Raw genomic sequence first — 101,873 nt, 5'->3', positions numbered from 1 at the left:
TTAATTCTACCGAGTTTAACCCAAACATCCAAACCCAAATGTCTATAGCTCATGCTGATTGAAAGGAGAATATTTTACTCCAAAAGTATTCTACTTCTCTGATTCATGTAGGTTATCCCATAACTAGCAATTACGAAAGAATGTTAGCAACTAACATTGGAAATAATATAACTGCAGGGCTGTGAAGGAAAGATGCTTTCTCTACGACGTTTTCTGCAGTAAATGAGAAATTATTTGGCACTGGGTAGAAAAGAAATATGCCTGTTAAACTTCAAATATTTTTATGCAGTTGCCATTATAAGGTTGCAGACTAAGAATGGCAGGGCTTTTGATCACAGCTCCTTTGTTTAGATTTTGTAAAAAAATAAATAAAAATCCTGACCTAACCAACCTTTGTTTTGTTATTTTATCTGAATTGTGAATGGGACAGGGGAAAAAAATCTAAATGGGTTATATAAAAATGGCTTTTAACTGGAAATCAGACAAATTGTTTTCATAATTTTTATTAAAGATTTTAATTAGAGCAGTAAAAATGAATACAAACTAAACTCAGAAAAAGAAATAAGAATGTTATGTACAAAGAAAGAAAAAACGAGTGTAAGTTAAAGAAAAATATATAAAAAATGACTTCCAATCTTCATAGCAACAGCAAAATCATATCTGATAACTCTACCCTTATAGGGTTTCAGATAATTGATTTGCTACTTAAAACAAACAATTGATGTGGAAATAATTATATTTGAGGACCTGACCCTGCAATAATTGAAATAGATGATTTTATTGATTGGTATCATTAATCATAAACAGATACAACCCTATAAATGCAACCAGAAACTTTCACAGCTTTTTAGTATGAACTAAAGCTGATCTTTTCTAGTGACTCAAGATGAAGAAGAACATACTTAAGAATTTGTATCCTGATGGTTAGTTTCTGCTTGCATATAAGAAAATAGAATTAGATCTCTGGGCTGTCTAGTCCAGAAGTTTGTTTTCATAGTGGTAAACTCACTGCACAAGGAAGCCCAATAGGTGTCCAGCAGGTGGCCTTCAGGGGCAAGTCACCATCATCAAGGCTAATAGCCATTCAACTCCAAAATGCAGAATGTGGAAAGGAGACAAATAAAACCTAATATATAACCTAAATGTGATAATTTAAAACTTATATACTGTTATATAGGACTATGCATTTTCCATTCTACACTTTCCACCAATTTTGTCTCATTTTCCCTTTCTTCTTTAATTAATTAATCAGAACAGAGCTGGAAGGGACGTTGGAGGTCTTCTAGTCCAGCCCCTGCTCAAGCAGGAGACCCTATACCAGTGATGGCAAACTTTTAGAGACCGAGTACCCAAACTGCAACCCAAAACCAACTTATGTATCGTAGGGTGCCGGGTGGGTGTGGCCCATTGGGTGGGTGTGGCTCATTGCATGGGCGTTGCCAATTGGGTGGGCATGGCTACGGTGGTAAAGGCAGACTGGGTGGGACTAAAAAGTTCAATCAATCAATTCCAACTTTGCGAGATCTTTTTTCCCCCCTCCCTGCAAGATGAAATTGATTGATTGAACCTTTTTGGGGGGGGGCACATGGTGGTGGAGACCTAAAGTAAAAAGATTTTATAAAACCCAGCTGAAGGCCTAGGACTGGGACAATGGTGTGCATGCCCACAGAGAGGGCTCTGTGTGCCACCTGTGGCATGCGTGCCATAGGTTCACCACCACGGCCCTATACCATTTCAGACAAATGGCTGTCCAACCTCTAGTGATGAAGCACCCACAACGTCTAAAGGCAAGCCGTTCCACTGGTTAATTGTTCTCACTGTTAGGAAGTTTCTCCTTAATTCTGGGTTGCTTCTCTCCTTGATTAGTTTTCATCCATTGTTTCTTGTCCTATCTTCTGGTGCTTTGGAAAATATGTCGAACCCCTCCTCTTTGTGGCAGCCTACCAAATACTGGAACACTGCTATCATGTCCCCCCTAATCCTTCTTTTCTCTAGACTAGCCATACCAAAATCCTGCAACCGTTCTTCATATGTTTTAGTCTTTAGGCCTTTAATCATCTTAGTTGCTTTTTCTTTGCACTTTTTCCAAAGTCTCAACATTTTTTTTATAATGTGGTGACCAAAACTGGATGTAGTATTCCAGGTGTGGCCTTAATAAGGCTTTATAAAGTGGTATTAATACTTCACGTGATTTTGATTTTATGCCTCTGTTTACTTCCTTGCCATCTTCTCTCTTAAGTGGACCGACTATTTCCTTGACTTTGTTGTTATTTATATGTTTAAAGAAACTTTTTTTATTATCTTTGACTTTTGTTGCAAGTCTTTGTTTATTCTGAGCCTTTGCTTTCCTGACTTCATCTTTGCAGATTCAGGCTATCTGCTGATATTTTGCCTTAGTTTCCATTTTGTGTACTTATTCTTTTTGTCTTTCAGTTTATCAGAAAGATTTTTGTGCAACCATGCTGGTTTCTTCTTGGACTTCTTGTTTTTCTTTTTTAGTGGTATTGTGTTGCTCTGGGCTTTTATGATTATATTTTTCAGTGTTTCCCACACTTCTTGATTTGAGTTAATTTTAAAACATCTGGCTACTCTTCTCTGTTGATTGACAGAGAAAAAAGAATTATCATCTGCTCATAACCATTATTCAAGCATTTCATGGCTGTTCAGCATATGTTCTTTCTGATTATGGGAAGAACAGTGGCTCTGCCCCCATATAAATTAGCATTAGTTGCATGCTTTTAGACTAGATCACTATTAACTTTCTGGAAAAGAAAATATAACTAGGTTTGCATAAATTATTGTGGCCAAGAAGGCATGGAAAGAAAAGTTTCATTTCACCAGAATCTTAAGGTGTTCAGAAGAATTCCAGCCCAAGTTGAATCCTATCACTATGAAGGAAAAAAATGAGAACAAGGTAATATTTGATACTGAATGCTTTTAAGAAGAGATTGGACAACCATTTGTCTAAAATGGTATAGGGCTTCTTGCCTGAGCAGTGGTTGGACTAGAAGACCTCCCAGGTCCCTTCCAACTCTGTTCTGTTATTCTGAGGTTTTTCTCTCTGGCTTTTGTTTTCTTGCCTAGTTTTTGGAGCCTAGAAGTGGATTTACACATCAGTATGGCTAGTTTAGGGATGCGGTGGCTCAGTGGGTTAGGACGCTGAGCTTGTCGATCAGAAGATTGGCAGTTTGGTGGGTCGAATCCGCGTAGCAAAGTGAGCGCCTGTTACTCATCCCAGCTTCTGCCAACCTAGCAGTTAAAAGCACGTAAAAATGCAAGTAGAAAAATAGGGACCACTACGGTGGGAAGGTAACAGCACTCCGTGCGCCTTTGGCGTCTAGTCATGCTGGCCACATGACCACGGAGACGTCCTCGGACAAGCGCTGGCTCTTCGGCTTTGAAACAGAGATGAGCACCGGCCCCTAGAGTTGGAAACGACTAGCACGCATGTGCGGGGGAACCTTTACTTTTACCTTTATGGCTAGTTTGGTTTCATCTCACCATGCTTTACATCTTAATACATTGTGCAGACTCAGATAATAAGAGTTTATTGGGGAAGAAATGGTTAAATCGTGGCATAGCATGATATGTAAAACTTACCAAAGTGTGCCTGTCCACAACAAGTTGTAATTTGAGTAGTAGTTTTGTTCAGGGCCAATATAAGATGCTGTCTCTTAAGAACTCTCATCAGTAACTTTTTGAGCCAAAGATAGTATAAAGCATATTCAGCATAATCATTAGATTTGGGGAATATAGTTGTATTCTTTCCATTTGCTAATTAAAATGCAGTATTGAGCACTGCTAAAGGTAATTTAAAATTAAGATTTTCTTTTTTCCCTATGTTGCAATATATTTCCTAAATTGAAGGGTCATGCATATATGACATTACTCTTATGAGATACGAAACTAAAAAAAAACATCTCTCTCAAGAACTCATGTGAGAAAATAAACTAATTATTCCTTTTACTCAGGTACACAGGACAGATATCTTTAGAGCATAATAATGAGGAACACTGCAGCTTTGTTTGTGTGTGTATTTGTGTGCATGTGTATAGATTCTATAAAAAGGGGGGTGGGAGAAAAGAGTGTCTTGTTTCTTATCTTCTTTGAGCAAACCTACCAATTAATGCTAAACTACAGTATGCCAATGTACAGAGCACTATATGATGCCTACAAGTCACTGCATTTGCCTTTCAAAAGTAGAGTAATTCAGTTAGGATGGTATGCATAACTCAGACTTTCTGACTGGACTCTCACTCTGAAGAAGAGATGACAGAAGAGAAATAGCTTAAGGCAATTGCATAGGCAAAGAGTGCCAAAAGCAATGTACAGCCCGCTGGCACATTTTAACTGAAGCTAATTTATGGTAAGAAAGCATTCAAAAATGAAACTCAGATTTCACAGATTGTGCAAAAGCAAACCAATTAAAATATGGTTTGAAATGCGTTGGCATTTTTTTTGCTTATTTTCCATAAATGCTTTGATTTTATAACATTGAATAATTTGTTTTATTTACAGAGAGTCATTACAAATTCATTTTATTTATTGTAAGGTTTGAAAACCTTGCCTTGATACATTCCCCACAAATGCTAGTTTGAGAGCTGTGCGGTCTGGAGCTACCCTTTTGAAAGAAGGATTCCTAGGTCTTGTGGTGATGCTTAAGAAAGGCTTTCCTTGCATCATTCTTTTCATCCCACTTCTTCTAGGTCTGGAGGTGGAATATCTCCCATCTTATCACAGGTAATCCTTGTCTTACCATCACAATTGAGCACAAAATTTGTGTTTTGCTAGGCAAGACAGTTGTTAAGTGAGTTATGTGTCCCATTTTACAACCTTTTTTTAAGCGAATCACTGCAGTTAAAGAAATCATGCGGTTAGTAAGCGAATCTGGTTTTCCCCATTCACTTGGCTTGTTGGAAGTCAGCTGGGAACGTTACAAATGGTGATTGCATGACCCCAGGACAGTGCAATTTTTCTGAATACCTGCCTGTTGTTATGAGCCTGAATTTTGATCACATGACCATGGGGAGGCTTCAATGGTCGTAAGTGTGAAAAACGATCATGTCACTTTTTTCAATGTCGTTGTAACTTTGAAGGATCACTAAACAATTGGTTGTAATTCAAGGACTACCTGTAGATGGTGATCACTAGATGCTCTTGGCTAATCTCAAAAAGATGGAAGTTGGATTCGCCTGGTTCTTAGATGCTCTATGGAAACATTAGGAAACTGAAGCACTTGAGGTTGAGGTGTCATAAAAACATTCCTGAAGAATGCAGAAGCAAAACCAGTGGTGAGATTCAAATACCTGAACAACTGGTTCTCTCCGTGGATGCAGGCCTGGGACTTCTGGAAGTGGCATCCATGCACTGCGGAACCAGTGCAAACCAGCTGAATCCCACCACTGAGCAAAACCTTTTCCATTTGGTTGCAAAGACAGCTGAGCAGAGAGAACTATGAAGCCCTAGGACAGGGGTAGGCAACCTCGGCTCTTTTATGACTCAAGTGGAACTTGCTCTGAAAAGGTGACCTAAGCTTTAGCACTAGCCTAAAGCTAAAGAATATAAAAGAAAAGTAGATGCCATTGGGCTACTTGCTGGTAAATAAGTGGGAAGTGTAAAGTAGCTGGAAATTGTCTTTCCCCTAGAGCAGCGGTAGGCAACCTTGGCTCTTTTATGACTCGTGCTGGCTCAGGAATTCTGGGATTTGAAGTCCACGAGTCATAAAAGAGCCAAGGTTGCCTACCCCTGCCCTAGGAACTGAGCTCAACTTGTGGGAAGCTTTACCTTTTGTCATATAAAGTATGACTAAGAACCATACATAATTTTATAATCCATTTATTTACTTTAGGATTTGTTTTGTTGTAAAATCTCTAAGCCATTTTCACTGCTAAATTTGTGTTAAGACAATTTGCACAAAATACCATCCAAAAAGTCTCCACCTCTTTAAAACCACAAAACAGTTTCCTTTGTTGTCTCCCTCTACACATTTACTTTACACTGTGACAATATGACATATGTCATAATTCTGTATAAATTATCTTTCTAACTCATAAATCTTTAATCCTCTATCCTTTTACCTTTTTAATGCTTTAAAGTAAACAAAAAATGGTAACATAAAGCTGTAAAGGAAAAAAAACTTCAATAAATATTGAATTCATCCTTTAATGGTAAATAAATATGCAAAATTCTATTATTTAAATCAGGTGGCTGTCTGGGACATTCTGGGAGTTAAGTCCATACATCCTAAGGATAACAAACACTGACCTAAAATCAACAATTAACACAATAGACCAGGCATGTCAAACTCGCCAAGTCATGTGACGTCACACGACGTATTGCGACTTTTCCCCCATTGCCGGCAATGGGGTGGGCACGGTTTTGGCATCCGGCCCGTGGGCCAGCAGTTTGACATGCCTGCAATAGACCATATATAATATAATATTAAAATTAAAGTGTACAGTACAGGAAATATATGTCATTAAAAATTTGTAGCATAGAAACAAAATCAGAAAATTTGAACAAATATTATGACTTTTCTTGGAAAGGAACTACTTCACTACCCTGATTTATTTGTTTTTCTCTACCTTTTCAAGACCCCGTATTCTTGTATTTCTTTCTGAAGTGGGATGATCAGCACTGTGCGCATATTTTAAACCTGCTTATTCGATATATTTTCTCTCAAATGATTATGATTTCATGATTTAATTTTAAATGCCTGATCTACCAAGAACTGTACCTTCTTTTATATTATCCTGTGTTTTGAGTTGTTTGTTATAACTTCCATGGTGGAGAAATCTTTTGCACTATAAAGTATCTTCTACATTAACTGCACCTAATCAATTAAGTTATTACATTTGCATTAGAATTGGAAGAATTAATGTTTCCTTCATAAAGTAAGTTATGTTAGTTTGGGCATTATGAGTTCTAAACTCAAGTGTATACCATATTACAAAATATGGTTTTGTACCAGCTGTCAGCGCAACACCAGACCATTCTGTCTGATCTGCTAGAGAACAGCTGCTGACTTAAACTGCTTAGGAAGCTTTTTATTATTAGCTTCAAAAAGCTATTTGAAATTGAAATTATAGGGAGTTCCTCATTCCTCTAACCCCCCAAAACACATGGCACAGACTATAAATGCATGATTACAATATAGAGAGCAAGAAAGAAAACATGGACAGGTTGAATTTATTTTTAAAGTAAATGACCATGTTTTAAACTGATTAAAAAGATTAGTAATTAAAATTAGGATCAGATGTTATGATGGATTACATCTCTTTATAACTCAGATTTTATAATCCATTTAAAAAAATAACTGGCCTTGATTATCGGATCTGGATCAGACATAGCAGCATGCTGTAATATTCTCTGGTTCTGTCTTAGCATCATAAGAGTTAGGTATGAACCCAAATCATATGTGAGTTGAAGGGGTGGGAGGTAGGTATATGAATAGTTTAAAAATCCTATAATATTCAGTCCCAGTATGTCCCCCTTCCAGAATAACTTCCCTTCTGAAGAAATTGAATCAAACCTCCTCCTTAACCATTATGAGATGTGTATTTTTTTAGGAAAAGAAATCATCTTTAGACTTTTTTTTCTTAATATGTGTCTCATCTTGGCAACCAACTACAACCAAAAATAACATTTTCTAAGAGTTTTCTTTGAAAACCTTATTAAATAGGAATAGAACAAAGCTTTGGAAATACCAGCAACTCGACTCTTTTTACTTTAGAATCTAATTTATATCTGTTTAAAGGAAAAACTTGTTCAACTGTCTACTAACGTATTCTCACTTTTGCTGATTATGATAGATCTCTTCAAACTGAACACAAATATAATTTCAGAATGACTATCATATAGGAATCTTGGGAAATTAACTTTTAATTACTATAATGCATTTAAGACTCTTGGGTCCATTGTTAATGACAGCACATTTTACTAAAACTAACTGGTTGCAGAGGAGGCAAAGCTGGATCTGAGTTTTTCATGCCCAAAGCATATGGGATGGCTGACAATCTCATACCGTATATACTTGAGTATAAGCCGAATTTTTCAGCCCACTTTTTGGGCTGAAAAAATCCACTTCGGCTTATACTCCAGTCAACAAAAAAAAAGAACTTACCGAGGACTTGCGCGCAGCCGAGCTACTTTGCCTGATGCTGCTGGGGTCGCCCGGGTGCCTCTGCTCGCCCTCAGCAGCACCTGGCCCGGAATCACATGCGAAACAAGCCCGGCAGAGGAGCCGGAGCGGCGAGCAGAGGCGCCCGGCCCAGATCCTGCAAGGCCCGGCCGAGACACGCCCCCAGCAGCGGAGCTGCTCCGGCTCCTCTGCCGGGCTTGTTTTGCATGTGAGCTACTTTGCCTGATGCTGAGAAGACCCGCTTGGGCACTCGGGTTGCTGTCAGTCTCCGCAGGCCCTTCTCGTTTCCAGGAACGTCAAGCGCGCTTGGCTCTCCACCCCCACGGCAGGGCAGGGCAGGGCAGAGACTTGCTCGCCCTTCTGACGGCCCTGAAGAGAAACGAAGGGCTTGCAAACTCCCCGCGAGAAGCTGGGCGAAGCGCGCGGCTGGGCGAGTGTGTGCCTGCGCGCGTATTTACGAAAGAAACGCTCCGAGAGTTCTTCTTTCTCCGCCCCCTTGGGGGGAACTCTAGCGACTGCTGTAGCCGCGCTTCTCTTCTCGGCTCCGAAAATAGGGATTTCTACTCTCTCTCTCTCTCTCTCTCCCCTCCCCACCCCGCATTCTCCTGCCTCTTCGATTGCGACAATAAAAGGGCGAAGGGTGCGCTGGTTTCTTCCTCCTTCCTCCCCCCCTCCCCTCCCCTCCCCGATTGTCAGGTGAGGCAGCTGGAGGTCTGGCCGGGAGATTGTAGCCGTTTTGAAACGCCGCGTCTTGAAACGCCCGATCAGCTGATTTTCGGGTGGAAGAGCCGCGGCTTGAATCTGTTTGCATCTGCCTGAATTAGACCGAAACGGCCTGAATTTGACCAGAGTTGCTTTGTAATGGCTGGAGGAACTGCAGAGGAGGTCTTGCCGGGAGATTGTGGCCGTTTTGAAACGCCGCGGCTTGAAACGCCCGATCAGCTGATTTTCGGGGCGGAAAGAGTCACGGCTTGAATCTGCTTGTATTTGTTTGAACTTAACCAGAAACGGCTCGTAATGGCTGGAGGAACTGCGGAGGGAGTGAATGCTCCAGCCTGGAATATTTGGAAAGGCTGGGGGAACCGGATGAACTGCAGCTTAAGCGACTGTTGCCGGAGGAGCCATGGCTTGAAACGCCCCAGTTTTGGGGCAGCGTTTGCTTGTTCCCTCCCTCCCTCCCTCCCTCCCCTTTCCCTCCTCTCTAAATCCTTCCTTCCTTCCTTCCTTCCTTCCTTCCTTCCTTCCTTCCTCCCTCCCTCCCTCCCTCCCTCCCCTTTCCCTCCTCTCTAAATCCTTCCTTCCTTCCTTCCTTCCTTCCTTCCTTCCTTCCTTCCTTCCTTCCTTCCTTCCTTCCCCAGCCCTAATCCAGAAAGTGGAAGGAAAGAAGAGTAAAGGCTGGGCGGAGGAGGAGGGGAAGTTTAAAAAGGGGGCGGCGTTCCCTTTAAAAAGCCGCCCGCCACGCCGCGCTCCCTCGCAGCACTCGCGGCGGCTGGCTTCTTGGCTCCCGGTCTCCCCCAGGCTTCCCGGCTGTGATTGGCGAGCGAGCCTCCCGAGCTCCGGCGGCCGTGACATCAGCAGAAGCGGAGCAAGCAAAAGCGAAGGGGGAAGGAAGTTCACCAGCAGCACCTCGAGCCCGCTCCGAGCGCTGGCGGACGCGGAGCCGAAAGAGAAGCAGCATCTCTGCGCGCCCGGGCTGCTGGGGTGAAGTTGCAGCCGCCGCACCAACCAGCCGAGGAGAAGCAAGAGAAGGAAGTCTTTCAGCTCCGCGTCCGCCAGCGCTCGGAGCGGGCTCGAGGTGCTGCTGGTGAACTTCCTTCCCCCTTCGCTTTTGCTTGCTCCGCTTCTGCTGATGTCACGGCCGCCGGAGCTCGGGAGGCTCGCTCGCCAATCACAGCCGGGAAGCCTGGGGGAGACCGGGAGTCAAGAAGCCAGCCGCCGCGAGTGCTGCGAGGGAGCGCGGCGTGGCGGGCGGCTTTTTTAAGGGAACGCCGCCCCCTTTTTAAACTTCCCCTCCTCCTCCGCCCAGCCTTTACTCTTCTTTCCTTCCACTTTCTGGATTAGGGCTGGGGAAGGAAGGAAGGAAGGAAGGAAGGAAGGAAGGAAGGAAGGAAGGATTTAGAGAGGAGGGAAAGGGGAGGGAGGGAGGGAGGGAGGGAGGAAGGAAGGAAGGAAGGAAGGAAGGAAGGATTTAGAGAGGAGGGAAAGGGGAGGGAGGGAGGGAGGGAGGAAGGAAGGAAGGAAGGAAGGAAGGAAGGAAGGATTTAGAGAGGAGGGAAAGGGGAGGGAGGGAGGGAGGGAGGGAACAAGCAAACGCTGCCCCAAAACTGGGGCGTTTCAAGCCATGGCTCCTCCGGCAACAGTCGCTTAAGCTGCAGTTCATCCGGTTCCCCCAGCCTTTCCAAATATTCCAGGCTGGAGCATTCACTCCCTCCGCAGTTCCTCCAGCCATTACGAGCCGTTTCTGGTTAAGTTCAAACAAATACAAGCAGATTCAAGCCGTGGCTCTTTCCGCCCCGAAAATCAGCTGATCGGGCGTTTCAAGCCGCGGCGTTTCAAAACGGCCACAATCTCCCGGCAAGACCTCCTCTGCAGTTCCTCCAGCCATTACAAAGCAACTCTGGTCAAATTCAGGCCGTTTCGGTCTAATTCAGGCAGATGCAAACAGATTCAAGCCGCGGCTCTTCCACCCGAAAATCAGCTGATCGGGCGTTTCAAGACGCGGCGTTTCAAAACGGCTACAATCTCCTGGCCAGACCTCCAGCTGCCTCACCTGACAATCGGGGAGGGGAGGGGAGGGGGGGAGGAAGGAGGAAGAAACCAGCGCACCCTTCGCCCTTTTATTGTCGCAATCGAAGAGGCAGGAGAATGCGGGGTGGGGAGGGGAGAGAGAGAGAGAGAGAGAGTAGAAATCCCTATTTTCGGAGCCGAGAAGAGAAGCGCGGCTACAGCAGTCGCTAGAGTTCCCCCCAAGGGGGCGGAGAAAGAAGAACTCTCGGAGCGTTTCTTTCGTAAATACGCGCGCAGGCACACACTCGCCCAGCCGGCGCTTCGCCCAGCTTCTCGCGGGGAGTTTGCAAGCCCTTCGTTTCTCTTCAGGGCCGTCAGAAGGGCGAGCAAGTCTCTGCCCTGCCCTGCCCTGCCCTGCCGTGGGGGTGGAGAGCCAAGCGCGCTTGACGTTCCTGGAAACGAGAAGGGCCTGCGGAGACTGACAGCAACCCGAGTGCCCAAGCGGGTCTTCTCAGCATCAGGCAAAGTAGCTCACATGCAAAACAAGCCCGGCAGAGGAGCCGGAGCAGCTCCGCTGCTGGGGGCGTGTCTCGGCCGGGCCTTGCAGGATCTGGGCCGGGCGCCTCTGCTCGCCGCTCCGGCTCCTCTGCCGGGCTTGTTTCGTGTGCGAGCTACTTTGCCGGCCGCTGCTGAGGGAAGATCTCTGGAGAGGAGCATAAGGTGAGCTGCTGCATTTCCCAGCCTCGGCTTATACTCGAGTCACCAACTTTTTCCATTTTTTGGGGGTAAAATTAGGGGTCTCGGCTTATATTCGAGTCGGCTTATATTCAAGTATATACGTATTTCTGACATTATAGGGCTAAAAGTGTTTTGCTGCTTATTTTCTTTTGTATTTAGTGTCCAATGCATTTCGCTGCAATGTCTAACAACAATTAGCCAGCACTGATGGAGTCCAATTGGTCTGATAGCATTTTTCATTGTGGCAATACCTTGCTGAAATCTTTCACCATGTTTGTCACTGATTGCACCTAGAATTTTGGAAAAGAGGTCCAAGTGTGAATGCAGAAAAGAAATCTTCAGTGACATGTTGCACTCCATCGTCCTGTATGTTATAAGACAGGGGTGTCAAACTGCCAAAGCCACGCCCGAAGCCATGCCCACCCCATTGCTGGCAATGAAAAAAGAATCACGATACATCACAACACGTCATGTGACATGGCAAGTTTGACACCCGTAAACAGACTACTTTTAGATCTCCACAAATATTCCAATGGTACTTGTGTACTGGATGTGTTTCAATAGCACTTCCATGTTTTTGTATGTTTCTTTCATGTGTGCAGCATAGCCAACAGGTACTGAAGGGTGTACATTGCAAAACCAGAAGATTTTTATACAATGGTATACAATAAGTTAAATTATAGATTATTTTCATCATTAGCAGTGACTTTCATAATATCAAAGTAAATCTTGCTTGGTTTTTCTACAAGTCATAAGCAAATAAGCATTATTCCAATACGTAAGTTGTTTTGCATGAATAATGAGAGTCAAAATTATGCATCTTATCACAATTTTTTGCACCATTAATACAAAAAAGTCCAAAAAAGCTATGGCTAAATACATACCAAGCTTCTAACATTATATAATAGAAGTTGCATAATAATACTCCAATTGTATACATGATTTTTTTAGTTATCTGCATTTCATAGATAAAGTGAAAATATATTTCCAATATAAAACTGAAGTTCAGAAATTTAAATTTCTGCAGCATTATATAGTTTTTTTAAAACAATACTGCTATCAAAGCTGTTGATTTGGTAATTCTGAAAAAGATCATAATTATGCCTATTATTAGCTTATATTATTCACATTAGAAATAACTATTCATTTTATAGTTCAAAGCAAGAATTACCAAGTTCAATTAATTAATTATTCAAATTTCACATTTAAGTAATTAATGAAATGAAAAAATCACAGACCCCATAATAACATTTAATTGGCCATATATCACAGCCCAATAAATGTAACAGCAAAAATGAATTATTAACATAGAACAGAAGGTTGGGGCATAAAATCCTACACTCCCGATTCTTCCCAGATTTCCCTGGTTGATCATATTTATTTTGTGTATTGTTCAAAATGAATTGAAATTCAAAAGGGCATCACATAACTTCACACAAAAGGGATTTTGTGTCCCTTTATTTTTTAGTCAAAGTATGAAGGCAATTAAATAATTCCCTGCAGCTAAATACAGTAATTCTCTATAACTGTTGGTATAACTACAATAAACAACAATGACTTATCCTGCAGCATTTACAATATACCGTATTATGCTTACCTACTGTATTATTCTCCAAACTGATCATTAGAGTATAATATTAGCAAAAGGATACTATAAAATTATTTCAGTATTAATATTTGTTTCACCTTGACCTCACAGAGCAGAGTTAACCATACCTATACTGTCTGTTGATATTATTTTATCTAGTAGGATTGGGTTTATGTGCAAATGTATGCAAAACACAGGCTCCCCCCTCCATATTTCAATATGTGTGAATGGTGAATTTGGGGACAGGAAGAGTTTTTGTACCTTACTTGTGCACTACAAAAGTTTTCAAGATCAACATATGTACCAAATATAAGCTGAATCTAAAACAAATCTGTAGTGACAGATTTTATTTTCCTGGGCTCCAAGATCACTGCAGATGGGGACTGTAGCCAAGAAATTAAAAAACGCTTGCTCCTGGGGAGAAAAGCCATGGCAAATCTAGACAACACACTAAAAAGCAGAGACATCACCCTGTCAACAAAAGTGCGTATAGTCAAGGCTATGGTCTTCCCTGTTGCAATGTATGGCAGTGAAAGTTGGACCATAAAAAAGGCTGAGCGCCAAAGAATTGAAGCCTTTGAACTCTGGTGCTGGAGAAGACTCCTGCAAGTCCCTTGGACTGCAAGGCGATCAAACCAGTCAGTCCTAGAGGAGATCAACCCTGACTGCTCTTTAGAAGGCCAGATCCTGAAGCTAAAACTCAAATGCTTTGGCCATCTAATGAGAAGGAAGGACTCACTGGAGAAGAGCCTAATGTTGTGAAAGATTGAGGGCAATAGAAGAAGGGGACGACAGAGAATGAGGTGGCTGGATGGAGTCACTGAAGCAGTAGGCGTGAGCTTAAATGGACACCAGAAGATGGTAGAGGACAGGAAGGCCTGGAGGAACGTTGTCCATAGGGTCGCGATGGGTCGGACACGACTTCGCAACTAACAATAACAAAAACAAATCTGATGGTTTCAGATCAAATTCTTCCCTCTTATTTTTCATTTGCAATAGAGCATTTTTTTTACTTATTCTATAGAATAAATCACACTTTCAGGGAACTGTAGCCTGTTCTGACCAGAGCTATTTAAAATATTATGAAATGAAATAAAGGTTTTGCTATGGCCCATTTGCAGTGATCAGAACTAAAGCTTTGATGATTTTCTCAACAGTTAACTGGTTCCCAGAATGGCAGCATCTGGGTTATACTAGAGCTGTTCTGTCCCTTTCACTCCATTAATTGAAAATTCTTCATTTTTTTCTCCATCCTACATAATCAAGGGCTTTTTTCTCATTTAATCTGCTTATATACACTAATTATTCTCTAGCTCTTGCTTGCTTTTTATTGTACTTTTTTGAGCATGTAGCATTTTTAGAATGCTTTGGATATTTATTCCATTCTACTATTCTAAACAGATTCATAAGTTATTGAATCAATTTTTTTGGCAAAGGTCTGCTACAAGATTTTTCATTGTGCAAATAATTGGGAAAAAAGGACTTAACAGTCCTCACTTTCAGGGTTGTCACTGGGCATGGACCATCGCTTTGGTCACTGGTTAGAATAAGTTTAGAACTGGGCTGTTCCTTAAGTTAATTGGAAAGTTTCTATTTTACTGAAATATTGAAATCTCAACCGCACTAGAAATCTGTGTTCAGCATACAATTTCAACATCTGTATAAGTAAAAAAAACCACAGCCTTCTCCATTACTAAAACCAGAGACAAACGGAATCAATCTTTTGGCAGACAACTTCAACACAAGGGAAAGTTCTCCCACCGTTTCTTTTAACAACATTTACTGAATGAGAATAATTGTTAGAGAAATCTTGCTGTTACTTTAGAATCCAATTTATCTCTCAGCTAGTTAGGGCTGAGACTTTTTCAATCTTTCACTAGTGGCCTCAGTGTGAGCCGACAAGGAGGCTGCTGTTTTACCTGCCTTGCTTCCTAACCCAAGAAATGACAGTTCCCTGCATTTCAAAGCTTGGCTGTGAAAAGGAGGCATAAAATTTTGAACTAATTGGTTCCCTACCAATCAGCTTCACATTTGGGACACACTTCATTTTCTGTCTCTCTTGGTAGGTTAGAAAAAACAGCATGCATGATTCAACAACTTTATTAGTCCTATTAATCTAAAAGCATACACACACAAATGGGGGGGGCAGGGGGGCGGAAGAGAGTAAGTATATATTTCATTTGTTTCCTAAGTTCACATTAGATATTGTCTATATTTATTAGTAATGTCTGTAAGTACCTAGTGTCACCTCTAGTGAGATAGGTGGCATACAAAATTAATAAATATTTGTTGATTTATTATTTTTATTTCTTTAAAAGTTATAAAATCTGATTCAAGATACTATATTTGTTTGTTACATTTTATTCTGATTCCAGATGCTATATTTATTTGTTACATTTTATTACTTTCTATTATACCTCTGTTATACTGCTTCTCTTTCAAATATTAATTGACAAAAACTGTGTAGTAATCCATGGAGTAAATACGTCACCAAAGCTTTCCTTATCAAACTCTCACTTTCAATTGGACCAGGAAACATACCAAAACCCAATGCAGTGCCCGCTCTCATCCACCAGTACATGGGCTATTACATTTTGCACCAAATACAGTTTCAAAGTAGTTTTCAAGTAGACCCACGTGAAGTCCATTGCAGTTGTCTAATCTGATGGCAATGAGTCACTGGCCTATCTGCTGTGACTGGATGAAGACTGGCTTGGCCATGGTCTCCATTTGCAAGTCAGCAGTAGCTGCAAGTCTAGGACACTTGCGGGTTGCTCCTTCAGGAAGAGGTATGATTGGAGCATATCAGAGTGCAAAATGGTTTCTGGATAAGCAGCAACTTCATAGTCTGTCAGTTCAAGTCAGCTTCAACCTATGTTGGTAACCTGGTAACCTCCACAAACCCACTAGAGACCTCCAGACGTATACATCCCAGGATAGATGGAAACACACACACACACACAAGTGGCATCATCACCATATTTATATACTGCACTCCAAACCAACCAATCTTCTTCTAGTGATGTTAAGAAGTAGGGCGAGAAGAATCTACAAGGAAGCTGACCTCTCTAGCTTTCCTTCCCCCCATTGACTGAGAGAGCAGAACCAGTTCAAAACAGTGCCTCTTAGTTCTACACTTTGCATGACAGTCAAGAAGGATCAGAAAGGTGCATTCCCACTATCTAAGCCTTAACAAAAGACAATTAATGCCATTTCTGTCCCATTCCCAGACTTGAACATAATACAGTGGGTAAACTGCTTTTTCTAGGATTCTTTGTCACCAAAGCCCCATCACCTTCTCAAAAGGTGATCTAGATTAAAAAGGAAGGTGGAAGAGAGTAGTCTAATATAACCTGATCCAAGTTAAGCCTCTTCAGAAGACATTATACTTCTGCCTTGTGTAAGGCTTTTGGCTCAACTCCCCCCCCCAAAGAAGCATTAAACAGCATCCCAGTTCCAGTTACTCTACTCACACCACCCCAACTAATGAAGGAGCAAGGAAAGGCATAAATTCAAATCATAAATGATAGATCTCATGTTTGTTTATTAAATTTATATCATGCTCAACTTGTTGTTCAAGGCACCTCTGGGTGGCTTAGAATGTTATAGGTAGTTCTCAACATATCACCAAAAATGAGCCCAGAATTATGATCATAAGCTGTGCCAGTCATTAAGCAGTTCACCACATGACCGTGCCTGAATTTATGACCTTATGGCAGTGGTCATTAAGTGAATCACCATGGTTGCTAAGCTATCTTGGTGATCTTTAAACAAATCCAATTTCCATAATGATTTTTTTTACCAGAAACTGGAAGTAAATGCTAGTTTCCAGAAAAAATGTTATAATATGACCATGGGATGCTGCAAATGGCTTTAAATGGAGGCTGGTTGCCAAGTGCCCCAAATGCAGTCATATGACAGGGGGACAACCATCAGAACTTCAAATCCAAGTTGTAAATAGCCCTGGAATATCTATCGTAACTGTGAAAGTCATTAAGCAACTGGTTGTAAGTTGAGGACTACCTGTACTTATCTACTTCATCAGATTGCATAGGCTGAAATGATTTCCAGATCACATTACAAGAATTACCTAAAATATCATTTTATATTGTGTCCATGTAGAATAAGGCTCAGGCAGCTTTATAGACAAAATGTATGCAAAAATGTCACCTTGGCCTGAGGACAGCTCTTTCTGCCCATCCTCCTTCAACAGGGAACAGACCACCTTAAATAGTGCCGCTGGGTGACAACTCACTATTAGAAGGGCAGAGATGTATTGATCCTTTGCCATCTTTTGCACCATGGTATAAGAATAGCTGTGCCAGTCAAATTCACTATTTTTGTTCCTCCAAGAGTGATCAAACTCTCTTGTTATTTTATCTCCTAGACACCCTCAATAAATCAAGTGGCAGATAGAGAAAGGCCACTTGAGGGCAATCATGTCAAGTAGCTCCACCGATGCTGATGCTCTGCTAGTTGCCAGATTGTTAAAAGTACACCAGGTATTGCTTTGGCCTGCAATGATATTTTACCAATGTGGCCCTTTGCCCTCTACATGTTTTGTAGGCCTGGTCTAAAGAAACATTTTTAAAATAATAATAATAATAATAATAATAATAATAATAATAATAATAATAATAATAATAATACACTAAATATAATTTTACAAGCAAACCAAATTATATAAAATAGATTTCATGTAAGAATAAAGCAATTATGCATATATATAGATATGATGCTAAAATTGTATTCCATATATTTTCTTTAGAATGTAATTTAAATATTTTTTGTATGTCACTACAAACTTTCTGGAGGCATGAGATAAAATTTGGTTTGCATGGGAATTTTACTTTTATGAACCAAAGTTATCTCTTACCTTTCATGTTTTGCCAATTTTGCATGTCACCATGGGGCGCTGCAAATGGTTGTAAGTATGCTGTCTTGCTGAGTACCTGAAATTCAATCATGCAACCAGAGGGGGCTCAACTGTCATAACTTTGGATTCGACTCATAAGTCACCCTTTCAGGGTCTTTGTAATTTTGAATGTAAGTTGAGGACCACCTGTAGGACTTCAACACCAAGCTACCTAATTTCTTGTAGAGTTATTTCCTCTTCAATCTGAGCACTGACCAAGAAAAGCCAATTCTTCAAAACTTTATGGAAGGCTAGGTGGGTAGAGGCCTGCTGTACTTTAGGGGGAAGAGTGTTCCACTGGACAGGAGCTGCTACAGGAAAGGTATACTTCCTAGCTCCCATCAGATACTTAGGGACTAGGAGTGTGCCCACCCTATCCGATCTGGTAGGATGGGTAGATATCCTTTTAAAAAAGGCAATCCTGCAGATAAGGTTGAATTGGAACCAGAAAGAAACTAGAATTCAGTCCAACTTGTGCAACTGAGGTGTTACATGGGCAAACCTACACACTGTGTGTATTGCTGGACCAGTTGAAGTTTCTGAGTGGTAGAGCACATTTTAGTAATCCAAATGGAAGTGACCATTTGGTGACCATGAGCAAGAAGTCCTGGTTGAAGAAAGGGCACACTAGAAAAATCTATGCAAAGCCTCCCCCCTCCCCCCAGCCACAGCTGCCACCTGCTTCTCAGGCAGAAACTGTGATTCCAGGAGGATCTGCAAATTGCATATCAACTCAGTCCAGGGAAATGCCACTCTGTTCAGAGTCAAATGAGGTATCATCTGGTTGGGGTAGGGGCAAAACCCCATGACCATCTCTCTTGCCAGGGTTGAATCGAAGCCAGTTAGTTCCTCCCCATCCAGATCTTTAACCATTCCAGTCACAGCATCGCTTATCTCATAAGGGTGGAGATATATAATTGGGTATCATCAGCATACTAATGATACTGAACCCCATACCAACAGATTATGTCCTCTAGCTGTTTTATGTAGAATTTAAAAAACAAGCTGTGAAAGGCTCATGCTCTGGGGCAGACCACATTGCAGAGGCCTAGGGCTAGACCTCTCCTCTCCTGCTAACACCGCCCAGAACCAGACACGGAGGAAGAACCACTGTAACACAATGCCTCTCATTCCCAGTCCCTGAAGCTCTTCCAGAAGGATAGCATAGTCGATAGTATCAAAAACTCCTGAGAAGTCTAGGAGGGCCAGAGTGATCATATCAACTGTAGATGCTGCTGCAGAGTCTAGCATAGAAGGCTATTTTTACTTTCTGTGTAAAAGAATTCAGATTGTTTCTTTTCCCTAATTCCATACAGTAATATGGGGGAAAATCGTGCCCAGTCTTTTAACTCAGAGGCCCCCAACCTTTTGGGCACCAGGGATCGCTTCCATGGAGGTTTTTATGCAGACCGGAAGCATGGATTCATGTGCTACCTGCATCCTGTGGATGGTAGCTTTGCTTCTGTGGCCTGGTTTCTGGCATGCCATGGACTGCTGCTACTGTAGTCCACGGACTGGCGGTTGGGGACCCGTTTGAACTAATCAATTCTCTCAGAGCTAGAAAGGCCTTTGCCTAAACTGTAGCACTGAAATGAATTGATATAAGTCAACATCAACAATAGCACCAGACTAAAAACCAGGAGATCATGAGTTCAAGTCCCACTTAAGCCATGAAAACCAACTGTGTGACTTTAGGCCAGTCATTCTCTCAGCCCAACCCACCTCACAGGGTTGTTGTTGTGGGGACATAGGAGGAGGATGGTGTGCCGGATATGTTCAGTGCCTTGAGCTATTTGTAAATATAATAAAGACAGTATGCAAACAAATAAAAGTCATTTATTACTTTTTAGGGGCAAGCAAACTCCAGAATGGAAACAATAACGAAGGAGACCAGATTAAAAGCAAGAAAATTAATCATAGATGATTTGGGATGGTAAGAGAAATGTGAAATAAACCTGATTACATGTAAGTGGATTAAAGTGCACGTACAGTACTGAAGGAAGCGGAAGGCTGCTTCAAACATTGTTTTACATAACTATCTCATACTGCATAGAACCGAGTCGGTGTCACATTAACAATAGGCGATTTTGCCTAAACTGTTCCTGATCCGGTGTTTTCCCCTCTCTGGGATAGCATTTCCTCATACCTCCTCAATAGTAACTCAAAGATTAGTATTGCCTCCTTCCTCTTCCATAATGATATTTGTAAATTAACTCAACGCGCTCCTTCCTTTTCCATGCATCTCTTTTCAAGACCCACGGCTTTCCCCCCCCCCCCCCATCTAATCTCGCCTTCAGCCTTTTCTCTATTCCCCTGGCACAAAACACTCAACAACAACCCCGAGATCCACCTGGGTGATTGGAACTCACTCTCTATCTCACCACCTCTCCCCCCCCCGCCGCTTTTTTCCCCTTTCCTACACATCCTAACATGATCTGCTTCCCTTCACGACCGCCCTTCAGAGCAGGGTCATTGGCTGTTGCTAGCGGCTCCTCTCTCCCGATTGGCTAAGTCGCGCTGCCCCTCGCTTCGCCTTGGTTCTAGACTTGTTGTCTGGCTCCGAGGCTGAAAGTCTGAAGGGGGGGGGGGGAACTGGCGCTGCTCCGGCGCGGGGGGGGGGGGGAAAGGAGGAGAAGGAGAGTAGCATTCAGTCACGCTTGGCTGTCTGGGCGGCGCTGCGGTGCCTCTCTCTCTCTCTCTCCCCCCCTCCCCGCTCAGCGGCGGTGGTAATCGTAGTAGTAGCAGCACCGCTCCCGCCGCCCTCGTGGGCCGCGAGCGCCCTCCCTTGCTGTTGCCTGCTTGCTCTCCCGCCGCCGCCGCCCTTCTCTCTGGGGAACGCGGCGGAGACGCTCGCGGCGGGCGCCCGCGGAGGGAGCTGCCGAGCGAGAAGGGCGGGAAAGGCTAGAGGAAGGAAGGGGGAAGTGGCGTGGAGGAGCCGGGCGTGCGAAGGAGAGAAAGACTCGAGCGAGCGGAGGGGAGGGAGGGAAGAAAGGAAAAAAAGGGGAAAAAAAACTCGACGGAAGCGTCGCTCTTCTTCCCCCACCGCGTGCGGCGGCTCTGGGCAGGAGCAGCGACGGCGGCGCTAACGGGGGGCTGCGGCAGGCGCTGCTGCTACGGCATCCGGAGCCCGGCCTACGAAGCGGACGCAGAAGAAGCCCGAGGTGGTGGTGGGGAAGAGTGATCGGCCTCCCGCTTCGGAAGAACCAAGCCAGGCTGCTGCGCAGGCACTGCGGCCCCGCTGTTGCTCTTAGCCGCCGTCGCCGCCGCCCCCTCGAGAGGGCAGGAAGTGACTCTAAAGCCGGGACTGGGCGGTGTGTGAGGCACCTGAAACCGCATATTTGTCGGAGCGGAAGGAGGGCGAAGACGCCGAGGCCGTCCCCTCCTTCCAAAAGTGAAACGACGGGGAGGGAAAGGGGGGGAAAGACACCCTCCCCCCCCCTCCGCCGCAGTCCCGTTTCTGTGGCCTCTTTTCGTTTTGTCCCGCTGTTGAAGCCGAGGTTGGCCTTTTCCTCCTCGGCTTCTCTCTCCTTTTTAACTCGAGAAAACTTGATTTGGATTTAAAGCAACGCAGAGTGGTGAAAGGGCCTGGTGTAAATGGAGGAAATCTGGACCGCCGAAGTGTAAGGTGGGCGAATCATCACAAGTACCAATTTGTCCCTGGAGTTGGGTGGTTGAATGTTTCTGGGAAAATTTCTTTGCGCCGGAGGGCGGGAGGGAAAAAAAAAGTACTTTTTTTCCCGATCGGTTTGCTCGCGTAACTGATTTTACAATACGTACTGTATGTAGTTCGCTGGGTTGGGAATGAGCTCCCTAAGTCTGTGAAAAGTTGCAATGTATGTATCTGTCTCGCTACTTGTTCGTGGCCGAAGTGAAGTGAAAGAGAGCCGATTTGGTGGGACGGGACTAAAGCTTCTCAAACAGGAATTTCTTTGTTCCACAGTGGAAGGTACTGTATTGAAATGAGACTGCTTGATTATGCGCTTCGTGATCCGGTAGAAACTATTTCTGAAATGGTAAATTTCCCCCCTCTCATCTGTTGATATTATAATTGTAATTCTTGTTCGTTTGTAGGCTAGAAAAGTTAGATGTTTGGACAGGGAAGATCGATTTCCTCCTCTATTTGGTAGTTAAGGAGTAAGTTCATACAGCTGGAAAGGCCTGTTGAACTTCTTATGAGAGTTGTAGTTCCTCTTCCAAGATCTGCAATTTGAAGATATTCGATAATTATTTCCAATTCCGATTAAACAGCTTTTTTCGTGTAAACTTTTTAAAAAAACTTTTCAAGAGTCTTATCAAAGTTGTAGTTTGTACACTAAATCTATAATAGAAAATGAAAACAGGAATGGAATTTGCCCATATCGTGTTTATTGCTCTTTGGACTAGATATTTTAATTAGAGAATAATTAGGTAAGCAGGAAACATATATGAAGATAGTTTAAAAAGATTTTTGAAAGGTTTTGTAAAACAAAAATCTTAACATTTTTTTGTATGGAATTTAAATATCCCACCTATAGAATTACTTAATGTTGATTAGGCAAAAATTGAATGTTTTATATAAAGTGAATTGAGCAAAATTGTAAATTGTATAACTCATAACTATAACTAAAGTACCGGTATGTTTTGTCCTGTAAACTCATGCTTTTATTTCTCTAATCCAGCTGCTCCCGACCTTTTCTATAATCCCGCACCCCTAGAACACTTCTGATATATTCTCACACCCCTTACAAAAGTTCAAATTATGCATATATAGTATAATTTTGAAAAGCCAAGTTTTCACATCCACCGGAATATGTCTCTCACCTCCTCCCTTGGGAACCCCTGCTCTAGTCTATATGGATGGAAAAATAAATCTTTGCTCACTCCAGTTAGTTTTGTCAGAATAAAATATATAAGCCCTTTTACATCCAGATAGAATGAGCTGAGCACAGATTACTTTGTTATCCAACAATATTCAATAAAATAGATGGCAATAAAATTTAACTTCCTTATATGGTTTAGTCATGAACTTGAAATAAGAGTACAGTACCTGTAATCCTTTTACAGAAAAGGGTCATTTTAAAAGCCTTGGCTTTAAATGCTGAAGGGACAAAAATGTATAACTATGAAAGTTACGGCTGTAAAACTTCACATTTGTATTTTGAACTGTGGGAATCTTCAGCTTGAAACCTACAAAACATTACCCACTGTTTCGAAAATTTGCCTGCCTTGATGCTATTTTTGGCTAATTCTGATGTCATAAAAGTCCATTTAGTGTAAAATGATTTATTGGGATTATTACTCCTGGCAGATTGAGAGTTTATGTTAGTAAATTATCTGACCTATTAATTTTCTTCAGTTGAGTTGTGTATTAAGTTTAATTGAACTTTTCAGAAGACTGCATTGGTGCTCAAATCCCTTTATTAATGTACAAAACCTTTAGTTTTGATCAGGAAAATGATAATATATACAGCATATTGTAGAAGTCATAATCAAGAACATTCTACAGTTTTAGCTTTTGAGTAATTTTGTTCTGTCCTAAATCATTTTGGTGACTACAAACTGCTTCTCAGTTTATATTTTGCAAGTGTATTATAGGTTAGACAGTTCTAACCCTTTAGATAATATACTTATTAATGTGCCTACTTTTGTAAGACTATATGCCCCTGTAACAGCCTAAGTAGTAAATAACTAGAGAAACTGAAGTGAATATACCTTTTTGCAGACATTTTATTAATCAATTGAATGCAGAGTCTTTGTTAATTCAGATACATTCCTTACTGTTCCCCTGCAAAAAGAAGAAAACCGCTAGCAAAAAGAGTGTAATCTATGCAATTGCTGTTAATACTGTGCATGGGCACAACATATCTGGGAAATGCTACATTAGGAAAACTCAGCAGCCTCAGAATATTGAAGAAATTGTCACTTTTTCCTGTGTTTCAGTTTAAAGAAGTGGTATTAAGAGTCTGTCTTCAGTGCCCCTGGAAATAAGTAAAATAACCTAAACATGTGGATCCAGGCCTTTCATTGGATAATGCCCAGAGGGCCTATGAAGTCTATTTGCTCCTGCCTACTGTTGTAATGTTTTCCTGGTAATTCCTGTCAAGACAAGTCTTTCTGCACCTTACCAGCTGCATCCTTTGAAAGAAAAGTAAATAAATAATATGAAATGTATTAAGTAGTGGAAGTATAATTAAAAATATATGAATTATTATGAATAGAAATAAATCTTGGGTATAATTCAACCTTTCTTTAAAGAGATTGGTAAAATGTATCTGAGATCTGCAGGTCTGCATGTCCAGTCTATGTTGAAGTATTGTTGTTTCAGTTGCCCATGAGGGAATGATTAGAAGGAACATTCAGTAAATTGGGATTTGAATCTGTTTCTACAGCTGCTACCTAAGTATTTTGGTTCAGCCCTGCAAAAGCTTGTCCTACGTTATGTATTTTTTCAGTATATCCTTTGTAACAGTAACAATGTTATGCTTACAGCAAACTTAGTTGCCATATAAAGTGTGGATCTTCTCTGAGCATTAGAATGTTTAATTGAATCAGTAACCACTGTCTTGCAGTTTTTATGAAACGCTTTTGGAGTCTCTCATAATTAATTGACTATGATCTTGGGTAATGTACTCCACCTCTGTTTATGTTTCTATTTTTTTTTCCTGAGCTTGTTCATGTTAAGTCTTAGAATTTTCACGGTGTGAAATACAGGTGATCATAAATTTGCTTAAAGATAGAAGACATTACTTTATTTTTGTGTTTTGGTGTGTCATTTTTTAATGCCAAGTAAATGTTGAATTGCAGATTGCTCAAACAATGGATTGGAAACAAATTTGGTTTTAGGCAAATATAAATTTTTGTTTCATTCATGTGAGAGATTTTTACAGGTAATCCTCGAGTTATGAATGTAAGGGAGCCTGCCCATTCCATTCATTAGGATTCATAGGAGTGAATGGCATACCTTGAACGCAATCACTCCCTGCTTTTGCCCACATATTCGCTGGTGCACATGAGGTATCCCAGGGTGGGGAAGGCCATGGCGGGCCTAGTGATGGAACAGGCCACCTGCTTCAGACCACCCAAGGCCTCCCCCTACCCACTGAGATACCTCTTGTTCCCCACAATTGCTTCCCTCCCAGTCCTGCCACTTGCAAAGGTCTAGCAAGCTCTCTTCTCTCCAGCTGTCTCCACTCCAGCCTGTTTGCAAGCTGACACACTGGGTCAGCAAAATCACTGCCTCAAAGCGACTGGCCAGCTTGCAAACACTTTGGGTGCCAAGACTGGAGGCTCCTGGGGGGGGCGCAACATTGCGTGACTTCAAACTTCCAGTGTGCACACAAAATGAACTTGAGGAAAAGCCTTTGCCGATGAAAATGGAGGCCAGGAGCAATGCGTGCATCAATGGAGGAAAAGGCTTCGATGTTTCAGCCTTTTCCTCCATTTGCAAAGCCTTTTGCCACATATCTCGTCCAAATCTTTGTTCGCAGAGAACAGAGGCCTAAAGTACTATGAAATCACAAGAGATCAGTAGCTTGAGATCTTGCGCTACTGATCTCCCATGATCTTGCAGTACTTTAGGTCTCCATTCTCGGCAAACACACCGAAGGCCTAAAGCAGAGAAACAGGTCAAGAAATGAAGGCTGTCTAGATCTTCGCAAAGTTAGTATCCACAGGCCTAGTGCCTATGGAGACCAGGCAGGCAGGGGAATAGCCAGGGTGAAAGTTGCAGTGCAATGACTGCCATGATGCTGCAACATTCATAATTTTAGAACTTGTTAACACTAGAGGGTGCTTATCGTGTAACTTCGAACCTTTGCTAAGGGAACATTCATAACTTGGGGATTACCTGTATAGCACAGACTTCCATTAGAACAGAAGGGAGGCAGTTTATGCTGGTTTCCTTATTTACATCAATAGTCCACTCATACCATCTCCCTGAGGTTTTATTTTGACAAAGCTGCAGCAGGAAGTCAGCTGAGTTCACATTAAGTATGAACTCAGTCTGTTAAAATAATCAGGACTAAGTCTTTTAAGTTATTGTGCCACTGAGTTTTGCTATATTTATATTTTGATGCTGAGACTCTTAATAGTGAGGGAGGAAATAATCTGTGTGATTTTCAGTGACTTCCTCTCTTAATTTTGTTATAAATGTGTAGCAATACCACTTAGACTATAAGGTGCTGTACAGCCCCCTCTAAGTGGTTTACAGAGCCAGTACATTTCTCCGCAATCTGGGTCCTCATTTTACCAACCCTGGAAGAATGGAAGTCTGAGTCTACCTTGAGCTAGTGAATCTAGTTATCATTGTTTCAAGTATCCAAAAAGGATTTAATTACTGGAATACAAATATTCTTAGAAGCTAAGATTTTAAAAACTATTGAACAACCTTAAAGAAGCATATTTGGTTTCAGGGTAAATTGAGATGGTAAAATGGAATTAGTCCATGCCTACATAGATACTGGTCTTACCACTAAGCAAGGTTATATTGCACTATTAATTTCTGTTGTCTTCTAAGGAATGCTGTGCTCACTTGTTCTATTAAGAAGTAAATTTCCAATAAAGTTTGTATAATAGATGAATTGAACATTAGTATTAGATATTTGCATTCAGAATTTTCAAACTGAAAGATACTAAAGAGGGATTCTTGGTGCTCTTTGAGCTTGGTTGCTTTTATCCAGGCATTTTATTACACAAGTACTGTTCTCCATTCTTAAATATTTCTACCGATCTTCACATATCAATATAGTACAAAAGCTCTCATATCTGTTATCTTTAACTGGGCAAAATTGTGCATCATAGAGGAAAATGTTTACAACTGAAGTACCTCAAATGGCTTAGAGAATGCTAAAAACCCATTACTCCTCAGGGAATAATATTTGGGAAGGTTATGGCTGCTTCAGCACCACTGCTATGTTGCTGCAGCCATGTGATCCTCATTTTCAAAGTTCCTTCAGGTCACTTTTGCAGTCCCTTGCTCCTCCTGTGCCCAGCAGCAGTTCCTTACCTGCCTGCTAGGAAGGGAAGTAAAGAAGCAAGTAAGGAAGAGAATGAGGAAGGGAAAGGAAAGGAAGGGAAAGAAATGTAAGAAGGAAGGAAAGAAGTGAGTGGGGGAGGGAAAGGGGGAAGGAAGGAACGGAGAGGGTGGGAAAAAGAAGGAAGAAAGGATAGAAGAAAGAATGGGGATTGGAGTGAGGGAAAAGAAGGAAGGAAAGGACGAAGGGAGGAAGATTTCCAACTCTCACTGTCAGCTTCCCACAAAGAAATTCAGTGGGAATCTGACAGGATATTTGAAGTTGCTGTTGCTCCCAGTGATTTTTTGCTGGTCTATGCTCATTCTGTTCCTCTGTTAAGGTAAAAAATATATCTCAGGGACTTTGCAATTCAACCCTGAGTTTACATATATTTTCTTCTATTGGATATCTACTCAGACAAACTTATTAGGATGCCTAAAGCTGTTATGTGGATTGGAACTGTGTCTTTACAAGTCCTGTTACATGTACTTCCCTGGGTATTGAATAACAACACATACATACTGACAAGTAATACAGAGGAAGGGAAGAATAGAAGTTATAGAGCTATAACGTCTGAAAAACTAATCCCCAAACATTTTGTATATTGCAAGTGAAAGCTAATTTGTATTTAATGTTAATAATTCAGCATTGCACAATTCACTAATAATATATTATGTCATTTGCCTCTTAAGTACATTTAGAACTTGAGAAGTTTCAATTGTACTAGAAACTGAGGTTCCTAAATGATTTTCCAATTTACTGGAATTCAGTGCTTGAAAAATATCAGCTTTATTGTTTTGCATCAATTTTCTGTTGGGTGAAGTACTTTATAAATGAGAGATGAAAATATGAAAATAAAATAAACTTGTATTTGTAACTTTAATTTTAATTACTCATTTTAGTAGATATTTAAACCAAGAGAAAAGTAGCAAAAGAATTAGAAAAATAAAATTTAAAAATAAAATTTCAAAGTAATGTTAGATTAGTGCTCAATATGAATGATTCTTGCACAAGAACCATTAAGCAAGTCAAGATTCAATAATTAAAAGTTAAGTATAATAGGACATGTAAATCTGAATGAAAAATTAATAGAATGTTCTACTTTATTTAAAATACTACCTTGATGTAACAGTGAATATGTTAAAATTTTAAGTTAAGAGAAACAGAAATTTGAAATGTACTAATTCACATATAGAATTACAGTCCACAAATAGTTTTTTAAGTTGAAATAAATTCTCTATCAGAGTTGTTTTTCAGATAGGTTTTCACTTTCCATGTAAGTTGCTCTCCTATGAGCTATTAAGTAAAGAATCTCTTAGTATATTAAGCTTGGTTTGTACAGCTAATTGTTTTACTTGGCTAAGAATTTTCCAACAGGACAGAGACATGAAAAAATAATGAACTTAATACTGGCTCTATGAACTTTTCTATTATATGTTTTGTGGAATAAATTATATCTGGCATATAGTATCTGTCATTTTGAATCCCTGTGTAGGATTGAGTAGAATTTTAAATGTAGGTTTGATAGCCAGAATAGATAATAAATCTGTGCAATTAATTCACAATATAACCTCTCTCTGGATCTGCTCTTTAAAGGCTTCAACACCTCCCCTTATGAGCACATATGTATAGCAGACCTTTGGAGATATTTGAAGCCCAGGTAGACTTTAAGGCGTGAAAATGTAACCTATAAGCAGAGCAGCAAGAATAGATAAGTTATTTTTATAGATAACTGTTTTTTTCCATTCACTTTTGTTCTTCAAAATAATTTTAGAAAGTGCTTTTCTTCTTCAACATAGATAGTAGTACTTATGAATTATGTTTTGTTAGTGTAAACTTTAGAAAATTTAGCAACAAATGAATTTTACTATAATCTCTATTTTTGTTGTACAGCTTCATCTTGCATTGGCTGCATTCTCTCTTGATTGGTCCAGGAAATCTAATAGTAGTAGTAATGTACTATTAGTAGTTTTAACTGTAATTATGGTTTAATAATGAAATGAGCCACACTGTGCACCTGATAAAATGAACTGAAGGTCACAGTTTACACCTTTTATAAAATTTGTTAGTCAGAAAAGGCAGTGGAGACTTACATTGTTCTCCCATGCAAGATGTAGTAAGATGTATAAACTTCAGGACAAAGGGATTCATCCAGAGAAATAGCAGTGCCTACTACGGTCTTTTCTTTCAAACTGATTTTGAAACAATAAAGACACTTATAAACTTATGCAGAATAAAACCCCAAATATGATTATTTTAAAAAAAACAATACCATAAGGGGGCAAATTCTCTTCCCTCTCACATACTCAAATTCTGCTCTGAAAATTCATTCCAAGTCTACAAAATATATTGAAAGAAGTTCTATGGTATTTGCATTTTATTCAGTTTCACTTTTACTTTTTAAAATATGTGAAAACATTAAAACAAAAACATGTTTTCATATTGAACAGAATGATTTTTTGATTGTCATATATAATTAATTACATTAAATATATAAAGGAATGATTTCATAAATATTGGCTAAATTTATGAATTTTAAGTTATTCCTTTTGAATATTTTGTTTAGCAGAGCAATACTGTGTGTTTTAATACTTCCTCTTTTATTACTCGGATAGCTTATAATCTGTGGTAGGCTATGTTTCCTCTTTCCTTCTACTTGCTCCAGTCCTCCAATTTATGTACACTGAAAATTTCATACAGACTCTCCAGATTTCATCAGGTCTAGTTATATCGTTTGTATCCCGACTCCTTTTGTCTCAGGTTATCTATCTGTGCAGTACATTAAAACATTTATTGGGTGTATTTTTTCTTTTTTGTGAATTTAAGCAGAACAAGTTGCCAAAGATTAAGCAAGGCCTCTGGCAGCGCTGCATGAATGGTATTTAAGGCTGGTCGGTGAAGTTGAGGCCATTTGTTGCACCCTTCCTGCACTTATGACCACAGTAGTGCTTCTGATCTCTCCCTCCCCCCAATATTATCTTCTCTCTATCTCTGTCCTTTTGGCTCTCCTCCACTCCAGGGTACCTCTAATGCTCCCTGCTGCCTCCAGCTGACCTTATATACTAAGGTAAGAGTCCCAAACGTAAACGGTCAGGAGTGTAGCATATTCATAAGCCTGAGGATTATAAAACTGAAACCCTGTCTTAAATTATATAGAAGTCTAAAGTAAGAAGTGAAGGTAGTAAAGAGTCCCATGATATATCATTAAACATAAATCACAGAGTTCCTTGTAAAATAATGCTGTTAAACTGAGCCACTTAGTTGGTGGTGGATTTTTTTTTAATTAATCAGAACACTAATTTGGGAATTATTTTGGGTTCATATTCATGGATTGATATAATCTAGTAAGTGTGTCTCAAAGCAACAGATACTGCTTGTTTTCAGGATTTTTCTCCAAAATAAAGACTTTGACCAGGGGGAAGCCGCCTGGTCCTCCTCAACTGTTTTCTCCGTTTCTTTCTTCCATTGGGCAGCCCCAGCCTCCCAACCTGTCTTTTTTTTGGGGGGGGGGCCTAGTTCTCTCCTCACTGCCACCAAAAAACCTGATACTGTCTTAGAAGTAGTGACCTTGAGCTGAGCATGCAATAATTTGGAGCACAATCTACAAGACCCTATTGTGTTGCTGGAAAACTGATTAGGTCAGGGCAAGAAACTTATGTCTTGATTTTTCACTGTATGAGCGTTTCGTCTGGCCCTGCTTGCTCTTAATTGTGAACTGAGCTCCTTAGTATTGCTGGGTAGTTTTGAGCTGTGTGTTTGAGATTCTGTACTTTATTATGAAACAATATGCTAACAAAAAGGTCTTTTCTTTAATATATCGTGAAATATTTTTCTAGCATAACTAAAGGATTTATTAATTTCTTCCCAGTGACAGAGGTGCTTAGATCTAATACAACCCAGTGGCAGCACTTTAAGCACTTTTAATGGCAAGTGCTTTGATACTGCCTTGGGTGCCAGATTTCATATCTGGCCTAATTCTGTGGGTTGGCTTTCTGTTGTATGGCCTGAGGGCAGGGAGAAGCTGTTTTATTATAAGGCCATTTTTTTGTTGTTGTCTGACCTTGTTCATCGTGTTAGCCAGGAAAGATTGATTGAATCAGGTACAGTGATGAATGCACTATTGCATAAAGTGGTACTGAAGACACCCCCCCCCCCACCCCCAAAAGTGGAAGCTCTGCCAGGCTAAACGTACTGTGGATCCTACTGAGCAATCTATAACATCTTGAATATAAGGTAACGGTTCAGCTCCGGATAACCATGATTTTGTAGAGCTGTTTTAGTATGAGTTCAAAATGTGATTTAGGAACTGAAACATCCTCAGTTATTGTTGTGGTCTTTATAGGAAAATGGATAGAGAATACAATCCTGTTCTTATTCTTAGTCTCTGAGCAGCCTCTAATTACTATTGGTCATGGTCTGTTAGACAGTTCATAGGAGCAATCTAAGAAGGGCCATTGCTTCATATTAGTTTTCCTCTTACTTGATGATTATATTAGGTGTACAATATATAATATTTTAGCTTAGGGATACTTGAGAAATAGTCACCAGCATTAGCAGCTTGGCAAGCAAAAGAATTTTACCTCTGCCAACCAAAACACTGTCTCCTAGATAAAAGATAATTGCTCTATCTTCATTCCATTTAGGCCAGTGGTCTTCAAACTTGGCCCTTTTATGACTTGTGGACTTCAACTCCCAGAATTAATGATTGGGCTGGAATTTAAAGGTAGTGGAAATGCAGCAACAAGAATTCTAGGCATTAGCTGTTGAATGTAGAAGGAACTGCAGTTGTTGCCAGTACTCAGCTATATTTTCGAATTTATTTTATGAAGCCCTTAAACAATTTGTTACTCGAAGTCAACTTCTTGAGGATAGCATTACTGTTTATTTGATTATGCCTTTTTCAGTGCCAGTATTTGATGCCTGAAAGATCTAAAGCAGAGGTCCCCAACCTTTTGGGCACTAGGGACCGGTTCCGTGGAGAGAGGTTTTTCCACAGACTGAAGGGGGCGTGGTTTTGTGTGCTGCCTGCATCCTGCAGATGGGACTTTGCTTGTTTGTGTGGCCCGGTTGCTCTTTTTTATTAATATTGTGCTACTGACAGAGTTTGTAAGATGCAGAATTAAGTCTTGTTTCTGGTTGTATTATTGGTTGTATGTTTTTCAATGCTTTACCTTAAAAGCTAACATTTATTTGTCTATTTGGAACATTCATATGACCATCCATCTTTGGGTGACTAACAGCCAATCCACAAAAAATCAATATCATAATATTCTCTGTAAACAAAACATACAATTAAAAATAACCATCATGCAGTGATCACAGTGTTTCATAACAAATTCGAAACACAAAAGACACGTGTTGGATTCCTCTAACACAGAGGTCCCCAACCTTTTGGGCACCGGGGACTGGTTCCACAGAGGAAGGTTTTTCTGTGGACCAGAGAGTGTGTTTTTGAGTGCTGCCTGCATCCCATGGATGGAGCTTTGTTTGTGCAGACCGTGGCCTGGTACTGGTCCATGGACCAGGGGTTGGGGACCCCTGCTCTAACATTTGGATCCTAACGGCAGCTGTTTCACAGCAGCAAAGAAGTGATGTCTTGTGAGCTGCACAACATGAGTACTACTGTTTAATATAACTGTTGATAGAAGGGATCAGGAGCATGTCTACCCTGTTGGATCAGGTGGGATGAGCAGACACCCTCACAGACAGGTAGTCCACAAGTTATTTATTTGGTTGGCTTACCTGCCCATCTCACACAAGAGCCTCAGAGCGGTATACCAAGATTAAAATAACACACAATTCCCCATGATATTACACCACTGGCATAAAACAAACAAAACATAGCAGCGTGGTCAACTCAGAGGCCTGGGAAACAGCCAGGTCTTTAGTGTCTTGCAAAACCCTAATAGGATGGGGGGGGGATGCTGTTCTATAGGGCAGGTGTTGCTGGTGAGAATATGTGACTCTGGAGTCTGTGGCTTTGTTAAAGGAAGGGACCTGGAGCATGCTTTCTGTACTAGATCTGTTGGGTGAGCAGAAACAATGAGAAAAAAAGCAGTCTTGCAAGCAGCCTGGCCTTGTGCCATATTTGGCTTTAAAGGTTTAAGCCAGCACCTTGAATTGCACATGAAAGCATACTAGGACCCAGTGCAACTGGTGCAATAATGATTGTATAGTGCAGGAGAAGCTTGATGGATTCAGAGTTATGTGTGTTGTTGCCTTCTGACGAAAGATGAAACTTCTGAGTGCTGCATTACTCTTATTGCAGTAATCTAATTTGGAAGTAACTAGGACACACCTGTCACACAAGATGGATGCAGGAACCATGTGTTCAGGAGGACTCAATTTCAACTGGGGAATGCTACTCCATAAATAGAATAGAATAGAGATAGTCCTCAACCTATGTCCACAATGCCCAAAATTTCTGTTGTTAAGTGAGACATTTGTTAAGTGAGTTTTGCCCCATTTTATGATCTTTCTTGCCACAGAAAAAAATAGGAAATATTAAAGCTGCTCTCAACCATCCATGTCCAAAGCACTTCTCTCATTTTCTCTCTCTAGTAGAGTCAGTTACAAGTGTTAGAAAAATGCATGCATGCTGTTCACTCATGTTTGCCAAGCATGAAGTTCAAATGAATGAAGAAGGCATCTTTACTTTTTAATTGTTAATACTTTTCACATCTGATGGATACTTCTAGTCACTCTTTAAGTCACATTAAGATTGCTACTCATTTGGTTTAAAGTAGATGCCTCAAACTAATAAACTAAGCTATTATATATAGAACCAAGTTGGTATACTTTTCAGGAATATAAGGTTTAGTGATATTTAGTAGAAAAACATATTCTTTGGACTATAGTAAACATTACAATTTAAAATACATTTTTATTAGAATTTTTAGTACAATAAAAATGAACAAACAAAAGAAAAAAAGAATACAAGAATTAAAAGGAAAAAACACAGAATTATATCTTCTCTGTATTGAGTAATTATCATCTTAACTATTTCTCCATTCATTTCATGACTTTTTAGTCACCAAATCCCAAAATAATTGATTTGATGTTTACTTCTTTCTTTCAACAAAAAGTCCACATAAAGTTTCTAGTTTTTCAAAAATGTCTTTGAAATGTGTTTATCTCTGGTTAATTTCACCATTTCTTTAAATTTAGTTCATTTTATAATCCAATCTTCCACTTTATAATCTAATCCAATCCAATCCAATCCAATCTAATAATCTCACTGTAGTTACTATTTACAGTATTGATTTTTAAAAATTTCTTAATTCCTTATCTGTAAGACCCAATATGAGCAATTATGATTTTATCACTATATTCTCCATAATATCTCTGGCATCATTGTATGGATTTGTACCAAAACATTTTTTTCTTTTTCATGAATTCATCGTGCATGACCAAAATTTTGTTTCAACATGTAAGGCAATTTTAACTGCTGTATATTATTTTTTGTAAAGATTCAGTGTAAATTTTCCATATATCCATATTTATTGGGCTGTCATAAATATTACAGTTGTCCAGAGTGAATTTCAATCTACTTCCATTTCCTTTTCCCGTCTTAAATTCTCTTGTCCTTTGATTTTGCTTTATGTAATAAAGATTAAAATTTGGAGTGAAGCAGTGGAACTTGCTCTGAAAAGGTGACCTAAGCTTTAGCACTAGCCTAAAGCTAAAGAATATAAAAGAAAAGAGGATGCCATTGGGCTACTTGCTGGTAAATAAGTGGGAAGTGTAAAGTAGCTGGAAATTGTCTTTCCCCTAGAGCAGCGGTAGGCAACCTTGGCTCTTTTATGACTCGTGTTGGCTCAGGAATTCTGGGATTTGAAGTCCACGAGTCATAAAAGAGCCAAGGTTGCCTACCCCTGCCCTAGAGTATGCAAGACAGGTGCAGCAGAGTTGTAGGAGGAAGGTTTGGAGACCCCTATGCCGATCAGTGGGGCCAAACACATATTTTGCTTTACTTTTTATCACAATTTCTTTTTCACTTCTTCATAATATGTGCATTTGGTTTTTGGGAAAGCTAAAGAAATAGTCCACTTGCTATTTACTTTGGTACCAGCTATGTGTTTCCTGCTGAATATTTATGTCCCTTTTTTAGGGCACATGGAAAAATAATCTTCAGTGTTGACATTTATAACATTCTATATCCATGTGAAACTAGACAACAACAATGAACAAACAACCCCCTCCAATCAAAAGAGTTTCTTTAAAATGAAGCAAAGCTCTACCATACAATTATGTGTTATGCAACAACCAGAATATGTTCCTCTTACATAGATACCTTAAATTTGTTAGGGGAATGCTGAAAAAAATAAACTATAGTAAAGCACCGCACTGGGGAGGATTCATATTGTTACTTAGTACAGTAGATGAGATACAGTATATGAAATTATTTCCAACTTGGAAAATATTGGAACTGGAGGAAAAACATTTCTCTGAACATCTATTTCCATCTTAATTATATGTCTTTGCATATAAATGCATTCATATTTTTTTTAAAAAATGACTGAAAACTTTTGGTGTGTTTATGTATAACTGTATGTGGAAATTCAATTAAAGACTGCTTTAAAACTATTAATAATACTTATGGTAAAGTTGTAAGAATAAATATTCCACCTAACAGACTCTTGAAATATTCATTGACAGTACTTTTTACTACAGTTTTATATTGTCATATAAAAGAAGCGTATGGGAATGGAAAAAATAACAATTGTTGTATTCAAGTGGGAGGTATGCAGTATTTGAATTATATAGTAGAGAAGATGTCCTTTGAACTATGGTGCTGGAGAAGACTCCTGCGAGTCCCTTGGACTGCAAGGCGATCAAACCAGTCAGTTCTAGAGGAGATCAACCCTGACTGCTCTTTAGAAGGCCAGATCCTGAAGCTAAAACTCAAATACTTTGGCCACCTAATGAGAAGGAAGGACTCACTGGAGAAGAGCCTAATGCTGGGAAAGATTGAGGGCAATAGAAGAAGGGGACGACAGAGAATGAGGTGGCTGGATGGAGTCACTGAAGCAGTAGGCGTGAGCTTAAATGGACTCCAGCAGATGGTAGAGGACAGGAAGGCCTGGAGGAACATTGTCCATAGGGTCGCGATGGGTCGGACACGACTTCGCAGCTAACAACAAAGTAGAGAAGATTTATATTAGATACAAAATCACATTTTTTCAAGTTTATCTATGGTAGTTCTGTAGTTATGATGGGTCAAAAATGTTTGCCTTTGTAAAATGTTGCCAACCCCTGTCGTGTTGTTCTTATCTGGGTGCTTGAGAGTTTGTTTTTACTTACTATGAGAATGCCAAATGCCCCACTGTTTGCAATCTTTTTAGCCAGCTTCTCCAGAAAGTCATGGGGAAACTAGTTGGAAAATTTGAAAGCAGCTGTCACTTGCTGAGGGTTTCCCCTCATCCATGCATGGGGGGGGGCATGAAAATCCTTTGGCAGGCTGCAGAAATGAAGCTCAGATCTTATCAATCCTTGTTTTGTTTCTTCAGACCAGTGTGGAATTCCCTTCCACACACGAGAGGAAAGGACCTCTTCTGAAAGCCTACAGAAACAAGTCAGATGGCAATGTTCTAAGCCCTGTTTCTGTTTGTGCAGCCTCTGGAGTTCCCGTTCATGCATGGAAGTGAGGGGAATGTAACTTGGATCCCAAAAATCTGAGCTTCATTTCTGTGGCCCGCCACAGGCGCTCTCTTCCGCACACAGAGGGAAGCTGCCTGCTCTCCTTCATTGGCTTAACGACTGTGGGGTTGTTTAATGACCACAATTGGGAGAGCCAGGATTGCAGTTGTTGAGCGAAAGCAGTCACATTGGATATCTCACTTAATAGCTGCTTTGCTCAGCAGCTGAGACTCTGGTCCCAGTTGTGGTTGTAAGCCAAGGATTACTTGTGTACGATTTTTTTTAAACTGTTAAGTGTATTGGCAATTCCTTTGTGCTGTAACACTGCACTTTTCAATATGCTGTTGAGTCATTTCAGGTTTTTAGTTATTGAAGCAATAGTAAATATGGCTGTCTGTGAATAGATGTGCACATTTATATAATTCTATACTTTTATATTTACATCATACTTTGGGGACTATTACAATAACTTGCATTTTGATAAGGTTGCACTCTGATTAAAGACATTACATAAATCTGCAGGCTACAATACTTACGCATTCACAGTGTTTATTTTTGAAGGGTGTAAGAGCTTGTAGAAGTTATACTACTGAAAGTTGGTGGCGGGTTGCTGAATAATAGCAATGCAGTTTTCTCCCAATTTTGAGCAGGAAACAAAACAAAAACTCAGTTGTACTGAGATTTGGTTAGGCTTACTATACCTGTAGAAATTATACAATGATCCCTTCAGCTAACATTTTTCACTTAAGGAAAAAAAAATCTTAATTTCCTTTAGTAATGGAATTCTAGTTCTTTTTTTGCCCTTGGCTACTGACATTTTGAAATTGTATTTACCCTTGGCCACTGTCAGCTGTACTGCCTACTCATCCTATTTAAAAGTGTTAATTGTTGTGAACCTTTAAGAGCTGTGATAGCATTTACAAATTAAACAAAATTAGACGTTTCAATGGTTCTTTAAAGACTGATTGTGCATTAATATGGTAAATGCAGGTTGATACAGATTATAAAATTTAATCCACTGACAATTGATTCTTCATAATTTAAATAATTCCATTGAAATTAGGGAAATGTTATTCTAAATAAATATACCCAGATTTGAGCTGCATTCAGATTAGTAAAACATTGAACTGAAGATAATTTATTCAGAGTTTTACAGCAATACATAATCTCTAGTTCCATGGGTTTACATCCTTTGTAACACATCTACTGATCTTCAGTTTAAATGCTTGTGAAAATTAAGGTGTGCATTTGCTAAAGTAAATTTTTAGCTGAATTCTACAGCATAATGTGAAAGTTGGTTCTACAGTTTTATTATTCAAGACAGCATGGGGAACAGGTCTTCTGACCCCATCAACCACCTGCAAAGCCCAATTTTAATACCCTTCCAGAAGATCAAAAGGGTGGGAGCAGTTTTCATCTCTGGTGGTGGAGTGTTTCATAGGGATGGAGCCACAGCAGAAAAGGGTCTGCCTGCCAGAATTCCTTACCAGATGGGATACATAGTAGGCCTTTTTCATTGGCATGAGGGGGGCAGATAGCCATGAACCATGCCATATAGCTTAAAAAGTAACAACCAACAGCTTGAATTGGATCCAGAAGCAAACTAGTAAGCTTGTGCAATAATGGTGTTAAATGTGCAATCCTAGGGCTCCCAGAACTTTGTGCTCCATTTCATTATGCACCAGCTATAGCTTCCGAATACCTATCAAGGGTATACCCCATGTAGAGTGTATTGCAGTGATCTAGCCAAGGGAAGACTAGGGTATGAGTGATCATGTGCAGGGCTTCACGATATTGGCGCAAAGGCCCTCCTAGCCATGACTGCCACCTGCTCTGAGCAGGAGTCGCAAGTATAGGAGGATCCCCATGTTGCACAACAAGTCTGTATGAAATAGTGCAACCCCATCCAGAACAATGATCCCTTGCATCCACCATCTTGCCTGGGTTCAGTTGAAGCCAGTTGCCGTCCATCCAGATCCCTACAGCCTCCACGCACCACTTGGATCACCAGGAATGGAGATGTAAAGCTGAGTATCATCAGCATATTGATGATATCTCAATCCATGGTATTAGATGATCTCACATAGAATTTTTAACTTTACACAGATTATTTGAAACTATGTTTTTAATTTTATAAAATTGGTATGTCATTTGTCCCTGATAAGAAAAATTACAGTCTTTCATTGAAATTAACCTGAAAGGTATAAATCACCTGGGGAAGAAGGATGGCTATAAATATAAAACAAATTTAAGGTCATGCTTTTGCTGCTTGAAACTGGGAATTCTATAGAATTATTTTCTGTATTATAAAGTAAGCAAAAAAATAAAACAAAACAAAAATATATTTTTCTTAGTAATAGTCTTTTCAGTCAAGGGAACCACATCCTGTTTTGTGAGCCTGAGATCACAAGCAAGGCATAGAGTTAACAGTTCTTGGTGTTATATTTTCTTAATGGAAAAGGTAATCAGTTTTTTTTGGGGGGGGTGTTGCATGATGGGCTGGTATTCGTCAGGCTGGTGACCCAGGGAAAAGTACAATTTCACCTAGGAATTATTTCTGGCATAATATCTGGCAAGTTTTAATTAAGGGAAGCTTAAAGCAGGGCTTTTCAACCTTTTCACCCATTGTACCACTTTTAGGATATGGCAACATCCGAGTACCACCAGTCGCCTAGCAAGGTGTCAAAAACCTGATGACCAAAAAAAAAAAAAGAAAGAAAGAAAGAAGAAAGTGATGAAATACAGGTAGTCCTCGACTTACAACAGTTTGCTTGGTGACTGTTCAAAGTTACAGTGGCACTGAAAAAGTGCCCCCCCAAGCCACAGCCGAGCAAGACACCTGCCTGCCCGCTCTTTCTCCTGTCCGAGGTTTTCATTGGCCTGTCACTTCTTGAGGACTATCCATTTAAAGACCTTATAGAAACAGCAGTTAATTGTAATTTTTCAGTTAATAATTTTGATGTATTTTTAGATGTTGGAAAAATCATTCTAAAATCATTTTTTGATGTTGGAAAAATCATTGTAAAATCATTCTAAAGGGAGCTAAGTTTTGAAAATTCACCTTAAAAATGATAAAAGAGGATAAAACATGTCTGTTACAAAACTAATGAAAAATATATTTATTCTGAATATATTTTTCTTCAGTTAATCCATTTTTTTCAGCCTTAACATTGAATACAATATAATTTGGGGAAAAATATTTTTGTTAGTTATACCCAGAAAGCATACTCTTGGACTTCATGGATTTATGTGATCCTTATTTTATTTCATGATAATTTAAATATAAAATATTTAATTAGCAGCATTTTCAGTTACTATTTTTCTTCTATTTCTTCCTTAGCTTAGTTCTTTTGTATGTAGAATTCAGAATGTTGCTATACACTGGAATAGCAGTATAGACTTTCATGTTGTAACAATAGATTAATTTTGTTCAGTTTTTAAATACAAGCAATTTGCATCATCAAAGAACATACTTTAACGGAGAGAATAGAATAGATATGAATGGAAGATAAAATGATAATTGTAAGCACAAATTTCAAATTGGCCAACCCAAAAGAGAGACCTGACTTTCTGTGCCTTTAAAAAGCACAGAAAGAAAAACCAAAGATATTTCAGATTTTGTTTTGGTATCACTCTCTATATATTTGACTTATTCTTGAGTCATGACAGTTGCTGGAATTACTTAGTTATGGCTTCTATCTTCAACAACAACAACAACAACACAATACTATTCAGAAGTTTTTTCTTATAAACTTGCCTGATTCATTCTGGTCTGCTTTAACTACAACACTTTTGTCAAGCTCCTGTGGGCTTGCTACTAACGGGAGGGGACAAGATTGTCGGATGGAGGCATCTGGAGGCAGCAGATGGGACCAGCAGCAGAGATGGCACCAACAGCCCTTTCCCTCGTACCTGTATGCTGGAAGGGGGACCCTGCGGAACGTGACCACGAGGCCATCCCACCAAGCAGCTGATTGGTGCAAAGAAAGGGCTGGGAGCTGAAATCCTGCCTCGCTTCCTTGCCTGGCTGCCATACTGGCGCTCATGCAGGATGCTGGCTAGGTGGGTGGGGGTTGGGGCCAGCTGGGAGGCATCTATTTAGAGCACTGGGAGGTGGTTGCTCCCAGCGCTGACTTTGTTTGCAAGGATCTCTGACAACTTTGCTCTCTAAAGCCCTACCTAGTTCAGCATTTTCTGTGATGCAATGATCAACTTGATGCCTTCAGAAATTGACAATTTCTGAGAAGGTAATAAACCTTCTTCCACTGCTTCTGTGTAGCAACTTGTATTTATACCAGGCTGCCTGTTACTTACCATGCTTGTCACTGAGGGTTCAGTAAAAAGCCATCAAGGTTGCCCATTGACATTTCATGTAAGGAATGAAGCTTGTCAACCGCACTAGTAGAATCACACTGTAAGTATAGACCAGAGCCTTGGTGGAGCAGTGGGCTAATGCCTCCTTAAGTAATACCAGCTGCCTGCAATTAGTGCAGGTTTGAGTCCCACCAGGCTCAAGGTTGACTCAGCCTTCCAACCTTCCGAGGTAGGTAAAATGAGGGCCCAGATTGTTGGGGGCAATAAGCTGACTTTGTAATAATGCTGCTTGGGGGGAGGCGAAAGCCCTAATAAGCAGGCGTATACATAGAATGAAGGCTATTGCTAAGCACATTGATTTGTGCTTCTTAGATTGTAAGCCACCCTGAGTCTTCGGAGAAGGGCGGGATATAAATGGGATTAAAAAAAAAGATGCATTATAATCTCAGTCCTGGTAAAAGAATGGTCAAGAGTCTGTTGAGTGGAAAAAGTGTGAGGAAAAGATTTAAGATTCAAACTCTGAGGAAGCTCTGAAAACTTGATTTCACTATTCTGCCTGTCTGCAATTAACTATTATTGTGAAATCTATTAGCTTCAGTAATTACGTAGTTACTGAGTCCTTTGGGAAAAGGGCGGTATATAAATCGAAACAAATAAATAAATAAGGATTATGCTTCGGGAGATAAGATATTTATATCTGAAGACTGACAACCGATTTCTCCATGAATTAGTCCTACTGCCTTTTAAAATGAACTAAATTGGGATTCATCTTTAAATCCAGTGCAGAGCAATCTACAACAGGGGTGTCAAACTCAATTTCATTGAGGGCCGCATCAGCATTGCAGTTGCCCTCAGGGGGCCGGGTGGGTATGGCCAGGGTGGGCGTGGCCTACTGGGTGGGCATGGCTAGAGTGCGTATGGTCTACTGCAGGGGTGTCAAACTCGATTTCATTGAGGGCCGCATCAGCATTGCGGTTGCCTTCAGGGGGCTGGGTGGGTATGGCCAGGGTGGGCGTGGCCTACTGGGTGGGCGTGGCTAGAGTGCGTATGGCCTACTAGGTGGGCGTGGCCAGCTCTACATCATTCGCATCAAGGGTGCCTATGGGGGCCTGGGCAGGAGTGGGACAGAACTGAGGGTCTCTGGCAGAAGGAGGGTCTCTGGGCCAGTGTCAAGGCAGTGGGGGCTGTTCCCTCACTGTTTCCAGGATGGCTTTGCGGACCACATGAAACCACTTCGCGGGCCGGATTTGGCCCCCGGGCCTTGTGTTTGACATGTCTGATCTACAATGTATAAAGAAATGCTTCCTCTTCTGTCTGAAGATTCCCACATTTAATATTTCTTTAACATTGTTTGAGTGGAAGAAAAACTTCATATGCTGCAGGATTTTGTGTTCCATCATTATACTGTCTTTTTTGATTAAAATTTCTAATCTCTTTAGTTTCATAAAGTTGTTTTTGCAGCTTCAGTGATTTCGATCACCTTTTTTGGCACCTTTTCCAGTTCTGTAGTATTGTAAGAGGAAAGGTGATAGGAGAAATTGAAAATGTGAATGTGTTATATGTTTTATTTTCTAAACCTGTAGAAAATTTTATTAAAAAATGGAATGTTCATTATTGAATGAAAAAAACTGATTCATTGTTTAGCCAGCAACAGAATCTCATTGAAGAATATTTTAATAAGTTATTTTTTCATATTAAAAATTATGACATTTGAATATACAGGCCTGATCATTTGTAAATGTAAGAAAATGTATAACGGTAGAACATTTATTCTCTCTTTCCTCTTGCCTTTAGCGGCCAAATTGTGCTGTGTGTGTTTTCTGTTGGGATTTTACTCTGAGTGATTTCTTCAAAATTTTTTAGTAGTGCAGTAGACTGGATAAACTGTTCAGTTTTTTTAATCTGGATTGAGCTGGGGGAGAATATTAGTGCTTTGATGGAATGTGTAACATACCGTGGGAAAACAGTGACACCATTGCAAAAGAGTTAGATAGTCTTCAGTTAATGACTGCAATTGGCACTGGTAACTTTGTTGCTAAATGATATGGCCATAAAATGAAAAATGATGAGACTTGCAACATCAGTTCTGGTTGAGGTTGTTAAACAAATCACATGTGGTTATTAAGTAAGAGATTGCCGGCGGGTGACACCCAGGGATAGGGCCTTCTCAGTGGGAGCGCCTGCCCTCTGGAACCAGCTGCCGGTGGAGCTGAGAACTGCCCCCGACCTCCGATCATTCCGCCGGGGCCTGAAGACCTGGCTCTTTGAGCTCTCGGGCCCAGGCTGAGGAGAAATTTTTTAATTGGGTTTTAAATTGTGTACAGGGTTAATTTAATATTTTTTAATATGGTTTTAACTTTTGTATGTTGGATTTTTTAATTCCCTGTGAACCGCCCTGAGTCCTCAGGGAAAGGGCGGTATACAAATGCAAATAAATAAATAAATAAATAAATAAGTGTGATGTCACATGACTGTCACCTGCGACTTCTGCCACACACAAAAAAAGCTTTTGCACAAGCTGTGCTACTATTGGCTTAAGCCTATTGCAGGCTTTGCTCTTTTATGACTCATGGACTTCAACTCCCAGAATTCCTGAGTCAGCTATGCTATTGGCTTTCAAAAGCCAATTGGAATTGCTGCTGAGCTTGCCAAAAGATCCTGCCGGCAAATGTTGCACAGGCAAGTTGCAGCGAAGGCAGGAACTTTGCACCCCTCCCTGCTCCCCAACTACACCATCTCAACTAGGTAAGTAAGATGATATTTGCAAATAGGATATCCAAGTATGACTCAAGGAAATTTTCCCTGCATGGAGGGAGTAGTGGTTTGTTTCACTTTGTTTTACTTTTCAAATTGCTGTAGGGAAGAAATGATGATTAGAAAAAGGCAGCAAGTTATTTTTATTAGGAAGAATTCATTTATCCCATGCTAGATCTTTGGGAGCTTAGTATCACCAGCACAGAACATTTGCTTTTCTGAAACTTCATTCAAATTCAATTCCTGATAGGGGCATTTGAAAAAAAAGTTATTTATTAAATTTATATGCTGACTATCTCACCAGGATGACTCTGAAGTCAACTGTGAATCCATGCATAGTGGGGCCATTAAGCCCATTTTTCCCACTTTATCAAAAAGGAAACTATGATTTACTTCATCAAATCCCTTTAAATTAACTTCAGCCCTTACAATTGCTAGCAATCCTGGCTCTCAATTATTATAATGAGAGGCTATTGTGAAAAAAAGGAAAACTGCCAGAGACTGCTGGCTGACTTTGGGCCAATCACTAAGAGTGTGAGTTTTAGCCCCACCTTAGGCATAAAAGCTGGCTGGTTGATTTTCAGCCTGTTACCAGGAGGCTGTGAGTTCTAATCCTTCCGTAGACACAAAAGTCAGCTGAGTGACTTTGGGCCAGTCCCTCTCTTTCAGTCCAACCCACCTCACAAGGTGGTTGTTGTGGGAAAAATAGAAGGAGGAAGGAGTATTAGATATGTTGGCCACCTTGAGTTATTAATAAAACAGTAATAAAGGTGGGATAAAAAATCGAAAGTAAAAACAGAAATTTTAAAAAATATGAGAAGTTTACCAGAAATTTCTCAGATGCTACCAAATTTTCTGCACATTCCAACTTATCCTTGGCCAATTTTATTTTTACCTTATGCATTAGATTTTCCACCTTTAAAATTTTTAGTGATTCTCCATTCCTCCAAACAAAAGGGTGCTCCAGAGTTTGGATGCAAACTCTGAAAAAACAGTGCCCTTGATGATACAGGTAGTCCTCGACTTACAACAGTTCATTTAGTGACCATTCGAAATTACAATAGCACTGAAAAAGTGACTTATGACCATTTTTCACACTTATGACCATTGCAATAGCCCTATGGTTATGATCAAAATTCAGATGCTTGGCAACTGACTCATATTTATGATGTTGCAGTGTCCTGGGTCATATGATCATCTTTTGCGACCTTCTGACAAGCACAGTCAATGGGGAAGCCAGGTTGATTTAACAACCGTGTTACTAAACACCTGCAGTGATTCACTTAATAAATGTGGGCAAGAAAGGTTGTAAAATGGGGCAAAACTTATTAACAAATATTTCACTTAGCAACAGAAATTTTGGGTTCAATTGTGGTCGTAAATGAAGGACTACTTGTAAATGAGTCCAAAGAGCTGTATCTTTAGCTCTTCGTTTGTTAATTACAGGTCTGTGTAAGCAGGATGTCTTAATTTTCCTAGAATCACTGTGCTGGAAAGCCTTCTCTGCAGCTGTGAACTGTATAAAAATACCTTAACATGTTTTTTTAAACTTCCTATAGGCTCCGATGGAAACTTTTTTTATATAAGCCTCTTAGCGACACATAGGATTTTTTTTAGTTTGTATCACAACTGGGGAGAAAAGGGATAAATCTTCTGTGTACTTCCTGATAATGTTAACTGTACATTTCAGTTAAGAATCTCATCTCTTTCTCACTCACTCACCCATAATGCCTTCTATTTTGAAAATGCTATTATAGAAATGGCTAGTTTATAACGTTATAGAAAAGTAAAAAGTTGAGGTTCAATGTTAATGCTTCCTTCTACTCCTGCAACAGAGGAAGTCAGAAGTCAGTGCCTTTTCTTTTTCCCTTCTCTCCCTCACTTTTCCTTTTTTCTCTCACCCTTTGCTCGCAAAAGCCCCCCCCTCACTCACACTTTGCTCACAAAAGTCTCCAGTCGCTCTCACTCCAAAGGCACCTCGTTCAGTCTCCCCCACTCACTCCGTCTCTTTCAAAGGCCTCTTGCTCACTCGCTCACTTACTGCCCCATGCTTCCAAACGCCATTTGCTCGATCACACACTCACTCACTGCCCCGTTGCTTCTAAATGCTTCCAAATGCCACTTGCTCGCTTACTGCGCTTGGAAGCGACGGGGCAGTAAGTGAATGATTGCCAGGGCCAGAGGCCATCAACTGTTTGGCGCTGGAGACGCCGGGTGGCCTGATGCAGTGCTCTCTGGCTGGGGCGTCTTCAGCTGGTGTCAGGGATGGTGCCGGAGGTTGTCAGCTGTTCAGCACCGGAGACCGCTGCCACGAGGACCACAGCTCTGGGTCGGAGTTTGGAGCAACTCCGGGTGGAGGCTTAGCATGGGCTGCGGCGTGGCAACTGCAGGGAGGGGAATCCCCACGGCGGCTGTGGGGAGGAGAATCCCCACGGCCTGTGGCTCCAAGCTGCAGGAGCGGGGGTGCAAAGGACAGGTGGCGACGCCGTAGCAAAAGAGGGTGTTCTTACAGTGACAGCACCTCCGGCACCTTTTTTTTTTGTTTAGAAAAAAAGCCCTGCCAATGACTACTGGTCGGAATCTGGTAGTGAATGTTATAAATAGTAATCATGTGATTACAGAACACTGCAACCATTGTAATTTCATGCTAGTTGCCAAGCGACCAAGTTGGGATCATATGACCGAGGGGGATGCTGTGACAGCTGCGACTTCAAGGAATGGCCGTCGCTTTCAGTGTTGTAACTTTGAATGGTCATTAGGTCATTAAATGAATGCTCGTGAAGCAAGAATTACCTGTACTTCAGCCCACAGGAGGGAGAAGCATAGAAAAGGGGATTCAGAGCAATTCTACCTTTGTTACATACACTAGGTAAAAGTTGAGTCGGAGAATTTAAAAGGCTTCCCAGGTTCTGAGGTTCTCTGAGCTTTTGGGTTGGTTTCTGAACATTTCGTCAGCAGACTAGGACTAGGTAACATCTTCAGCGGAGTTTGGGGGAGTTTAGTTCCAAGGTTCTGCTACATTACCTTACTGGCAATAAAATATCTTTCCAGAAATGTATGTGGCTTTTTTTCCAGACTAAGCCTTCCTAATATGCTAGCCACATAAAATGTGTGAGAGAAATAAAATCAGAGTGATTTTATTTTGTATAAATAGTCCTCATAGAAGACCATAATGGAGCCCGGCTGTAAGTCGTTGCATTTGTAAGTCGAAGCATCATGTGATTGGACTTATTTTATGATAGTTTTTATTACTGTGATAAAACAAACCACTAGTTGGTAAGTGAATCCATTCCTCTGAATGGGTAGTTTTTGCCAGAAACTGGCAGAAAACATTGGAAACTGACAAAAAATGTCACCATGTGACCACTGACACTGCAATTGGTTGCAAAAGTGCTAGTTTCCAAATATCTGAAATGCAATCACATGACCTGGAGTGTGCCATCACTCTTGAGGAAGGAGCATTTTAAAAATACATCATAACTGAATGGTTGTTGAGGACTATTTATATATATTGGCCTCATGGCTGCAATAAACAGGCTTAATTTGATGGAATAATTGAATTCAATAATAATTGAACAATGTTTAGTAGACAGCAGTGTATCAATTTGATCAGTAAATAAAATTTAGAATCAAAGTGCTTAGAAAGTATGTTGACATGAAAGCAATATGGAATGCTATTTATTTGGGTCTGACGAGCCAGGTGCTTTTTACTGTAAATAATGCTATAGAATCCATCTATGCATTAAAATAAATAAAAGAAGTGGGATGTCCTCTGCCCAAAGGCTTCTAAACAATCTAGTGAGGCAGAGTAAATTCTTTTAAGTCCTTTGTTCAGAAAGCAGATACAATTATCAGCTAGTGGCCTTTGCCAGGAACATGAAGTTAAAAGTTTGGCTTATGAGGAAGTTGTTTTCCGTATGTGGAAAAGCTGCCAAATACCACAATGTACTCCTGTCTGCCTGGGCCAAGTGGTGCTTCCCCCCCCCCCCAACTTTTTAATTACAGGCGGAGCAACTACAGATCCCAAGACATAATAGATAGTACATAAAAAGGGTTTTATATCATAGAGATCATCTTGAATGGAAGGAGTTTCTATCGGTGAATTTATATTCAAGTGTAAAGTTTTGTTTAAAGTGATGCTAATTATAAAAAAATAGAGTCAAACTTTTTTTTAAAGGGAAGTAGTTATGGAATACTCAGGAAATTAAACTTTGAATGCAGTGAGTAAGCAGTGACTTTTTGGAAACACTTTAAAAATAATAGTGCAGAAGGATATGAAGGGCCTCAGGATGTATTTTGAGGGAAGATCCCTAAATAACTCTTCTGCAGTTGGTTGCAAGGGAAAACAAAAACCCTCCTCTGTTGTTTACAAGCTTTGAATTTAGGAATTTGGTGTGCAACCTTATATGTATCTTATTACAATGCAAGTAGGTCTGATAGTGCTCAATTACATTTACTTTCCAGGCACTATAAAACAAGCTGCAGTGTTCTCAGAATTACATTTTTATATGATACTAAATCCATAACATTTTATTTTGAAATTTTAAAAATGTTGCTAACAGCTACTTTTGTAAAGGTTCTGGGTATTTGTGGTGAGGAATGTTTTTAATAGACTATAAGAATGTATTTCAAGTAGAACCAGTTATATAATGGTGCCTAAAAGTTTGTGAACTTCGAATTTTAATATTTCTGCATAAACAACCCAGAACCAGATAAAACAGCCCTAATTTAACAGATGGGTCAAAAACATTATAATTGTTCATTTAGTGAGGAAAATGATCCTAAGTTAAATATTTTTGTGTGGCAAATGCATTTAAGCCTCTAGGATTATCAGTTGATTTGAAGGGGAAATTAGAGTCATGTGTTTCAGTCACTGGTATGATAATCAGGTGTGAATGTAGATGTCCTGACTTATTAAAAATAATAGAATTTTGGCTATTCATCTTCAAAGTCTCATCTTAACAACACGGTATGTGAAAGTGTATCATAGCTCAAAGAATATTTCTGAGGTCCTTCCCCCCCACCCAAAAAAAATAAAAATAAAAATATTGATGTTCCCAAGTTTCCAAAAAGTTTGACTGCATGAATAACTTTGAGGCTGATTGTATAGATCACACCAATGAAAGGAACTAAAAGCTTCTCTTGTGAAGGACCACCCATCTCACAAGAAGTGACTGAGTGGTGTATGGCAATTAAATAAAACAAACTACAATTATTAATTAAATGAGGCATTATTGAAATACAAGCCACTAGGTACAGGAGAGAATATATTGAGCACAATGATGGAGCTATCTTTGAATGTTACCTCTCTTCTGAGAGCCCAAGCCAAATGACATAACCAGATTTTAAGGGACATTAACCGGGACACGACTTAACCTTACTTTATGAAGGAGAGTATTCCAGAAGGTGGGTACCACAGCAGAGAAAGTCTGCCTTCTGGGACATGCCAACTATAAGTCCTTAGCAGATGGGACCCAGAGCATGCCCTCTCTGTCAGATCTAATGGGACTGGCAGATGTAATTGGGTAAAGGTGGCCCCTCAAATAATCTGATCCCATGTCATGATGGGCTGAAATGATTGGATGTGCAAGCAAATGGGCAACCAGTGCAGCTTATGGAACAAAGATAACACACATGTTGTTCTGGAAGTACACGTAACTGTCCACATTATTGCATTCTGTACCAATTGTAAGCCTCCAGAGGTTTTTCAAGGAATCCTCATGTAGTTCATATTATAGTAGTCCAATCTGGAGGTGATTGTGAACAGAGCCTCCACGATCTAGGAATGGGTGCAACTGATGCACAACATAAAATTGTGCAAAGGCATTGGTGAATGTCTGTGTTCATGATGCCATAACAGGAGTTGGGTTGCAAGGAGAAAGCTAGCAATCTCTGCAAAGAACAACACTGCCAATCTAACAGTTTCCAAAGTCCACATGGATAAATGGCAGAAGGCTATTGAAAGAATATTTTCTGGATGTTATCAAAACAAAACTTTTTTCCTTGAAAGAGAAGCAGTTAGTTTGGCAAAAGGTCAACTCTGCATTCCAGCATAAGAACCTTATCTGAGAAACGTAGTGGCAATATCATGGTTTGGGCCTGCTGTGCTGCCTCAGGATAGTTTGCCATAATTGATGAAACTAATGATTCTGAATTGTACCAGAAATTGCACTATGAAATACTCCTCTAGAACTGTTATTTGAAATTGGGAAGCAGCCCAAATAACTTGGCTTGATGGGGGATCTTCACTCTAGTCTTAAATTTTAATGTATCACTAAGAAAAAAATAATTTAAATAACCTAGGGTTAGATCTTGGACTGAAATAACTGCAGAATGCCTGATTTTTTTAGGTATATGAAAAAGAATTCAATCTTTGGGAGATATAATAATTAATTGTGAGCAGTATGGCATTCCCTACTGTTCACTTCTTATATTCACTGCAGGTGACATAACAATTCAAGGTTAAAATGAGCAAAATTCTATCAAGCTCACACTATTAGCATAGTGTCTTATGTTTGGGTTAAGCATCACTGGTAGCCCTTGATTTAGAATTACAATTGGGACTGGAATTATGGTTGTAAGTTGAGACGTTATGTGACTGGATACAATTTATTTATAGCAGTTGTATTGCTGCCATAGTTTGGTTAAAACATTTGTTGATTCTTCTATAGATAGATATCTATATTTCTGTAGATAATTCCATCAATTCCAGTAAGCCATTTGACTTTATAATGACCAGAGTATTGCATCATGTGATTATCATGATGCAAATCCCGAAAGCATGGTTGTCTCTTGGAACACTGTTTTTCTTGCATTTGTTACTGCATATACATTCCTTCCTGAAATTATTCAGAGGCCTTGGAAATACTATCTAATTTATAGCAGTGGAGAAATATAGAATTGAGAGGAATACCTGTCATTAGCATATAGATGACAATTAGCTTAAGGTCTGGGAATAATCCTCCCCTGTGGTTGCATATTAAATAGCATAGGAGATAATCATAATACATTTTATTTTGGGCTGCCTTGAGTTGGTCCTAAATAGGGGCCACGGCTGCTAATTAGAAAGGGATGTTTTGGACAGAACTTAGTTCCTCTAGTTCAGGGGTCTTCAAACTTGGCCCTTTTATGACTTGTGGACTTCAGCTCCCAGAATTCCTCAGCCAGCATTGCTGGCTGAGGAATTCTGGGAGCTGAAGTCCACAAGTCATAAAAGGGCCAAGTTTGAAGACCCCTGCTCTAGTTTCTAGTCAGTTTTTGGATTCAGTTCAAAGCATTTGTCCTGAGTTGTTACATATTAAGTTGTTAGACTTACTGGCAAAATGTCTTTAGTATTTGACTTAGTAGAGGTTGAATAAGATGTAGGTTCTCTCCTTAAGAGAAAGTGGCTAGCTACTTGCATACTAGGGAGAAGCCCCGAAATAGTTAATGGCAACCAGATGTCCAACATGCATTGTATACTAACCATAGTTTAATTCTGGCTCTTAGCCTTCCCCCATGTTTTCTCATTATTGATCTTTGCTTTTTAGCCTTGAAGCTGGGCACTGTTGTTTATTGGCAGTTGACATATCTGTGCTAAGAAACTCTGGCTGTTTCACATAAAAGGTTTGATTGAGTTGCCTTGTGCAGTATAAATCTACCAGAATATGAAGCCATTGTTGGAATACAGAGGCAATATTCTTGGGACGAGAGAACTGGACCTTTTTGTGAAACACCCTCACTTGGTAGCAGATGACTGCATTTTGAGCTCTTTTATAGATTTTCTTCTATTGTTACATATCTTAATTTCCTTTAAAATTGTTACTGTAGTTTGGTGTTTGATTTACAGCTTATTTTTGTTCATATTTTAATAAAGGGAAAGTATAAGCAAAAAATTAATGGAAAGTTGTAGAATATTGTATACAGCTATAGTTTTGACCGAAATTATTGTTTCCCTTTTCACAGAATGTTGGTTTCGAAAGCTCAGGGAAAAAGCAACAGAGAGAAAATCATAATCCAGTGGTAAGCATGACTGCATGGATATCTCATTTAATTATTTAACTAGTAATATTTAAATTGGGCTTTTTATTGAAATAGATATAGCAGTTAGGAATATTAATAAAATGTTAGAGAATAATCAGGAAATGAGATATTTTACTTGGTACTGTATTCAATTTTAAGTGCATAGTTTGAAATTTTGGACACTTTCTGTTCTTAAAATGATAAAAGTCTTAGATATATCATCTCTGTTTCTCTAGTCATTAGATCCTTGACATCATAAGTAAAGATACATAGCAAAAAATGGGGGAAGGGAGAAGGTGGGAGAAGGCAAGGAATCAAAACCATGTATGCTAGAGCTTAATTTTCAGATTATGTGATGTAATTATATACATATATTACTAATATCTCATCAGTACTAAATGCCATACATTTCCTTGTCTGCCATTTCTAGGAAATGTTCTAACCAAATTAAAATATGTTTACTGTACATTGCTTTCCTGCACTCTTAACTAGATGATGATGATGATGATGATGATGATGATAATGATAATGTTGGAAGGGATCTTGGAGGAAACTCTGGCAGGAAACTCTATATCATTTCAGACAGATGGCTGCCCAGTCTCTTCTTAAAAACTTCCAGTGTTGGAGCATTCACTGCTTCTGGAGGCAGGTTGTTCCACTGGTTAATTGTTCTAGCTGTCAGGAAATTTCTCCTTAGTTCTAGGTTGCTTCTCTGTTTGATTAGTTACCATCCATTGCTTCTTGTCCTGCCTTCAGGTGCTTTGGAGAATAGCTTGATCCCCTCTTCTTTTTGGCAACCCCTGAGATATTGGAACACTGCTATCATGTCGCCTCCTCATCCTTTTCTTCATTAAACTAGACATACCCAATTCCAGCAACCGATATTGAAGCCATAATTAAAACTATCCAACTTAAGGTGTATGTATTTAGAAACATAGAAATCATAGGACTGGAAGCATCTTGGAGGTCTTCAAATTCAAATCTTATCTCTCCCCCCCCCCCAAGGCAGGAGACCTTACCCCCCCCCCAAGGCAGGAGACCTTACTCTATCCTGAACAAATGGCTGGCCAATATTTTCCTGAAGACCTCAGCAATGGAACACCTGTAACTCCAAGAGGCAAGTTGTTCCATTGATTAATTGTTCTTACTGTCAGGAAATTTCTCCTTAGTTCCAGATTGGATCTCTCTTCAACAAGCTTCTACCCATTTCTTCTTATCCTGCCCTCAGATGCTTTGGAAAACAAGTCAACCACCTCTTCTCTGTGACAGCCCCCAAATGCTGAAAGACAGTTATCATGTCACACCTAATTTCCTTTTTTTCATTATGTTACTCGACATAATGAATTCCTAATTACTTTAACCATTCATCATATGGTTTACCTCCATAACCTTTCTCATCTTTGTTGCTTTTCTCTGCACTCTTTTTAGGATCTCAGTACCTTTTTTGTATCTTGCCAACTAGTACTAGGTGCAGTATTACAAGTGTGGCCTCGCTAATGCAGTATAGAGTGGCATTATCATTTCTTGTGATCTTGACCAGTGGTCCTCAGGCTTTCTGGCTCGGACTGGCGGAGGTGGCGGGGAGGCAGAGGAGATGGTTTTGCATGTGCACGTGTGTGTGGCTTTCATAGTGGGCCACAGACAGGGGTTAGGGAACCCTGGTTTTGACACTATCCCTTTGTTCATGCAGCCTAAGACTGCATGTGTTGTTTTTTTACTGCTGCAGGACACTGCTGGCTCATACTTAGATGATGGTACACTGGGACATCAAGTTCCCTTTCAGAGTTACTACTCTTGAGCCAGGTAACTCCTATTTCTACCTATGCATTTGGTTGTTCCTGCCTAAGTGCAGGACCTTACTTTTCTCATTACTGAACTCTGCATCTTGTTGGATAGGGCCTAATGCTCAAGTTTGTCAAGATCCTTCTGAATCTGGAGTCTGTCTTCCAAAGGGAGGTTCTTTGTGTCCTCTGAGCTTGCTTGTTTTCTTGCAGCCTTCGTGAGAATGGTCTTGGTGGTTCCCTGATTGGGCTGTTGTTTACTGTTACCTTGTTTATCTGAATTGATGGTTCCTTGATTGAGATATTGTTTACTTCTTCATTGTTGGTTTATCAGTTGGCCTATTAAGGAATCACCAAGACCACTCCCATCAACACTAACTGGGAAACCACTAATATATAAAATGAGAGCAAACCACTGTCTACTAGCAGTGATGATGTAACTTAGTTTAGTGGTGAATTATCTGCAAGAAAAAAATCAAGTCAAAAAGCACTGAGGACCCCACAGCTTAACCATGAGCTACAACTTTTCTGTTGATCTTCCCAAAGTGTTGGCTATTTCCCCCAGCTTGGTGTCATCTGCAAATGTGATGAGTTCACCTTCTATAAGTTCTTAGATTTTGTTCAAGTTGAAAAAGATAGTTACATAGCTGGCTTTCATATCTTTTTGGGAAGATTCATTAGTATAAAGAGGCTGATACTTCTATTTAGAGATAATTTTATTCAAGAAGATTCATGAACATAACATTAAAAAGTTTGTATGTGATTTGAACTAAGTATTTAGTGTCTTTCGTTTAAAAACAACTCATCTGTAAACCTGTGGCAATATTTTATTCAACTTCATAGGTTTGTTACTATTTTTAAGAGTACTTCTTTGTTTTCTTACAATAGTGCCTGAAAATGACAACAAAACGGAACTTGTTTGTGCGATTGGTTCCATGCCGTTGCTTGCGTGGAGAAGAAGAAACTGTGACTTCACTTGATTACTCTCACTGCAGCCTTGAGCAGGTTCCTAAGGAAATTTTTACTTATGAAAAGACATTGGAAGAACTCTATTTAGATGCTAATCAAATTGAAGAGCTTCCAAAGGTATGTTGCATTCTAATATTGCATTTCTTATGTAAGTGAATAACAGTGACTCCTCACATAAATGTTTCGTGTACAAAGAGTAAATTTTTTAGTAGTTTTATAATGTTTGTACGACAGGAAAGAAATATTGATATGACAAATCGAGGTTGACATATCAATATTTATATAAGGTTCTGTACACATGCATGTCATCTTTGTTGAAATTAACCATAGTTGCTTGGTTATTGATTATTGTTCTAGCATTGTGAGTGGCCATCACAATAGATTATAGCAGAAAATAGTGTATAGTATTCTAGGCTATAGATTATTTCCATTTTCAGAAGCATCAACTTTAAAAATATTTCTAAATGACCCCCTTGAACATGGATTGGTGGTAAGGTTTAGAATTCAAGCAGTATGTTTTGCACATTCCTAAGTGAAGTATAATAGCACTGTTGCTCTCTAGAGCTTCAGATAAATCCTTCCCAGTGGCTTCCTGTAAACACTAAATAATAAAGGTCAAAATAAAGTGGCTATATCAAATGGTAATTTTGTGTTCTATTTTTCAAACACAGCATAGTAGAATAGAGCATAACTTCTCTAATTAATATATTGATCTCAACCCTGCCTTAGGAAAGGGCACTTCAGAAAACTTGTTAATGTGAAGAAAGTATCATCGTTAAAACATTAAAGCAGACTATATGCTGACAGGCATGCATAGCATCTCTGAAGAATGTTGTTAATTTTCTACATGATGTTTTCACTGCAATGACTAGTAAAGTGAAGCATTTGCATTTATATGCAGACATATCCAGGAACAGCCTTTGATGCAGCCAAGCAGGCCTTCCAACATTTTTCATGTTTGCGCAAAAAGTGCTTCACTCAAACTAGCATCTTTTGTGAAGCACTCCTTTTAGGTGCTTTGTATGGTTCTACTGCTGTACGTTATTTTGGTTGTTAACACTAAAAAGTAAAAGAATTAGATAGTTTACCAAGATGACCATGGCAATATTAGTCCAATATAAAAATCTTGATAAAAAAGGCCCATGTAATCAGTATCATTCTGATTACAGTGATATTACAATATCATCACATGCAAAGAAACATTTTTCACTAGTTGAATCAGCAAAAAATGTAATGTTGAAAAGCAGCTTCTGTCACTCAGACATTCTGTCTGCATTCTCAAGATCCAAAAGCTCAACAAATTAAAAACTATTAGGTTACGTGAAACAGATGTTTCACAATGAGCAGTTGAGTGCTACACCTTTTCCTTCTGCACCACCCCAGCAAATAAAGTCTCGTATACTACAGAACAGTAATAGATATAAGCTGTGTCAGTGCCCTAAATATAATTTATTTATTTATTTATTTCGATTTATATACCGCCTTTTTCCCGAGGGACTCAGGGCGGTTTACAGGGCAAATTAAAACAATACAATATATACAGGTTAAAATAAAATTAAATTAAATAGCCCCCAAATAATTAAAAATTAAAACCTTAACCCAAAAACCCTCAGTCCAGGCCAGCAAGCTCGAATAGCCAAGTTTTTAGGTCCCGGTGAAACAAGCGAAGGTCGGGGGCCATCCGGAGTTCCACAAGCAGCTGATTCCAAACGGCAGGCACGCCCACAGAGAACGTTCTCCCCCTGGGGGCTGCCAGCCAGCACTCCCTGACCGGCGGCACCGTGAGGAGGCCCTCCCTGTGGGAGCGCACAGGATGATGGGAAGTTGATGCTGGCAGCAGGTGCTCCCGAAGATAATCCGGACCCATACCATTTAGGGCTTTATAGGTCATCACCAGCACCTTGAATCTCACCCGGAGGGCAACCGGAAGCCAATGCAGCTCGCAGAGAAGAGACGTTACATGGGAGTATTGGGAAACCCCCATCACAACTCGTGCGGCCGCATTCTGCACCAGCTGAAGCCTCCAAGTGGTCCTCAAGGGCAGCCCCATGTAGAGAGCATTGCAGTAGTCTATCTGGGAGGTCACAAGTGCATGAGTGATTGTACGTAGGGCGTCTTGGTCCAGATAGGGCCGCAACTGGTGCACCAGGTGAACCTGGGCAAAAACCCCCTGGCCACGGCTATAATGAGATAGATTTCTTATCTACCTGTCTGATCTTATTCATCCCAAGTTGCTTTTTGTTAGGATTCTAAATGTCAATCTCCATGTTTCTGGAGATCTAAAATTACAGAATAACTGTACTTAAAATGTACCTCTTAGGAAGATCAAAATGTTTTTATCTGCAACAAACCTCTCAAAGATGGCAAATTGCATGTAAATTACATTTTGAAATGCGCACTATAATCAGGAATATGTGATTGAATATTTTATATAAATTGACTTTATGATGCTAGCCTAATTTTTACTTCTTGATTATCACTTCCCAATTTAAGATGTAGCACTTTTTCAGATAAAATTTAAGGTTAGGATTTATCTAGTTTTCTCTGGGTAGGGGGATCCTGTAGGTATGAGAAAGCCTGCCAACTTTGATTAAACTGTCTTTTTGCTTGTATATGCATACAATTTTGTAGCAGGTTTATATTTCCTCCTTCTAAGTTAGAGGTAGAGTTTCTGTGCCATTAATGATGATATATTTTCCTGATATCCCCCTACCTACAGAATGGGAAAACAGCTTACCATCTTCTGTTTTATGGGATATACAGTATTTCAGTTTATGAAGCCAAGGACATAGATAAGAAATGTGTACCTGCCTGGCTGACAACACATTTGTGATCTCTGGTGATGTGGCCTCATTTGAGATGGCTGAGGGATTGAATGGGTGGATGCAGGGAGTGGCAAATGAATCTTTCCATGAGGTGGTGGGGAGTAGTACCATCAGACTGGAAGAAAGGCCATTGTATTACTCCTCCTGGGGAAACATTGCCTGGATTGTCTCAAAGTGCCTCAGCACGTAATAATTTGGCAGTTGCACTGCTTAGAGCATTGATGGCGAACCTTTAGAGACCAAGTGCCCAAACTGCAACCCAAAACTCACTTATGTATCGTCGGGTGCCGGGTGGGCGTGGCTGCGCTGATAATGGCAGACTGGGTGGGACTAAAATGTTCAATCAATCAATTCCAACTTTGCTAGATCTTTTTTTTTTCCCCCACGAGAAGTTGAAATTGATTGAACCTTTTTTTTTTTTTTGCACACGGAGGCGGAGGCCTAAAGCGAAAAGGTTTTATAAAGCCCAGCTGAAGGCCTAGGACTGGGGCGATGGCACGCGTGCCCACAGAGAAGGTTTGCCACCACGGGCTTAGAGGATACTGATTATTACTTTTAAACATGTTTATTGAAGACATTTTTATGAAGAACAATGCAGGTATTAGAAAAGAAACAGAAAATAAGAAGGAATACTGAATAAGAAAGAAATTTAAGAAAAAAAATGGAAAAGAAAAAAGGATTATAAAGAAGCGGCTTCCAATTTTCTTGACAGTGGTCATAAATACATTTATATTTTACCTTCTCTCTCTAAGGTTGCATTATAATTTCCTTCTTTCCATTAGATACCCTTTCTAATCCCCAAATCCATAAATCACAAGTTCAGTTTTCTTTTTTTTTCCAGCAAAAAGTACACAAGGGATAGGTTGTTTCTCTAATCAAAGGAGTTAATTTTGCCCTTAGCTTTATAAACCTTTCCTCTATTTTTCAATTTTTGCACATATATTTTTATCCTCTGTGATCTTGGTTCAGCCCTGGTTTGGGGACAGAGTCAGCATAGATAGATTTATGTACTTAATTCAGTTTAGGTGCTGCCTGACTCCAGACTGGCTCTGGGCAGCTCACAATATTTGTTGTTGTTAGTTGCGAAGTCTTGTCCGACCCATCGCAACCCTATGGACAATGTTCCTCCAGGCCTTCCTGTCCTCTACCATCTTCTGGAGTCCATTTAAGCTCACACCTACTGCTTCAGTGACTCCATCCAGCCACCTCATTCTCTGTCGTCCCCTTCTTCTATTGCCCTCGATCTTTCCCAGCATTAGGCTCTTCTCCTGTGAGTCCTTCCTTCTCATTAGGTGGCCAAAGTATTTGAGTTTTAGCTTCAGGATCTGGCCTTCTAAAGAGCAGTCAGGGTTGATCTCCTCTAGGACTGACCGGTTTGATCGCCTTGCAGTCCAAGGGACTCGCAGGAGTCTTCTCCAGCACCATAGTTCAAAGGCCTCAATTCTTTGGCGCTCAGCCTTTTTTATGGTCCAACTTTCACTGCCATACATTGCAACAGGGAGGCCATAGCCTTGACTATACGCACTTTTGTTGGCAGGGTGATGTCTCTGCTTTTTAGTGTGCTGTCTAGATTTGCCATGGCTTTCCTCCCGAGGAGCAAGCGTCTTTTAATTTCTTGGCTACAGTCCCCATCTGCAGTGATCTTGGAGCCCAGGAAAATAAAATCTGTCACTACCTCCATTTCTTCCCCATTTATTTGCCAGGAATTGAGAGGGCCGGATGCCATGATCTTGGTTTTCTTAATGTTTAGTTTCAACCCAAGTTTTGCACTCTCCTTCTTCACCCGCAACAAGAGGCTGTTTAGTTCTTCTTCACTTTCTGCCATTAGCTCACAATATAATAAACCATAAAATGCAATACAAAACAAGATGGGATCCTGTTACTCTACACAAAAACATAAGGAAAAATACAGCCAGCAAAGGGCTCCATTCGTTTTAACCCAATGCCCAGGAAAACAATCAAGTCTTCAAGGCTTTGTAGATTGCCACAGCAAAGAAAGCACATTTCTGGAACCCCCCATGGATGGTACTGTTGGAAGGTCTCTGGAGCATGCCAAATCTGCCAGCACATACCGACTAGGCAGAAACATTGGGGGGGGTCTGTCAAATAAGGTTTTTTATATTCAAGGTTTAATATAATCATTTTAATTGTTTTAACTTTTGTAATTGTAGTATTGTTTTTTAAAAAAAACCTTGTGAACCGCCCTGAGTCCTACGGGAGAAGGGCGGTATATAAGTCTAATAAACTAAACTAAACTAAGGTGGCTCTTAGGTGCCACTAGATGTGATGGATGATCTCTTATGGGAACTGAGAAAAGAGAGTGTGAATTTATTTATTCTGTTTTATTTCTCAGCAGCTTTTGGTATTGTTGACAGAATACTCTCCTGGGCTATCTCTGTGAGTTGGGAACTGGGGCCACTTTGTTACAGTGATTCTCCTTCTACTTGCAAGGACAGTTTTGGAGAGTAATATACTGGGCAAGTGTGTTTTTGCACCCTAGCAGTATGCTATGGGGTGCCTCAAGTCAGTTCCCCCTCCCCCTTGTTATTTAAGGTATCTGTGAAGCCGTTAAGACTTATCAAAATTTGGGGAGCTAAATATCACCCATGACTTGACTTTTCTATATCATTCAAATTAGGAGAGGTATGCAGATTCTGAACCTGTGCAATAATGAGGAGGAGAAATGAAGACTTAATCCTAGTAGGATTGAGACTGGTGGGTGGGTAGCTCCTAGTTCAAGAATTATGGAACTGATTTTGTTCTATATTGGTTGTGTTTACTTAGAAATAACAGATACATGTTATTTGGATGTGGTCTGTACTGCACTGCACTCTGCCATTAACTACAAAGCTAAGTTTATAGTTTTTATGTTATTTCAGACTACAAATAGTCCTCAAATTTAGTGACCTCAATTGCAACTGGCAACTTGGTTGTTAAACAAAGCCGATATGGAATAAAGCTGTAGCTGTGCTTAAATCTTACCTCAACTTCCCTTGTTTTACAGACTTGTGAAGGTCATAAACACAAGGATTAGGTGTAAAGTTACTTTTTCATCACTGTTGTAACTGCAAATGGTGGTTGTATGAAGCAATTGCTAAACAAACTAAACCTGTAGGAGATCTGCTAGATCTGTGGTGGCGAACCTATGGCATGCGTGCCACAGGTGGCATGCAGAGCCCTGTCAATGGGCATGTGTGCCGTCGCCCCAGTCCTAGGCCTTCAGCTGGGTTTTATAAAACCTTTTCGCTTTAGGCCTCTGCTGCTGTGTGCAAAAAAAAAAAGGATCAATCAATCAATTTCAGCTTCTCACGGGAAAAAAAAGATCTCACAAAGTTGGAATTGATTGAACATTTTAGTCCCACCCAGTCTGCCGTTACCACTGCAGCCATGCCCACCCAACGGGCCACGCCCACACGGCACCCAAGGATACATAAGTGGGTTTTGGGTTGCAGTTTGGGCACTCGGTCTCTAAAAGGTTCGCCATCACTGTGCTAGATTATAAACCTTGGGAAGGACTTGCAATTTTTACTGAGAAATGCTGAATATCTTCTGATGGCTATTCACAGTCTGATCTTCTCAGTGAAAATTCTACACCCTGAAATGCTTTTCCCCTGAAATTTGGGGAAGCATCTACTTTACTATACTATTATTTAGGCACCAGTTGAAAACTTGCCTTTTCAAGCCATAGATTCAATATTGTTTTTATTAGTTCATTGTTCCCCAACGTGACTGTCATCCAGTTGTATTAACTTCATCTCCCAGATTTCTTGGTCATAGGTCATGCTGAAGTTGTTACATAAATCTCGGTTGTTACATAAATCTGGATTATAGGAAGGTTAGGGAACTTGTATCTATATTAATTGAAAGTTGTTACAAACTTTCAATTTTTCAAACTCTTGTCAGACCAGATGGGTTGGAAAAGAGTGAGCAGAGGGTTGTTCGACCTTGACAACACTAGTATAAATTCTTACAGATTATTAGGGACAGTCTCCAATTGTGTTATTATTTATAGAATTTATATACTACAAATATAAATTCTATAAATAAATCCTACACAAAGGAATCTCCAAACGTTGAGTGGTGATGGGAGAAATCACATGTTTGTCATGCTTCCATTTTTATAAATACAAACTTTAGCCTAATCTTATCAGCATGAATAGAATCCTGTGTGTCTTCTGTGTTCACTTGATAAAAATAAATGTGCAAATATTAAAAGTTATAAGTGTTACTTATTGAAGTGTTATAAATTATGAATTATTATTGTACAATGTTTTTATAGATAATTTTGAAGATTCGTAAGTATTGTGCCTCATTAACAGTTTTATTTATTTATTTTTTGCCTCAATAGCAACTTTTTAATTGTCAGTCTCTATACAAGCTGAGTTTGCCGGACAATGATTTAACAACATTGCCTGCATCCATAGCAAATCTCATTAACCTCAGGGAACTGGATGTCAGCAAAAATGGTGAGTTTTTTTATAATATTATAATGAACACTAAAAAACAAGGGCATAAAAATGGACATTTAAATTTCGGAATCTGTGGAAATAACCTTGGGGTTAAAGGTCCAAAAGTGTGATAGTACATGACATAATTTTTGTCATGTGCTATTTTCATAATTGTGAATCAATTGATTTCACCAAAACACTTTTCATATTTCTTTTAGAAAGGAATGTGCTTTAGCATAGCACAACTGAAGATGAAAGAAAATAACCTGTATAGTGCTTTCCTATGCAACCAGACTAAATTGGAGACTACAGTTGTGGAAGATGTTTATATTTTATTTATTTATTTTATTTATTTTAATTCCATTTATATCCCGCCCTTCTCCGAAGACTCAGGGCGGCTTACAAGCTTAGCAGTAGCCTTCATTCTATGTATATGCCTGCTTATTAGGGCTTTCACACACACACCAAGCGGCATTATTACAAAGTCAGCTTAATTGCCCCCAACAATCTGGGTCCTCATTTTACCTACCTCGGAAGGATGGAAGGCTGAGTCAACCTTGAGCCTGGTGGGACTCGAACCTGCACTAATTTCAGGCAGCTGGTGTTACTTAAGGAGGCATTAGCCCACTGCACAGTAACTGCACAGTAACTGGAGAGCTCTTTATCTGCTTGCACTAGAAATATTTTATGTGTTTGTTACAGTATATTAGTCATACACCAGCCTGACAATTAACTATTTTATGGACACATCCATTTAGTTTTCTTGATCTGCCATTGCCTTCTTTAGTGACAACTTTTTGATACCTTTATGGTTTCCTGGTGGCTTTCCATTCAAATACTAATCAGGTCTATCCATGTTTAGCTTTGCAAGTTCATTAAAAATTGCTTAGATGCTTCCACCTAGCTGAACAAAAACAATATCAAATCCAGCTTGACTCCTGCTGCCTTTATTCAGACATGCAGGAAGAAGGGGAACATATAGGTGCAGTTTTAGGTCTCAGTTTTACAAGTAGTACACAGCTAAGTTGCAAACCCAAATTGAAATTAATTATTGCTCAAATAAGTTACCTTTGTTTAAAAGAAATACACTGCTAGAATTGTGACTTGCAACAAATTGCCTCAATTTGTGATGCTTTTTGTTTAAAATTTAAGCATCACTTTTCCATCTTTCCTTCTTTCCCATTGGCAGTTGGATAGCATTCCATGTGTATTCTTAATTGGGTAGGTGTGATGTGTTCTCTTTTGTTTTGTCTCTAAATACTTTCTTTTTGATTATTTTCTATGTGTCAACAAATTATAGGATTTCCTCAAACCTGCTTTTAGTAGGGCTGTCCTGAGAAATGAGATTGCTGTAAATATTTGTGATCTACTCCAATTGCTGATTTTCTTGTAATGTTATTTGGTGGTCTTTCTTTTTGTTGCCCAGATTCTCAATTTCAATTCAAAATTGAATTGAACTAGGTACAGTATTTTGACAGATAGATAAAATTTCATACTCTCTTGTGTGACGAAGAAATAAAATATTTTATTGTATATAATTCCAGCATAACCTTTCCCACAATTCTGTACTCTGAGGACCATTAAAAAACATTGATAGCTTATAAAACACAATTAATACATTTAGTCAGTTCAACGCTCATTTTGGTTAAATTTTTCACTACTCTTTTAAATTAGCTAATCAAACACAAACTTTGTATTTTATACTTCACAAAAGCTTTTGCAGTTACATATTTATCCAAGAATGCTGTGCCTATTGCAGTTTCAATAAAAATTTGAAATAAAAAATAAGTTGAAAAAATTGCTGTTGCAGTTTAAATGGATCTTCATAGTAGCAGTGCATTATTACTACTCACCTTTCTCTAGTTTATAGAAAAGCCATAATTGCACAATTGAAGAGAAGTAGTTTGTGCAACACTATATACAGTACCCACACAAAACAAAGAATTATGAAAAAAGAAATATGCACTGTATAAATTTACAGGAACACATATATCAATAAATAGAAGTCCTGATTTGTTACAGTCATGCACAGCTAAGCTATATTAATAAATTCTGCAGACCACTGCATAGTTTGAGCTAACTATATTATTGTCTTTCCAGTTATGAACTGCAAGTCTTTTCGCTATGAATAAGATATAGAAAATCCATTTTATTTGTTTAGATGTCAACTCTCATGTAATATCGTCATAACATAAACTCACATTACTCATTTTCTGATACTTTTTAATGTTCTGTTTCTACAGGTATACAGGAGTTTCCAGAAAATATCAAGAACTGTAAATTTTTAGCAATTGTTGAGGCCAGTGTAAATCCTATTTCAAAGTAAGTTCTGTTGTAATATTTTTTTTTAAAAAATGTGTTGCACAATGAGTATTACATATGACTTCAGGTTAAGCATATGATCTTGTATTTGTTAAATTTATCTCTGTTTAAATTTATCTAGGCTTCCAGATGGATTTTCACAGTTGTTAAACCTAACACAATTATATCTGAATGATGCTTTTCTGGAATTTTTGCCAGCCAATTTTGGCAGGTAAGTTGTAAATAAATTTAAAAAGGCAAGTCACTATTAGTTATGAAAGAGGATGGAATGTTAAGATGAGTCTTCCAAATACTTCCAAAGTAGACTATGTCCTTGTACTAAAATATCTAATTCAGAACCATAGTAGATTTATAGTAAGTTTCTCTATATGTGGCTTTGGTCAACTTTAAATCAGCATTGGATTCAGTCGCAAAACTTCTATAGGGAGAAGGGGATTGGACATTGACCTGAGGCTCTTGCTTGTAATCTAGAAATCATCAAAACTCTAGGATGAGAATAAGATGTGATCTACAAGGTCTAATTTTAGAGCTCATCTTCTGTACATAGGGAAGCAAGGCATTGGTACATTTTAGCACCATGTCTGTTCAATTTGGAAATGAACTCATTAGCAAAAAGAACTCTCAAATCCAAATTTCCATCTGCCTAGTATAGCAGATAAGGATTTCCATATGTGCTTTATGCAGATAAGGCAGCCATTATCTCAAGGACCCAGCTGGCCTTAGGATGTACTCAAAAACCTAGGATGCTACTTCAGTGAAAATCACCTTGTATTAAACTTCCAGAAGACCAAAATAATGGTTTTTGTTAAAACATGCAGGAAGCTTCATTGGATAATAAAAGGGCAGGACATTCAGTAGGTCAGGGTTTTAAATATTGCCTTTCAAGTCTCTGGGTCAGTGCAATGGTCATGCAGGTTTAAAAAAAGCTCTTCTGCCATCCTAATATTCTTCTGTGCAAAAAGTGGAGAATGTATCCCCTCAAATTATTCACAGCAAAATCCCTGGTTCAGCTACGCTGTGGGTCCTAGCTTAAGCCCCTACCTAGATTATTCACAGATGCAAGCTTCACAAATCAAGATTATAAAATCAGTGTTGCAGACCCCAAAGCTGCATATCTGGTGCAATTTTGAGATAGAAACTGATCAAACAAGGATTGAGGTTAGAGGGTGGTTAATCATATTTAATTACTGACTTCTGTCAGCCAAGGAATGTTAGTTCCAGGGGGACCAAAAGGAATGTCTTTTCTGCTGTAGCAGCTACTCTCTAGAATTCACCTTCTCCTCTGATGGTCCTGACCCTGCTGGACTTTGGGAAGATTTTGAAGACCTACATGGCGTGACTTGAGGTTGAATGTGTATGAAGGGCCCCTTTTCCTGGTTATGCTGACACCAACTAATTATACTATCTTGCAGCTAATATTTGTATTTAATTTTTCATTTATATTGTGTTTTAATTGTTTTTCTGATTGTTCAACCCTACCCAGAATCACTGGTTTGAGAATACAGAGTAAATGCATAAATGAATGATTTTGCAGTTCTGTTTTAGACAAATATCCTAGAGGATGTTAAGTAAAAGGAATTCAGAGATTAAGATGAATTTTAAATACTTGTAAGGAAGAAAATACCTCATGTTGTGGCAGTAAAAATTATGCCTGCATATTTATTTTGATCAAGTAGGAAGAATAGGCTAACATTATAATTGGACAACCCTGTTGCTCAGAAATAAAAGAAAATCCATTCAGGAAGAAAAATCAGTAAAGTAATTTTAGGGGGGGGAAAGTTGAATTGTATGTTTATTTTTTAAAATAATTTTAAGCTCTACTTATGTTAGATCTTAGAAACTTATAAAATAGAAAAAAATTAAATATTGGAGAAAACAAGTGGTATGATTTGAAGGGCTGTGTTTTAAAATAGTTATTAGATAAGGTCACAAATTTATGTTAATAGTATATACTTGCAAATTAAATTAAATCTGTTACATTAATAGGTTTATTTTATACTTCTCAAAAAGTAATTCATTGTATTTCTTTTATAGGTTAACTAAACTCCAGATTTTAGAACTTAGAGAAAACCAGTTAAAAATGTTGCCAAAGTAAGTATACAGTGGTATTTGAATATATTTTTGTATGAATTACTTGAAATATAATGAAAATCAGAATTTTAAAATCAACTGTAAGTAGTCTTGATGTTCTAGGACCATTATCATGTTTGAGGTTTGTTCCTGTTGGAATTACTATGAATTATTTCTTTTTCATCTATGCAATTATTCATTTTGACAGTAATTCTCCATTAGCTGTATTCACATAGTATGATTAGGTCTGTGGTATTTATCATCTAGTTAAAAAACCATAACTATATTTTAATAATTGCAGTACAACAGCAGTTCTCAGTTTATAAGAGCATTTGGGACCAGAATTGGCATGCAGTTGTAAAGTACGACACTATATGATCACTTGCTTGGCAATAGCGATTCCAGCAGTACTGGTTACCACTGTTAAATAAGCACACTGCAGGTTGTCATGTGACCATGATTTCCTTACAGCTTTTCCTTTGATTCTGCTTATGAGAAGCCAGCAGGCAATATAAGAAGTGGTGGTCATATGATCGCAGCTAATGGACATGGTAATCATGATCTTGTGACTTTGAACTGTTGAATGCTCATAACTTGAGTATCGGCAACATTTCTGTTTGTGTTCTCTGTAACACGATGTAAATAGCTCGTTTATCTATCTGTGCTGATTTTCTGAAGGCCAAGTTTCCAGGAATTCTCCAATGGTTTTGGATTTTGCTTGGTCCTAGATACTCAGTTTCCCAGTTGAAACTATGATCAGGCCTATCCGTGTGGTGTAAAATTAAAGTTTTTATCATGTCTTCTAACTGCTAGTTGTTCCAGGATGTGCGCTGCTAGTCTTGTTTGTCCTACATAGTGACAGTTATAGTCCTTACATTGTATGTTGCAGGTGACTTCTGTTTTCTCCTCTGGGTCTTTTAGTTTACTTAGGATGTTTTGGAGGACATTAGTTAGTTTATTAGTAGTAGCAATAACCACATTGGTTGCAATAGTCTGTTTATGGCTTTTGAGATTTTTTTTAATGTACGACAGTTATCCTTTTCACAACTTGTGTTGGTTGTGCTATATTGGGTTGAGGGTGAGACACTGGATAAAGTTGACAGGGTATCCATTTTGTTCGGAAAAGTTGTATAGATGATTTGATTCCTTTTCTGGTGTTCAGGGTTGCTGCAGTGTGTTTGCCCTCATCTAAATAGTGTTCTTACACTGTTTAGTTTCTCTTGTGGGAGGTTGGGTTGTTACTTGGTTGGTGTTGGAGGTTTTGGGATAGACTTATGTTTCTAATTTGCTATATCTGCTTCTGTTGATGATATTCAGAAAGGATAGCATGTTGCTTTTTTCATTGTGAATTTTATTCCTTTGAAGATGTTGATAGTTTTGTGAGTTTTCCCTAATTAGTCCTTTTTATTATGACAAGTGTCATAATTTTGACTTTTAATTCCTTTTCCATCATTATATAACAGACTGCCCATTTGTCTTCAGTTTTAAATTTTTTTATCTGTATCCTGTCTTTATTATTTTAACAAATAACTTTTCATAATTTAGCTTTGAGCATCTGTATATATAAATGATTGTGGCTATTTTATTTACAGAGTTGCTGTGAATTGGACAGCATGTATTTCCCCCCCCCCAATAATTATTAGTTAGATTAGAACACAGGCTACATACCGTATATACTAAGATGCTAGTATTTAGAGCAGAATCATTTAATCTTAGTAATAAGATTGATATGACTGCTTACTTCTTATGAACTCTGATGCTTAATTGGTATGTTTTCTAGAACTATTAAATGTGTAATACTTATTTAAAATGCATCAGAATGAGCAGATGAAAATAAGGTATAATTGGCATTTCCCTTAAATCTAAGTACTTTTGTTTCATTTCTGCAGAACCATGAATAGACTAACTCAGTTGGAAAGGCTAGATCTGGGAAGTAATGAATTCACAGAAGTGGTAAGTTGCACTTAAGTAACAGTGTCGCTAAAAGGTCATATCCTTAAACTTTTTAGACAATGTCAGATAAGAAATTGTGTTAACTTTTATTTTCTAAGCTAACTGTAATCTGTTTTAAGGTATTGAGTTATGTCATTTTAAAGATGACTGCTTTTTTCCAAATTTTATTTGCTCTTAGTGTGGTGTTTTGGTGACACATTGAAAGTATGCAGTGAACTGACAATTCTAGTTTTATGTAATTTAATAAACATATTAGTTGAAAAAATACAGATTTTGAACGGAGAGTAAAACATCTGTGTATAAATACATGAAACAAATCAGCAAAATTCTCAACATTTTTCTCTTAATATTGTATTTTCTATTAAATATTCCACTGTAGAAATATATCATAGTGTATGGTGTTTTTTTTATTTCTATCAGCCTGAAGTACTTGAACAATTAAGTGGATTAAAAGAATTTTGGATGGATGATAACAAACTAACACTTGTTCCAGGGGTAATACATATTTATTGTTATATTTTATATTTATATTACAATTACTATGACAATTCAGTAGTATGCTTAATGCCTAAGTGAACAATTGTATTTCGTTACAGATATTAATGTTGATCACCTTTCTTGAAAGAGATTAATGAAAAAAAGTTTCTGTGTCACATAGCATCTCACTTTTCTAGAATTCATAGAAAGGGAATTGGTTGAAAATTTTAGTAGAATTCACAATGAAATATCTTCAGCTAGACAATTTTTCTAGATTTGGATTGTCTAAAACTTTGATTAAAATATACATCCTAGTTTGTAACAGAGCATAAAATGATCTGATATGTCATAGCAACTAAAATTGCATTAAAATTAATTTGCATTACCTGTTGAGGAAGGTATATTCATGTTTTAATTCATAAGCATTATATTTTACTAGTGCCTCTGTATTTTCAGTTTATGGGCAGCTTGAAGCACTTGACCTACTTGGATATTTCCAAAAACAATATTGAAACTCTTGAAGAAGGTGTTTCAGGATGTGAAAGTTTACAAGATCTGCTGTTATCTAGTAATTCACTTCAGCAGCTGCCAGAGTCCCTTGGTTTGTATTGTTAGCCATAAGTATATAATAAATTGTTATAACATTTTGGCATTCTTTATTTAAACATAAATGTACTTTTGTAGCACATAACAAAAAAGCATACCTTTTTTTTCTTTTAAAGAACAATTTTATATTGAAGTTAACTTAAAATTCACTCATCAATGGAAACAATGACAGTGGTTTAACAAATCTAATATAATGGAGTAGGTGGATTAATATTTCCAAATTAATTTGTGTTAGTTAGCGTGCTTGTCAGATTTATTAGTCTAGAATTCTCATCATCCCAGTCCAGCTTGGTTTTTGATCAGAGAGCTGGCAAAGTAGGTCTGTCAATTATTAAGTATTTATGGTTTTAGATTTTGCTCTCTAGTAGCCATAAAGACACTTGCAAATAAATTGTTTCCTCTTTTCCTCAATTGATAGTATCTATGGATGTCCCTTAATAATAAATAACAATTAAAAGAAGTACTTTTTCTTCTGTAATAAAATTTGTTTTGATTTTGGTTGCAATTGATCTAGGACTAGAATAATCTTGCTACTCAGGCTTACACAGGATACAGTGAAATAGTTGCACATAAAAAAGGAAGATATGTTGAGAGATTGCTATTGCTTGCTTCCTCTATAGTGATATAGATTTATGAATTCTGTATGACTACCATTTTAATATTTCTTTTATAACAGGTTGTCTAAAGAAATTAACAGTTCTTAAAATTGATGAAAATCAGTTAATGTATTTGCCAGATTCCATAGGAGGGTAGGTATTTCTACATCATCTTTAACAAAGAACATGTTATATGTCATTTTTAATGGTTCTTTAATGAATACTTGTTAAATAGAATAGTGTTACTTAATGCCTACTTAAATCCATTAGCATACCCGTATTTGTGTTTGTAGTCATTTTGAAGTTTATAATCCTGCATATCCAGTAGATTCAGATTATTTTGGAGGTCTATAGGGATTTGAGATATTGATCTTTGTCCAAATCAGTAGCGATTCCAGTTTCAATATGTATTGTTTATATTTTCCATTACTTGACTTTATATTCTACTAGCAAATAAAATGAGCCAACTCTGATTTTATTTATTCAACTTGATTTAGGTTAACATCAATTGAAGAACTGGACTGCAGCTTCAATGAAATTGAAACTTTGCCTTCATCTATCGGGCAGCTCTCTAATATAAGGACTTTTGCTGCAGATCATAATTTTTTAACACAATTGCCACCAGAGGTATTCTTTTATTCATGAATCCAGTTGTTTCTCTTTATAGGCTTAGATTTGTTGAGATTTTTTTTAAAAAAAACTAGTAGAGTGTGGCTTCAACTTTTTTGAAATAAATTAGAAATTAACTTTGAAATTCTTGATTCTGGGTAAAATGGTATAAAAATGCTCAAGTACAGAGGATACTCATCTGCCAAATTAATCATTATGGCACAAGTCAGCTCAAACAATAGGATATAAATTATAAATAAAAATGAGAAATGCTTGGGTTAACTATTTTGTAATGGGAAAGGGGGGAGCTGGGGGAGGAAATACTTGTTAAAAACATTTTACCACATTGTCCTGGATGTGACAAAATTTGCAAAATTTGATGTTTGGAAGTTAAGGACCCAGTTTTCAGGATCATGAAGTACTTTCTCTAAACCCTCCACACCTTTTTTTTGACGATGCATTAAGTATGCTTTTTCTGTTATTAGAATACACAGTAAATGGAAAGAATTAGAGATAGAGTATGTTTTTGCTGATCTCTCTTTCTACAAACCATGTAGGGCTTTAGAGATAACAATAAGCATCTTGAATTTCACGCAGAATACAAGGCATGCCCATACTGCTGCATTCTGTACCAGTTAAATCTTCCCAGTGATCTTCAAGGACAAGCCCGTACAGAATGCATTGTCGTAGTTGAGTTGTTAGGTGATTATAGCACAAATAATTGAAGGTCCTCCCAATTCAGAAAACAACAGCTAATTCCATACCAGAGGCAGTTGTGCAAAGGCTTTCCTTTCCTTCAGTGCTAGATGCTCTGGTATTTGAATTTAGAGAGTTGACTATAAAGAACACAACTGCTAAAGTATCTTAGTCTGATTTTATTGGCTTATCTTAATTTGATAGTATCAACTGGATTTCCATGTTAAGCAGAAGAGGCGTTCAGGAGGGTTACAGAGGCTGCAGATTGCCTTCCTATACATTAGCTAGAAAAAAATACATGTAATCTCAATTTGAAATATATTCTCTGCAAAGTAGAAAGTCTTACGATCAGAAAAAACCTGTCTTTTAGCTGTGTTTTCTTGTCAATTTTGATAATTCAAAATTGTCGTATTGAAATATATTTTTATATTCAACAGAAAAATAACATATGCATTTATTATTTATAAAATAATCTCAATTTCTGCATAATTATGTTTATTTTTTCAGATTGGAAACTGGAAATATGTAACTGTTTTGTTCCTTCATTCTAATAAACTGGAGGTTCTTCCAGAGGAAATGGGTGATATGCAGAAATTAAAAGTTATAAATTTAAGCGATAATAGGTTTGTAACTTGAATTATTTTGCATGAATATTCTATTATTCATAATTAAGCTTTGGGTGAATTTAATCCAATCACTGTTTCTCACCTAGGATTATTATAAGCATAAAATTATGGGATATCCAAATGGGGAATTAAATCAGTTTCTTTGGATGAAGGTGAAATCAGCATGTAATATATTTTCTTTATATAAAGCATACTCTAATAAAAATATTTTGATTTATTATTTTATAGTTTCTTTTGGTGGGAAAGGGTTTGTATAGGAAGTGTTAGAAAATATGACTTAAGAATTTAGACAAGAATGGGCACTGAGAAGAGAGCATAGTTGTTTGCATAGGATGCAAACCAAATAAACTACAGAGAAACGTGCTTTGATTCCGGATTTGTTTGAGATTGCAGAGGCTGCAATTGTGTTGGCAAGATAAGGGGAAGTATTTCACACTAGGAAGCCCAAGAGACAAGTTGAACATATTAGGATGGATTCTCTTCTTTTTGCCTCTGTTTTTAATTCATTTATATTATTTAATATTCCAGAGCAGTGTGCAAATGTCTATCCCTATGACCACTGTGTTACTTGAGCTGTGCTTCAGAACTTAGTCACAGTCTGTGTAAAACTTTAATTACTTACAGGGCTGAACTTACAGCAAGAATAACTTGTAAGCCCAATAATAATTAGAGAAAAATACACAATTAAAATGGATAAGAATGTTGAAATAAATGACCATTTTATTGCTGTGTTTTACTAATAATTATTACTGTTTTTGATTTGCTGGTTAGCTAAACAGTCATCTTGACTTTTATTCACAGATTGAAGCATTTGCCTTATAGCATTTTACAGTTGCAACATTTGACTGCTTTGTGGTTATCAGATAATCAGGTAAATGGTATTTATATTTCATAATTTAGTATTTATAGTTTCCTTTGAAACAGTATGCTTTAAACATAGCACTTGAACTGAAAATAAAGACATTGTGAAATTACTTCATAATATTGGCTTGTACATTTGATATTTTAATCATGAAGTATTATATTGAATATGTTGCTGTGTTTCTGGTGAGGAAAATATTTTATTATTACTCTTTCCAGAATCTGTTGAATGAAGAAAAAGAACTGTCATAGAGAGGATTTTAGATACACAAAAAACTCTCAGAGCAGTTATAACTCAGTTTCTTAAGAAATATCTTCCCTTCCTTGTCTATAAAAGTGCAGTTGAAAATACAGTGAGTTAGATAACATTTATTATATTTCTGTAACAAGCCTTCCTTCCTTCCTTCTTCCCTCACTCCCTGCCCCTCTCTGGGCAGAAGGGAGGGAGGAAGGAAGGAAAATGTTTTAGTAAATACAAATATAAAAGGCAGTTTTACTTACACAGTAAAACATATGCTTGTCTAATTGCTGGAAATTGAGTTCTTTGGTATTTTCATAACCAGAATGAATACCTGAACTGTACTAGTTTCCTCATAGATTGAACTAATAACATATTTAAAATTCTACTTCATGATTTTTACTATTTTTACAACCATAAATGATTTTGTAAATAAGCTCTCTCTAATGATCCATTTTCTGTATAATGTGACCCACCTCACATTATATACCCATTGTGGTCCATAATTAAAGATGGATATTTTGTTTTACTTATTTATCAAATTTATATAGTTATCCAACTCACACGTATGTGTCTCTGGGCTACTTACAAAATATGCAGGATTATAGGGTGCTGTTGCTAATTTTGCTGGTGGCTAATTCTAATTAGTGTGTTTATGTGTGTATGTGTGTGTGTGAGAGAGAGAGAGAGAGAGAGAGAGAGAATCTTGTGTGTATGTGTGTGTGTATAATTTATTTCATCACATGTGTATCTTACAGTTATAAGTAGAACAATTCTTAGTTATTCTTTTGCTATCAATATAACATTCGCTTTGTGTCCAAACAATTTTTTAAAAAAAAACTTCCAGTGTTGGAGCATTCACAGCTTCTGGAGGCAGATTATACCACTGGTTAATTGTTCTAACTGTCAGGAAATTTCTCTTTAGTTCTAGGTTGCTTCTCTCTTTGATTAGTTTCCATCCGTTGCTTCTTGTCCTGCTTTCAGGTGCTTTGGAGAATAGCTTGACTCCCTCTTCTTTGTGGCAGCCCCTGAGATATTGGAACACTGCTATCATGTCACCCCCTCACCCTTCTCTTCGTTAAACTACACATACCCAGTTCAAGCAACCGTTCCTTATATGTTTTAGCCTCCAGTCCCCTGAACATGTTTGTTGCTCCTCTGTACTTTTTCTAGAGTCTCAACATCTTTTGTACATTGTGGTGACCAAAACAACAAAAAACAAAAAAAATGACAGAGCAAATATAGTAAATTAAGTTTTGGAGCTGCATACAGTTCTGTCTTTTATCAGTATACCTTCAGAGCTGAGAGAAGTTTCTGTGGAGTCAGGCACAAGTAGACCTTGTTGCTTTCTCCTATGCTAGCAGATTTCTGCCCCTTGGAGATCTGTAGACGAGAGTCCTTTAATAATCCAGAGCAGATTTTGAACTGGTCTCAAAGAACCATATTTTAATGTTTTACAGCAAGGTATATCAATCATTAGATGAAAAGAAAAATGAATTATAGTAGCTTAATTTACAGAATTTATATATGCATTGATAATTGTTCCTTCCTGTCTTTCATTTCTAGTCTAAACCTCTCATTCCACTTCAAAAAGAGGTTGATCCAGAAACACAGGAAACCGTTGTTACTAATTATATGTTCCCACAACAACCAAGATCTGAAGATGGTGAGAATTATATTTATTGATTATTTTACAAATTGCTACTGGTAATTAAAAATATGCTTGGTGTGGATAAGTTTGCCTGACCTTAGAAATTCAAAACACCTGCAGAAGTCTTAAACATGCCTCATTGGAGAAACAAGTATTAACAATATTTAAATTCTGTAGCTCTCACCAGTATGGACGTGTTAATAATGATATGATGACCATTAGGATTCTGAAAGATCTTTGGGGTTTGGCAAATTATAAACTTGTGAGGCAGCACCGGTTTTTCAACCGGTGGTATGCGTACTACCTGTGGTACTTTGCCACGTGGCAGATGGCATGTGACCGTCCTAGAGGAGTGTAGTTGGGGAGAGGAATGAACCGAAGCAATCCAAGCCTGAGGGAGAGGCAGCTGCAGGACTGTCTGGGCTTGGCAGAAGCCCCAGGAGCCGGCAGGACTCCAGCTGATTGGCTCCAGCTGATTGGCTCCAGCTGATTGGCTCCAGCTGATTGGTGCTTCCGGAAGCAGTGGAACTAGAAGTGAACTGAAGAAAAAGGAGGTGAGGAGAGGAGAGGCTATAAAAGGTGGTTTGGGCGGGAAAGGGAAAAAAAAGACAACAGGGAAAGAGAAGGATAGCTCAGCAGGTAGGGAAGAAATAGGGACAGGGAAGGAGAAGCAGCTGTTGCTGGAAGAAAAGGTCCCCTGGTTCGTTTTCTCCAGCCAGGAGAATGCAATCAGCGCTGATGAAATGAAAACCCGGCAGACGAGCATGTCGGAAAGGTGGGTTTATTTAGTTCTGGATCAGCTGGCAGCTTGATTGTGTTACCATAAGGAATTTTGTACAGTTTTTACAGCATTTTATAATTCAGAGGCTCAGTTTGCGTGCTTTGCTTATTGGAATATTTTAGTCTGTATTTTAGGCTAGCAGTGAGTCCAAAGTGTTGACTTCTATACGTTTAATCCCTTTAAACAAATGTAATTAGTTTTACCCCCTTATCTTGAGTCTGTCTATGGATCTTAGAAAGTTTTCTTTGTAGGTAAACAGGCTTAATTTAAGGCTAAAGCTTTTCGCAATTGCTGGAGCCTTTCAGTCTTGAGTTGCAATATTGTGACACATGACATGCCTGAGGCAGCTTAAAGAAACAAACCCAGAGTTTATGTGTTTCTTTATTTTGTGAGCCTTTCTTGCTTTGCACTTGATTCCTGTGACTTTAACGATACAACGAAGGGATTGGGGGTGGGGGTGCATTCTTACTACACTGTGGAAAGAGCTCAGAAGGGAGAGAGGAAGAAGGGCCGACCAGTTAGCTCAGGGGTCTACAAACTTAGCAACTTTAAGACTTGTGGACTTCAACTCCCAGAATTCCTCAATCAGCCATGATGGCTGAGGAATTCTGGGAGTTGAAGTCCACAAATCTTAAAAGTGCCAAGTTTGAAGACCCCTGAGCTATCTGATAGTGGTGTATAATAATAAACATGTATAAATTCATCATACATTTGTCAGTGCAAAGGGAAAATGATTCAGCAAAGGAACAGCCACCGAAGGAATTAAAACTGGTACTTTTTTCCTTTTTTTCTACAGTTTGTAATATTTTATTAGATTATAGAATAAAATACAAAAGCAAATAGTAGGTCATAGTGGGGGGGGAAGAGGGGGGGAGAAGGGAAAAAGAACAGACTTCCTCTGTTGCAGTAGAAGGAAGCATTAACATTGAACCATAACATTATAAACTAGCCATTTCTATAACAACAAATGAATCTAATTAGTAAAACCCCAACCCCCCCTCCCCCCTTTTTTAGTCATCAAGTTTTTGACATCTTGCTAAGCACTGGTGGTACTCAAATATTGTCATGTCCTAAAAGTGGTACAATCTGTGAAAAGGTTGAAAAGCCCTGATCTAAACGATTGCTGTTTATAGGCACATTACACCGTAACTGTACAGCATTTATAAATAAATGTCTTTTGTATCTATATTCTGGCCGTAGTCATGCATTGAGTAAAGAATAAGTTGGAAGATATGGCTCAGATTAAAATTAGTAGTTGACATCTACTGTTTCATATAAAAGAAAAAAAACAAGATATAAGTTAAACTGTATATAGAAGAAGCCCTCATGAAATGATTGGGAGCTGTCTGAAGTTTTGCCTTCTGGAATCCATTAGGAATGGAACCACATTATCTATTTTATAAATTACTTCATGCTTTATCAAGTGTTTATAATTGGGATGACGAGATGAATAGATTCTTTCATAATTTCTCTCATTGCTATTTATAAACATAGATAATTGAAGCCCCTAAGGCAGTCTGATCCAAAATATAAATTAACAAATTTGAAAAAAATAAGTGGTTGTTTCCGCAGCAATCTTTCAGTTGTAGTGAATACTGAAATTGTGATACTTAAAACAATTAGTAAAGGTAGTCCTTGACTTATGATGATGAGGACCCAGATTGTTGGGGGCAATTAAGCTGACTTTGTAATAATGCCGCTTGGGGTGTGTGTGAAAGCCCTAATAAGCAGGCATATACATAGAATGAAGGCTACTGCTAAGCTTGTAAGCCGCCCTGAGTCTTCGGAGAAGGGCGGGATATAAATGGAATTAAAATAAATAAATAAATAATGGAGCCTGCCAGTTATGTCATAAGTCATGGTAGTCATAAAGTGGGCCCTCACACGACTGACCTGATTTTATGATCTTGTTTGTGACAGTTGTTAAGCAAAGACCATACTTATAAAGTTACTGCTGCTGCTGTTAATGCCAGGGTCATTAACAAATTCATTATTCACTGTTGGGCATTTTTGCTGAAAACTAGAAGTAAATGCCATTTTCCAGCAAAAACGTCATGAATTGGGGGTGACATGACCGTAGAATGCTGTAAACAGCTATAAATGTAGGCAAGTTACCAGGTGCCCAGAATGCAGTCACATGATTCTGGGAGGTGGGGAGAAAAGTAGAACTGGGTTGTAAGTACCTTTTGGCTGGGGAAGCTTCCGGTGTAACTTTGAATGATCACCAAATAATGTCATTAGTTGAGGACTGACTATATAAAGATTTTATTTTATTTAAACAAGATTAAGTGATCATCCTTAGGTGTTTCAGATCTAAGTATTTTTCATTTTCATTTTCCAGTAAAGTTTATCACGTCTTGACTACCTCTGTTGCCAGGTAGCAGTGGAAATGGAAACTTCCTTTCCAATTGGAGCTTGAATTAGCTGTTTATATTGTATTCAGTCTGTTTTGTTAAGAAGGTTATTAAGAAATGCTCCCTGTTGTGTGAATTACTTTATTTGCTCTAACTTGCCTTTACACTTTTATTCAGTTATGTTCATATCTGATAACGAAAGCTTCAATCCCTCACTCTGGGAGGAGCAAAGGAAACAGCGTGCTCAGGTGGCTTTTGAATGTGATGAAGATAAAGATGAAAGAGAGGCACCGCCTAGAGTATGTATTTGCTTCATTTTGTTATCCTGTCTTCAGTTCATCCTTTATAGATAAAACACAAGCTGCTTTGGATGTAATATTTTGCTGAGGTGGATAATCTATAGCAATAGCACTAGCTTATATACTGCTTCACAGTGCTTTACAGCCCTCTCAGCAATTTACAGAGTCAGCCTATTGCCCCCAACCATCTGAACCCTTATTTTATTGATCTTGGAAGGATGGAAGGCTGAGTTAACTTTGAGCAGCTCAGAATCAAACTCCTGGAGTCAGCAGTGAGTTAGCTCACAGTACTGTATTCTAACCACTGTGCCACCACGGCTGTCTCATGCATATCTTATTTGATCTGATGGAGTGGGCAGATAATTTCAGGGAGAGATGGTCCTACAAATAACCTGCTCTGGTGTCTTGTAGAGCTTTAAAGGTGATAACCAGCACCTTACATAGTACTGGCAAGAAAACTGAGCCAGTGCAGCTTTCATATCGGACGTGTAACATGAGCAAACTGAGGGGTGGTGGCCAACACTTCCGAACAGTCTTCAAAGGCAGCCCCATGTATAGCACATTGTAGCAGTCCAGATGGAAAGTGACCAAGGTTTGAGTGTTATCATAGATAGCCCTCACTTAATGACCATTTGAAATTACGTCAGCCCCAGAAATGGTGTAAAGCACTTTTGACTGTCATAAAATGCATCCCCCCCCCCACACACCTCGCATTTTGGGTGCTTGGCAGTTGGTTCACATTTATGACTGGTTGTGGCGTCCTGTAGTTACATGACTGCCATTTGTGATATTTCTGGCAGAAAACAGCAAAAAAATTCCATTGGATATGCTGGATTCACTTATCAAATATGTGGTTTGCTTAATGTCTGGCGACTTGCTGTAAAAATGGTTATAAAATAGTTTTGGGTCACATGGTGACCCTCTTAACAGCTGCCCTGATTTATAGCCAAAATTCTGTACCCTGTAAATTGAGGAGTATCCTGTACTTACTGTATTGATCAAAATATGAAACCCTTTGCTGCACATTATAATTGGTTAATTTTAAAATTGATTTTATATAGGAGGGTAATTTGAAGAGGTATCCAACACCTTACCCTGATGAACTGAAGAATATGGTCAAAACTGTTCAAACAATAGTACACAGATTAAAAGATGAAGAAAACACAGATGAAACTAATAAAGAAGCAAAGCAAGAAAGCCAGCAAGTTGCAGTAAAGGATATAGGAGTAAAGGTTAGATTCAGCGTTATGCTTGAAATTGCTTAACTTTTCACCACATGTTCATTAGTAATTTTTAAGAGCTACCAATATTTGAACTGCATAATTTTTATTTTCATTATAGTTATTGTGAAGATAATTTTAAAAACTTACAAACAACATTCTGTACATTTTACAAGTTGTTCATCAATATAAATATATTAGAACTACATTATGTATTTTGCAATTTTGGTCAGCGATAATTAAATAATAAAATAATTAATTTTTGGTTAATTATTTAGACTTCAGAAATTACTCCAGTGAAAAACAAAATGGAAAATGAGCAGAATATTATGGGAAACTGTGTGCAGAAACCTGATGAATCAGATGATGAGAAGAGTATCAGAAACTCACAGGTGAACAATCAAGTTAAAGTCACAGAAAATGTGAAGCCAATTGTTAACCATGAAGATACTCTGGAGGTATTTTATATATTTCTATACTTTATTCTCTATCATTGTGGCATTAAATTTGGATAAAACATAAGGAGTGTAATATAATTTTAAATATTTTTTATAAATCTAAAACAATAACTAAACTCCCATGCATATTTCATACAGTAATTGTATAAATGCATCCTAAAACTAAAAATAGAATAATCCTATACATATCTCCCAAACCAGATTATGCATTTGAGTAGTCATGCATAGGAGTGCTCTGTTAGTTACCAACATCAAACTTTTTACTGAATAGTAAATTTTAATAAATGTGAATAATAATTTAACTAATTGTAACAAATTTCAAAAATTATTTTTATTGTCTGCAAATAAAATATGATTCTCCTACTGCCTTTATTTTTACTGTCCTAGCTTTGTAACTTTTATGAGAATTTATATTAGAAAAATTTCAATCAGCATGGTTAAAAGAAGTCAGGTATAATAAATGTTTCATTTATATAGCCTCAGGTTAGATTAGCACAAACATGCTATATACTATTACTACTAGTATTTAGTATGGATAATACATTTTTCAGTGCATTCCTTATTTTACTATCTTAAATTAAAACACCCACTGAACTTTGAGATAACATTCTTGCAGTCTTTGATGGCAAACTCTTCTGAAGACCAGCTTTCCAAATACAGCTGTATGCCTCTTAAGGAGCAGCTTTTGTGGCAAATCTTTTAAAGCAGGGGTCCCCAACCCCCAGGCCATGGACTGGTACTGGTCTATGGCCTGTTAAGAATCAGATTGAACAGCTGGGATGAGCGGTGGGTAAGCAAGCAAAACCCAAACCATCCCCTCCGATCCTTGAAAAATTGTCTTCCCCAAAACTTGTCTCTGATGCCAAAAAGGTTGGAGACCGCTGCTTTAAGGTCTTTGTATTAATCTAAAAGGCTTTTAAAATAGATTGTAGTTATGTTGACAAACCTGATGTTCATCTTCTTTTACAGGAATCAGAAGAACTATCTTCTGATGAAGAAATGAAAGTAGCAGAAATGAGACCACCTCTCATAGAAACTTCCATTAACCAACCAAAAGTAGTAGCACTTGGCAGTAGCAAAAAAGGTAGGCATTTATTCAGTGATAAATGCTTTAAAAAGATCTGTTTCTCTTAGATGACTAAAAGCTTCAAATGGAGTTTTGCATGAAAAGTAGCATAAAAATACATTTATATTCATATAAATGTAATAAACCGCCTGAGTCCTTCGGGAATAGGGCGGTATAGAAATCTAATTAAATAAAATAAATAAAATAAAATATATATTTTTACTTACTCTCCTTCAGCCATTTGTGCCTGGATTGCAGCTATTAGGAAACAAAAGAGATCCCAGTGCTATGTAAAGGCAGATCAGTGTGCTTAAATTTGATTTTGTCACTTTTCCCAGTATTCTACCTTACTTCAGTGCTTATTGTTTGGGTTTATTATAATTTGTTGTCTTTCATGTCTTCAATTTTGGATTAAACTAAATAAGCCAATCTGCCAACTATTTCATTATAATCTGCAGCCTAGTTTGTTTGATATGCTGATTATTACCTATGTTTTGTTTATTTCCTGCTTTATTGTTTATTCAGTATTGTATTATCTTAATCTGGGGGGAGTTAATATAAGTAATTAATACCAATATAGTTAGATTAGTATAATAAAGTTTTACTATTTTTGTGTTTGTAATCACTATAATTTTGTTATTTTGTTATTTTTGTTATTTGTATGCTTTAAATTTCTAACATTTTTTTAAAAAGTGTTCTTCAATGCTTTTGCTATTTTGTAGGATTTGAACACAGAATTTGTCAGATATTTTCACTATTTAACAAACTGCTGCCTCAGGATTCCACAGATTTTTAATATATTCCGCCACAAGCTAAATACAGATAGTCCTAGAGTTACAACTGCAATTGAGCCCAAAAGTTATGTTGCTAAGTGAGACAGTTTTGCCCCATTTTACAACCTTTCTTGCCATACTTCGTTAAGTGAATCATTACAGTTTAGTCAGATGGTTGTTAAGTGAATCTGGTTTCCCCATTGACTTTTATCAGATGTCACACAGGCTTATCACATGACACGGCAACCATTGTAAATATGAACCATTTGCCAAGCATCTGAATTTTGATCATATGATCATGGTGATGCTGCAGCAGTTGTGTGAAAAAAGATCATAAGTCACTTTTTTCAGTGCTGTTGTAACTTTGAACAGTCACTAAATGAATTGTTGTAAGTTGGACACTTCCTGTATTTCAAGGGAAATTGAATACTTTTGCATAAAGCTGAATGCTCCAGGAAAAGTCATACAAATTACAAAACAAAGATGAATATTATTGGAAATGAGAACTACATGGAGCCATTAAATATGACTTACTATGAAATCAGAATATTATAGAACCATTTGGGAGGAAGGAGTATCTTTAACCTAATTCCAGTAGAGAAATGCTGTTTCTTCAGCCTATTCAAACTTAAAATCATTTAGGTAGTTAAGCATATTTAGTAGAGTTATATGAGCCATTCAGAGATGTTCTTAAAAAAAAAATAGAAGTGTTTTTCTCAAGTTATTCCCCAAACTCCTGGGTTATTGTGACTTTTCTGCCAGTTTACTGGCACTCTGGTGGACATTCCTTTGAGAGGACATGGTGCTTCAAGCTGCAGATTTGGAGAAGCCTCACTCAATTCCAGGAAGGTGTTCCTCCAGATGAATCACAAAGGCCCTGATATTTACCGGCTATGAAAAGTCACATGTAAAGTGAATGTGTACTATAGATGTACATTTTCATGAGTTAGTAATATGAATATGCTAAATTAAATTAAATTATTTTCAGATGACAGTAAAGCAGTAGATTCTTCGTCTGATGATCCAACCCATAACAGCAATCAGAATAATAGCAATTGTTCCTCTCCTTCCCGAATGTCAGATTCAGAATCTCTAAATACTGACAGTAGCCAAGAAGCATCATTGTGTTCTCCAGACAGAGAAATTACCATGACTGTCAATACCAAAATCAGGTTTGAGAAATATTATAGTATGTCATAAGACTTTAAAATAATGATAAAATGTTTCTTTTCCCATTTTTCTATCCTCTGCAATTTTGTATCATCTGCAAATTTAATAAGAATCCTCTCTACCTCTTCCTAATTGTCATGGCATCTAGTATACTTAATTAGCTTGTTAATCAGAATATCATGAGATACTTGTATGGTTTGCTAAAGTCAGCATATATTACGGCTACTTCATTCCTTCAATTCATTAACAAAGTAACCCAATCAAAGAAATGCAGTAAGGTTAATTTGGCAGTCTTGTTCTTGACAAATCTGTACATTACATGGTTTTCAAGATGTTATAAGAATTAACTTTATAAATTTCTGAAACGTTTTTCTAAATACTGATGTCAGTTGGATTGAGTTTCTGGATATTCCTTTGCCTGTTTTTGAAGACAGGGCAACATTTGCCATCCTTCAGATATCTGGTATGTCACCAGTTCTCCAGGATTGCTCGAAGAAGGCCATTAAATGATTCCACTATCTTGTTTTGAAGATTTAAATTCATTCAGAATAAAGAGATAGTCCTTGACAGTGTTTCTGTTTGTGTAAAGCTTCAGACTATCCGTTCATCATACAGTTCACAATTTCCTGGTGTATCACATTGTTTGTTTATTTGTTAGAAAGTACTGACAAGATGTTTAATCCCATTATCATCTTAGATAAGTTCTATTGCTCCCCTTGCCTTGGTTGTCTGATACTTCTTCATTACCTCCCCCCCCCACTTATTGCTCCCCCTGTTTGCCTTATGGTCAAAAAATAAGTGTTTTTTTCTGCAATGTCTCCTTGCTTCAGTATTTTATTGTTTTAGTTTTATTTTAATAAAAATGAGTGATCAGATGATTTAAAATAAATTCTTGAACAGTATTTTCAATTGATATTTAATCAACTTTTTGATTATACAGTATTTGCAATTATTTATTATATTGGTATGATTATTATGTGAAATTGAATGCAAACTTAAGTAAAATCCATTGAAATCAATGGATCTTGAGTCCATTTCTTTTGTCTCTATGCATCTGGCTTAATGCTTCTTTCTTTTAAAATGCATTTATCAAATGTGGTCATTTTATAAAATTGCTCTTGTTATATTTATGATTGCTTTATTTTACAGGGAAGAAGATGAAAATTTTAACAGTCTTTTACAAAATGGAGATGTAAATGTTCTGATAGAAGAAAAACTGAACTCTCAAGATAAAATCACAAATCTATCTGAATTCAGTTTAAATATTGAGAAGAAATTAGCTTTACTAGAGAAAGGTGTTGAACTAAACAATGCCACTGATGAGTCTCATAACTTGCATCAGATCAACAGGAATATTTGCAAATTAGCTGAAGAGGGACTACAATCTAATGTAGTGAATCAAATAAAATCAACAGAAATGTCAATTAAGGACTTGATAAATGACCATGTGAAAGAAGAAATTGAACAATTGGAAAATGAAAATAAATATTCGAATGTATGTCCAGTAAATAATATCAATGGACATTCTGAAGACATGCTACACTCTGCAGGAAAGTCAGAGCCAAAGAGAAGTGCCACCATTGATACCGATTCTTCTTCAGAATTATGTCTTTCAAAAAGTACTGAAGATTTGTCTCCACAGAGGAGTGGGCCAGTGGTGAAATCCCATAGCATAACTAACATGGAGACAGGTGCTCTAAAAGTCTGTGATATAAATGACAGTGGATCCCAGCACCCCAATCCTGCAATAAAATCAGCAGGTATGGCTGCAGATGGAAAAAATATAGTCCGGAGTAAGTCAGCTACTGTCCTATATGATCAGCCATTACAAGTGTTTCCTGGATGTTCATCATCCTCTGATTTAATATCTACAAAAACAGCAATTAAATTTGATTTCAATCATAATCCTGAAGATACCAATACAGTTAAAGGGCAAGGACCGAATTCTCCACAACCAGTCACTACCCCCCAATATAATATACAATATAGCAGCAATATTGTACCCAAAGAGTCTTTGTGGCTTCAAAAACAAAATCCTATAGCCGAACAAAGTTGTTTGTCCTCTCAGCGCTTACCAAGGCTGGATAGTACAGAGAGCTGTACTTCTGCAAAACATTCAGCCAATATGAATTTCTCTAACCATAATAATGTTAGAGCTAGTGCTGCCTACAATATGCATCAAAGGATGGGTGGTAGGCATATGGAAATGTGGGCTGTTTCCCCAAATGACAGGCATCCTTCTAGTGCAACCCGAAATACTCTTCAGCGACAGAATAGTGTGTCTTCTACTGCTTCAGTTAATGTTGATTCTGGATCTTCACGCCGTCCTCTGGTTTCTGAGGGGGATTATTTAACGTATAGGGATTTGCATTCAGTGGGAAGAGTCCCACCCAAATTGTCAGGGCAACAGAGACCTCTTTCTGCAAGAACACATAGCATTGATGGACCAAATGTACCCCGACCTCAGAGTGCCCGTCCTTCAGCAAATGATATACCAGAGAGAACTATGTCAGTCAGTGACTTCAATTACTCAAGGACTAGTCCGTCTAAAAGAACAAATCCAAGAGTTAATTCTGAATTCTCTCTGATGGATCCTACTGGAAAAAATAAAGTTCCTCATGACTGGAGGGAACAAGTACTACGGCACATAGAGGCCAAAAAGTTAGAAAAAGTAAGCAATTTTACTTCCTCTTCTTGAATCCAGCAGTCTCTTTTTCATTAAGCTGGTAAAAGTCTGCCATTTTAAAGAATGTGTGGTTGTGATATTATAGTTTAAAATTTCAAAAATTTGTTTAGTAATAAACACATGTTCATAAAATAGGTAATTTAGCTTTAGGAATAGTAGGCTAGATATTTTATTATAATACATAGTATGATTTGTACAGAAGGAAGAACTCTAAAATCATCAAAAAATTATTGCCATAAAGTTAACGTTAATCACATTTAAGCAGATGAAATTCTTACCATCTTCAGCAGCATGTTTGAAATACCGACATAAGTGACATGGTTATTACTTTGCTGATAATGCATTTTTTATGAAACTGATAAATATCAAATACATATTTACTTCCCAAGGGCTGATAGTAATAGGGAATATGAGACTGCCTTAGACTGCTATTAAGGTTTTTAGATAGAAAGTCTGTTTGCTCTAGATTTGAATGGCAATAGCAATAGCAAATTTCTTTTCCTCTATCCCTCCACAGAACCTTGGGAAATGATTGATGGATATTTTCTCTCTCATGCACAATATTGTATTTAATTTATGGCTACCTCGGCTTGATTTGTAAAAGTACTTTTACTATGTAGTCTTATTTTAGTTTTCTCCCTCAGCAGTATCTTTATTGGGAGAGGGAAAGCAAGAAAAAAAAAATGCATGGAATAAAATGACACAATTTGGGCCATATTAAGAACGTTTTGAGGGCCTGGAACAAAATTTGAAATGTCTTGAGTGTTCCATTGGCTTAAAGTTCTCAAACCTTTTCTATGTTTTATATCATAGGGTATAAGGAGAAATTAAAACAAACCCCTGTTTTTTTAACATATTTTTTTACTTCAAAGCCACAAAAATAGGATGGTAGTTCAGGCTGAGTGCTGTTGCCTACCCTACAAGAAGATTTACAATAGGATATTTTTATACACACACACACACACACACACACACACACACACACACACACACACACACACACGGAACTGAATTAAAACAATTAATTATAATATAATCTAGCACAAACTATTTTGAGCCCAGCAGGAAGCAAACAATTTATATTACTTCAGTAAAACTCATAAACAACAGCCAGTAAAAAAACAAATGAAGCCAAGACATTTCTGATGGCTGTAGAGATGGGAAAAGCTGCTTCTTCATATACCTGAATATATTTAACAGTTTTTGTTTTGGGAACTAGACTGTAACCAATAAGAAGCAACAGCAATAACCATGAAAAATAACTTCATAGTAGCTCATGATAAACTAAGATGAAATGAATATATTTCTTTATGGACAAGGTCTTTGTAGTCAAAGTAATCTCTCAGCTCCAATATGGTGTCCAAGCCTGTACATTTAGAAACATTGACATCCTTGAAGCCATTTAATATACGTTTCCTAGCGCTGTCTTTGCAATCTCAAGATGCATTAAACCATTGCGCTTTGTTAGAGTCAGGCTTGGGTTTTTTTCATTCTAGAGCTTAATACCAACTTTTTAATCTTTGCCTAAAGTTATCTTTTCTAGGTTGGCTCGTTCCAAAGGGTGATTAGCAAACTTCCTTCTGTAGGACTTTTTGTTCTGGAGATGCTTTGCTCATTAGGTTTTGATAATACTGGAAATATTGTTAAGTAGCACTTGGAATATTGATCTTCAATTTAAATCTGGTTCCCGTCTTGTAGTTTGTGTGGCCTTTTCAAAATGGATGGATGCCAACCTTTCATCTATTACAGTGCTGAAATTCCTTTGGGTTTCACTTTGGCTACATTTGTTGTTGTATCTTAGATTTTTATCTTGCCTTGTTGTACTGTCCTGTTTGGGTGATACAAGATGTCCCCCTTTATCAACTTATACATATTTGGGGGGATGGGTCAGTGGAATCTTTGAGCCATTTGCTGTTTTGTTGTTTGGCCTGCGAGAGAGAACTTGAAAATTTTTTAAAACAACCATATTTTGTTGATTTGTGTGTCTTTTGTTGAACTTGTTAATATGAATTTTACAAAATTAAATCTTCAGCCATGCCTCCCTCAGTGCTATTAGATGAGGATGGCTGTAAGGTATATATGCCTTGGAAAGGAAATTCATTCAATTCATTCATTCATTCCATTCATTCATTCATTCCATTCATTCATTCATTCATTTATCCATCCAATCATTCATTGTTATTCATAGAACTCCACTAAATTTCCCCTTTAATCTTATGTTGCATATTGAAGTTTGAAAACTTTTCTAGAAATAATAAATTAAATTCTTGCTGAGTCTCTCATTCAAACTTTTTATTTCCAAAATTGCCTTCTCAGGGAAAACATGGAAATCTGCAGCCCGCCTTAGTTCTATAACATTTAAATCCATTCATCCAGATGGTAACACTTAAAACTATCCTTCATATACTGTGTGCCAAGGACTTGTTCTGGATACCAAATTTTGTGTGGTATCAGGCCTTAAAAATGAACCTGTCCATTTTGCTATAATTATTTCAGTAATTGAAAGTTCTTGATTTTTACCAATGTATCCTGAAGTTTAATCAAAGGCATGGCCATTGGACTGGCTCATATTTATCAAACAGATACACTCTTATATAAATATTTTCCTCAGTTGGATCTCCTGCTGAAATTATTGTGGTTTCTGCAAAAAAAACAAAACCCCTTGTTTATGGATATCTCATTTCTGAAAATCTGCAGAGCAAAACTATTATATCGATGGGTGAAGACTCTGTGTCTGCCTAGGTTGGATTATGCTTTTTTTGCACTAACTGTATTTAGTCATCTGATAGCTATAACTTTAACAATTCCACTCTCAAGATTCCTTATCTGGATGGTGTATTTCTTATTGCATTTCTTCACTGAGGTCCAAAGTATTGTGAGACAACAACAACAATAATAATAATAAAGTTGGAAGGGACCTTGCAGGTCATCTAGTCCAACCCCCTGCTCAGGCAGGAACCCCTATACCATTTCAGGCAAATGGCTGTTCAGTCTCTTCTTAAAAACTTCCAGTGTTGGAGTATTCACAGCTTCTGGATTCAGGTCGTTCCACTGATTAATATTTTACTGCTCCTTGACTTGTTTTTCTCTTCCTACTCACCAATTTCCCAGTACCTGATTTTGTTTTCTTTTAATTTGTATATTTGTCACTTTTTATTTGTTTCTTTATGTTGAAATAAACCATTGTTTAGTTTCTTTTTCTTTCATAACACATTTTAATGTCAGTTAAACTACCAGTTCCTCCAGGTTGCTCGACTTTGCTTTTTCCTGTACATGTTTGTATTCATTGAACAAGTTTAAATTTATGGTGACTAAAGACTGTCCATCTTTAAAGCTATTTTCTTGATGTTTTTGCTCAATATATTGGTAGCTATTTGTGCCACAAACTGATCACATTCTTGTATTTTTGCCAAAGATAAGGACCTGATGTGATCTCATTTATCAAAACCATTTCAGATTCCATAAAATCCTTACATATTCCCAACTTTCATCCAATCTGTGGAACAGTTTCTACCCTCAATCGATAGTTGCCGTGTTAGCAAAATCTTCCCTTGTTATAAAAGCTCAGCTCAGCTCATTCCCTGATGGCCTAACTGTCCTACATTTCTAGGAAAGGATGTCCACTGTGTCTTGAAATGATATTGTCTGTTCAGTAACCCAGGGGTCCCCAACCTGTGCGCTGCAGGGTGCAAAAATGGGACGCTGCACCGCAGGGTGCAAAAATGGGATCCTGTGCCGTGGAGAGCAAAAATGACCCCACCACCACGCTGCAGGACACAAAAACGGGACACTGCTATGCCTTGGGCTGTGAAAATGGGATGCTGCCACGCCATGGGGCGCAAAAATGGGATGCTACCGGCCCTTGGGGGCATGAAAACTGGATGCCACCATGCTCCAGGATGCAAAAATGGGGTGCCGCCACACCGCGGAGTGCAAAAATGGGACGCTACTGTGCTGCAGGACACAAAAACAGGCTGCTGTCGTGCACCTCGGTGTGAAGATGGTGCTGTGGAATGTGAAAAATGCCACTGTGCCTCAGGTGCAAAAAATAGGACACCGCTGTGCTGCAGGGTGTGAAAACGGGCACTGCCACCCTGTGGGGCGCAAAAATGCTACCCCTCCCTTTCCCTCAGCTCCGCCAACTGAGAAAGGTTGGTGATCTCTGCAATAACCTGAGGAATCTACTACCTCAGTTTGCTGTATGTGCTTCAAAAATTACTGCACAATCTCTCAGGTTTTTTTGTCGGAGCATTTTGGGAAGAAATGTAAAATGATCAAGATTTTAAGCCATATTCATTTTTATTTTCTTTGAAGGACAGTTATTTTTTATAAGACACTTGATTTATTTCTCAGGATCACTAATTTGCAAAGACTTTGCCTTTTTGCAATTATTTTTGTCTTATTTAGAAAAGTAATAATAAACATTGGAAAATAAAGGAAATTTTGGGAATGCCATCTCTGTTTTTTTTAAGTAAAAAATTAATATTATGGAGACATTTCAAATATGACAACTGAGGATTTATTTTCCTTGGCCATCTTTATCTTTATTTCTTTTAAAGTTTTATATGCGTGACTCTCTTAAGCAACACTGGACAGCTTATCACAACAATAAAACCAACAAGTAAAACAGTTAATGCAAAAGAAAAAAGAGTAAAACAATAAAACAAAACCCCTGAGCTTGAATCATCCCTTTGGGATGCCCCATAGCAGGGTCAGCTGCCCTCCTCCCATATGTTCTACCCGTACAATCCTATCCCACCACCTACTAAAAAGCTAGATCTTTTGAAAGGCTGGGGGAGGGTGTTTCAAAGTTTAGAGCAGCCATGGAAAAGGTACATGTCACGGTTCCCACATAGATAAAACCGATAAAAGAACTTCAAGGCAAGAATTCTTCCTTAAAAGAACATTTTATTAGGAAACAAAGTATTGGTACTTACGTAGTTGAACCCAAAACTGAGATTCCCTCCCCCCAGATTCAAAGTAAAAAGTTGCAATTCCCACCCCACAAACATCATAAATCACATCCCCCAATTAATACAAGCCATGGGCTTTTCTCACCTGCCCCTCAGCCCGCCAAAACCTTATCAGACCATGTCCTTGAGTTCCCACACTTCTACATTGTTATGGCTAGCTAAACCCTCTAGCATTTACTCCATCCCCCATTCTACATCTGAACTCTAGAAGAATAGAAAAGACACCTTAAAAGCAAAAGAGAAAATGGCTGCTGATTCTCAGTTGTCACAGCGACGATGTCCATTGTCACAGCATTGACAGTACATTTCCAAGGTCTTACTAGATGGCAAGATTTCAGGAAGAGGATCTGGAGCATGCCCACCCTATCTGATCTTGTGGGATGGGCAGATAGGGAGAGGCGGTCCTAGCAAATGGTGTATATCGTGCTTTCTGTGGTGGTTATGTCAGACAGCATGTTCATTTATATTGTGAAAAATCACATGGCATGTAACCGAGATTTTGTATTCACAGCGGGACTGTTCTTTGTTTGCATGGTTATAACACGATATGCAATCTGTGTGTCTGCACTGACTTTATGTATAACTTGTCTTGTGATTTATGCATGCTGCACTAATCTCTATTATCTGTCCCCTCTTTATTCAGAGCATGCTGTCACGGTCCTTTAATTCCAATTATGCTCCAGTTAGCAACTTTTACTATGGCAGCTCTAGGGATCTGCATGGCAGCCAGGGCAATGTTGCTTTGAGTGTTGCAGACGGAAGAAATTCTGGTGTTCCCATTCTTCGTGTGAGTACATTCCTAATGCTTGTTGGGGAAAAAATTGGAAATGTCTTGCAATTGCATTTTTGCAATTTGTGAAATTTTTATCATGTTTGATTTTATTCATTAATGATTTTAAAAAGGCAATGATTTAAGAATAATGTGAGAATCCACCTGTCCCCTTAATAGGACTGCATTTCCTGCTCTGAGCTAAACAGCAGATCATCTTCTGATTTTAAAAATATTCATTGACATGTTTTATTCTGTGGGGTAGCTTATGTATGGAATGAGTTTATTTGTTGCATTAGCAGATGACTTAAAAGATTTTCATGAAATATAAGTATACAGGGAGTCCTCAGGTTATGACAGTAAATGAGCCCAGAATTTCCATCATGAAGTGATGCAATCATAAAGCACAATGTCACAGGACCACATAGCTTAGTCATGATACTTCCAGTTGCCATTGTAAACCAAATTCTACCCAGTTGTAAGGATTTACCCTGACTCAAGCCATTCCCAGCTTTGTCCCACTTCCACTTCAACTACCCGCACCTGCCTAGCTCTCCCCATCTCTGCCCTTTGCCTACTCTGCGTACCAGTGGTCTTGCTACCCTCCAGCTGATCTTCTCGTATTCTTCCTCCCACTGCTGGCAAGGTTCACCCGCCTAGCCCTTTGTAAGGCAGCTGCCTTCTTCCTAAGGCCAATGTGTCCTTGTCCAAATTGCAAGTTTGTGAGCCTTCCAGATTGGACAAGAGCATGAACAGCCTCAGGAAGAAGGCCTGGCCAAGAGCTGCCTTGCAAAGGGCCAGGCACATGTTGGGAATGTTAGCCAGAGGCACCAGACACAGTGGAACACAAAGTGGCCAGGCTGGTAGAAGCGATGTGCGGGGCAGCTAAAGAGCAGAGATGAGAGAAGATATGGGTGGGGGAGTTAAAGTTACCTATAGTCATAAGTACACCCAAATTTTGATCACATGACAACAAGAGCACTACGATAACTGTAACTTATAGCAGTGTTTTTCAACCACTGTTCCGCGGCACACTAGTGTGCCGCGAGATGTTGCCTGGTGTGCCGTGGGAAAAATTGAAAAATGTGAAAGATTTTTTAAAAATGTCAAATTTTCACCCACTAGGCGGGCGCCGGACTGTGTCCTGGGTATGGGGGGGGGGGTTTTGACTCCGCCCTTGGCCAGCAGGGGCGCTGATTGGCGCTCCTCAGGGGGACACCCTCCACTTTTCTGATTTCCAGGCTGTGATTGGTCCAGACTCCAGCCTGGACCTATCACAGTAGGACATCATCTTCCGACTTCCTTCCCGCCCGAGCACAGTGTGCGCAGCAGCAGACAGAAGAAGACGTCGTGACTCGAGTCACCAGGAGGTGACTTTGTGTTTATTTGATTCCTATTCAAGAGAATTACTTTATATATAGTCAATATAGGCACAGAATTAAATTTTTTAACATTTTCTAATGGTGGAGTGCCTCATGATTTTTTTCATGAAACAAGTGTGCCTTTGCCCAAAAAAGGTTGAAAAACACTGACTTATAGGACCAGGCATAACTACCATTTGTTCAGCCCCACTATAATTTTAAACATAAATAGATAGCTTCTTGCTTTGAATTTCTTTCTTTACTGATTCAACTTTATTCCACGTTGATAAAGCATTCTGAATTGTAAGGGTTTTTTTTTGGAAAATTTCAAAACATAAATCTTTTTAATGCAGATAAATATATTTCTTTACACATTCATGTTTAAAAGTAATAATAGCGCTTAATTTATAAATTTATTTATTCACAGATTAAAGTATATATAATAAAATTTTTGCTGTTTTTCATTTTTCTTGATAAATGGATGTTATTCTTATGTACACTACACCTTTACAAGATTCACTTAAATCTGGTCTTGGTGGTTGAGGACATTGTGGACCAGAGCTACAGATCGTATAACAAAGTTCTGTTACATTAATAGAAATTCTTGTGTAATAGTGGATGTACTCTAGTATGATTAAAGTTGAACCTACTTTCCTATCATGTGTTTGTCTAATTGATCTAATCAGATTTGTTCATCTTATTGATCAGATATGAATGTGACTTGTCTTTTATGCTTCCTTCCTTCCATAAGTAGTCTATTTTCAAATCTGGATTGCTTCTCCACGCACAGCACTTTAAAAATATGGCTTTTTGAGTAAAAAAAAATCCAGTTCTCACTCTAGTTCTCCATCACACTGACTAAGCAGACTTTTGATTTCTATTGGCATATTTTCTCTTTCTCCCATTTTTGGCACTAGTATAATTTTTAGACATACAATGGTCCTATGTATATGTCCATGTCCACTTGCATAATGTCCACTTCTATGGTTTTCTTTCATTTTTCATCTTTTTGCTGTCTAATTCAGGGGTAAAACTAAGTATGAACTTCTGTAATTTAATAAAATCATATTTTTCCTGTGTATAGCTTGGTCTTTAATTTGGTTTCCTATATTGTTTCCCTGGGGAAAATAAATGATAGATCCACAGTTCAAGGTCTTTCCTTTTACTTTAAACTGAAGCATCAAGTTGTTCAGCAGTCATTCAATAGCGTGTCCAATTGTCCAAAGTCATGCTATATTTCAGTTCCTAGGAGAAAATAAATAGCAAAGCTACTATTAAAGAGGTATGTTTACAAACTAAATGACATAATTTGTAAGGCAAAATAAAGGAACAAACTTGTGAACAGCATGAAAGGGGGTTAACTCGCTTTTGTATATAGCAGAAATGTTTACATGCTTTTATTTGTAATTTTCAGCATCCCCAAACATCCAATCCAGTAGAGGAGGATGTATTCATTTCTGGACAGCAGAATTATTCATCTGCCACACTTGGTCTGAAAGAGGCTGTTCCAGATACCATTAAAAAACTTCCTGTGCAGGTAATAAACTGTAAGATTCATTAATCATATGTGACTGTAATGTAGTAATAGTACTTAGTATTGTTGAAACGTTAATTTTACATATATGACCTTTAGGGTCATGTGCTTTATCCTGGTCTCTTCCTCTGCTGTTGCTGCCAGTAGCAGATTGAAAGATTGTTCCTCTCTTTTCAGTTAAGCATTGTTCTTTTCAGTAAAATATAAAATATAAAATTGTTACCTTTGTAGCAACGAAATAGATACTCAATGCCTGTTTGGACTAACAAATAATAATAGTAGTAATAGTTGCCTATCACAGGACCTTGGGAAAGACTCAATAGGTGAATAAAAATGCCAAATCCAGTCTAAACATCTGGCTGTGCGATGAACCATAATAATAACCATCAAACAAAAACATCTGCCTATCCCAGGTCCTTGCAAGGGATTTGATAGGTGGATAAGAATGCCAAGTGTAGTCAAAATATCTGGCTGACTGTGAACCATAATAATATGTCCCTGGGCATTAGCACTTAGTCTCTATTTGTACTGGTATGTCCGCGGTATGCATTAGCTCCCTGTCTCCCCTTACTTAATCATTAAAGTAATTCAAAGTAATTTAGAAGTTGATAGAAGGAACCCCTGTGTATCTAGATAATGTTGTACTGCAATTTCTAGCATTTATCCTTTAAACATGATAGCTGAGGCTGCTCAGATTGCTCAACTTCCACATATATTCTGTCTCAATGAAAGGCACGAACATATTTACAAATTCTTGAGCTTGTTGACTTTGTACCAAGATTGTGACTATATCCCTGATTTAGAGAAACTTGGTTTTATTCTTGTCAAATCCCTTCACCATCTGCTTGCTTTGTATTGTTTGTATTAATTTAGTGTAGTTTTTGTCAACATTGCTTATTCAACCAGACCTTCTATTAAAAAGCGCCCTAGGAGTTAATAACTAAGTGATTGTCACTTAATTTTCTCTGGAAATGAAACATTTGAGAGATATGGGACTATGAAATACATTAGCAAGTTCTCAAATATTTTATAAGTCATATTACAGTTTTGACTATCAGTAAGAACAATTCCAAGTGAAAGTGAATAGATTTACCATTTAGAAATCAGAAAGAGTATATTTCATTTTAATCTATTGTGTGTTAAAAGTACAATGTTTGTTTTTGTGCATGTGTGTGTGTGTGTGTGTGTATACATGTCTGTGTATAAACAGAACCGCTGAGCAAATCAAAATATATTCTTGCTGGTGTAAATATTCACTTAGATACTTCATTTATTCAGATTCCTTTGATGAATGGGCAGATGGGTCATCCTCCAAGACCTCAGCCAAACTATAGTCAAATCCATCATGCTGGACCTCAAACTTCAGTGGCAAGACACCCTTCCAGAGAGCAACTGATTGATTATCTGATGCTTAAAGTTGCCCATCAACCTCCCTATAGTCAGCCTCAAGGTCCAACCAGACAATGCCATGAGGCATCAAAGCAAGAGGTAAGGGAGACATTTCTATTTTATGGATCAGTTAATAGATTATGTATTTCATTCCTGTAATTAATCACTGAAAATTATATTTTAACTGCGATTTTGTTTTGCTGTTTTCTTCCACTGTGGCCTCTTTCAGGCTTACAAAAATGATAATGGCTTTATTATCACAATACTATTTTACTTTCATAGACATTACTTAGGAATGCTATAAAATTTTTTAGATACATTTTATTTATTTTAAAGAGCTAACTTTTGACTTAAAAGTTCCCTTCAATGTAGTTTACAAAAGCAATATAAATAATACCTGTAAAATAAATAAAACATCAACTGTAAAAATAATATCTCTAACATGTTCAAGATAATTGGATTGATTATCTTCATTTTCACAGGATTGAATATGTAAGTAGCCTGCTTTTAAATATTATGTTTTATATTTTAGATTCGAGTAAGAATTGAAAAAGATCCAGAACTTGGATTTAGTATATCAGGAGGAATTGGGGGTAGAGGAAACCCCTTTAGACCAGATGATGATGTGAGTATTAATTAAAAATACTTTCTTTAAATGAATATTTATCCTTTATCCATTGAGGCACTGTTTACCATTTGAAAAAATTGAAACTACAAATATTACAAATATACTGATGAATTTGGACTTCAGTGTTAAATATTTTATTTGCCAATGCTTTTCATGCATTGTTTGTACAATGTTTATAAATGTTTTTTTTAATTCTAAAATTGTATACAATTAAACATCATTTTGTACCATATTCCAAATCATGAGTACTTTCTATCAATCTGTTTCTTTCCTGCCTTCATTTCTTAACTGGTGAATTGTAACTCTTCACATATACACCAAATCTTGAGTCTGTAGGCATGTCCTGATTGGTTGGCTTGTTTCTGTAGTTTATTTGCTATTCAGTTTCTGAAAATTTGTGGGTTAACAGGCATTTAGTTGTTTTTGGTTTAAAGTGGAAGTTATTTTTTTCTCAAGATACCATTCAATATTTTTACATTTGTATAATGAATATAAAAGATAATATATTTAAAATGTGAATTTTAATTTCCTACATCAATTTCAATATCACTAACTTGTGTGCAAATTTATTTTTCAACCTTTTATAATATGAACTTTTCAGAAAGTTTTCAAATTGTCAGGATTAAAATACTAAAATGAAGATGTTTGTTCATTTACATAATCTTTTGATAAAAACAACTGTCTTCATGAAAATAAGAAAAAAACAAAAATAGTTTATAATAGAAAAAATTTCAACTGCACAGTAACTATAAATTATGTCAGATGTCATAAAAATTAATTCACCGTAATGTTCAAAGAAAGTTTATATGAGTTTCATCTGTTATTATAATCAGAAAATTCTTTTTCAAGAAGATTTGCAAGGTTCCGATAGACAAATAAAGCAGAACTCTGAGGCTTGCAAATTCCTCAAAGAACATGTTTATTGCTACAGAATATCAGTGCTTCAAAAGTAAAACCAAGTCTGAAGAGATGCATAAGAATTTCCCAATACAAAGTTAAGGAATCCCACCCCCAAAACTATGCAAGCAACTACGTTTTCCCACTCAGCTTGTTGGCAGGCTTTTCATGAAACACCCAGCCTGCAATCTCGTGAGCAGCTGATGACCTTGGTTCCCATGAGAGAAAGTCCAAGAGAAAAAGTCTGTTTTGTCTAGCGCAACCCCTGACAAACCCCCCTCCCTCCGTGCTACATGGCAACTAGGAGTAAGAAGGAAAAAGATGGCTGCAACAATGCTCATTCTAAAGTTGAGGAAGATATTTTAAAATAAGCCTTCTTACACTGTATTGTAAATCATGCTATTAAAACTAAAGGGCCTTTGTAGGTGGAAGACTACCCATATCTCTCAACTGTTTGAATATACAACTGTGCTGAACAAAATAATGGTAGCGCTGATCTGTCAGAGTTGTGGCTATCCCAGCACCCCCACAATCATTGCCAATCATGACTCTCATTTCCAACCTTCCCCCCCAAAACAATGGGGAACCGAGCAGGGAAGATTGCAAGTCACTGGTGTTAAGTCTCCCCCACCCTCTCCCCTATTTAGGAAGTAAACATAATTTATGGCTCTCTAAATAAACAAATTTCACTGTAGAATCTATTATATTATTGAGAAGACTTATCAGCCTAGTGGAACCTGTAGATGCCAGCTAACAAAAATGATTGATTCCTGTAGGTTGATAAACCACTCTTTTCAGAATCCATGAGATCAATTACCAATGTAATTAATGATCATCCCTCTGACCAATAAGGCTTTTCATTGGGCTTTAGCAAATCTACGCACTACAGTTAACCCCTGCAGTTGATAAATAGCCTATTCCCTCCTCTCCTCACAGTTTTGCAGTGAAAGAATTGTATTACTTAAAACTGAGGGGAGGCTTGGGAATGCTTGGAAGTTTTATGATAGCTTCCTGGTCAGGAGCTTTGCCAAAGCATAAATAAAAGTTTCATGCAGTAGAAAAGATTTGGAATATTAACCATTCCCACTGAAGATATTCTACTTGTGCTGTACTGACTGATATGATCTAATATTGTAATATTAAGTTTCACTTCAATTCTTTATTTTCACTACTACCTAGATTGCACATATTTTATATCAATATTACAAATGTAATAGTTACAGATTGGGCTGCAGAGTCCCATATATCCACTCACTGCCCTTTTTATACTAATACCTTCCTTACACATATGTTAGTGGTCAGTAGCTTTAATAACTGCATGAATTTTAGATTTGAAGCACTTTTTGTTCAAAATAATACAACCAGTTTAATTCTGTTGTTACTATTAATCCAGTACGAATACATGTTTATTATAATACTACTTCTGTTTTTGTTTTCTTGAAGGGTATTTTTGTAACTAGAGTACAGCCTGAAGGACCTGCATCAAAATTGTTACAGCCAGGAGATAAAATTATTCAGGTAATGTAATTTAAAGTAGTCATCAGTTATTTTTCAACAGTGTTAAGCTTGCAAGATTCTGTCCGTTTTCTGAGTTTTATTGTTTTTCATCCGTTCTGTAGATAATTCGGTAAAAAGTCTATTAAGATAACTATTTCTTTTCTCTGTCACATATTGTAAACCACCCCAAAAAATAAATAATTCTATGTAAAGCTTTGATTCTAAATAAAAAGGGGAAAGAATTATTATTGCAAAATAGTACAGTAATTTGGTAAAAGTTTCCAGATAAAATGTTTGAATTAGCAATTTTAACATTTCAGGATTTGGTAGCTTTATTTAGTAATGACAGTAATGATTTTGTTAATTCAGTTCCTAGAGGTAAGGAGATAGTGGCGATGATTGTATGTTGAACATATGGACTTGTTTGCTATTTTGCATTGCTCCTCCATTGACACGTTATTGAAACAACAACAAAGTTTTCTGAAAATTATAAATTAGAATTCATTTGAATGATGTTCAAAAAGAAAAAAAGGTTCAAAAACAAAGTTTAAAAACCTATTGAAAATATTTACTTTTAATTTATTAATGTTTTTGATTCTTTCCAGGCTAATGGATATAGCTTCATCAGCATTGATCATGGGCAAGCAGTATCTTTGTTAAAGACTTTTCAGAACACAGTGGAACTTACTATTGTTCGAGAGCTTTCTTAAAATCTGTGGAAAAAGAGGAAATTCTGTGTAATTTTTGAAGGACTTGTGGAAAACTTAATATTTTGACTATTTTTGTATGCAAAACTTTTAAAGCTGTACAGTAATAAAATAATAAATTTGTGGTTATGGGGAAAAACCACTGTAAAGAATATAAACGAAGCAGTTAAGGAAATGCATATGGTAATTAGAGCTAAATTGTTTTATGACAGTGTAGCAATCAAGGATCACTCCTCCAAGAACAAATCTGTGGTGTATTTTGTACAGATGGTAGGCTTATTTTGTGGATAATTCATATACATTAAAGAACTTTGTGTACAAGGAGCCTTCATTGTAGCCAGTGGACAGATGGCAGGGCTTTCTGTCCTATAGCAGTTTTGTTGCCTTTAATTTTTCATTAATTTTTTGGAATCTTTGTTGAAACCACTTTGGTAGATATTGGTAAGAAATTTTAAAAGTTGGCTTTGCAATGTGCATATTGTATAGATGATTTGGTAGACTGAAAGTGGAGTGATTGGATTAAATTAAAAAGCCAAGTAAAAGTATGAAATTAAAAGAAGGGGAGAGGAACTTAATGGGAGAATCTTTATGTACCAATTGAAAAAATGCAATAAAACATGAAGGGTTGTTTTTTTTTTAAGGCAGAGACAATAAATGTACTTCTGGAAGTTCTACAGGATTGATTTATATCAAATCCATTGCCTGTCATATTCTTACATGTAATTTAGTTTTGAGTGTTTTTAATCACACTTTTTTTTAAAAAAAATTATGCTATGGAGTTGTATTGAAAAGATACTCATTACAAAAATCCCTGGTTTTATATAAAAGGATGATTTTCTTCTGCCTTGTCTGAAATGCTCCATATTCAAATTATTTATACTTTTTTGAAAAAAAAACTGAAATGGCCAGTTTTTGCTGTGTTGCCTGTAATGTACGATGATGCATAGACACATTGAATTTTAACATGTGCATGTTCTGAATAGAAAATCTGTGCTCTTTTTAAGGAGGCTTATGATACTAAGCCATATGAAGATTGGGCTGCCCCAGAATAAATGATTCAGAAAGAACTCTTGGTTTTCGTTGGCCTTCAGTTGCCTTGTGAGACTAAAAGGAAATAATACATATGGAGCTATAACCAAAGCCAGGTTATGTGACATTGTTGCACAGCAACAGAAGGTTGTTCCCTATTGTAAAGGGACAGTATTTTGGGCCCACGAGCTTGTATGATCTTCTTCAAAGGGCTGTTCCTAGAGGTGACATTAAATGTGAACTAGACACTTCAGAGTCCATTAAAGGATTTCTAACTATATTAATGTAAGAGTGATTTATTTACAAGCTGTCTTTTGTACATTAGTTGCATAAATCATTGGATTATACATTATTTTGTTTATGACATGCTTATTTTCTTCATTTTCATGTTATAACAGAGATGATATTGCCTAATTCACAAGATAATAAGTTAATACATTGGTATTACGCACCACAGTAAAGTGCCATAGAAGAAAGTAACTGTTTTTAAAAGTGAATGATTAACCCATCATTGGAAAAATATTCATTTAATTGAAATTTTAATAGAAATTAATAGTTTTAAAAAGAAATCTAGCAAAGTACCAATCTGTTAAAGATTTTGTAAAAACATACTTGAATGGAAAATCCAGTTAGCTGACAGTAGTTTTTGAATACCTAAACTTAAATAATATTGCACTTCACTTACCAGCTGAATATTGTAATGCAAATAATTCTTAATTTTAATTGAAATCCTTTAACAACTCTTTGTACATTAACTTTAGTTGATTTTATTAATATTTACATAGGCATTGTTTTTTTATATTAGCAGAAATGTGTTGTATTTTGGTAAAATTCACATTTTCTGTATGCTGTTAATCTTTAAAAAAACAGCTCTATGGTGACAAGCTTCAGTGTTGCTATTTTATTTACAATTTATTCAGTGACCCATAATTCATTGCTTTTAACTATTCAATTCAGTCTTTTAATAGAATATAAAGAAAGAAAAAATCATGATTATGTGAAATATAAGTTTCAAAGCTGAATATGGATTCAAATTATCTTTGCGTACAAGACATAAGAATGAAATTTTTCCAAATATATTGCATTTTGTATGAAATGAGAAATATTCCTTAAATTAGAAATTCATTTTAATAATTGTTGTTAAAAACATTGCCAAAATTTTTCATTGTTTAAAGTAACCGCATTGGTGCTTATTGTCTGTTTGCAAGGAAATAAAATTCTGTTTAAAGTTCTTTTGTGGGGAAAAAAACATTGTCAGAATATATGTTTGGAGAGGGATTGTTGGGAAAGTAGCTTACCCAAATAGGAAAACATTTCTTGAAGCCCTGAATGTTTTTCATTTTATCAAAATATATATCTGGAAATTTGATGGAAGAGGTACAAAATGGATCATGTTATCAATTCAGGGGTTTTTTTGTAACAGTTCTTTAAGGAATCAGTTCAAGCGAATTTTTTGGAAAAATTCCCACATATTTATTGTGTAAATATTTTTTTTTACTATTTTTGACTGGAGTTTAAAAAATGTGTACATACTTGAACACATCTGTGAACACAATCATAGCAATAAGGGACACACAGAACCAAGCCTTTATCATTAATTTGCTGTATACTACTTTTTAAAATAACTATTCCCTTGTCGGCCGCTCTGTAATGTTTTTATTGATCAGCATTTATTCAGCATTCCAGTTTTTTTGTATATAATTAAATTGTTTCTGGATAACACATGAAAAGAATAGATAATAAACTAA

General features: G+C 37.9%; 1 protein-coding gene across 6 annotated transcripts; it reads left to right on the top strand.

The window, feature by feature from the left end:
- Window positions 1-20,677: 20,677 nt before the first annotated feature.
- Window positions 20,678-101,264, top strand: ERBIN (erbb2 interacting protein). Of its 6 annotated transcripts, none has more exons than XM_083352009.1 (28): window positions 20,678-21,733; window positions 51,750-51,806; window positions 53,533-53,609; window positions 54,476-54,673; window positions 61,730-61,847; window positions 64,073-64,151; window positions 64,273-64,362; window positions 66,186-66,242; window positions 68,111-68,174; window positions 68,595-68,669; window positions 69,108-69,252; window positions 69,934-70,006; window positions 70,351-70,480; window positions 71,666-71,781; window positions 72,586-72,655; window positions 74,450-74,549; window positions 77,847-77,968; window positions 79,030-79,200; window positions 79,467-79,646; window positions 80,616-80,730; window positions 82,474-82,657; window positions 83,805-85,326; window positions 90,958-91,101; window positions 93,859-93,981; window positions 95,257-95,466; window positions 95,900-95,992; window positions 98,336-98,410; window positions 98,995-101,264. In XM_083352009.1, the coding sequence occupies exons 4-28, from the start codon at window positions 54,485-54,487 to the stop codon at window positions 99,097-99,099; spliced, it is 4,350 nt and encodes a 1,449-aa protein (XP_083208135.1). In that variant the 5' UTR covers window positions 20,678-21,733; window positions 51,750-51,806; window positions 53,533-53,609; window positions 54,476-54,484; the 3' UTR covers window positions 99,100-101,264. The 6 variants fall into 6 exon arrangements, with proteins under 6 accessions (XP_083208135.1, XP_083208136.1, XP_083208134.1 ...); XM_083352010.1 differs by lacking the exon at window positions 53,533-53,609 and adding an exon at window positions 24,028-24,235; XM_083352011.1 differs by lacking the exons at window positions 20,678-21,733; window positions 53,533-53,609 and adding exons at window positions 21,992-22,054; window positions 24,028-24,235.
- Window positions 101,265-101,873: the final 609 nt, after the last annotated feature.

Source organism: Vipera ursinii, assembly GCF_947247035.1.
Source record: "Vipera ursinii genome assembly, chromosome: 2".
Lineage (NCBI taxonomy): Eukaryota > Metazoa > Chordata > Lepidosauria > Squamata > Viperidae > Vipera > Vipera ursinii.
This window is presented reverse-complemented; position numbering and strand designations above follow the sequence as displayed.

What these genes read in the sequence shown, in the direction of transcription:
- ERBIN (XM_083352008.1), top strand. Translation starts at nt 54,485, where the DNA reads ATGACAACAAAACGGAACTTGTTTGTGCGATTGGTTCCATGCCGTTGC. An exon ending in ACTGGATGTCAGCAAAAATG is followed by an intron (nt 61,848 to 64,072) that starts GTGAGTTTTTTT and finishes CTGTTTCTACAG; the next exon opens with GTATACAGGAGTTTCCAGAA. An exon ending in TTGCCAGCCAATTTTGGCAG is followed by an intron (nt 64,363 to 66,185) that starts GTAAGTTGTAAA and finishes TTTCTTTTATAG; the next exon opens with GTTAACTAAACTCCAGATTT.